At 40.7% G+C, this 116,242-nt stretch overlaps 1 protein-coding gene across 8 annotated transcripts; it reads right to left on the bottom strand.

Moving 5' to 3' along the window:
* Positions 1-16,561: 16,561 nt before the first annotated feature.
* Positions 16,562-103,861, bottom strand: atp2b2 (ATPase plasma membrane Ca2+ transporting 2). 8 transcript variants are annotated; one of them, XM_069678712.1, is made up of 25 exons: positions 103,794-103,861; positions 85,543-86,299; positions 61,398-61,601; positions 57,923-58,180; positions 57,139-57,264; positions 55,343-55,468; positions 54,886-54,918; positions 52,404-52,496; positions 50,063-50,104; positions 47,302-47,466; positions 45,947-46,161; positions 45,327-45,569; positions 34,755-34,996; positions 34,250-34,484; positions 28,217-28,396; positions 27,977-28,064; positions 27,688-27,794; positions 26,925-27,116; positions 25,522-25,735; positions 25,189-25,400; positions 24,957-25,064; positions 24,604-24,786; positions 23,117-23,306; positions 22,765-22,814; positions 20,052-20,085 (listed from the first exon to the last, which is right to left on the bottom strand). In XM_069678712.1, exons 2-24 carry the CDS (start codon positions 85,739-85,741, stop codon positions 22,807-22,809), a joined length of 3,663 nt encoding a protein of 1,220 aa, XP_069534813.1. In that variant the 5' UTR covers positions 85,742-86,299; positions 103,794-103,861; the 3' UTR covers positions 20,052-20,085; positions 22,765-22,806. The 8 variants fall into 8 exon arrangements, with proteins under 8 accessions (XP_069534817.1, XP_069534810.1, XP_069534811.1 ...); XM_069678716.1 differs by lacking the exon at positions 22,765-22,814 and having other exon boundaries at positions 16,562-20,085; positions 23,214-23,306; XM_069678709.1 differs by lacking the exons at positions 22,765-22,814; positions 23,117-23,306 and having other exon boundaries at positions 16,562-20,085.
* Positions 103,862-116,242: the final 12,381 nt, after the last annotated feature.

The raw sequence follows: 116,242 nt of genomic DNA, 5'->3' as shown, positions 1-116,242 counted from the left end.
TTGTTACGCTCTCAGTTTGAGCCCTCTGACTCTCTAAACTGCACGCGTGCATTCACAATACAGACATTGCCTCTAAACTCGACTTCAACTTAAAGGCTAAATACTTTTATTTCTGTCACCTGAGGTGTGTGCTGAAGTCTCGTGGGAAGTCAAGCCTCGCTCTTCACAGAGGCAGTGACCCCATTTGATTTATGAATTGAAGTCAAAAGTCTGGTTCTCTTTGTCAGAGCGGTTGCTCCTGGGGCTTTGCTCGCAGCATACCAACTCACACCTCTTTGTCCTCTTTAGAAGTCACTCTGCAGCCGAGCATACATTAGGAAAGGATTTCCTTATTTAAAACATTGGTGTGTTGTTGTCACCAGCTGATGATGAATGATCAGCCCGTCATAAAAAGCTCTAATAACCCATGCTGCTTGTAAAACAATATTCCTTATGGAGTTGAAAAAGGAGCTTGTGAGGTTAGGAGTGTTTGTTCGTACACAGTCGATTGCCTGGTTTCCAGGCGTGATAGACTCGGTGCACTAGGAACTCCCCTGACTCTAAAAGCCTGACCTAGTCTCTAAGAATCCCTTCACGCAAGGGTCACTCGTCATTAGAAGCTTAAAGGAAGTGCCCTGCATAAAAAGTATGGCCACCCAAAGCGGCTGGCAAACACTGACTGTTCTTTTCAGGCAGAGTCAAGTCTTTATTTTACGTCGCCCTGTCGGACATGATCAGAGGGGGAATGCTTGATGAGGATGAAACTTTGACTATATCATGCAGGTGCGGCTTCAGAGGCTAATATTCCTGTTTAAAATGCTCTTTAGCTCTTTTAGGATTGATTCATCTAAAAAGTGCGCATGTAGATGCACACAAAAACAACCCTTGATCCCATCTGATGCAGTATAAATCTGCAATCTGAAACTTTAGGAAGCCCAGAGCGAGTTGTGACAACACAGTAACCGCTTGTTAGGAATAGGAAACCTTTCACTGGTCTGTTGACAAGATGTCTGCAGGTCATTCTCTTCAACCATTATCCTTCTGAACTACTGACTCCACAACAAGATGCTTCACAGTGACCGGCCGCTCGCTCCTGAGGGGCCACTTGTTGTTCCACTGGCTGCTGGAGTTGAGAGGATCGGAGTCACTTTGCTGTCCATTTAGGACACTGGGAGAAAAAGAGTTTCTATCAGCAGTCCTTCACAAGGTGCTGTGAGTGAGAGAGAAATGAGAGGTAGATTAAATGAGGAGAGAAGCAGTGAGAGGAGGAGATGGAGAAAGCGGTCTGCTGGCATCTCTCTCCTCCTGTTCTCACCTTGTCACTGAATCTTTTCACTCAGGGATAAAAAGTGCATTAAAATGTTCAGGTATGCACTCGTTTCATAGACAAATTCAGATGAGTCTTCAAGAACTTAAAGGAGAAGTTCGGTATTTTTAAACCTGGGCTCTATTTTTACAAATCTGGGTGTTGAAATGACTCATAGGAACTAAAACTTTTGGAATCTTTCCAGTCGATGGCCTCCGCCGTAGCTGCGATACAGCCGCAATGGCTGCAACATAATCCCCTGGGGCAATTGCGCCTGATCAAAGTACGTCTACTAAGAGTGCTTGTTTTTGACAGGCTCAGGTTGTTACTCCAGGTGTCCGAGAGTCTCGCTCTGAAATCTCACGGCTGGTGAGGTGTTACCGGAACAGGGCGGTGGAAACGTGAGAGAGGATTTGGTAGAGATTGTTGTGTTGGTGTGCAGAAAGCGTAGGTCAGTGTATTTGTTTAATCCTCCTCTGCCTGTTGCCCCTCTCTCTCTCTCTCCTCGTTCTCTCTTCAATTTCTATGAGGTCTTCGTCCGTACACTCAAATAAACATCGGCCATCGAATTCAAATGGCTCATCTTCATCGTCGAAATCAGGTGAATATTGAAATATATTCTTGCTGGCAGTCCTCTCCACCGTCCTGTTCGCATCTCACCAGCCGCGAGATTTCAGAGCGAGACTTCTCCTTGAGCGAGACTTCAGTTTCTGGTTACACAAAAAGGATCTTACTCTTTAAAATAGGATGATCTTTGTAGGGATCATTTCCGTAATGCTGTCGGACACCTGGAGTAACAATCTGAGCCTGTGAGTGGCAAAAAAAAGCACCTTTATCGGTTGCAATTGCCCCAGGAGATTATGTTGCAGCCATCGCGGGCGTATCGCAGCTACAGCGGAGAACATCTTCTGGACCGATTCCAAAAGTTTTTGTTCCTATGAGTCATTTCGACACCCAAATATGTAAAAAAATACCAAACTTCTCCTGTAAAGCTATCCAGTTGCCTTTTGGATCGAACCTTTGAATAACCATGGCCTGGATGAACCTTCACAGACATCTTCTCACTTAAGTGTAACAGCTACCTTGGCAGAATAGCATGCATAGTTCTTAGCTTTTAGTTGTTGGTTGTTTTTCAGTGCTCATTAATTCACATCGGCAGAGAATTCAAGACAGACAAGAACAGAACATGCTGACTTCTCCTGCACACGTTTTGTGTTTGGCATTAATCAAAACATTGCATAAATCAAATTCTTCTTAGACCACTATTATCTGCCAGCACAAGCTTCAAACTTTCAAAAGGCAACATTTAGTCATGGGGGAAATTGTGTTATTTTAAGAGATCTAAAAAAGTGATTTGGATTTTATGAAAATAAATTCAAGTGTCAGATGATATGGTTGGTGAAAGAACAGTTCACATATTAAAAGTCTCATATCAGGACTGACACCAGAAGAACATAACTGTGAAATCCCTTAGACCAGAGATATACTTGCTGCTTAACCTTGCGATTGCGTACACCAGTGGTTCCCAACCTGGGGTCCGAGCCCCCCTTAGGGGGCGCGCCAAAGATCGCTGGGTGTGCGCGAGGCTTTGTCTGCACGGAGATTGTCAAGATTAGATTTGCACATGTTAAATCAAATCATTAAAAAGCACTTATTGATAATCAAATGTCTACTACTTTGTAGGCCACACCTCTTTGAACTACAGGCTGTTCATTTTCGGATTTAATCACTTTATTGTTTCGGTGTACGTGTGTGCGGGCTGGGGGGGGCTCAGCCTTTCTTAGACACAAGCAGGGGGGGGGCTCCAAGGACTAAAGGTTGGGAACCACTGGCGTTCACAAGCGGCTGCATCATGAACGTAACTTTTCACATACAAGGTTAAAAAGCATCTCTGGCCTAAAGGTTGAACACCTGTTGAAAGTATAAATGAAAAGGTTAAAGTTAAACAGCTTCAAAGTGTTTTTGTGACATCATGTCTGTCCTTTTTGAAGTTGTTGAACTTTGAATATTAATGATGCACAAACCTAAATGATCTCAGATCTTCGACTAGTTCAGCTGCTCTCAGTGCTAACATACAAACTGACGTTTCAGGGCTTCAGTGTGACATTAGAATTTCAACAATTAAGCTTCAACTAATTTCCGATGCTTTCATCGCTTACACTTAAAAAGACAGAGCAGACCCTTTCATTGCTTTGAATGACTGTCCAGCTGCTGAAAGAGATGTTCCAATCAAGTTTTTGGGCCCTTTAACATTTAGAATAAATGATAATCTGGCATTTTAAGATAGCCTTTTGTCTTTTACCGATATTGGATGGGACACTGGACACCGGAGTCGTGAATGAGGGAGGAGGGATGACAGGCAGATGGGGGGCCGCTGCATGAAGAGGTGTGCCTCCATACATTGGGTGCACGCTTCAACTGCTGAGCTAAAGTGACGCCTTGCGTATGCCGAGTACCATACTAATGTTTACAACAAGACTAGGCCCAACCTAGTGTGTGGCTGACCGCATCAGGTCAGTGTGCGCTTTTGTGGGCAATGTGTTACAACGTGTTTGAAAGCAGGTGCGCGCTGCGGGCGTAGGTGAGGACAGCGGAGGAGCAGCGGAGGAGCAGCCCCGCCTACTCCCCGAACAAAGTATCCAGAGCTGTATAGACAGAGAGTCGCGTCAGTGGAGGTCCAACATGCTCCATGAGCCGCCATTGTGATGTCGCAACTCTCTCTCTCTAGGGTTCTGAAAGTACCGTCACTCATTCAGTCAGTCACAGACCCAAAAATGTTGATTAAATATTGATGTTGATCTGACATATTCAAATACCAGCTGTAGCCTACCTGATCTGACACACCTTTATTTTTCTAGATCCACTTACTGAAGGTAATGATTCCAAGCTATGAAGTTGATGAGCCTAAATTATTGATATGACATGAATAAAAGTTAAACTGGGAGAAACCAACTCCTGAAACTAACATAGCACAATCTGCAAGATAGAAGAGGAGTTTTCTGACCCACAGAAAGCTCAGTCTTATCGCTGTTGCAGCAGAGCATGAGAGCAGAGCACAACGTGACAGGAAAGCGGGGGTGGGAGGATTTTGGATGGACGTGGAGCGGATATTTTTTAGTCCAGCGAGTCTCCAGCATCTCCTTATCTCCTCCGGTTTTGCCCGTAATGAGTTTGAAGCATGCCAGATCGGGAAGGCATCAAAAATCAACTGTTGCGAGCTCGTCAGTAAAGTTTACTCAGTGCTTTCACAAGGAAACTGAGAAGTCTCTCCAGTGAAGTTTGAGCTTTTGAGTTTAAAAGCTTCGTGAGTATTTGGTTTGAAAAAACATCTTTAGTATTATTTAAAACTATATTGGTATCACTCTCACTGGTGCGAGCAAACATTCACAGTTACACACTCTAATTTTCACTTTGATGTGCAGTGAAAGGCTGCACTGCAAAGCCCAGCTGTCATTAAGGGAGAGGTACTGCAACACTAACAGGCTGAGGTGGACTCAAGTGACAGAAAAGATTTGAGCACATTCAGATCCTTTCAAATATATCTGGACTGGCCTTGATACGGATCCTTAGGATCAGCTCAGAGCATCTCTGGTCTGTTTTATGTGTGAGGAACGAGTGATCATTCATCGGGGAACAAGTTAAACCTGTGATGCTGATTCGTCAGGTAACACTGTTGATATCTCGCCATGGTTTGCTCAATATATTTATCATGCATCAATTCATAATGTTACGGTAATCCCCCTTTTTTCACATGACATCAAGTTAAGAAATCAACTCAATTTCAGTGAGGCAGTGTTGGAAGGTATTCAATGTGTTATGACTTTAAGAAAAACAAACAGCAGAGTGTCATCAGCACACAGTGATAACCAGTTTTGAAATGAGAATTAGTGTAACTAAGACAAAGCATATAATCAAACTAAAATTATATTGTCTTTAAAGTAATAATCTCAAAGAATTTCATGTAAATAAATGTTAAGTCACTATCTATCGCTGAATGACGTAACACAATGGTGATTTCATTTACAACTGTGAAGACTGTAAGGTTCATTAACACCTCTACCTACCTGCAATGTTTGTTTTGTATTTATATTTACTTGAGTAGGTTTACTTTTCAGATATGTTTATATTTAGATATGTGTTAGTTTATATTTTAGATGAATAAAGTTGAGGTTTTTATTTACTATTGCTGTTAGAATCTATCTATCTATGTATTGAGCCTATGGCCCACTGATGAAAGCCTTTGCATTTGCAGTATATAGTAAAATTACAGACTCGTCTGTGGCAACATTCGCGGAAAAAATCACATGCAGAGCGCAGCAGTGGTTGATCTGCCAGAGAGGGTAGGTGGAGCTAAGCGGCTGCTTTTCCGCTCTCTGCAAGTGTTGCGAGTAAACAGTAATCTACTATGGCTGAGCAAACAAAGAAAAGGTCGATGACTACAGATACAACTTCAAAAATAAGTGAAAATTCAAAGACAAAGAAACAAATTTGACGCTCAGATGAAGGCAAACAGTCTGTAAAGGAAAGCGACCGTCAGCGAGGAAAATCAAGAGTTACAACAGTAACAAAGGGAGCCACCGGTGGACGTCAAATCGGTTAAATCGGGAAGTGTCCTTCCGCAATTACCGTATATTGCCACTAGGGGGCTCCCAAGGAAATAAAATCTAAATCTTCGAGATTGTCAGTTTAAGTATGGAACCTTTTGGGATAACAAATGACATCTGACCGAGCAAAGACACAAACCTACCTACAGCAACAACTATCAGACTACTATCAAGAAAAAAAAGATTTAGTTGGAAAATGGACGTAGTCTGGTCATTTGTAAAATCACTTTTTTGCCTTTTTTCACCTTCAGAAAAAGTCACACATCACATTCAGCATATTAGCCTTTCTCATCTATCTTATCTTTAGTATGGATTTTACTGTGATCAGTTGATCAGTGGTGGGAACAATTCTTTATATTACAAAATGTTACATTATACATCATCTTTCATGAGCTGGCGTAGCTGTAACTAAAGCAGCACATCAATAAGAGTAGCACAGTAGTACTGAAAATCAAACATTAGAAATCTGTTGTGCGTGTAATTACTGCAACAAGGTTAACCATCAGAGCCCGAGCTATTTAAAACATGAGAGACTCTTACCACTATGAAAGTCAGTGATATCTGCTGATGGACCCAACGTAGGCTTGCCGCAACAGCACACTGAAAGAAAACATGATAACAGTAAAGAGGAGAACAGATTTTAAACCTTTGATGGCAAACAGGAGTAACCACGGAGATGGTTTTCTTGATTCATCTGTTGCCAAGTTTTATTCTATAACAGATTTTTTGAGGAAAATCTGCATTTAAGATGTTGAACACGTTTGGAACGTAGCCCACTCAAACGGAAGAACCAAAAGTGACGAAGTCATAACTTTGGCCAGGTCTGCTCTTCTATGTCTTGCAATGCTAATGCTTTGCCAAGTGCATAAGCCTCTCGCTCAATAGAGACAGCACCCCACATCTTCATATCAACAGCAATTTGTTTGAGCAATTGAACAAGACGGCCCCAGAACATTTAAACACGGGTCACTTCACTGAGGAAGCTTTAGACTGCATTGATGCACAATTTTCACCGACTACAAAAAGAAAGTGCGAGGGAAAGTGAAGAAAAAAGAAGCCAGGGGAAATGCAGGACAAAGAGCCCAGTGCAACAGATCCCAAACACAGGTTCAACAAACTAGCTGCAGCCAATCCACTGCATCTATTCAGTCCGTTTGAATTCAGCGTTTCTTTTATCCTGATGCAACAATTAGTCTGGTGTCCAACAAAAGGAAGTATTTAGATTCACAACAATCGTGTGACAGAATCAGAAGATAGTATGAGGGTGTGATGATTAAGCTTTAGTCACAGAAATAGGCATGCATACACACACACGCTGTAACCCCACCTTACTGCTTTCCTCAGAGAGTTCAATAGCTTTCTCTGCTTGGCAAGAGGGGCGCTCTGAGACGCTACCAACCAGGCCACCCAGTAGTGAGTGAGACCTGCCAGCAACAAGCCCAGGCACATGCCAAAAAAACTGAATTTGATATTCTGAATATTAATACTGTAAGAGACTACTGCTGCTTAAACAGCTTCTCTAGATAAAGCAGAAACACAGACAAACAGACCACTTCTCAAGTTTAATCTCTCCTCAACGCAACATGTAAGTATGTTTTCACTGCAGGTAAATTGTGAGATTAATCATTGGGTTGAAATTGATAAATACCAATGAAGACATCAATGTGGATTTAGCATAGGATAAGCTTGTGTATTTTCATATAAAATGTGACCCCTGGGTTCAGACTAAGAGTGATTCAAAGACGCCAAAATTATCTGTTATGTAGTAGCTGCAGCATCTCCCTCAGAAAAGGGAAACCGGGGTCCCCAATTGGAGCCAGACCTCGGAGGGACGCTGCTGGCGAGCGTCTGGTGGCTGGACCTTGATCCAAAGAGCAGGCAGGGGCATAGCACAACATTTAGGGCATTCTCTATTACCCCTACCAGCATCTACCACCCAGTGGATCCACCGTGTGAATGCAATTCTGGTGGCAGGCAAAGGCGTGCTGTCCCCCGGCAACCCAGACGGGTTCTAGAAAGGTAAAACCTGGAATGTCACCTTGGAGTTGGAGAGGGTGGGGAGGTGGCGCTGTACCAACAAGTTATAGTTGGTCGTGTCCAAGCAGAGCACTGATTGTTTGAACAAACTCCCAAAGAACTGGACTCTGGTAGAGAACATGCCTGGTCACAGAACAAAGATTGAAGAAATAGATTGCTTTATTGCCATATCAGATCTGCAGCCACATGTCTTGGACACTCAGGTAATTTCGGGTTCAAATGATCTTTACCTGGTGGTCAATTGGATCAGATGGTAGGGGAAGCTGACTGTCCGACCTGGTTAACCTCAATGTGAAGCTATCTTGGACTTGGAATGCCTGGCTGGAGTACCTGTCCACAAGGTCCTCAACTCCAACCACTTAAAGGATTTCTACATCAGGGCAGCTTAAGGACATGGAATCTGAGTGTGCCAATTTTGAAGCATCCATAGTGGAAGTGTCTGCTAGGAGTTGTGGTCAGAAGGTCATCAGTGCCTCTTGTGGCAGCAAACTAAGAACTAGCTGGTGGAGGCCTTTAGATCTTGGTTAGCCCAAAGGTCGCCTAAAACAGCAGACAGGTACTGACGGGGAGGGCTTGGGCTTGGACAGGGCTGTTACCAGCTGAATAGGAGAACAGCTGACCCAGGCTGGGGAAATTGTTAAGTGATGGAAAGAACCCTTTGAGAAGATCCTGAACACAACCAACCCGTCCTCTGATAAGGGGGCAGAGTATGAAGTCCCCGGTGTAAACTTAACCATGTCCTTGACAATCGCTGAGGTCGTCTAGAAGGTCTTCAGTTGCATTTGCCCTGAGATGATCTGGGCTTTCTTGGACTCATGGGTGACATCCCAACATGCTGGAAAGGAGGCTCCCCGTGATTGTAGAATTTCAGATACAGAGAAACAAGGCGGATTGAACAGTGGACCAACTCTTCACCCTTGCAGGATTCCTGGAGGAGGGAATGGGAGTTTGCTCAAAGTGGAGCCAATTTTAGGACCAAGTCTAGTTCAATATTCAAGATTTTCTACCAAGTCCATTTTCCTTTGGGATAAGTTAGAACTACCATGATCTGAATGATTACCTTTACAGACACGACCAATTGGTAGAGAACAAAGAAACTGCAACACTTGACCAAGTGTCCTTGGGCAAGACACTGAACCCCAAATTGCTCCCGGTGGCATAGTCAGCGGGTATGAATGTGAGAACTGATTGACAGTTGGGCACTTTAGGTAGCAGCCTCTGCCATCAGTGTGTGAATGGGTGAATGTGATATGTAATGGAAAAGCAGCTTTGAGTGGTCGCAAAGACTAGAAAAGCGCTATATAAGTACAGTCCATTTACCATTTACCATTTAGAGGGAGCTGGAGATCAAACCTCCGACCTTCCGACTGAAAGACGACCGACTCTATCACTGAGAATATGTCGACAAAATCCATGAGTCACAGAAGGAACCAAAGGAATTGAACAAGACTGGTGAACATAGGGAGAAGGGAGCAGACTAATGTAGTTACTATACGGTTAAATATTGTGTTTTCGTCTCTTATGTGTCTCGTGCAGTCCCATAAAATGTTTATCTTCTGACAGGATTTTGTGGTTCAACAAAGTCCTTTTCTTGAAAACCTGCCAAACGTAGACTGAAGTGTCAGTATTGATAACTGTCGTTCTCACTCACACAGTCACTGGCTTGATTAGCACGAAGGTAATAACTTCATTCAAGCCCTTCACCCTGCAGATTTCTCATGGGAGGCTGATCATATTAAACCTGAGTTGCAATTATACATTGAGCTATTCTTAGTTCTATCTGTCTCCATGCTCACCTGCCAGACAGCCTTTTGATGCATGAGCTCTAGGTACATCCTGGAGTGCAATGGACCATGGGTAATGAAGACAAACCGGAGATATCACACAAATAATGGCTGTTGGTGGTCTCTCTCTCTAACTGTCATCCATCCACCTCCCCCTCTTCAGCTCATCCATACTCCAAGATGAAATGTTTATCAGTCTGGGAAATACTACGCCCCCACATCCTCCACTGAATTTGTCATTTCACTTATCGCCGGCTGAAATCTTAGTATCGGCACAATGAGGGAGGAAATGGAGCTATTATACCTGTGGGGTTTAGAGGCGGGACAGTAATCACACACCTGTCCATCTGCTGTCACCAGAGAATAGAGCGTGACTGGGTTTCTGGGCGTGAGAGACAGAAAGAGAGCATGCGAGCCGGGGTGTTTGTGTGTGGGTATGTGGTGTATAACTATAAGCGTGATTGTGTTTTCAGGCTTCTTACTGCATGGGAGGTACATGCTGCTTCTGGAGCTTTACAACCAGGAGTAAAATATCTGTGAAGATATCTGTCACATTTCTACCCCAGCAACAAACCAAGTGCGAAGTTTTCAATGGCCAATCCGTCATCAGGCACATGTCATGGCCTTCTTCAGCAGTTGGAGTCGCTCAGTTAACAACTGTGGCAAAATAAGGGTGATCTCTTATATGAATGATAATTTTTTTCTTGGCCGATGACCTCTGACCTCTTCGCAATCAATGCTGTCACAACAAAGTAGATGTAATAGAGTGAGAAAAATAGACAGTAGGCTTAGTTTCGGGGACTTTTATTTTATTTTTTTCTTAAACATAGTTTCATCTCTACGTCCTCTAAAAGTCCTTCAGTTAAATCACTATAGAAGAACCTCTTAGAATTGATGTGCACACAACAGGACGAAGGGCAGCAATAAGATTTGTTTTAAGTGGTCACAAGCCAAAAAGGTTGGGAGGAAAAAACTAAAACTATAGTATAAGGTCTGTTAGCATGAAGGCCTTCATAAATATTATGCCACAGATGACCCCTACTGGTCAGAACTCTTCATTGCATCAACCCCAACGACCTGACCTCTCCTTCAGTAATCTATAATGTCACTTCTTTCACTCTCCTTACATGACCTTTAGTTCTGCGCGGTGTGAAATGATCGTCCTAAACAACAAATGTTCCGAACTATAATACTTCCTAACACTGAGCACGTGAGTCATTGTCTTTTTTTGGAATATGGTTGTTTTTTGAGTCATATCTTTTTTGGCTAGTGTGAAGAGTAGAGTATTCATAGCCCAGAGGTGTATCAGGGAGATAACAAGCCACCATATATCACCTTTGCTTTGAATCAACCGACAACATAGCTGTAAGTGCCCTGAATGCAACGTGTGTGTTTTCCCATGTCATTCCCACACTCCCATCCCCCAAAACAGGAACCATACTCACCCCTTATCCCATTAAGACAATTGCCAAGACTGGCATTCAACATTTGCACGTGCGCGTGTGTGTGTGTGTCTGTGCCTGCAAACAGACACACAAACCCACGTATACGGACGAATGCACACAAATATACCAACCCATACACACACTGGGCTGAGAAAGAGTAATTTCAAAATCAATCCTTTTGGAGAAAAAGAGTTGAAAAAAAAGAATGAGAACCCCAAAACCTCCACCAGTGTTGGCTGATTGTAAAGGACTGTCAGTTACTGCAGCCTTCTATTGGGCCAAAGGGAAGCAGCAGGATTCAACTTGGGGCCCAATAAAGGGCTATTCTTCCTGGAAATCGGCCCTCGCACATGGACTTGAATGCACTCGGACGCTAATCTTCCGAGCTGTGGGAGCCCACTCTATATTCACAGGCTGTGCCACCCCAGTAGGCACAGCCGCGCATGCTGATGCTACTACACACACTACAAGGCTAATGCTAAAGCTAACACAGGGTTAATACCTATGTCTTGATTTGTGTTACTGATTGTTTTCTCTTTGTCTCCTTTTCACACTGAATGGTAGACTAAGAATTCATTGTAAATGTATTTTACCAACAATAATGTGGGTTTATATGTTGCAGGTAAATGTTACATAACAGGTTTAAAGGGTCCGGTTTACTAAGCCTCTTCACTTGTTACTGTTATACTCATGTTAAGCTAACAGACACATGTTCAGTGTACTTTCCAATGACAGTACAAATTGAAACACTAGTATTTTTTTAAATAATGTATCCTGGTTTCAGCTACTCATTTCTGCAACTGTTTATTTTGTTAGCCAACATAAAAAATGTTGCAAGCAGGTCATATTAAGTGTACCAAGCTAGCTAACTGTCTCGCTAAGGTTAGCACCATGTGTTGGATTTGCATCCGTTTCTTGAATGTGTCCAGCTATCGTTAGCTAGTTTAAACTCCAATATAGTAGCACCCAGGATCAGCATAGTGCGGTCAAACTACACAATAGATGTGCTATCATGAACTGTGCTTAATTTTTCAACCAATCTGTAACTGCACAAGGTGTAGTTAGGGCTATGATACGCACTGTTGTCTTTGAGGTGAATTTGTGTTACAGCTGTAGCAAGCTAGCTAGCTGATATAGTAACACTGCTGTTTGTACCATATAGTAGATATACACATTGTTTTTATCCATTCTTTTGTCCAACAGCTTCATTTAAAGATGTTACCTCGAAGAGTTCAGTTTTGTTCTCTTTGGCGGCACCTAAAACGGTAAACTGATAATTAAACTGATAAACGGTAATTACAGGAGTATATGTCCAAATTTAACCAGACGTCTACCGGTGGCTCACTTAGTCACGGATGTAACTCAACACTTATTAGACTGTTTGCCTTCATCTGAGCGTCCAATTTGTTTCTTTTTCTTTAGATTTTCACTTATTTTTGAAGTTGTATCTGTAGCCATCGATCTTTTGTTAGTTTGTTCAGCCATAGTAGATTACTGTTTACTCGCAACACTTGCAGAGACTGGAAAAGCAGCCGCTTAGCTCCGCCTTCCCTCTCTGGCAGACCAACCTCTGCTGGGTGATGGAAAATGCGTCACTTACTGGGCGCCGCTTGTGATTTTTCCACGAATTTCGCTACAGACACCCAGTCTATAATAATCAAGCTTATCTTTAACTAAGCCTGTAAAGGAAAAATGTACATGTAAATTATTGCTCTCACTCGAGCCTCATGCAATCAACGTCATAAATCCAAAGCTGGACAGGCCCAGTTGTGTCCAGAGATGCTAAGCTATTACTGCACAATTACTCTTCATGCAAAAGGTTTAGTGAATGGTCAGTGGCAGCCCCACTAAGGCCTGTCGACTGACTATTTAGCTTTCTCAGTTTTTTTAAACCCTGTAGGATTTAAAAGCTTCTCACTCTGATGAACCCCGGGGATGTTACCAAAATAAAAGACGCAGTTGTCTGCAAACAAACATTTGTGCAATCGAAATTATTTTACAGATGCTGACAAAATTGTGACTGCTTTAAACGTCCAAACACACGCACAAACACACACACGGGTCCACTTTATTCTTTCTGTGTTAAGGGTCAACCCAAGAAGAGAAAGAGTCGTTGCCGTGTATCATCCCGCAGACACACTCCACTCAATATATCTATCACCTGACCTGGTTTCCTCCGCCTCATTAACAATAATCTGAGTCTGGATCTATTTTTGCTCAGCCTGTCTTTAACCGGGTGAGCAATTAATAATCCACGTTGTATTTAGACTGATGGCCCTGCAAAGAAAGAGTCTTCTACATGGTAACTACAGCATTGATCATGATTTAGCTAGTATGCATGACCCTTCAACTGAACGCTCATATATTTGTCATCATTGTCAAGATACTTTTATTCTTGATTATAAACCGTTCTTTGTATTAAAGGCAAAAAAGGATTGACAGAAACACCTTGAGGTTTATGGTAAAGAGAATCTGCCGTGTCTAATGCTCTTGCCAAAGGATTGAAATTGTAATGCTTCCGTTCTCATGACAATGTTTTCTTATTTTGTCAAATATTGAAGCTAATATTTTCATTCATTTAAGCAGTGGATCAGCTCATTGTGATCAGTTTTCTGGCCTGTTTGGTTCACTCTCACAACTCATTGTCTTTTTCAGCAGCAGCTGGCAGTTTAACCACAGCTGTTCTGCTCTAATAAACACACTACACCAGCTGCACACCAGCAAACAGCAGTTAGCAACTAGCTGGTGAAAAGTTCAAGCAAGCAAGAGGAAGATATTTACTCATGTTCATCAGGTAAACAGAATACAAAACTTCACACTCATGCTGATGTTGCTCTGTGTCTGATGGAAGTGTTAATAAGCAGCTGTTTGCTAACATGTTCACCAATTAAACTTAAGAAGTTGATCATATGTTTTGGGGCTGATTTAAATCTGTGTACGATTTTGAATCACTATATGATTAACTTTTTTATCAGGATACAATCAAATATAAAAATATAAGCATTTTTTATATAGACAAGCACTTGAAGATAAAGCATGAGCCGAGTAACACTGTTTTACACAAAAGTCTCGCCACGTCTGGTCTTGAATAAAGCTGCCAAAGTTCTGGAGACTGACATGATGAACCAATAGAGGACAGGTGAATTGAGGATCTTCAGATGTCAGCGTGTTTCACTACAGAATTGTAAAATACTTAATGGACATTGATGCTGAAGAGACCTCACAGGGATCTTTACATAGACGAACATAATGTAACACTATCTCTGGTAAAACACTGCCCTCCAGTGGACGGAAATATTCAGCTGAATGTCCTCTATGACCTCTATACTAAACAAGCCCAGTCTGTCACTAAGAGATATGCAGAAATCATATCTTCACTGACTACAGACAGATGTGAGGTTTCCATCCATCCTTCCATCTCTCAAAGGTAAACTGTTTGTGCTCGTCATCATTGACTCAACAGATTTTCCATTTCAAAGGACTCTTAAATCACACCGATACTGACAGGCGTTTAAAGCTAAATGGAAAGATTAAGTTGATGCTAAGATGTTCTTCGGGGCAGCAGCACCCCCTCAACATCAGAGCTGGATGATTTCAATCCTGCTTTAGCATGCTGCTGGCATCAGCAGAGACATGTAAGAAGCAGCAGCAGCAGCCATGTGGATGTATTTAACCCGACTACAGCTCTCCTTAGAGGAGCCAGTGTAGTACAACTTAACGACTTCAGGAGTTTAATTATAACAACTAGTGAAATATACACACTGAGCTAATAGTAACATGAAAAGATCAAAGTGACTTTCCTAGAAAACGAAGTAACGCTCTTGGTAAATAAAGGTGGAACACATAAAAGTACCAAAATGTGAGTTAATAAAAGATGGGAAAGAATTAAAAATCATGTTTTTTCTACATACATTTTCTAACATGTTTCTAATGCGTTTATTGCAATGCAAACAGTGGAACTCGAAGTGTGATAGAACTCTCCCTTGTGGATCAATAAAGTATCTATCTATCTACTGCCATGACATTTTATTTGTTTATGGTCCGCAGAGGATGATCCTGACTTTAAGGATCTCCCGACGCTCCATCTTTAGGTCAAACTTTCACTTGGTCCAATAATGGAGTTACTTCAACTTAAGTTTAGGAACAGGACCACGACTCCCTCACTAACTCCACACATATAAGCCTTTCCCTTTCCTCTCCTCTCTCAACACAGGAACCACCTGGGGATGCTGAATCAGAAAGCGCGTAGAGACATGCCCCCGCCCGAGTCTCGACCACCAGGTTCCTGACGCCTCCAACTGACTCGACCCCATCCGACCCTCCTTTCATCCCGCTCTGCTTCGATCCCATTCGACCCCTTCTCATCCCACCCAACCTCGACCCTAGAGCACATTAACTACTTTGATACCGTAACAATAGCGCGGTCTTATTAGTGAACTTTGTTTTGTCGGTGCAAAACCAACATTCCCATCAGGTTTGGCTGTACTGATACTGAGAACAGGTAAACACTACACCTGCTTAAACATCAGCATGTTCCCATTATCCTTGTGAGCATGTTAGCATGCTTACATTAGCATTCAGCGCAGAGCACCGTGTAAACTCTCACAATGTGCTTTGAATGGCAGCCAGTGTTTAGTCTTGTATCTATTTGTATAATCTTCTGAAATAACGCTCAGCGTCATCAGGCCTTTGCTGGAACTCAATGCACGACCATTAGGCCTGTGTTGGAGAGAAGACAGTACAGACAGAGAGGAATAGGGCAACATGCAGCAGAAGACTGTATCCGCACTTGAACAATTTTAGGGTCTTGGGCAGGACACCCCAACACTGCCTTGTTTTAAGGGGTCTAGAAGGAGAAAGATCCACTGGTTTAAGGTGTTTACATTAAGAGCTTCTTCTGGCTATTAAACGATTAAAACTGCAAAAATATTCTGTAAGCAAAACGTTTTGCAACAAATCAAAGACAAACACTCAAATTCACAGTGGACAGTGATAGGTGAAGCACAACGAATCAGAACAGGACATGTCACACGGGGCCAGGACACACCATGCTGGGTCATGCTGCTCTGGGAGATTTATTTAGTGATTTTTCGTTTTTTTGTTTTTATTATGTTTTTTTTTCACTTGCGCTCCTGTCAGGAGTGTGGTAAATGGGACAGTCAAGCAGCAAGAGTCACAGTTCATCATCATCATCATTATCAATATCATCATCATCACTGTCACCACCATTATTAGCATCCTCCGCATGGTATCATTAAATAATTTTCATCATCATTTAACTTTTTCCTCAAGCTAGAAAATAATTTACATCACATTGTTTTCACTGACTTTTGAGACCACAAACATTCCAGCAACACACTCTAGGATTAAGGGTGGGTAACAATCAGAAAAGCATGACTTTTTGCATAGTATTAAATGAACAAAGACATTGAGTTCTTTATTTACAATTATTGTATAGATAAAAAAAATATCATAAAAACAAGATGAACACTTAAATCACTTACCCATAAATGGCTAAGTATGCCAAAAAGTTATCTGTTGGCATTTCTCTTTTTCTTTGTTCCACAAACTGCATGCTGCTAAATACAGTACATCGAGGCAGGTGAGAGTATATTGCAAGAAGTATCATTGATATCATTATCATCATCTTCATCATTGTCGGTGTCATCTTCAACATAATTATTGGTTTTTACAACACGTGTTATCATTTGGATGTAATCACACGATGTTCTGAAGTGTTTCTGACAGGAGCGGTGATTGATTACATACAGCCAAACAGCTGTGTCGGCAGTATGACTCATGGTGGTGCATGATGGGAGATGTAGTCAGGAAGAGTTCCTGTTTTCAGTCCGCATGGAGTTACTGTCTTTAGTGGACTCGGTTGTATTTACAAAGATTATTTTTAAATAGTCGTCTTTGCATCCTCTTAAAGCTGAATGTCCTCCTGGATGTAAAAGTGGCTTAAGTCTTTTTTTATTTATTGGAAATGATGTTGCTGTTGTTGTTGTATTTTTTGTTATGTTTATTGTTTTATTTTTTACAGACAAATAAACAAATAAACTGTCAAGTCAAGATGTTTGAAAGGAAACAAAACAAATCAACAGCTTCTTAGCAGAATATCAGAATCCAGACTGTTTTAAGTTCAACTTAAATACGACAGATTTTTATTCAAATGGTCCATGTGACTTTTTCAACACGCCTGAGCTGACTGGTAAAGCTTGTGCACCCTCTCCAGATGGACGGATCGACTGGGAAATGACAGAGGAGGATATAAAAAAGAAAAAAGGATGTTTGGATAAATGATTGTATATACTGTAGTAGTGTATAGGATTTTTTTTAAAAGTAGAAAAACCGTCAATTTTTTCAAGTTGCATAATGAGCCTATCACGTCATGCTTGCCAATGATTTCGGTTAGTAATAGAAATAACAATAGTACAGGCTAGTTAAGTGGCCTTGTCCTTCTGAGTGCAATAAGACAGGGTAAATGTGCCTTCTGTATGTAACTTCTCTCTGGTCATGTCTGATTGGTCAAAGCACAATAAATAGTTTACAACTAGTGAGTACAGTTGAGATGCTAGAGTACTGTATATTCTGTGACGGCAGGAAGACAAGCTTGGTTAAAACACACAAAAGCACATCTAGAATTACACCACAGAAGTTTTCATTCATAACCAGATAGTGCAGAAAAGGATCTTCTTTTTTATATATAGAAAAAGAGTCAAAGCAACATTCCATTTTTGTTGTAATTTGTTTTTTTTTTTGTCCGTTTTTCCTTCTTTTTTTTTTTAAGATGTTAAAAATGCCAACAGCTTCGTGGGGCTGCGTGTGTCCCTCTGCTAGAGGAAAGGATATTCCTTTAAACCAAAATAAAAGAAATCTAAATTAAATAATAAAATAAACGACACAATATATTCCAAATTTTACCAAAACAAAAGCAAAAAAAAAAAAAAAAGTCTGATTTCCGTGCGGCACAGATAAGCCAAATATAGCTTTGCAGATTTCTTATATGACTCGATTGCAGCCTTTTTGATGGTCGCATGTTTTTAACCTTAAGTCCTTTGAACAAACAGGGTTATCTAGCAGACAGTTCACTTTAAAAGGTCCTGATCTCAGCCTTTGACTCGAGCCCTGACCCCAGGCCAGCGCTGAAGCACAGAAAAAAAAAACACAATAAAAAAAAAAAGAGAGAAGAAGAAGAAGTAGTGAAAAAAGAATTAAATATTCCCCCTCTGTCACATAAAAGGAGGCCCCCGTATAGAAAGGCAAGCCGCTCCACCTTGATCCCAACAATCATATAGCGTAATACTAAGATTCCACATTTACTACGTTTCCCATAATATTTTGGTTTCTTTTTGTTTGTCAATCCTCTAAAAATATCTACAATATTGAAAAGATAGCAGGCAAATTCCAGCACATGGTTTTTCAGTTATAACACACCAACACAGCTCTGGTCCTTCTGAGCTCCAGCTCCGCCTCTTCTACAAACCAGGAAGTTTATCTCTACGAGGTTGTAAACAAATTACATTCTCTTTAAGACATAAATAAGTCAAAGTATTTTTGAGCCATTGAAGCAGGAACAAGGCAACATGCCGACAAACAAAGATAAACTCTCTCTAAATATATTTATATGTATTTATATTTATAGAATATATCCCATAAATGCTATCATCATCAATATTATTTTGCGTTCCTCTTTTCTGACAGGTGCAAAACTACTGTGCAAGTTGAGCCCTACCACCTCGTTACACACTTCTGTTTATGGATGAAAGAAATTTTTACAGTCGGGTACATGTTCATGCCACACAGAAGAGGGGACTTTGCAGGCCAGGAACTCAGAGAAGCTGTCTTTAAAGTAGTAGTCCGCCGCGAGGCCTCGCCCATCACAACAAAAGAACTCCAATAAAATTAAAACCCTTTTAAATAAAACTTGGGTAATGTACATTCATGCAGGAGCAACAATAATAATAACAATAATAATCAGAATGAGAATCAGAATAATAACAATGTTTTTCAATTTAATTTAAACTATTATCAGTATCGACAATGTTATTGTTGAGGAGAGGGAGTGTACGGGAGTTTAGAGTCTGTCCTGTTTTGTGATTTTTACTCCTCAGCAGTGTCTCCCTCCTCATCGTCCTCCTCCCGGTGCCACTAAAGACACGGTTCATATATATGTGCAGTCAGCGGCACGCTTATACAGTACATGCTAACACGCATATGGTCATACACACCACCACCGCCGCCACCGTACACATACAACCACAAAAGCAGGATGGCTGTGTAGGTTTTGTGGCTTTGTTGCGCTTTTTTGATTGTATGTTAAGTTTGTTTTCTTTTCACCTTGCTGTATTACTTTAGATTTTCTCCTATTGAAAGGAGCGGAGAGCTTTAAGAGCTCAAGGTTAAGGGGGCGGATGAAGATTTTAACACAGGACCTGTCCTGTGAAGGTGGTAAATGGGGGTTGGGGGACTGGAAGGAGGGTATTGGGCAGGACTGGGTGGAACTCAGCGGGTGACAAGGTGAAAGGTTGCAGTTAAATATCTGGAGGAATGGGAGGAGGAGCCCCCAGACTGCAAGGAAATTACTTTAGAGGTTAGAGCAGAGGTTAGGATGAGGGTTAGAGGCTGGTCTCCAAGCTGTGAAGAGGGCTGGCGGGGCTGGAGGAAGCGGCTGATTTACTGGTGTCGATGGTGAGATTGATGCCACTGTCGATGGCGTTGTTATTCTTGTTGGGGGATGAGGGCTGGCTGGAGTACTTCATCCTCCTCCGAGCAGAATCATCGTCTGTGTCGTCGATGAGGGGGATGTTGGGCGTGGAGTCTTCTATCCTAAACTCGGGGTGTGTCATGAAGTTGTGGATGGATGATCTGGAGTCTGGTTTTTCCAGGCCTTCATAGAGGGAGCTACGGAATGCATTCACAACGCGGATCTGTCGCGAAAAAAAGGGGAGGGAAGAGAAGAAAAACGATGAGAGGTGACGCCACAGGATGAATGGCAGGGTTGGAGGGACCCTCGGGATGAGAGGAAAAAGGGAGAGCAGGGACAGAGGGGGAGGAGAGAACCTCTCATTTGAGGATAAAGGAGGAGAAACAAGAAAAAAGTCAACTGCAGTCTTCAGAATATGACTACAGTTCACATGTCACTCAATTTTGGCGTGCATCGAGAAAAGCAGTGAGGAACAAAATTGTAAAAAAAACACAACAAAATCATACATTTCAAGGAAAACAAAGCAACACAAACGCTCGTTGTAAGTATACGCTTTAGTCCAATGTGCTGTATACCTAGAAACAAGCCACGTTAATAAATGGAATGCTCACGGAAAAAATTAAAGGAGAATATCACATGCAAGTTTGAAGAAATCTGGTGGGCGTGGTCAGTAAGAAAGAAGGAGGTTAGATCTGAGAGATCCAATCAGGTGGTTTAAAAACTTCTGGAGGTACCAGAGCACTGTCTGGGAAAATATCCACACAGACTCTGATGGGACACAAACACGAGTAAAGCACAGGGTGGGTAAAGCATGGTCCCAAACGGGGCAATGGAGAGAGTCAAACTCAAGCCTGCATGAGGACGTTGGCTCGACACAAGCATTGCAGTGTAAAACTCACAACAAAACACATTCAAGGAAAAAAACAAAACATAACGGTGGCTTTTTGGACAACGAGCGAACACAGCAGGTTAAGATATTATGAACACAGGAAGTAAACAAGAGGTAAAAACAAACTACATGCAACAAGACAACGGGACGGTGAGGGAGTCGACACCGGCACACAGACTGCTCACACAAAACATATGGGGGTGAATAATGAAAATAATAAGTTCACTGTCAGAGGGCTGACGGTCAAAGCACGTTTTCAACTCCATGCACATCTAAGTAAACACTCAAGTATAGGCCCCAAACAACGACATGAACCTTTAGTTGTCTGTAAGTCATTTCATCAATTTGTGGAATATATGTGGCTTAATCAAACCCAGAGACCGGAGAAAACAGCACAATGCACAGCTTCTACCTACTCTCTCTGGCGGACCAACCACTGCTGGGTGATGGACGCCGCTTGTGATGTTACCCAGTAACACCGACTCGACACAAAGCTCAAAATACCAACAAATAACAAAGAATACTGCAATTCTACTTGAGAAATGTACTATATATGATTCAGAAAAACTGAGCGTAGCACCCCAGTGTATTGCTTTACTTAATACTTACAAACATATGAAATGTTAGCAGTGCAGAAAAGCCTCAGAGACACGAGATTCCAAATGTACAGCAATACTGCGTATACCATAGACTGTATAAAAAGATGGAGGACATGACAGCTCCCTAAAAGTGAAGCCAAAACATCTCTTATCGCCCCCTGCTGACTGGCTGCAGTATAGGTCATAAAGCCAGCCTCATCATGTTAACAGATGGGACATGAGTCAAACTATAAAATCAAAATATAATTAGTTCTTATCATGCTGATTTATGTCCAAGTGTTTATTTTTCTGACAAGTTTATTTTTAATTAGTTATTTGATGCTGTAAAAAGGATGATTGACAGCTCTGTTGACAAATCCGGCTCCTGCAGCCGATCTGTTCTGGATTAGTGTAGAGGAGTAGAAGAGGAACAGCGAGAGGAAACGTAAATAAAACAATCACTACAGTCATTGAAGTTTCCATATCTGTGAACATTAATCACAGACCAACACAAAGAAGCAGTTCTGCTGTTAAATAAGCGACGTGCGATCTTTGCTGTTTTTTTCAGTAAGTTAAGTGTTTGTTTTGGTTAGCGGAAGTGGCTACCGGCAACTCCACCCGCCGATCTCCACCGCGCAGCTCTGGCTCCAAATGACGTCACCATCGCAAGGAGGCAGCTCACGTCACGGGGGCTACTTTGGCTTCAATTTTGTACAATGAGAGCAGATCGTGCCGCGTCATTGGTCTATACTTGTAAACAATGTCGTACTGCGACTCTGATAACTGTGGCGGAGGGGGGCACAGTATAAGGAGACAAACAGATAAAGAAAAATAATAAGGGGAGCCTGTCTGGATGAGTGCATGTGACAGGATGTCTGACAAGTAACACTGATGGGGTGTCAGAAAAGGGTGGGGGGTTGAATTTACGTCGGTGGTGCTGCAGAGGATCTATGTCCGTAACTATGGCAACATGACAGTCAACTACACCGACAGTATGAAGCGACAAGACGGGATGGATTATTGGTGCTGTATATTGCTTTATAGTGATTCTCCTGTCCCCTCCTTTCCTGTCCACACACCCAGAGCAGAGTTTTATATCTGGTCTTACATTAAATAGACAAAGATTAGAGATTGTAGGTGTTTTGTAAACACCACCACACATACTGTAGCTTCCTTTGTGTTTTCTTGTCATTGCAGATGATGTGTCAGCTGGAGAGTACATAAAATACCAGATCAAATTTGCTTCGGCTTAATCTGTCTCATCAGGAGCAAACTCACAGACGTGATAACATTGCAACTTATACTTGAATGTTTACCCAGTTCCTTGGTGAGTTGATTGGAATTAGTTCACATGTCCGTAAAGACATAAAAATGGAGGGATTGGAGGATGGGATAATGGATGGGGAAGATGAGCAGAGGGAGACAAACTCACAACCTGAAATGTCACGCCGTGGGTATCACCCTTAGTCCTGCGCTCCTAGCACTCTGAGGAAACAAACACACATTCACCAATGAGAGGACAGTACACCCAAGCATGGGAGGAGATATCAAGATGAATTTGAAATCCAGTATGAACAGCAAAAAGACAGAAGAGAGAGAGGAAATGAAAAAAGCAGAAAGCGAGAGAGAAAAAATTAAAGACAAAATCTTCAGAGATGCCAACCCCAAAAGGAGAACTGTTTTGTTTAAGAATAATGAGCCAAACAAAGTGCAGAGAAGAATTTGTTCATGATGGCACCCCTGAAGAAAAGAGAGCAGAGTAGCAGACTGACAGAGTTCTGACTCACGGCCAGTAGTGGGAGGAGCAGTAGCAGCAGTAGTGCTTGTAGGAGAGGAAAGGGCATTGGACAAGGACACGTGACTAGGACTAGAAACATTGGTTACATCCTGGGTCTGGCTGGTGGTGGATGATTGGCGTCTCAGAGCCCCCGCCCCCTGAAAGGAGGTGCCACTCTTGAAGGTGTTGACTACTTCAATCTGCGGGAGGAGAGCGGGACAGGAGAGGACAAATGGCTGCTCAGAGTGACAGAGACCAAATGGCAACACAGGTTGACTTGGCTGGGTGACTTTGGTGGTTACAGGGAGCACAAGGTGTCTCAATCATGACTCGATGATGGTGCACAGCTAAAGGTCAGGGGGGCAGTATCCCAAATTAAATGATCTGGCTACAGGTCTTAGTGGCAGATGCATCAACACTTACATAAATAAAACTAAATCTATCCGCGTGGCTATTATACCATTAAGAGGTAAGATGGGCATAGAGTTTGCTTATTTGGGTGATCTGACCCTTTATAAGACTCGTGGACTTAAAGCATGCAGACATAAGCAAACAAAACTAAAGTCGAATGTTTGTTGCTTCTGTAACTGGCTCTGTTGATTATGACAACATTAAACTCACTCATTATACTTTCTGAAAACTATGATGTTCTTGAATGTGCCCTGATTTTCTCTGCATGCTGTTTGTTCTCTCAAAGTCATTAAAAATGAGAGCATGTCCTCTGTGTTTTTTTGAGATTTAAGTAAAGCTTGAATGATTTTCTTGTTGCCCTGTTTGACCAATTTCTTAAAGTGATGTCACTGCAATTTGAAACTACACATTTAGAGGGACTGCAGAACAAATTAAACTATGAGGGCTCTGATCATCAGTTCCTTTAATACTAAAGACCTGTCTTCTTAGTGTCTCTTAACCATCTATGGCTGCCTCTGTAGGATGCTGGTCCACTGTATCATGTCGTGGGATGGCTTCGCCCTGAACCGTTAGTGACACACCAGTGAGATGAAATCAAATCCAACACTCAGGCAAAACTGTCCTAAATATCACAGTGATATCGGTGCACAGAGTTGGTCACATTAACAACAATTCATTGACTACGTTCAGTTGTTTTTAACCCCAGAGCATTTCACCGTCACTCTTCCACAGGTCCGCACTGGTGATTGCCTCAGTCCAGCAAGAGACGGCTGCATCTTCATGTACCTAAACAAATTATCTTGACATAAAATGACTTTAATGTAGTCTTTTGCATTTTTTCTCAGGCAATGTCTGAGGCGGTTCAGATTCCTACTAAGACTTGATTATTTGACAAAGACAGACAAACAGTAAAAGAAAAAGCCACCAGAGGAAACACTTGGATGTGGATTTTTGCAGCCTAATTCTATTATTGTTATTATTATCAAATCAAAATTTCCATATTTACTTTTTTCCAGCAGACTAAATCCAGTTCAAACTGAAATGAAACAGGAAGTCACAGCACAGGGACTGAACTGGTGTCCTCACCTGAGTCTGAATGCGGTTGAGTCCTCTGAACCAGAGGATCTGTCCTCTCCTCAGCTCCCTCTCTGCGTGGTCAATCTCCTCATTGTCCTCATTCACGTCCTCCTCTGGCATTTCATCTTTCTGAGTTAACTGACCTGCCCTCCGCAGGAAGCGCAACCTGGCATTAGGTATGGAAGCTATCACCTAACCCACAGAGAAGACAAGAGCACTGGGTCAAAAGGGAAGATGGATAGCTTACAGTGCAGCAGAGATACGCAGAGGAAGAGTCAAACATGGCAAACTTCAGTAAAAGCAATATAACAGGCAAAGCGGGAACATAGGAAGATGGAGAAACAGATGAGTTTGCGTGTTACCTGTCCCCAGACAAGCTCTCCCAGCCCGAGGAAAACACACCACATCCACTTTTCCAGGTCCAGAGGCTGACAGCTGAATGGCTTCCCTCCAAACTGCACAATAACAATCTGCACAAAGCAAAAGTCATGAGGAAACATTAAAACCTTGTAAATGTCCAATAACATATCTAAAGTATGATAATAACCAACCAAAAATAAATACTTAATAACATGATCATTTGCATCTGCTTACCTGCATAGCAAAGGTGCCAAAAACAATAGAGCAGAAGATTGGGTTCCTGAAGATACCATCAAAGACGTTCCTCTCTCCGTGGATTTTCCGGGCGTTTATCTCGTTAAAGAGCTGCATCATGACGAAGGTGTTGAAGATGATGGTGTAGTGCTCAGATGGAGGAGAGTGCAGAGGAGCATTACGGCCGCTGTCAATGTCAAAGATCTGCTCACCTACAGGGGAGAAACACAGAGAATTAGTACAACTTCATTTACTTTGACCGCATATTGTGTGTCATCATTAAGGTGTTGAACCCCTAGTGTACTGCAGTTTACAGTTATCCATACTCCATACCAGCAAAGAGCAGTGTGAAGATGATGACTAGCTGATAGACGCCGTGTCCGAGGATGTTCTTAGTCATGGTGCTGGAGATAAGAGGCTTGTTGCGACCGTATGGCTTCCTCTTCAGCAGAGACTCTGTGGGAGGTTCTGTTGCCAGGGCCAGAGATGCAAAAGTATCCATGATCAGGTTCACCCACAACATCTGCACAGCCTTCAGGGGAGAGTCCTGGGGAATGAAAGGGAAATTAATAAGTTCTTTACAACTGATGTTTTTTCACACATCCGTACATCCTTAAAGACATAATCTCAAAGTTCTTAGTTTTTTCTATTTGGTGGCACCTAACGGCGATAAAAAGGAATTGTGGGTGCATACGTCCCAAATAACCAGACGTCCACGGTTGGCTCCGTTTGTAACTCTTGATTTTCCTTGCTGACGGTCGCGTTTCTTTTTAGACTGTTTGCCTTCATCTGAGCGTCGAATTTGTTTCTTTTTCTTTGGATTTTCACTTATTCTTGAAGTTGTATCTGTAGTCATCCATCTTTTCTTTGTTTGTTCAGCCACAGTAGATTGTTTACTCGCAACACTTGCAGAGGCTCCGCCTACCCTCTCTGACAGGCCAACCACTGCTGGCAGATGGAAAACGCGTCACTAACTGGGCGCCGCTTGTGATTTTTTTCTGCGAATGTCGCCACAGACACCCAGTCTGTAATAATACAATATACTGCAAATGCAAAGGCTTTGATCAGTGAGCCATAGGCTCAATCACCATTGTGTTCCCTCATTCGGCGATAGATAGTGACTGAACAGACATTTATTTAAATGAAAAATTACTTTAACTCAACAGCTTTTTAGAATTACAGAATAGACCCAGTCGCAAACCAGGACGCCCCTTGCATTGATTCTGGTTTCAAAGGCCTTTTGTGGTACATCAGTTACAACAGCTGAACCCCAACAATACATGACAATCTGAATAGTAGAACATGAAATATATTCCAGCAAGAGATGGATAAAAACATAAATATATATTTGAATCTTTCCAGAAGTACATTTGCTCTGAGAATCTCTTTTTTCCCTTATAAGTTAAAGAGAGCACAACTGAACTGAGGAGGGATCTGTCAGAACCACGGGAGAATGGTTGCTGTCACAATGCTACAGTTGGCTTTTCATTGTGACAACTCTTTTAGTTACAGAGTGAATGTGAACAATCTTAAAAAGAGTCTCTCCCTTCTAGTAGTGTTTTTCCTCCCTTGTAACCATTTGACAAGGTTAGCAAGCAAAATATATATGTATATATGTATTTATATGACGTACGGGTATTAATAAATAAATGTATTTACTTATTTTTGTTAATCTCATTCATTCGTTTAAAGATTCAACCTGATGTCAGTGATATTACCACACACATTCCTCTCACCTGAGTGATGCAGGCGCCAGTGAAAGCCACGATGACGGCCACGACGTTGACGGTGAGCTGGAACTGAAGAAACTTGGAGATGCTGTCGTAGACGTTACGGCCCCACATCACTGCCTTGACGATGCTGCTGAAGTTATCATCTGTCAGAATGATATCCGACGCCTCCTTGGCCACATCTGTACCAGCGATACCCTGAGAGAGTGCAGGACAGATGCAGTCAGAAAGAGAGTAGGGTTGGCTGGAACATAACTATGGATAATGTTAATTTGCTGATGATTTATTGAATCGTACTTCACTGCATAAAATATGAAAGGTACTGCAGCCAGTAGACAAAACAGGACTGCAGACACAAGTCAGCTCTGATGATGGGTAATGATACAGATTTAATAAATTGTGTGTGTTGGTGGTTTGATGGCAGGAGGAAATAGAGCTGTGGATGAGCCAAATTATTTAATTTGCAAGGAGAGCAGGAATACAGCACAGCCAAATACCACATAAATATTAAGCTGTGACAAGAACACAATCAGTGTTTGTTTTCAGTTGTCTGTTGCCTGAATGGTATGATGCAGTGCAGAGAAACTGTGGGAGCTCCGATATCCACTAGGGGGAGCTCCTAATCTACACAGCCGGAGGCGGCGTGCCTGAGAAAAAGCCTTAAATACTGCAGAGGTGAAGAGTATATCTTAAGATGTTGACTGACATCCATCTCAAAAGGAAACAAGTGAGGCAGAAGAGATACAAAAACAAAAGAAGGCTGGCTCACCATGGCGAAGCCGACATCAGCTTTCTTTAGTGCAGGTCCATCATTGGTTCCATCTCCTGTCACAGCCACCACCTGCCTCTGGTCTACCATGGTGCTGTCAATAATGCCTGTCAAACACACATGCAGCAGTGCACATATATTGATTGACAAAGTATGTTAAATAATGTTGATTAAAATAACTAAAACTAAAAATAATTTAATTAGTTCATTTGCAAAATGACAAAGTGTTAAATCAAAGTGAGTTTGGTTTCCCTCACTAGTAACGCGTGAAATAACAAAGCAAGTTCACCTTTAACAAGAGTGTGTTTGTCAGTCGGGGAAGATCTGGCAAGAACTTTCAGTTTGGGCCAAACTTTGTCAATACGCTCCTGTTCCACCTAGACACACACACACGTACATCCACACACACAAGGGAACAGAAAAAAAAGGACAGTTGGTTGTCATTCAGATTTAGAGTGATATCCTTCTGTCTCCAGAGCTCTGCCTCACTCACTCTCTGGCACATTCCCTCCGACAGCAGTTACTGTACCTCTCCTTTCTCATTGCGGATCCTCCTGTTAAACTCTTTGCCGTCGATGCAGAGGAAGTCCTCTCCGGGGTGGATGATACCACACTTGATGGCAATGGCCCTGGCTGTGTTAATGTTGTCTCCTGTCACCATGCGCACTGTGATGCCTGCACGCTGGCACTTCATGATAGCATCGGGCACCTAAAGAGTAAGACATGAAGACATGTAGAAAATGAATTGCTACAGCAGAAATACAATGACAGCGCATGGATAGTTCTCACATAAAGTACTTAAAGTGATAATCTTGAAGATTTTCATGTAAATAAATGTCTGTTAAGTCACTATCTATCACCGAATGAGGTAACACGATGGTGATTGAGCCTATGGCCCACTGATGAAAGCCTTTGCATTTGCAGTATTACGGACTGACTGTCTGTGGTGACATTCGCAGAAAAAAATCACAAATGGCGCCCAGTTAGTGACGCGTTTTCCAACACCCAGCAGTGGTTGGTCTGCCAGAGAGGGTAGGCGGAGCTAAGCGGCTGCTTTTCTGGTCTCTGCAAGTGTTGTCAGTAATCTACTATGGCTGACCAAACAAAGAAAAGATCGATGACTACAGATACAACTTCAAAAATAAGTGAAAATCCAAAGAAAAAGAAACAAATTCGACGCTCAGATGAAGGCAAACAGTCTAAAAAGGAAAGCGACCGTTAGTGAGGAAAATCAAGAGTTACAATCAGAGCCAACAGTTGATGTCACACATGCAACACTGCCTGGATATGTAGGAAGCGTGCTCCCGCAATTACCGTTTATCGCCAGAAGGTGCCGCCAAAAAGAACGAAACTGAAAGCTTTGACATTATATCTTATACCTGCATTATCTGATTTTCTGGCCACTTCGGGGCGCGGAAACAAACTCTTAACATAACCTTTGCATAGTATAACCTTTAAAAATGTATTTGGTCAACTTGTTATTAAACAGCTATATTATTAACATCAAGCAGATACAGACCAACATAATCTATAATTTGTGGACATGTTACTAGCCACCTGATGAACTTCAGTCCAATGCTCACCCTCCCTTTAGCTGTGTTTTGGTGTACAATAACTCCAGACACAAATATCTGACTCTTTGCTGCCAAAAACTCTACTATATTTTCAATTAATGAATTTTCCAGAATAGGTAGTTATAACCCAGTCAGACACATATACAGATACACATATGCAACACAAATGTAACTCTGTTATACTTTGACTTTTACAAGACAGTATCATTTGGCCTCTTCTGAGACAAAAAACTAAATTGTATCCGAGATCATTTCCTCACATATAACTGTCTAGTAGAATTACTAGGAGTTATCACAGTATGGAGATATATCTGTGGTGAAATCTGCAAGCTAGAGCAGAGGATTAATTCAGAAACATAACTTCCTTCTGACAAAGGTCAGTGTGGGCGAGCACTGCACTCCAAACCCACACATAAACAAACAAGTGCACATAAAGCAACAGCATCTCACATACAATTGCTTATACACGCAAGCCTGGGAGTATACATTTGCTCTCTCTGACACAAACACACACACACAGGCACATACACAAAGACAAAGTGTGTGCAAACTTTTCACTTCACCATCACAGACCCTTGGGCATATTGCATACACACATGGGAGCGTGCTTGTACTCACAACCGTACATACACGCAAAATTATATAATGCTAAATAATAGAACCTAATTGAACAGTAGAAATAGTGAAGAAAACTGAGACTCTTACAGTCAGTAAGCTGAATCAGTAATGACGGTTATATTGTACGTAGCCACCATAAGCTATATCCAGACCTAATAAGTGTGTACTTGTAAGTTCCAGTAAGCAAGAGTGTATGTTTCTGAATTTAAATTTGAAGACTGTCTTTATTATTCTTTTAAAATGCACATAATTTGGGTGGCTGGGTCGCTGAATGGTTACAGTGTATGCCACATGGATGCATGGTCGCAACAGCAGCTGGTTTGATTCCAGCCAGTGACCTTTGTTGAATGTCATACACCCTCGCTTTCCCCGTGTGCTCTTTCTTTTCTCTTCATCTTACTACTTAAGGGCTAATCTAAGAAAAATAAGTTTCATTATCTCACTTTAAAGGTTATAGGTGTAAAGTTTGAAATGTAAATGGTTAGCACTAAACTGACAACTTTAAAATAGCCAATCAAGTCAATCAAGGGCTTTAGAAAAAGACAACCAGAAATATGTAATAACAAAAATGAATGAGGCAGAGTTTCAGTTTTTCCAACTGGGCCTGAACGCATCTCCCCTCTCCTCTCTTGTAACTCAGTGAGTGGTTGAGAAAGTAAGAGAGAGAGAGCGGCAAAGTGACGGATAATACGAGTGGAGCAGAGAGAAAGGTTGAAAGAGTGAAGGTGTCAGTCTTGCAGTAGGCATGAATTTAACTTCGGGGCTTCATTAAAAATGTTTGAGGCTCAAGCTAGCGCCCCCCAGAACGTGCCGCCCTAGGCGACCACATATATCGCCTATGCCTTGAGCCAGCCCTGGCACAAGCTCCATAAATTAATTTGAGTTTTAAGTATTATGATTATACAAAATAAAGAAGCTCTCGCAGTGAGTGTTGTGGCAATTGGAGCAAGTTCTCACATCCTCATAATACTCTTTCTGCTAGCACCGAGTCATTGTTATCAAGATATCAAGTTCCCGTCTGCCTATCTGTCATCCCAGCTGTCTGTTTTACTCTCCTCTCCTTCGGATTCCCACTGCCCTAGTTGACTGGTCACCCGAAAGAGGAGGTGGAGTGAGGAGGAGAGGAGAAGAGTGGAGGCTTATTAAAAATACAATCTGGCCCGGCAGAGGAAGAGGGTAGGAGGCTAGTAGGTGAAACTGAAAAACAAGCCTCTCGGCTCTGGTTACACTCTCGTTTTCCTCCGTTTCTCTCCTTACATGTCTGTCTTCTTCTGCGGTGCATTATCCCTCTGACGTAAATCTGATTTCGAATCTTTCCCTGCCTTTATCTTTTCTTCTTCTCTTTCTTTTCCTCTTTTCTCTCTTAATCTCTGCTCCCATGTGTCTCTGGGGGCGCCCTGCAGCAGGCAGTTATTAAAAGAACGTCGCATTCTGGAGGAAGAAATTGGAGACTAATACGCAAACCAAAAACATGTTTACCACTCAGTGCGACCTTTTTAACCGAGAGGAGAGTCCCATCTCCATTATTATCAAGTTTTACAGAGAGAGTTGGAAAGATGGTGCTGGAATGCAGCACTGCTTTTCCACAACGGTTATTGAAAAGGTCAGATGCTAAGTGACTTCTGTGTGGAACGAAAGGGAAATGCTGCAAACGGCTCGGATTGGAACAATGCAAGGGACGTTATTAGCACCTAAGGTGTGAATTCATAAATCTCAAATGGTGTGAAATTTGAAATATTTGTGTTTTCTTTTGTGTATTTCTCGCTATTCTTTGAGTTTTCTTGATTTTTTTCCAATTATTCTTTAAGGACGACTCTAAATAAAACTGTGGTACAGAAGAGGTTTCTTGTGAGCGTGTCCATGATGAGGACGACAGATTGTTCTCCCCTTCTTCTCTCTACACTTATCTATTATATCTAGGTCTGTTCAGTTGCATAAATACATAACTTGGCTTTAGACACTAGAAGAGGGAGAAAGGCGTAGTGGGAGAGAAATTAAGAGCTCTAGAGGAAAACAGAGCAACCAGAGAAACTCAAGCCCTACGATATGAAGAGAGGTGGGGACAGGGAAACATGATGGGGACGGGTTGAATGAGAGGCTTTGTTAGAGAGTGAGGAGGGGGATGGAGAAAAAAATGAAAGGGGGAAGTTGAATAATGCAGTAGTCAGTTAGCTTCCTGCCTCCCTGTACCTGCGCAAGAGCTGTCAAGTGAGGTCAGTATTCCTTTTGTACACAGATACCTCTTTCCTGCTAAATATATTCCTCCTGCTCTTCAAGTGAAACTCAGCCTTGTACAGCTGCAGAAATAATCACCTGATGCACAACTTGCTTCTGTAAATTGAAATGGAAGTATAAAAAGTAAATTGTATACTCTCAAAGTGAATTGATGACGCCTTAACATTTCAAAATTGTCATTGTCTCACATGTACCGTGTCTCCTACGCAGGCATTCAGAATACATAGCCCTCTGCAGGTTTGAGTTTTAACAATGGAACCCTAAAACTGTCTTTCACAGCTTGTTAAAAATAACACTGTAAAGATTTTAAACCAATAACAGCGATATTTTTTTAAATCTAATTAACTTCAAAAGCAAAATTCACATCTGCAAACTGAAGAAAATAAATATAGTTTAATTATAAAATGGAAATACTCAAAGTGATCATCTCAAAGATTTTCATTTAAATAAACGTCTGTTATGTCACCATCTATCGCTGAATGAGGTAACACAGCGGTGATTGAGCCTAAAAATCACAAGGACGCACATTTAAGGACCAAAAATAAAAAAAACTATTAATGAAAAAATTAAATATTTTATACAATATATCTTCACAATATGTAACAATGTAACTGCAACGCATTGAAAGTGTTATATTGGCTACTTATATTAGCAATGCCTCAAATCTGCAAAGGCTGATTGACCCAGTCTGAGGTGTGCATTTCATCAATCAATAATCATTTAGAGAAGCAATCATCAGTGAGGCCATTGATCACACACACACGTCAAATCTTTCGAAATGACACATGATCCCTCTCAGTCAGCTCGATGTGCAGGCTGATAGTGTCACCACAGTGTGGTTGCTTTGTACATCTTTGATCCTCACAGCTCCACCTCCTATAATCTGACATTTTAATTCATTATAAGAGATCAAGATGAAATGCTTCCTTAAACAAGTAAACGAAGAAATCTCATTGTAATAACAACACCATAAATAAATGTCTCACCATTGTTATTTAGATTGATGTTATAGGTATTAAGTCTTTTATACTGCTTTAATTCTTCAACATGACACACAAACAGATCTTTAAGAGGTTAATATTTAGTAATAAGATCTCCTATGTACCTTACTTTCTTATTCTGTGCTCCAATAACAGCTGAGAAGGTTTGGTAACCAACAAAACTGATTCCTATCATTTCAAATATATGTGTTTTGCTCGTCTTGTTGAAAATAATTTTGCAGAAAGTTTACAGGCGTTACTGGGGGGCCATTAAGAGTTTCACATGACGCCCTGACCATTAGAAAGGTGTTCTTTAGTCCTTGCACGAAACTAAAAAATAAAGAAGCACGGTGATGCCGGACGCGTGTACCCGGGTGCCGCAGTGTGTATTATTAGAAGCTTCCACCAGCCGACAGCAAGGATTACAGTGCCAGCAATGAAAAGAGGACACATACGACAGGAGCAATGTTGACTGGAATTCTTGTCGTATGTGGCTTCTCCTTCTGTTGTTCAGATCGGCATGACTTTTGTGGTTGTGCATAACATTGTGAATATATCTTTCGATTGCATACTTCAGGCCTTGCTGTCAGCTCCTTGAAGCTAGACTGCCTTCTTGTACAAACTACTAAGTTGCCATGTTTGTTTTAACAACCTATTAAAGGTAACTAAAGAGCTCTGAAAAAGACAATTAGGGGTCTAAGTAGCTTCTTCATATCTACCCACTTCATGTAAAACATGTATTGATGCAATACTGAAAGTCTGTACAGTATCTTCAAAGCTATAATTAAAAAAAAACACACTTTACATACAGGATCCCTGTCCCTGGTCCGTCTCATCTGTCTCACATATTACAGAAGGTATATATTGTAAACATAGACGATACATACAGCAGGTTGAAAGAGGGTGGATGGATTTATATATGATACTTAATGATCCCTAGGGCAGTATAGACAAGAAGCAAATTTGAGATACTTCAAATCGTAAAAGATGGAGAAAACACGATAAACAAAGTGTTGACAGGAAGGAAGACAACTCATAAACATGTAAAAGGTAAAGGTAGAAGTTGGTGTGGACTCAATAGCAAGCACGCTGCTGTATACCCCATTTGCCCTGCATCCAATCCACCCAGTACCACAGCAAACTCTCTTTTCCTACCTCTGGCCTGACGGGGTCCTCAATCCCAACCACACAGATTGCTGTCAGGTCGCTGAGGATGTTGTTCTCATCATCCCAGTGGGGCTCAGGATCACCAGGGAAGTCACGATATCCCACGCAGATGGTCCTCAGGCCATCACACGCCATGGGCTCGATCACCTTCTTCACCATCTCGTCCTTGTCCCGTGGACGGAAGACCCTCGACTCGCCCACCTCGTTCAGGATATGGCTGCATCTGTAGTTAAGAATGGAGGGGTAGGATGAAGGATATTTTAGGTTGTGTATTATATGTGACCTTCAGGTGGAAACTCAGCCCACTCTCACTGCATAATGAAAAGAATGCATTATATATGTAATACCCTAAAGTACATTACGCACTAAAAATGGATGAGCAATACATCTGGTGGAAATTCAGCACTTGATTATACCATAATATTGTGCAACAAGGTTATGTGCTGCTATTAGCATCACAGTAATTTCATTCTAATTACAAAACCAGACGCACTTTTTCAGGACAATCTCGGAGGCTCCCTTGCTGTACATGCGGAAGCTCCCATCCGATAATTTGACGACAGTGCTCATGGACTTCCTGACGGAGTTGAAGGTGTACACTTTGTAAAGCTTTTCCTCCGGGATCTGGTTTCTTATTGGCTGGTAATCCCGCTTCAGGTCCAAGACCAATCCCAGCAGGCCGCATTCCGTCTTGTTGCCCACCTGCTTCGGCAGACCGCCTTCCTTATCTGGGGGCTGGAGGGAAGCAGAGGAAGAGAGTTTTTTGGATGTTAGGTTCTATTTTCAGCACACAATTTGCAGCAACACAGTCATATATGTGCTTATTGTCTACAAGGGGATTTTTTTCACAACTTCTCATTCGGATTTTGATCATTTTAAGATGGTTTTTGATTGTTTACTTACATTTAGACAATTCTGGTATTGAGATTCTCAAGTCTTTAGCTGAACATATTTCATGAACAAACACTCTATAATGTATTTAATCTATGCAGTTTGCTCTGTGATCTATTCGATCAATGAGATTCTCTTTTCTTCAGCGCTGTGTGACTAGTGTACGGCTTGAAATAGCCGCCAGCGATAATTAACCAGCTAGCAGGTGAAAGGGTTGCTCTGTGTGGGAGGGTAGGAGATGAGATAGATGGAATCAAATTTGGATGTTCTTATTTCAGGCGTTCGGTTCAGCCCATTGCAATCTGTAATTGTACATTTGGAAGCGTATTTTCCTCCGCTTCAGTGAACATCTCAGTAGCTATGTTTCTGCACGACTATGTGGTTCGTGTGGGATTAATTGAATTTACCGTAATAGAATATAAAGAAAAGTAACATATCTTAATCATAGCTGTCCGAGAATGTCATTTTGTTTGCTGATGATATATCAATGCGTTTACTCCGAGTAGTAGGGAAATGTTACACAGCACGTGATGTCAGAGGAGCAGTTTCTCTGCCTCTCAAAGCTGGAGTGTGTTTATTATGAGCCCGCAGTGGAGCCTTTTACTGTAGATTATCCGTGTGTGCGCATGCATGTGTGTGAAATCTGCGCACGTCTCTGTCCAGGTGCTACAGTGTATGTGTGCAATTGCCTGTGTGAGTAAGTGTGTGGTCAGCTTGTGGAAGACTCAGGTTGCCATGGTAACACAGCACTCTGAAGCAGAGACTTGTGGGAAAGGGAGAGGGTGCTCTCTCTCTCCGCCACTTGGGGATTCTTACTCTTTGGCTGTGATTCTCTGACAGGATTTTCACTCATCTCACTTCACACATGTCCTGCAGTCTTTCTGAGTTTCCCTTTTCATCTTTCCCCCGGTCCTTATTTATTAGTATTCCCCGAGCTTCACTGCATTTACTCACACTCTCTGAATTGTGGAATCACACAGAAATACAAGCAGTTAAGCACATAGTGTGACTATCCATATTTCAGTGAAAATGCTCTTCTGACAGAAGAAAATCACTGTAACGTCAGTATCCTCCACACAAACACAAACGCACACTCACACTGACCAGTGTAGAGACACCACTGCTCATCAGTCCAGACACATGTGAGAATGTGCAATCCTCACTGTAATTATTCATAACACGCCTCTTCACATCATCACACTCTCTCACACTGATATTCATGTTAGGTTGATTAAAGATATCTGAATAAAAAAGATGTTCGACTTCACTCTTCAGAAAAATCAAGACATTTTTTTTAATCTTCTGATCTCAATTTAGTGATTAAATGTCTGCTTAGAAAGCGTTAAACAATAATGAATAAAGTCAAAACATCCCATCGCAGAGTCTAAGGAAGCTTCTTAAAATTCCTTTATTTATCGAGCGTCTGTCTCAATCCCAAATATCCATTCATTCATTCAACCTTAAACCTCGAGGAATCATTGAGGGCATGCCCTCATTTTCAATGATGTCGAGAGTACAACAAAATCGATATGCACAAACAGAATGAATGAAAAGACTGGCAACAACACAATCAAAAAGTTACACACAAAAGCACAGTAGTCTGTTATTATTGCTTTAAAAAGACTCACAGGTACAAATGTGTGAAGTTTTAATGTATGTTGCAAAGTGTTCCATGTGAATGCAGTAGAGAAGCTATAAGCAGTTTTTCCAATTACAGGGTTTGCCTGTGGGACTTCAAGCATCAGACAGTTACTGCAACGTGTTGAATATTGACTGTGAGACCGGTTTAGTAAGGAGGTGAGATATGGTGGCACGTCACTGGCTTTATAAATATATAAAATAATGATAAAAAACAATGCCTGTCACGTCTAACTGTTGGAAGTGCACAACCAACCTTTTCATACTGAATGCAGTGATGAGTGGAGTAACTGTCACCAGTGATGAATCTGAGGGTGGAGTGGTAAATGGAATCTAGGGTAGTAAGAGTGGAAGCAGAGGCGTGCCTATAGATAACGTCACCATAATCTAGAGCAGATAAAAAGACGGCCTCAGTGACCCGTTTTCTGCTGGGCATTGGGAAGTTAGCTTTGTTTCTGAAGAGGAAGAGGAAGTGTATTAATATGAAATTTGAGTTTTTGATCCCTTGTACTCAGACACTCTTTCAATGATGTGTCCCGTCACAGTTGTGATATGTAAACCATTGTCTGGTATGTCCCTGGCTCTAGAGAAAAACATACATTTAGTTTACTCTCATATAAGCAAAGAAAACCAATAAACGCTCACATTTAGGGAGCTAAGACCAGAGTCACTTGGCACTTCGGCTTGAAAAAAAGGTTAATCGAGTAACAAAAAAGTGCCCAATTTACTCTCAGTCGTTTGCCAGATTGTTAAATGGACTATGTGTTTCAGCTCTAAATGAAATAAGCACAATTTGGGCAACAACAGCGAGATAAGTATTGTGGAGAAAAGCCCTGCAAGCTTTTCCAATATGTTACTTTTAGTTCATTCACATCCCTATTAGCCAGTGCTGAGCATAAGACTAGTCTCCCCGGGGTCTTGCTATATAGTACCAACAGTACACTTGACACCTACACACACAGCTAAAGAACAGCTTGTCAGGTACACTCTCTTTCTCCGTTACACTGGCGCGCACACACACACACGCACACACAGCATGTCACAAGCAGAGTGAACATAATGCTTCTGACTTTCTGCTAAGCAGACACCTTCAGTCTTTGCTATTTGCCCCAGAATAGACTGACTGCAGGGCTGCTGTTCTGTGACTGAACAAGCCTCCAACCAAGATTAGATTTCAAAGGAAAGCTTGACATTTCCACATTTTAAATACTTTCTTGTCGCTTTCCTCACTCAGCGTCTGCGGATATGTGTTGAGAAATGTTCTGTAACAGCAGTGTAGTTCATCACATTAATGGCTTGGTGGAATCGGTATGCTCCCATTCTCCCTCTAACGACTGCTCTTGTCCACCTGCTAACGAGGTTTTGATAGAGAATGCTAATAAAATGTTTTAATGAGTCCTTATTGCCCTGAATGAAGTGAGAAAATTATATTGAACTTTTTTCTATTTACATAATATTCCTATTTATTTCTCCATGGTACGCTACTCTACTCTATAAAAGCAACAACACACTGAATCTGTACAAATGTAAAGCCCTTTAAGTTTAGAACATTTTAAATTGATCGGCAATTACCAGTTGTATAAGTTCTATAAAAGCTAGTTAATCCCCCTTAGATGTACCGTACGGCCCCTTACATTGTTGCTTAAACAGCTCAATTCGGAAACCACATTTTCTTAAGAAACAATGAGTATTGATTAATTAAGGCTCAGACTTGTTTCACGTGTCCTTTTAGCTGCAGCTGCTGGGTTCCAGCTGAGAGGGTCAGAGACAAAGTCAGCTAAAATCTCATTAATCATTAAAACCCAATCAGACCACTGGCCCATGTTCACCTAGTAATTGGACATATCTGGTTAATGTTCAGCTGTGTGTCTCAGACACAGACAGGCGTATAAATACTTTATACAGAGTTTGTGGTAAATAACAGAATTAATGCCTTTTCCTAATGACCAGTGATTACATCAGGAAGACACTGGCTGTCATTGGCTAATGAGGGGATGGAAGAAATGGCTTCATCTGTGCTGTCTGCTAAGTGTTTGGGGGAATAGGCTCCCAGCAACAGAAAAACACCACACTAAATGACCGTACGGTGGAGGATGCATTAAAGGTTTAACCTAATTTATACAGAAAAAGAGTATTTTTTGACAGCATGATTTGTCTTCCCTACTATCAAAGAGGTGAATCAGTTATTTCATCAAAGCAGTGATGAAACAACTGTAGTCAAAAGTAGTGATTCAGTTGTTTCATAATCTACAGAAGAGGAACATTTTTTAAGCCTAAATGATCCTATACGATCTTTGGGCCAAACCCTACTTGAACAGATTTTTCATCATGAACACGTGGCTCATTTGGGTAATTGCAGGACTCTGGCCACTTTGTACAGAAACACAGAGACCCACGGCTGCTGCGAAAACAAAGCAAGGCAGAAGAAAGAGCAAAGAATAAACAGAAGGCAGACAGCAGAACCACTGCCCTTTATTCTCAGAGATTCCGTGGAGGTTTAGCTTGACGTGGGTTTCTACGCACAAGGACATTTGCTGGCACGGGATGCCAAACGTTGGCATGGCTGTGCTTTTGTTGGCATGTCCTGGCCTGGACGTGGCTAAGGACCAGCTGCCCTCTCCCTGGTCCTTGGGTGCTCCCGCAGGCAAGGACATATGCCAGAGGGAGAGCTGGCAACTTTACTTCCTATTCCACCTGGGGCTCTCCTTAATCCATCCCTCATGTTCCTTCCCTTTCTCTTCTGTTTTCTTCCTTTTCTCTTCACACACAACCCCGCCCTTCTACTAGTCGAGTTGTCCCTGACTGTATCATGTCTTTCCCTCTCCGGTTTTCCCACTGCTTCCTCACTCTGGAAGACTTTCCCTTTCTTCCCTACTATCTGTTTCCTCAGCTTCTTACAACGCGCTCCATTTCCCCGCTGCCTCCGCCTTCCTTCTCGCTGCCTCCTCGCATGTAGGAGTGGATGATATCCTAGCTCTCCACATGACTGTACCAGCCAACTGGGCTAAGGCCTGGAGGCACGCTGGAGGGCAGTAATACAGTCTTCCAGTCCATGATGAGGACACTTGTCACGCGAGTGTTGTTTCCCTTCTTCTCTTGTTGTATAATTTTCCCATCCTTTTATCTTTCCTTTGCTTCCATTTTCTTCTTCACTGCATATTTGATATCATTTGGTTTCAGCTTCAGTAACCATTATGTCCTCATAATCTCATAATGCCCTTTATTTGCCCTTTAACTGCAGACATTTAATTCCCCAACAAGTATTTTCCCTGTATATTAAAACCAATTCACAATAAAATAATTTTTTCCCTCTGCACTAATGAGTAGGTTTCCTTGAATGAGAGTGACCAAAAGTACCCATGGTGCTAATGACAAAGCTAAAGCAATCTGTATCTACATAGATTTCAATTGTGTTGCTGCTCTTACCTCCTGTGTCATACATTAAGTTTATCATTTCTATGTTCTGGTTCTGAGCATTTGCAGAACCTGTCATCACAGACATGCAAAGCTCAACATAAGGAATCCTGCTTTAACATGGGTGTTGTCGGCTAAGTGTAATTAGCTTAATTAGCTAATTAGAGTTGGGAGAATGGAGATTGTAACAATGGAGTATCTAGTCATTGTTTAGTCTATTCAATTACCGTACAATCTTAAATATCAATTGAATATAAGTTGCTGCCTGTTTTGGGGGGGTATCCCTAAGGGAAACAAATTAGTTCAACACTATTTCAATTTATTTTAATTTAAAACATTAAAAATCACACACAAATTACAGCCTACCATCTGTTTTCGCCACGTTGAGTTTGCAATCCTGCTTGCTACCAGTGCTGTAGCTCGCGGTAGCTGGCTGCCTTTGGTAACACTGATTGTTGTGAGGGTAGCAGCTGCAATGACGATCATTACGGTGCATGTCTGTGACGAAGCGTTAGCAACAATCAAGAAAGTTTTCCTCGCTGACACAAAACAGCAATCCGGCATGTTGTAAGTAGGAGACATTGTAGCAGCTTGGACTCGGAAACAGTTTAATGCAGAGATGCGACGTCACCACTTAATAACCTTTAACTTTAGCAAATTATAGCGCCATCGTCTGGGTAAAATACCGCAACACAATTACATACCTCTCTGCATTTTATACTGGTATATTGGTTGCATCGCTAAATAGGACGCAGCCCACTTTTTAGATGAAAAAAAAAGTATTAAAAGTGCTTCTTATACGTCGAATTTTACAGTATATGTTGATTTGAAGGTGAGCCTGCCCAGCAGTGAATTGCAGCTCAGGCAGTTAAAAGCTCATCTCAAAGCTGTAACCATTGCTCACATATTTTCCGACCAGCCTCATCCACGTGGTCTTCTTCCTTCTATTACCATCTTGTGTATCTAATCAACACTGGTCTAGAAAAAACTAGAAACAGTCACTGAAAGCATGAAATCCATCATGTCGTGTGTTGGGGAAAGGCAGAGAACCCATTAAGCCTTGCGCCTCTGAAACATCAAAGCATTGTCATTCTAATGTGATGAGGACTTCTCTTTCACTGCCATCTCAGCAACACTGTCAAGTCCGTAAGCAGCTGCCGAACACACAAAGAGAGAACAGGGGAAGAAAAGGACATGATTCTGCTGAAGACGACTCTGCTTCTTCCACTGTGTCTCTTTCTCAGTGTCCACAATTATTCCATGGGGACTCTGGGTGCTCCCAGCTAAAGACATCCATGCTGTGCAAATCAGCATGCAACGTCCAGATGACAAAAGCAATATGAGCAAAAGCCAATTATATCAGGACTTCACTGCTGCGTTTAGACCAAAACATAAGCTGTTCATTTTAATTACAAACACTAAGTAGCTCATTCTAGACAAATTGAGATTTTTCCTATTTGACATGAACTGAACTTGTGTTTCTATTATGTACGTGTACACATCAGACACCGTCTTTTTTAAACCACATATTAAGCAAGTCTAAATGTCTCTCCATTTCCCCAAGCACCTCTCCCTTACAATTGCAGCCATCTGTGTGTGTATAGTTGTGTGTTTGTGTATTATCTCCCTCTCTCGTCCCTGAGCGGAATAATGACCTGAGCAGGTGGTTGAAGCAACATGAGACTGAGCTCCCAGGACACTCACACAGCCATGCTAAACACGAGCCACTGTGCTGTGAGAACAGACACCTGTGATCTGAGCACCACCGACAGTGTGAGCAGTGTGCTTAATATGACAGATGTGTGTATTAGTTAGATTTGTGTCCACTATGTGCACATCTGCACTCCGCTCGTTTTAACCCACAAGTGAATCTTTTACAATGTTAAAATGTCACATGCATGATAAAGAAAAAGAAGAATTTGAATTGAAGGATTATAAATCCGGCTTGTCCTATGGGGCGGCTGTTGCTACGAGGCTTTTGAAACAGGCGATGATGTTTCTTGGAAATGACGTCAGTACATTGGCGTCACAGACTGCCGTCCAGAAATTGCTACGTGGCATGCTTGACTCGTCTGCAGGATACATCCAAGGCACACTGGTGCGTTAAGAATCCACATGTGCGCCTATTTGTATTCATGTATGCATGCATCCTTTCCAGAATATATGAATAAGATTACGTGTGCACTTGGATAAGGTATGTATGAGCATGCGTATGTACAGTATGAGAGTGAATATCCTGTAAGTGTGCATTGGATTCATTGTGTAAATGTGTGTGAATCTCTCCCTCAAGGATTGAGGCTTCTCCACTTTACAGTCTCAATGTGCTGACAGAAGAAGCAGAGCTTCTGGCTGACCACTGGCTGCATTGTAAAGACAGAGAGGCAGGAGCGGGACTGACACGGGTATCAAAGCCTGCCTCTTTGCCTTTGTGCCTTTGTGCGGTGGCCATCAAAGACTTCCATAGCCGTCCTGGCATCCCACAGGATTGGCCTCTTATATAAGAACACACCAGCCAGCATACTGCAGGGCTGGAGTGGCGCTGAGGGAGTGGGGGCGGCTGGGGGAGGGAGAGAGGGATGCACTAAATATTCCTCAGAAATTTCCCTTCTGTATCCTGGTTTCTGAGTTCACTTGTCTGTAACTATGTCTGTCCTTCTTTCACTTTGTTCTTTTCACTCATTCTAATATGAGCTCCAAGTAAAGAAATGCATGTTCTATTCATGTGCTATATTTTGTGTTCGTAAGTGTGTACTGTTAATTAATGTATGCATGCATGTATGAACTGATGTGTATATATATATAGATAAATGTGATGAAGTCACTAAGTAGGGCAGCTAAGTAGTTAGAATCTACTGCACACTACCTGTAGTTAAATACTGTTGATAACAGGTAACAAGCAGTTTATCTAAGCTGATATCATTTGAAGTTTGACTTCCGCTGTACTTTGGTGCATGAGGTAACCTCTTTTATGAATGAAGAGATTTAAAACAGACTAAATGTGCCATTTAATCCACCAAGTCTAAGCTGCACACTGCTGGTGCTTAAGTCCGTTAAGCTAAGCAGCTATGGAGGTACAATAGTCTGATGTAATGCTGCAACACATTCCTGCAGCTTTTTCGAGAGGGATAACATCTTGTTAATGTAGCACGTCTTGGTGAAGAAGTGTGGTAGGAAAAGGGTAACTACGGCAACCTCACAGCTCTATCAACAATGCAAAATACTTCAACGTTGGAGTGCCTGGTGCTTGCTTGTTATCCAAAGTTTGTCTTTGCGGCAGCAAACAAAGGCAAACTGTAATTCCCATTTTAGTGTTATTGTTATTATCATGTCCTATAGTTATTATAAGGATTTTAGCAAATACTGCAACATTCAGGGAGATTTACGTATCATTTGCATGAGTTTGTATTTCTAAAGGCACTTGAACTTTTGCCCCTCTGAGTTAACCCTGTAGGTTTCTGTTCAGCATGCAGCATCGTTAGTTTTTGACTGTAGACTGTACTATGGGAACTATTTTGTTATCTGCAGTCAACCCCTATCTGGATTAAAGTAAATCACTAAACTGCTTCGACTTGGACTTGTTTCAGACTGGTCCTGACTACAAGCCAGGCTGTGGGTGAAATGAAGAGTCCGCTTTTGGTATTTTGGAAATCGGAGGGAAGCTGAAATTCTAAGATACACCGACTGACTGATTTTTTAAATCATGTTTTTAGATAGAAACTGCAGCATGTTGGGTGTGAGTTCAGATTTAAACTGGCTGTAAAAATAAAACTTTTAAAACAGAAATATTCTCCGTGTCCATCCGTAGATATTAGATAAGAATTATAACACCATGTACATTGTGGAGGAATAGATTGAATTTGTTCCAGCTTTAAATATTTAGATGGAAGAAAAATCTCTGCGCTAACTGAAATAAAGCCGTGGAGACACACACTCCTGCTCCTCGTTCTTGCACACACTCCTGTATGCCCAAGTGTACACTGTGCTTCAAAGAAACCAGAGATAAACTCGAGTAGACTCAAATATGTAGCTCTCCATCTTCGAAGCCCAGTGACCAACACTTTGTTTTCACCAAGACTGTGATCGTGCCTCGAGGGGTAGGAAGTGAAATCTGTGGGATCCTTCGATCGCAGATGTCCTGCCTGCTCAGCTCATTTCCCATGCAAGCTCCATAAGGGCATTTGTCAGCTGGTCAGCCATCAATGAATGAAAAGACTCTACAGGGGTTTGTACGGATAGTGACACACAGACAGGCACAAATGGTGGGTGTGTGCAGGTGTATATACAGAGGAATGCCAAGAAAATTATTGCTCAGGCGGGTTGCTCCAAGAGCCTGAGGACATCCTGATTTTGGCAATCTTTGCTTTTAGGCTATTTATGCCAAAAGCTTTATAATGGAAATAACGTTTCAGACCTGTGGCACGCAGGAATACAATGTGAACAGGTTTTAGATTCTGTGATAAGTCTGTCTATATATCTATTGTTTCTATCTATATATCTATTTCTAATTGCATACGGGTTTAATTGGCTTAGAGAAAATCTCTCTTTGCTGCATCCACTATAAACAAGAGATCATCTCAAGCACTTAGACTGATTGGATTCAATTACAGTCTGCTATGGTGGGAACATCAGATAACACAAAATCACACAACTGCTCTAAAGGTGACAAGTTGAGTGAATGCTCCATGAATCCTAAGAAGCAGCCAAGGACACAAACGGCCTGCTTCACCAAAAAGAAAGCACTGCAGACCTGTCTCACTGTCTCAGGGCTGCTCGTGTCATATGCTTTCATCGCTCGCAGAGAAACACTCACAGCTGAAATCTACGCGGCCAACCTGAGAAGTCTTAACTCAATAGGCTTTAATATAATAGATTATCTGAAATATTATGAGAAAGGTTCATAGAGAGTGCCACATTTCATATACGACATAAAAAAGGAAGGGCGTATAAATAGTTATGCAATTTCCATATAAAAGACTTAATTAACATTTAGTAAGAGATAAATAAATAATGCTTGGTGTGGGTGTTTGTCTTCAGATGCAGCACCATAACATCCCTTATTTTAAATTCATTTCCAATCCCCTAGAGGAAATGCCATGTAGAAGTATCTTCCACAATAACTTACCAGTATCTTGGTGGTATAGGCGCTGTTGATGGAGATGGAATTGACCAGTAAGTCCAGTGATTTGGGTGGAAGAGCTCCAGGATCTGGGATTTCTTTGTAGTGCACATCTCCAACATAACACTGCACAGCCGTCATGCGGTTGGTGGTTAGCGTGCCTGTCTTGTCAGAGCAGATGGCTGTAGCGTTGCCCATCGTTTCGCATGCATCCAAGTGACGCACCAGGTTGTTGTCCTTCATCATTTTCTGTTGGTAGGTAACAGCACAATGATCATGATTTGTTCCAATGCTTATTGGAAAATGCTTTAAAGACATCTGAACTTGTGTGGATGTCGGAATTTTCATCATCATCAGTCACTTGCAATGCTTAAACTTCACTGGATATCAGGGCTACGAATACAAAAACCCATCCAAAAACATTAACGACAAAAGAGGGACAATATCCCAATCGGAAGAAATACAAAAATAACAGAAATCAAGGTGTTTCTCGAAACCTGTTCAAGGTTGAGAAATGACATTCAAAGCATAAATGGACGCAGTCACATGTGTACCATGTGTAAACTGACAGCCCCTACAGCAAAAGATACAGCAGCGCCTCAATGTATGCGTTCATTCTTCCTCACCTTGACAGAGTAGGCCAGGGAGATGGTGACAGCCAGAGGCAGCCCCTCCGGCACGGCCACCACCAACACAGTCACACCGATGATGAAGAACTTGACAAAGTACTGGACGTAGATAGGAGTGCACTCTGGCATCCAAGGGCGCTTCTGCATCACAAAGTTATCGATGGCGAAGAACAGCACCAGGATGATGACTGTGATGGCTGACATGAGCAAACCTGGAGGGAGATACGAAAGGTTATCAGACTTATAATGACGTGTTTGTGGAAATTCTGTTTTGTGTACCTAAACACAGTAGACCATGTGCATTGCGTAAAAGCAGTGCAGTACAGAGTACTATACAGATTTCGTGTTTAAGTACATCTTTGATTTTGGAAACCTAATGAGGCACACCTGGTGTCAGGTAGATACAGACCAGGTGTGTCTTATGAGAGACTGTGTAGAGAGCAGATAGAGAGCAGAATACAGTCATGTAAATACAGGCTTGTGCCCTATGCCCTCAAGTGTTATAAGATTTTCTGTCAGACCTGCAGGAAAGGCCATATGATATCAAATTGCTGCTTTAATGCTAATCCATCCTCGGTGCTTCATTGTTCTGACACCATGTCCTCATTCAATCACTCAGGCCAACTTTAACTGATGAAACAGCACAGCCAGAAAAAAAGACTTCTTTGACAGATTCTCAAAAATGAGAAACCCTGAGCCTTTTACTAATTAAAAAACAGGAGAGCAAACAGCCCCTGAAAGAAAAATAAATCTTGGCAGTTTGGTAATTTTAAGTCCCTTAACAGCTATCAAAGTATATTTTTAGTTTTTTGTGATTCTGGTTTTAAGAAATCCTCCATCATTCCTGGTCCAGAAACCCTTTCTTTTTCGTATGAAGTATTTTAGGTATGTAATACTCATGGCTATCTATTGTTAAACAGTAATCCTGCTATGTTTCTGCTGGGAGGACACCCACAGTGTGGGCATAATGGAATGTGGGCATTTGTTACTAAAAATACTTGCTGGCACAGACCCACTGCAGAGTTTAAGACGTAAACTCTTGGTGCCATAAATTACTTTAACTGACATTACAATCAACTCGGATTGTGGAAATGCATTGCAAGTGAACAAGCAGCCTTTTTTAGTCTCACTTGTTCCCATTATGACGACTCATCAAAGCCTAGAGGACAGGTCATTTGGGAAAATAAAGTGAACGTCTACAATTCCACAGTTCAGACTGCTTTTATTGCTTTAAGCAGTCTTATCAGTGCAACACCTTGCTTTGACTGACAGGATGATGGTTAAGTACCTTGTTATCCCTGATTTAACTGCCTGACTGAGTGATGGACCTGTCTGTGTACAATTCACTGTACCTGCTTTGCCAATCTGGACAGCCAGTTTGGTCAGCTTCCCTTGCAGGACAGACTTCTCTTTCTTCGGAGCGGACACCCTCTTCCTCTCTTTCTCATCGGACTCTCCGCCTTCAGCACTTTTTAGAGGTTGCATTTCCATGGCAGCTGCTCCGTCCTGCTTCTTTACTGTAAACACCACAAAGAAACAGACAGCAGCAGCATTAGGAATGTAGATGAGACCAAGGGAGTGAACAGGGAGCCAGGCTTCAACACTCACTAGCTCCAGTACAGACGTACAGTTTGGATTTAAAAACCAAAAGAGATCATACGACATCCCATGACAGGATGGAAAATAATTGGTATGTATAAAGCTGTCACATAACATAAAAGGAATTGTTTATTTGTCCCTGCTTGGTCTTCATGGCTAAATCAAAGCGGGTGTGAATCTTGTTTCTCTATATTACAGCTAAAAATTCATGATACTGTACAATACTGTCTTGTTTGCTTTAGAAACACCGTCTTTTTTTTTCAATCACAAACATATTTACAGTTAGTCATGAATAATTCAGAGGTCCTAAAGTCCAGGTCATGTGAATGATGAAAAAAGGCCTTGTACATACAGAGGCACATTTCCTCAACACAAATAAAACTCACTGTGTTCCCCAAAAGGAAAAACAAAGAACCAGAAACCAAAAAAGAACCAGAAAATATTTAAAAGGTGTAAAGTAAGAAAGTCAAAAGTGGCTTAGTAACTGAAAATCTGTTATTAGTTGGTCGGCAGCTCGAAATGACCTTGAAGAGGTCAGGGATTTAAATGATCAAAACAAGCCAGATATATATTTAAGCCTAAACAAGCTGAGTGATGTGCAATAAACACCAGGATGTACATATGTGTTAATAGCAGCAATGCTGTACAATCAACTTTATATCATACTGAAAGACAAATTAGAGATCCAGGGTAAATAAGGTTTCTATTAAAGAAGTGATAAGATCGCAAAAAACAATACAAATGTAATTCACATTTTTGGAAGATCATCTTTTAGAATCATAATTAAGAGATGCAAGTAATCATTGGAAATCCCAAATCAGGAGAACCTTGAAAATAAACAGGATTCTACATTTTACTGAAACAACATCTTAGGGAGGAAAACACACAACACAAGTACTGTAGGCTGCAGACTGTTACATGCATTGGACATGTGTGTCTTTGTTTTGCGCACAAAATAAAACTGGTAAAATAAGTCCAAAATTTCAAACCCAAATGATTGTGAATCATCATCAGCTTAAAGAACAAAGTGATGTTACATTTGTGTAATCTATGTTATAGTCTGAGATCTAGCAATTTTCTATCAACAGTAGAAATTGTTTTACTGAGAAGCAAAAACAATCATTCACGTTTTCAAACTGTAAGGGCTGTAAATCTAATCCTCAATTACCTCCATCCCTCTCCCTGTCTCTCACACACATACAGTGCAGTGCCTCGCGTACAGCATTGCCAAGAATCAATTCAGATTAGTTTCCCAATCACAATGAGGCATGCGTTTGATACCCACTAAAAACCTTTTAATGTGTGACATTTTTCTGGCTGTCTGGCTGTGCATTTTGTTTTTCCTCCCAATCGCACAAGACAGACAGTTTCTGTATCCAACTGTACACAGCAGAGGAGCAAGGTAATAAAATCTTATGTAAACAAACACCAAGGTTTATCTTCTGAAAGCTCTACTTTGTCCTGTATTCACATGGAACTATAAACAGTCTTTATAGACACTTTCCCCCCTGACTTTTCTGTGTCTGTCATTTCATCTCACCATGCTTTTGTATGAAGAGAGGCTATGTATTTCTTCATGACATGAATGCTCAGACTTGGTAGACTTGTGGATAGACTCCTAGACTTGTTGTTCTAGTAAATACCGATAAGTATGGCTGAGGATGCCAACAATTTAGAAGTTTGATTTCTTAAATGAGTAAAACCTTTTGGTCTTTTCACCTGACAAGCAAAGCAATTAGCAAAGCAAATGAAGATGCAATTATCAATCACTGAATTATTATAATATTTAGATTTCAGTTGCTTTGCTGTGTGTCAGAAACAGTAAGATATTTAAAAGAATCACTTTAGTTTAGAAAAAAACATTAGTTACATAGTTACAAACCTAAAGGGCAGCATCAACTATGTCACAGTAACCTTTTAATACCACAAAATGCATGTTATACTGTATAAGGGAAATGTCATGAAACAGTTAAAGGCAAAACCAGGGTGTGGTATATAGTTTGTGGAGAGGACCAAGAGTTTGGGGTGTTTCATGTGGAAAAGTGTAGTCTGAGGGAGGCAGATACAACAGCTGAGGGACAGGTTTTTGTATCTCAAAGAGAACAAGACAAGTCAACACCACAACAAGAACAACGACACAACAACATACCAGGGACAACATGTCGGTGGGAGACAAGAGTGAAGAGGAGGGATTTTCCACCCTAATATGAGTGCAGGTGAAACCTGGGTCAAATGCTTGGATTTCCTGAGATTGTCTTGGTTTATGTCGGACAAAGTCCCTTGGAATCTGAATTTGCACTGCACAGTGACGTACAGTGAAGGTTTGAAATATATGATGTAGGAAGAATTAAATAAAGCAATAGAGGATTCTCCACCTGCGTTTGACCCAGAGCTTACACCACACACCATAGAAGGGAAAAGATGAGAAGAAGCAGAAGAAGAACAGAGGGAGGGGAGGAGGAGGAAGAAGAGAGAAGGCAGAGGAGGAGAGGTTGAGAGGTATGGTTTGGTTACCTTTAATCTGGTTGCTCTCCATATTGCCATCTTGCATTTTACCTATGATGGAGACATACAAGACAATAACAACAAAAATAACCAAGGCAGACAGGTAAACAGGTAATTACCACAGAGACAACACGCACAGTGAGAACCAAAAATCACAAACAGGGAGACAGGAAAATGACTTTTAATACAACGTCTCTGTGACAGTCACATAGAAAAGGCTTGTGATATGTAAGTGATGTAATGTAACAACAAGCTACAGCCACTGGCAAGGGGGAATGAAACCAAGTTTAATGGAGAGTTAAGCCTAACCACAAACTTATACTTCAGTGTGCAGATTTCTCGTATTAAGTGGGAGGAAAAATAGATGTTATTTAATTTTATAAGCAAATAACGGGGTAATTAAAATGCCTAATGGTCCTTTCTGAGACATATATAAAACGTGAAATAACTTTTAAAAAAGCACACTTTCTGCTGAATTTTCTGTCTGTAAAAGATGTTCTGAATGACCTGCTCACGCTACGAACACATGTAAATCCACACACATTATCAACACAGGTTATTTTGTTAGGTTTGAAGTGAGACATAGCAGATACAGCATTACATTGAAAACTGACGAGTGAGGGAGAGTTCACCACAACCACACACAGACACGTACAGTAACACACAAAGGGACAGCATGCATAGGAAGAAAATTCAGAAAGCACATGCAAGTTCACACACTTAGAGGGAAGCAGACTGGAGATGTGTGAATACAGAGAGAGAGAGGGAGAGAGAGAGAGAGAGAGAGCCTGAAGGAAAAGCCTCCCACATGGTAAAGTTACATAAGATCAACCGGAGGAAAATCGAAATCTAAGTTCAGGGACAGTGGATTCATCATGCCGTGCATTCTGCTTACACAAGGAGTGGACTTAGGTTAAATGTGTGTAACTACAAACAGCATTGTTTTAAATTGCAGAACCAACTTGCTGGTAGAGCTGCTACAGCCAATGTGTTCTCAGAATCGCACATGTAGAATGTATCACTTACAAAAGTCGTCTGCTTTCAATCTAAGTATGTACACAATGTTAACAAAACCAGTCAAAAGAACTAAGCTAGCATTTATCATATACTGCTTTGTTGATCCCTTTATCTACCCTGGCTGTAATTATGGAGACATGCGCTGTTAAAATGGCACAACTTGATCTTTCAGCTTTCTGTACTCAAATGTCACAGAGGAAAAAATTACTCAGGTGGAGCTGGAAGACCAGAATCTCTGAGAGTCTTCTGCGTGTTTGTGCCGAATAAATGACTCGTTTCACCTCCGCTTCCACATTAGCCAGCTCCCTGGAGTCACAATAAAGCTGAAGATGACAAATTGCTCTGTTCCAGCCCAGGACAGCACAAGGTCATCATTACAGTGCAAATGGCACGCCCCTCCTGCCTTGAGTACAAACATTCTGTGGCTGCTCTCCAAGGAGACAAAAGATAAGAGAGAACGCGGCGCAGCCATGAAGGAGGTTAATGTTTTGCATCTCGTCCAGCGAACACAAAACTGGAGGATTTGCACTAAGTGATCTCAGAGGACGGCCAACTGAAGGAGATGGTCCTACAGAAATACTTTGTCACTGTGCTTCAGCTGGGTCTTATTATTGTCATAAATCTGTATTAATGTTACAATCACCTCAAGGTCATAGAAATAAGAGTCCTACAGAGTGTTTAAAGATCATTTTTACAATTCACAGAAAATATGTTCATTTACTTTCTTGTCCAGAGTTAGATGACAGGATAGACACCACTCTCATGTAAGTGCTCACGCTACCACCAGCAGCCAATTAGCTTAGCTAAGCCCAAGCCACAAACAGGAAACAGCTAGCCTGGCTCTGTTAAAAGCTACCAACCATCTACAGAACCTCTAATGTCCTGCTAATGACAAAGGACATTCAATCTTGTTTGTTGTAGTTTACTCTGTACAACAACCAAAATATAAAGATGACCCACACTTCCCTGAAATGTTCAATGTTTCAAGACTACACAAATTCTCTCCATGCTATCCTTCACACAATCTTTCCTATGAATGAATATAAAAATCAAAAGAATAACTTATGTGCTTAGAGCTCTGTAGAACCTACATTTAAAGCATATAAAGACAAAGGATAGCAAACACAGAAGAAAAAGATGAGACTACTTTCTCCAACTAAACAGGACATGCTTTGACAGGATGGATACAAAGGGGTCTGACACAACTGAAAGAACAGGTAGAGCAGAGCAGGAGGTGAGTACCCATGACGGGGCAGTTGGAGAAAAGGGAAGTTAGAAGAGGTCAAAAGTCACGACAGAAAGAGGTCAGAGATCAGAGGTTTTGTCAACCTACCATTAATTAGGCTGGCACTGCCAGGGGCATTAATGCCTGCAGCCCCATCCGTGGCTATAGTTGCGATGGGGTGGATAGGGGGATGGGAGCAGTCTAGCCAGTAACAGAATGAAGGCCGAACATGAATTAACAAAACACGCACGCGCGCCCACGCACAAACACACACACGCACGTGCACACACAGGACAATGAACAGAAATAACATGGTTATAGCACATTAAAGAGATTCAGCATAGATCTGTTTATGCATACTGAAGTCTAGTGTTGAGATCAGGGTGGGCGAAAATGTGTAATGTATCTTGTATTATGTAATCATCATGTATTACACTAGATTGATTTACTTAACGTCAATATGTCAATAAAATAAACAAGTGTAACATTGGACAGACATGAAACATGAAATCTGATTTAAAATATATGGGAATATAACAAATGTGAAACAAGAGCTACAATAAAGACCTAATGTAGGTTGATTTTATACATTTTGTTACAATATACTAAATATATTGGATGTCAACATTTTACTATTTAATGTTATATTGTGCTTTGTGTCATGTACTGCATTCATTGTCATCTTAGTTTGTGTATTTGTTACAATGTGAAGTTTGTTTAAACCATGTTATTCATGTAATATTTTTTAGCATAACGAAAAAAAAACAAGAAAAAAAACCCTCTAAAAGGTATTGCATAGCGGGTCTGAAATTAAACTCTCCTGCAAAGAAAACAGAACGTAACACAGCCCATGTATTAGTCAGGGGAAAACACATGTGCCAACCAGCTAAGTGATGGGGTTGTGAACTTATATGAGAAGGTTTCTGACATGTTTGTAGTTTTGCTTATGGTTTTCTACTCACAAGGATTTTACAACAGTCACATCAATTATGAAACCTTGGGGAAGGAAATTCAATTAAAGGACTGGCTTCTGTCCGTATCTGGGTTTTGTCGTCAGTCCATTATAAATTCCTTCTTATAATTAATAACCTTCTTTGTAACCTCAATAAAAAGGAATTGTTTTCTTGTGTGACACAGGCACCCTAGTGAGTTTAGTGCAAATTACTGATGACTGTGTATTATTCTGTAAGATCTTAACCAATGAAACATTGAAAATATCAATATATAATAATAATAGTAATAATAATATCAATTTTGATCAAATCTGCATCTTTTGATTCGTGATCATAGAAGGATGTATTATTATTAAAGGCTAGTCATTGAATGATAGAATTCAAATAGTTCACCGAACGCCTCCCTGGGCCCAGATTATAGCTGTGTCCCAATCCAGGGGCCGCAGCCTTCGAAGGCCGTATTTGAAGGCTGATTGCGTCACACCGGCGCATCCCATTTCGAAGGCTCCTTCATAAGCTACCGACAAATGCACCCTCCTTTTCCTGGGCCACGAAGGATCCATCAGGTGCATCCTTTGCAGCCCAACGTATGCCGTGATTCATTGTGCTCCAATTCAAACAAGACGGCGGACTCTTACGCGGCCGAGAAATACACTTTTAAACGTCAAAGTTTTTGGTTTCAACTCAATCGAATAGCTAGCTTTTCAAAAAACGGGCCCTTGAAACAAATTATGTTATGTTAGTCTATGAAGGGCGCATCCTCTTGGACTGCCTCCTTCTAAGGCTACAAGCCCTGGATTGGGACACAGCTGATGTGTGAGACTGTATAGTTTGTCTTTGGTTGATCAGAAACTGCAAATAATTTCTCCTTTGCAATTTAAATCAAACCTGAGGAAATAATTCATATGGTCACTGAGCTACAACTAAATTCAGAGCATACTGCTGACACACTACAACTACAAGACAAAACAAGAAAACACGCTTTGTTTGTGTTCAAATCAGAGGAAGAATTATAATCCACAATGGGATGACAGGCTTTTCTGTTGTCTTGTATAAAGTGACAGCTCTGACACAGCACTGAATCAAAATGCTTATAAACAGGTAGCATGCTAGTCATGCAAGCAGCTGTCTGAAGAGGCACTTGTAACACTGGGAATAAATCACTGATGTTAGAATATGTTTATGTACACACATAAAATGTTATACTATCTTCTTTACTCTGTTGGTACATGTGCTGGACACCTGCGAGGCTGTCGCTCTCATGTCATTGTTCTGTCAAACAGAAATAACATGAGTCTGACAGGCTTTTTTTTATTCATGGCATTCAATAAGTCTATGAAACAGGACTGATGTTGAATGCCAACTAGTTAGTTTGATGAGTGCAGTGCCTGTTATAAGGGAGAGGATTATGCACTGTGAAATGTGTCATCTGTCAACACTTAAAAAGATGCAGTATCGTGATGATGAGGCTTCTCTTTTTAAGTGAGGATTTACACTGGCGCAAGGGGAAGGGGGGGTTGCTTGGATACAGATAATGGGTGAGGAGTAACGTTGGTGGTTTATAGGGGATCATTAAGGGTTAAAGGTCAAAAGGATCAAGTACCACTCCCAGGGGTCAGAGAAAGGTGATACTCTACCTGTATTCTGGTGTCCGTCTTCCACTGCCCCTCCTTGGAGTAGATTTGGAAGGATAAGAGAGTAAGAATAAAATGCACCCGAACCCACAGAACCTGGACACTGCAGCTCACAAGTGTACCACCACTACTTATTTAATACAGTATTAAAGATGATCACAGAAGCTTACTATCAGGTACTGTACTACAAATACCTAGTTAAACAGTTGGACATTTGTGAGTGTATTTCAATAACCCTCCGGATAACAAGAACATTTAAAAACACTGATATTATGCAACAAGCGTACACAGTTAGACTTTCAGGACATAAAGTAATGAAAGGACAAAAGCTTTTTCAAGGGTACGTTGCCGAGCAACACTGAGAAAAAAAAAAAATTACCTCTGCACTGCTGAAGCAACGGCAGAAAAAATCTTATGGAGCGTGTTTCTAAAAGATTATTTAACGACATAATGATCATACCTTTCTTTTCTTTCTTCTCTTCTTCCTCTGTGCCGGCCCCCAGCAGGGTGAAGATGATTCCAGTCTGAGAGTTAACACCAACAGCAGTAACCACCATGCGCCCTGACCCCTCCATCACATGGGTCCCTGGAGAAAGTGCAGCAGAGAGTTATTATAATGACTTGTTACTGGGTTATCTATGTAAGGTATCTAGCCCTCATAACACTAAACTAGCCATTTTTATTGTAGTTTATGATGCATTCACCTGCTTAGAGTGTGTTCCAATTTCATAGCACAGTATATACTAAAACAACTCACTCCGATTGCAGTGACAACTACATTTAGAAGAAGTGTCTTGCTTCACTGACTTAAAATCAGAGAACTGAATGTGTCAAAAGGGCTTCTATTGCTCCATTTGACCTTAGTACCACAAACATCACAAAAGTCAAAAGTCTGCAACTTGTTCTTATTCATCGTGTTATTCTGTTCAATTCAATACTTTGGAGTTGTTTGATAAAACATGCAGACTGCACCACACTTTTGTGCATATGTAGATATTAACTATACACACAGAGAACATTATTAACCTTTGAGAGAGCAAGTCGATGTGAGTGAGTGTGAGGCTAATTAAAAAAGGCAGCAAAAAGGCACACAGCTAATTATCCACAGGAAAAAAAACACTGAGATGTGAGACGAGATTAACCCACTTTTCTGTTATCACTGGTATTCTTCATTTCTAAGAAGCATAAAGCTGCAAATTCTAGTGTCTCTGCTGCAGAAAACACGAAAGAAATAAAGAATGGAAGCAGATGAAAAGAGAGTGTCTTCCAGACTGTCGCTAGTTTCTTCTGCATTGATATACACATTATAATTAACAGCCTTTTTCCTTCTGTCTGAGATGAAGCTATCACTGTGACTTATTATTCATTTGATTTTTTTTTACAAACAGATTCTTGAAAAAGATGTAGGCGGACAAAACTTTGACTTGATAAGGTAAGTAATGTCGGCCAAACCTTAATATAAACTTGAAAGTGTTAATGTTGGCAGTGGACATTATATGGTGAAAACTATGACTGTTATGCATATATTTAGTGTTTCCATTTCTGTTGATCATTTGAAGGCAGTGGATGGAAGTAAAAGGTTACTTAGTATGGTAGGTGTAAAAAACCAACCCACTTTATTTTCTAAAGTGGAGTTCTGGTGCAGAAAGACAAATTTGCATCAGAAAAAAGCGAGCATTCACAGTTTAAGCTGTAAAGAAACACTAATCTTAAAGCTGCTGTGAGGAACTTTTGGTTTTTGTTGATTTTGGCGTACCTCTTATCTCTTTGCTGATTTTGTCCTGTACAGGCTAAGTGGTGATTTTTAACAAAAAATCTCATCCTGCTTTCTTTAACAGTCATATGTATCACTTATTATACATTTTTCCCTCGGAAATGTAAACGAAGGCAGTGTGCAGTTAATCGCTTCGTCTGACACCTGCCCCCCTTCAGCGCTTTCAGGCATAAAAATAACTGTATAGAAATAATCAATCTTGTCGCTGTTGGTCTGGTTTGCTTTTGTAGGTCATATAGAGTCATCAGAATTCATTTCAGTTTGTTTCATAACCAGCAAAAAAACTCCCCACAGGAGCTTTAAATAACACTCATTTGTATGCAGGGAACTCAACACTTAGCTGTTTTGACAGAGAAGGTGAACAGTGACATGTAAGACATGAAGGACAGAGTCCTAAGTTGCACAATCTCCTTGACAGGACAACATTTGACAAGAAAACATGTGGCATGCATTGCAAACTGAGCCATCAACTGGCAACATACCAGACAAGAGCATGGGGTCCTTTTCTGGACACTTCCTGACATGGTCGGACTCTCCGGTCAGTGAGGACTCATCAATCTTTACGTCATTGCCCTGGATCAACACTCCATCAGCAGGAAGCAGGTCACCTGCAACAACGTGCATATATTTACATCTCTGGAATTGATTGTGTTTCTCCGTGTATGAGTCTGTCTGCAGCTAATTAAATACTCAACATTAACATACTGTATCTTAAATATATTAAATTGCTTAAGGTGGACTTCATAACTTTAATCCCGCTCTGGGAATGAGGTGAAAGCCTATTTTCAGCTACTGAACCGTGAAAATTGCTTTACACAGAACAATGGACAAGTCAAATGAGGCAGTCAGTGGGCACGTCAGCCACATCAAACTTATCAAAGAGTGTTGGGAAGTTCCAAATAAGGCCATGTTATACAGTACATGTATATAGATTTGTTACCAAAGTTGATACCAAAGTTTTTTAGTGGTAGGAAAAGGCTCAATAGATGCCAATGTGTCAAATGTTAAGAATTTGAACAAAAATAACAGCACTAGCTTACATAATGGTACATGAATAAAAGGTGTCAGTTAGACCTTTTGGCCCCAGAAAGATTCAGGTAAATAAAGGAAACATTAGTGGTATAATGGACCTCAAAGGATTAATCCAGAATCAAGGCGAGTTTATTGATTGTAGACAGCAAGGAAGGAGAAAGGTTGTGACCATCTCAAAGTCCCAACCTTCCATGGATTTTAAAAGCCCTGTTTTGTTCGACTCTTCACACCTACCGTATTTGACCTGTGCGATATCCCCCACCACTATGTCAGCCACAGGCAGCTGTATGACCTGGCTACCGCGGACCACCTGGAATTTCTGCTCCTGCTCGATGCGGCTCTGCAGCCCACGGAACTGTTTCTCCTTCGACCAGTCGTTAAATGCCGTCACCAGCACCACACACACCACAGACAACAGGATAGCTGCACCCTCGATCCAGCCGGCATCTGCCTCGCCCTCGTCCTCTATCCCACCTGCTGCTGCGCCACAGGCTGCAGTTTGGTGACAAGAATAAGAAGAGCAAAATCATAGAGATGTTATACATATGCAAGCACACTGTGTTTTTATACATGCATATAGACTGAAGTGTTCTGACGACACACACGGATAACACTCACAAGTTTCTATACACAGGTTTATATGCTTCATACTTAGTTTGAGTTTGAACACTTCATAATAAAAGCAACACAAAGAGAAAAATGAAAGCTTACACTGAGCACTGAAAAGCTGTGGAGAGCTGTGACTGTGTGTGTGTGTGTATTTATAGAGTTAAAACATGAATAAATGCAATTTCTCTTTTCTTTTATGTGAAATATTAAAGGTAGCCCTGAAACAAAATTTACTCTGGCTGAAATGACCTTCAGAGAATTCACCTCGCCTCTTCATTCATTTGCTCTACTTCAAATGAATGCCCGGCAGTCTACTGACGGTGCACTCACAGACTGGGATATATTTTGGAATGAGACGAGGTTTATTCCCAGTCCTCCTCATGCTGCTTCATGTAATACTCTGGGAGCCACTGTGCCCGACACTCCTGGCAAGCTGACTTCAAAAGCCCTTAGTAGGGTGATTTGCTTTGGACTATAAAACACTTGCAGCTCACAAGGGAACGAGTGCAGACCCCATTTTATACACAATACATTTGCAGTGTCTGGTTTAACCAAGAACTGGACTCCATGAAGCAGTTCGGACTTTCTGTTGCACTACAGAGGTGTTTAAAACAATATGAGGTTCGTTTTTTGGCTCCATACAGTAACAAGGTATATCTGTCAGACTACAGTACCAAAGCACACATTCAGTATTTATAAATTAAGCTAGTTATTAGCACACAGAGACCACACTAAAATATACAATCAAATTGGATTGTTTATTTAATCTAATGATCTAAATGTGTATTAATGTATTTATTTGTTCATTGGTTTTTACATCGTCCTAAATCTAAGATACATGCCCTGCAGTTAATTTGCTTTTGCCAGTGAAAATGGGTTCCTGCATAAGAACATTGAGATTGCAATTGGGCTTGTTAAGAGAAGCAATGGTAAAATGATGATAACAACAATAATAAAAAATATTCTTAAGCTTTTACCTCTTTTACTTAACAGACTACATATAAGGAAATAATGTACAATGCAATAGTGAAAACTATTTCATAGGATGAGTTCAGCTGATTCTGCGTGATCAAAGCAGCACATAGAGAGTACACTGTAGGTCTAGTAGCTGTCCATGGTTCTGATTTTATATCTCCCAGCATTCGGGCATGTGAAAGCAAATGTGTTCTTGTCTCTATCACAGACAGACAAATTCATGCAGCTAATGCGTAGCTGTCCATGGTGCTGAAGTTCCAACACAAAACATAACTAACACAGCTGAAAGATCAACTTTAAGAGCTGGGATGTGAATGGGTAAATAAAGGTTTTAAAAGGGTATTTTTTTCCAAGTTGGTTTGTACACTTTCCCAAAGCATGTTGGTTTCTATCCATACATTTTGTTCTATGTAATTATAGGGTTGGTTTTTTTTTCACATTGCATGTTGTTTGTTTGACACAGACACAATTAAGAGCCTCCTCATTCAGCTGCAGCCAGTCTGTTTCATATGCAAATGAGAATTAAGTCATCCCACAACCTTCTATTTCTGTACCCTTGTGCTTTTTTTGACCTATTAATAAACCCACAGTCAGATATGTATGCATGCATGTATGCTGATGGTGTGATATTTGCTTTAAAAAAGACACTTCAGTACATTTAGGCTTAGGGTCTTTCATTGATATTCTTCTCAATGATATTTTTATAGTACAATTGTTAAATTGTATTTGTCATTATTTGTATGAACTTAATTTACAATGACATTCTCTGTTATTTAGTCAAATGTATTAAGTCCCCAAAACAATATAATTATATTATGGTCAATATATAATTATCATCCTTTTATTTTGTTCTCTAATGCTGTTATTGGTCTCAAAAATGACCATAGTGTCACATTGTTTCTTAGTCCCCACTCCTAAAAACCATGCATGCAACAACATCCTTACATCAGTCTGGCCTTATGTCCCTGGCTACTCTGGTACACTAGCATACAAACACAGACACAAATATCCATTATGTTTTTTCCATAGTGAGCTGAATCAAAGTGTGTACGCATTCATATCTATATAAATTGCTCTGCTTTCTACATCTATTCATATGCATTCCTGTCCTTCGGATATAAGAAGAGACTTGCTTATTGGCACTTTTTTCTGCCTCAAGTTAAAAGGAAGCTTGATTATGTATCTGCAGATGGACGCAGTTATTATCATAATGATCCCTTTTGGCTGTCTTTGCTTCACTGTTAGTTGGTGATGCAGCAACTCAGTCATAAAGCAATGCAGCTTAGGAAAAACTATGAAGGTAAAAGCACTGGCTGTGACTGATTATCAACTTCCAATGAAGCAATGATTTTACAACTTAAATATTTGGCTGACTGAATGAGTAATTCATTTGCTTTGTCATTAATCCACTCTTAATCTTAACTAACCAACTAAAAAATTATTAACTCTGGAATTATATGATTAACAACCCATGTAAGTAAGACGGAGTTAACTACTCCTTCTTGCTCTGGTATTTCTACCTTTTTTAAAGCCCTTAAATTGATGACTGGTCCCTCTGGCAGGATAACTGAATTCCATTACTGAGATAAAGCTGGGAGCAATGACTGATGTTGCTGACTCAGCACCTTGTTATGGTCTCTGTCTTCATTTCCTGTTTCACGGCTCACAGAGCTGATGTATGGGCACTGGGAGCTCAAGGTTATTTCTCTACTCAACACTTCATTAACCTTCCCGGTACCTTTAATACACACATTTAACACGTTCATAATGTGCACACACACACACACACACACACACACACACACACAAATTACCCCTATGCTTGATGAGTCACTTGATCTCCCAAGGCAGGTCACAAATAAAGTGTGACCTGCCTCAACAATTAAAAATTGTGTGTGCATACATATAGGTGTAAGTGTGACAGCGATTGCCAGTAATGTCAGAGGAAGTGATGTCAGTAGGCCAAAGCAATCATAGCCCTTTGCTGTCCTCAGCAATAGTGGAGATACCAGAGGTAACCGTCTTACTGTGCGTGTGTGTGTGTGTGTGTCTGCCTCAAACCTCAAAACGAATAACAAGATAGCCGTTTAAAAGGAAGTGATGTCACTAAAGGCGCTTCACTCACACTCTCCGCCGCCCTTCTCTCCGGGAGGGTGGTAGAAGGAGAGGCCCAGGGAGATCAGGGCAGCGATCTCCAGGATGATGAGGGTGACGTCCTGCAGGGCCTCCCATACCAGCTGCAGGAAGGTTTTTGGCTTCTTTGGAGGTATCAGGTTTTTACCATATAGTTCTTTTCTCTTGTCCAGGTCAGTTTGGGATCCTGCGAGACCTGAGAGAGGAAGACGCAGAAAGAAAGAGAATGAGGGAAAAAATACGACAGATTTATTGATAGTATGGTACATGACTGCACAATGCTCATCAGTGTGTGTAGGGTACTTGTACTAATGTATTGTAGAGTTTTCTATTGTTTATATGAAGGGTTAACATTTTTATTCCCATACACAGAAAGTTTTTAAGCACCAAGGCTGGAAACTGCAGTCTTTGACACTTTGAAAGACATTTACTGATAAAGCTGTTTCTGTTAACTGTTGAAAGAATTGAAATCAATATTGTTCGAACTTTTTTTTCTTCTCTTCACTTCACTCTCACTCTCACACCACACAAACTATCTCTAATTATCAGTTTGAGTCACGGCCGGCCACGGCACTGCATTCCTTATATAATTCTGCTCAAGAGATGAGGGCCTTGTGCTTTGACCTCATCCACCTCCTCATACAGCGTGAACTACTGTACACAAATATCTTTGGCTCTGAAGAACTTCTTGCTGGCTTGAGGCACAATTTACTTTTAGAATAGCGTCCAGAAAATTATTCTCATACAGAAGCTCATAATGTGCCAAAAGGGTGGATAACATCAGATAGAGAGCTTTGGAGAGAGCAACAATTGACGTTTGTAATTTGAATAGAACAACATACAAATGAGGGACTTATTGTGTGTAATTTTCAGAAACAATTAGGAGTCGAGTCTGTAGCTGCCTCTGTACATGCTATCCTAATTTACAGCTATTTAAAGCTGTGGTAAGCAAGCAGCAAGAGAACGCTAACCCTGGTTAACTACCTTTCCATGCCATTCTTGTGCGACTAGCTCACTATCTTAAGCTTGTGTAAAACTCCGATCATGCAAAACGAGTGCACGGGCAGGTATATAGATAGGTAGACAGACAGCTAAGCCATCCAATCATTTCATTGGGCCTGAGTGTAATGATTGTCAGAGCGTTTGATTTATTGATTTCGGTCTGGATGTAAAGAGAATTCCACAAATTGCTTTTAACATAAATTACCTGGCAAAGCTTTTAGTCATGCCCATATATTAAATCTGATTTATTACACCTGCAATATAATTTTGATAAAGGAGATTCTGTTTCTGATTAACTACATATAGATTTAATGTATCAAATGTCTGAAAATAGTGACAAATTTAATTAGCAGTTTCTCAGAACCTGAGATGACATCTTTGAAGTGCTTGTTTAACTTGATCAACGATCGAAAACAAAAAGAGATCAATTCATGATACGAAACAGACAAAAGCAGCTCTCACATATTCTGACAAACTGTCACCAAGAAGTGTTTTGCATTTTTGCTAGCATATAACTGATTGCTCAATTACCAAACTGTCACTAGCAATATGTAAGGATTCAATGAGAAAAGTCATTAAACATGGTGTTTTATGTAAAAAGTTTCGGGTCTGTAACATTTGGTATCAACTCCTTTACGGGACCAAATTACAACCTCATTTGGCAGAATTGCACTTTGGTTAAATCTTTAAATTTCAGGCATAAACAGGCATCACATTGAGTATAACCTGCCTACACTAATGCAGTTAATATCAATAAATGTTAATATATGAAATCACATTTATTACAGCTACGATATGTAGTGTGCTGGAATGTGCTGTGACCCATAAGCTTTATCTACATCCCGTTTTCAGTAAGTTATGGATGGAGATAACATTAAGCGTACTAACAACCATGCAAATGTCTGCTCTGTATCATCAATTAAAATGTTATATACAAGATTTCTATCAAACACATTATTGGTTTCTATCCGGCTGCTTTTAGTAGAACGAGCGTGCACACAAGCACAGTGTGTATTAGCCGTCTCCCTCTCTCTCACTGTCTCTCTCGCTCACAACCGCAGACATTACCACAGCATTATGTCATGCATGGTGCGTCACTGGGTCTCCCAGGAGTGGCCCTGGATTACACCTGATAACATCACTGCTGCTGCTGCATGACAGTGTTTCCATGTGAATGCATAAGACCGCGAGATGACTTATTAACATCTACGAAAAATAGCTGATCTGATCCATCGGCAGTTGATGTCGCGGAAAGAACTAAGAGAATGGCAGATATATAAAAAGAAATGCCTCCTTACTGAAAAAAATACAAGAAAATACAGAAAATAAATCAGTTTTTATTGCTGCTAAAAAAGAGACGAAGCAACAGAGAGGGAGGAGGAGAGGACAGAAGGAGGGCAGGCTGAAAAGAGAACAATTCCCAGCTCCTACGTAGGAGAATGCCCTGGTTACAAATAGATCAGGCTATAAATAGCCTCATTATCCATTCTCTTTTAATTGTCTCTGTGAGAGGACCTAGCACGCTCTCCCATTGATCTCCACAGCACCCTGCATCACATCACACAAGCATGTCTGCCTGTGCATGCGCATGTTTGTGTATGTGTGTGTGTGCATGGATCTGTGAGTCGTGACCGCCTGCACGTGCTTAGTGTGTGTGTAATAAGGCTGGCCAAGCATGCCTGTGGTTGCTTGCACTATTACACAGGAAAACTAGAGCTCTTATCGTCAGGCTTTAGCCTGTTTCAGTTCATTAGATACACACACGCATACACACAGGGGCATGCACACATATATACACATGCAATCCATACATATCCACATTCAGCTGGTGTAGAACGCTTTCCATCTTTTAAGCTGGGTCAGAATTACGTCTAACATAATATTCACTCATTTTTCTACCCAATAATACATCCACAGAATTTTGAAAAACAACTAATACGTATGCTAATCCTCCTTCGCCACATTTCTTGTATCTGTCCAGAGGCAGGGGAGCTAGTTATAGCATGCAAATGCACCACTCTGCATAAGAGCAGCAATCATTTCACATTAAAACACAACATACTGCATACCCAGCTATTTCTGCCATGTGAGGGGTATCTATAGGAAACGGTGCAAAGGTTCAGCTTGACATTTAACCTTGTTGAATGTTTGATCAGTGAGCTCCCTAAATGCCCTTGAGATGCGAGGGATGCAGTAATCAATCTCCCAAATCATTAAATTCTTATTGCTTCCTGGAAAATCCTCTGCTACATTATCATACTTTCCTGGAGCACTGATTGCGATGCTGCTCAAGATTCATTTGGCAGATTATGAAATATTGTAGGCTAAATACTGTCAGCCCACCTAACTGCTCTGGCAGAGGATTTTGAGGAGGCAGTGAGAGGGCAGAGAAACTGTGGCGATACACGGATGAGTCACAACAATCTCACAGAGGATTAAGGGCGAATGCAGAGAAGTCTTTGTGCTGGAGCATACGACCAAGTAGTGAAGCCTGGAAGCATGTAATGAACATGTAGCATTCTAATGTACATACAAAATAGATGGGAACCTGGTTCTCTATAATGGATGATTCATTTTATTAAGGCTCATTGTAATAGCTCTAATAAAGGTTCAAACTGTAAAAGGCTTTTGGAAAGGAAATTTGACTCCACCTATAAATAATGAAAAATGAGTTGAGAGATGATGCACTATCATTAGCGTTCTATTGCAGTTCCTTTTAAGGTCGTCAGCTGATGGACTTCAGGCAAACTGTACGCATCCTGCTGACTCAGCACATAAAGTTAAAGCCATTTACTGTGCCAGGAAAGCATCCTGACTTTTAATCTTATTTATGAATTTGGTTGCATGCCATCGCACTACTTTCCAATATTTTCTGTCACTTTCTGTGAATACTACTTAATAAAACTTAATAATAAAATTAGATTAATTATAAACCACATTTGGCAACATTTGCTTACGAGCATTATCATGGTCACAGTTAAAAAAAATGATGATTATAGTATTAATCATGAAATGGAGAGTGCATTGTATCAGCTTCTATGGTGGTCCGGGTTGAGGGCCAAAAAAGCTACCACTGTTTTTATAATTGAATGGACACATTGACTGTGTAATGACCTTCTGTACTCTTAGATCATTTTAGAAACCTGGCCATAAAGTTTGGAATAGTGATAAAACTGATGTATTAATAATAATTTTATCATTAAAATTCAATGATTGGCTTTAGGCTGCAACTAAGGATTGCTTCTCTATTAATTCATCTGTGCATTGTTTTCCTGATTTATGATATATTGTGACCTACAATTGAACCTTCGCTAAGTCCCGCCCCCCTTGGTTACTGTTGTTACGTCGGTCAAGCTTTCGCACCGTCATATAAATATTATGCCATTTTCAACTATAACAGTGACAATCATACAGGAACAACAATGTTCTTGTACAGCAGGGTAAGTCAATATATTGTTTTATTTTAAGCTAATGTTTAGTTATGACTCCCTTTAACTTTCATTATCTAATATGTTTTAGCCCATTGCTAGCAAAACTAAATTATCCAATTTTTTCATTTTGTTTAAAGCGCGTCAGGATATTGCTCGCATATCGTGGGCTTGATCCACACACTGGATCTGGATTAACTTATAATTAATATTCAACTGTCTTTGTTTGCTAACATGCTAGCCAGGTTAGTTAGCGTCTTAACTTGGAGCATAAACGAAGGAGTTTCTGTTGATCTTCGATGGATTAAGCTGCGAGTGCGGTCTTCCACAATTTCTGATCCATGTCTGACATCTCTCCTCTCAAGTTGTTGGCTAAGGAAAAGCTAAAAATATGACACCTCCCTCTAAACTTTGAGGAAATCTGCTGTCGGACTTGCAGATTCCATATGCACACCGTAACGGTATCTGAAAGCTTGATGGACCTCCCGTGCCTAGTTACGGTTGCTAACGTAGAATTGGACATTGGCCGTTTAGGTCAAGTCAAAACGTACAGATATTTAAGTCAGATATGATGATACAACAGACAAAAGCAGCTTCCACCAAAAAGCAAAATCCAGTGAATAATTGGTATTTTTTTCTAAATATGTAACAATTAATTTCCTGTCAAATTGTCAGACTACTTTTCAAAATTATTTCAAATCTAAAACACATTCTTTTAAACCTGGTAAAAATAAGACTTCTCTACCTTATACCTTCCTCTTCTGCTGTAATATACAGTCTACTTTACATTTACTTGTAATGTACTGATCTATGAAACACAGAAGGCTCTGTGATTCAAATGTGCTTTGAAAAATGGTACCCAGCTAACATCCTGCTCCTGAACACACAGAGGACACAGACATGAAAAAAAAAAGAAAAAGAAACTTTATACCTCCCTTTCTACATGAGAGGAAATGGGATTTAAGTCAGTGGGAACATGATGGCATATTTTAACAGTTGGCCCTTTTTTGTCCGTGGCTATAAATAGATCTCCATGGAAACACTATGCATCCCACACGTTGAGTGGAAATACCCGCGACTCTGAACCTTGGAGAATGTGTGAATATGTAAGTGTGTGCATGTGTGGGTATGTATGTGTGATTTGTGTTCAAGAGCATGCTTGCACGTATATATGTGTGCACAGGTATGAATGTTTCTACAGAGAAAACACGGTAAAGAATGAAATGACGTGATGACCTCCAAATGTCCTTGCACAGAAGAAACGACATCTTGGAGCATGGAAGAAATAACATTTATAAATGTATGTGTATTTCAAAAACCTTCACTTCATGGGCTGAACAACATTACAGTGTCTCCCCGGGTCCGAGCACTATCTGCCCCCTCCTCCCCCCCTTGTTTGGTTTCACGTCTTCCTGCCTGTCTGAACTTTTCCCCCCTCCTCACAAAAAACAGCACACCACGTTGTCCAAAATAAGTCACCATGGCAACAGGGTTCTACGACGATGATGATCAACATCATCATCATTATAACGCCGCAAAATATTGATGCTTTTTTTCTGCAGCGAATCAATAGCTGCAACATGTATTCTCAGCTTTCACCATTTTGAAAAGAGCGAGGGGGGAATGAAGAGAGGGAAGAGAGAGAGAGAGAGAGAGAGGGTTGAAGTGTGACTCAGAGCGCAAGAGAGCAGGAAAAAGAGAGAGCGAGACAGAGAACGAGAGTAGGCTGCATGTAGAGTAACTCTATGAATAATAACCCATCAGCGGCTAAAAGGTGGATAATTATCGTGCTCTTATTAGAAGATGGAGTGACGGAGAAATGTGTCACAGTGTCCTTGAGGATGACCTCCATAATAATGACACCATTTTATGCCGCGAAAGGAGAGAGGTTTGTTACTGTGCTTGCAAAGGAAGAATAAAGCAGAAATAGCTTAAAAGGGCAGACATTATAAAGATAATGAACTATGATATGTGTATGTAAATGGCATAGAGAGGAGAAAAGAGAGGGATGGAGAGGAGTGTGAAAAGATTCAGACAAGAGGAAAGGGCACACGACGACGACAAATATGAAAGAACACGCAAAGACAAAAACCTTTGTAGGCTTTTTGGTTAATCTACAAAGGCATTGAGAATGTGTCTTTTACATTGGACAACATCAGACATACAGCAGTACATATAACAATACTGGTGTGCTAGTTAAGGAGAGGACAGTACTGGAGGCTTTTACGTTGTGACGACAATTAGACTGATTGTGATTCTGTTTCCTTGCAATATATTGTTTGGTTCATTGTGTACTGAGTGTGTTTAAAGTGATTACCTTGAAGATTTTCATTTTAAAAAATGTCTGTCACCATCTATCGCCGAATAAGGTAAAACAATGGTGATTGAGCCTATGGCCCACTGATGAAAGCCATTTGCAGTATTATGGACTGCCAGTCTGCTGCGACACAAGCGGCGCCCAGTTAGTAACGTGTTTTCCATCAGCCAGCAGTGGCTGGTCTGCCAGAGAGGGTGGGCGGAGGTAAGCTGCTGCTTTTCCTGTCTCTGCAAGTGTTGCGAGTAAACAGTAATCTACTATGGCTGAACAAACAAAGAAAAGATCGATGACTACAGATACAACTTCAAAAATAAGTGAAAATCCAAAGAAAAAGAAGCAAATTTGACGCTCAGATGAAGGCAAACAGTCTAAAAAGGAAAACGACCGTCAGCGAGTTACAACCGGAGCCAACCGTGGACATCACACATGCAACACTGTCTGGATATCTGCAGGTGTGCTCCAGCAATTACGTTTATCACCATAGGTGCCGCCAAAGAGAACGAAACTCAGATCTTCAAGATCATATCTTCAAGGTACATTTACTTAAGGTTCTGTTTCAAGATGATACATTTTCCACTTCACTATATTGTAAGAATTATGAGAAACAGACTTAAAACCGAAGCTTAACAACCTAAATTACCACAAAGAATAGAAACATAATGTTAGGCACCTGACGGAGAGAAGAAGTGAAAGAGGTCGGTAAACAAATGATTTATGCACAGTCTCTGAAACTGCAAAGGTTTAAAGCTGCTGACTCACGTCTGCTGACTTCTGCTACCAGCAGAGCGGACACAGTGGGATTCACCCCAAATGCTTTTTAAAGAATGGCAGACAATATTCCAACATATAACAAATACATGTAATTGAATAAATGTATGTCCATGTCTATCTATAACTTTATATGTAATCACCACAGTGGAAAGTCGGACACATTTAACCCAAACAGCGTATTTAGATTGAGACATACAGTATAATGGGGCAACAGAACTAAATTGAAGGAGTAATTCTTGAGGGGGGCACACCCAGCAGCACAGCAGGCCCACCCACTGCTAAATGAAGACGTAATTAAAGAAAGGAAGTTCTTTTCTCACTTAATCACGGTAGGGCTGAATGTTTTGGAGGAAACATCAGGGAATTGATGATAGTGCAGCATTTAAAACAGCAGGAAAGCGGTGTCTCAATCCTGTGGCATGTTTACACAGGCTTTCTCTATTTTAAAGAAGTTTTGTTTTGGTCTTTGCTTTAAAGATCAGTCTCTTGGCCGAGCTAACAATGTGGTTCTGCGTGCTCAGATTCTCTGCACGCTCTGCACCCTATCACGACTGAGAGTGCAAGAGGGCACGGCAGGAGGCAGGCAGGCTCTCTCTGTGAGGACGAGTGGATGTGACAGGCGAGCAGGCATACTGTACTGGATGTAAACAAATAACGGGGAAAATACATTTTCTCATTTCATGAAGAGTCACAGGGGTCGCACCAACACAAATACATGCTTGCACGCACAATCACACACTTAGATCTATCAGTCATTCCCCTGCGGACGGCCTCATCTAGAAGGTAATGGACTGGAAAGTGACACCGGGCAATTTCTGACACCATGTCTTTACCATCACGCGTGTGCTGTATGTGTGTGCATGTACATATACTGTATGTGTGACCATGCTACATCCTATTGCGGCATGTTTCTGCTTGTGCCAACAAAATGACACATCAGTCTTTTGTTGCAGATGTACTGTAGGGAACGTAAGAGAACCGGGAAGAGGATCGGTGAGCTCAGAGGAGGTCTGGTCACTGTTGCTGCTTTTACAGGATATGACTTAGAGGGATATTCCGTCATCTCAGGGAATTACGCTTATTCACGTTGTTGCTGAGAGTTGAATTATTGATTGTACTCTCTCCCGTTAAACAGGAAATTAGATCTTCAATCTTTGATATTTAGTGTGTTTAGGTGTGAGCTTTAGAAGATCTAGCAGGCAAGATTTGGATGTGATGCACACCTGCCCGGGCTGTAATATGTTTGACTTTAAGAGTGCTAAAAGCTAAAAACTAAAAACAGCATTTGGTCTTGGAGAGTCGTTATTAAGACAAAGCTGTAACTTTATCCGAACTTCTATAACAAGCCTCAAATGCCAGAGCAACTTTAACAGACTCCTAACAACCTAAATTAAATGTATGTTGCAATGCTAAAGATAAAATAACGCAACTGCATGTGAGTGTGTGTTGTGTGTGTGTGTGTGAGTTTGTGGGGGCAGCTGTACAAGTGGGTGAGTTTCGCTGTCACGCACTGTGCTCCATGAGTCTGACTCATGCGAGAGTGGAGTGAGAGAACACAGCTCACAGCTCTCTCTCTCTCTCTTACAGCACACAAACACACAAACATACCTGCCACTCAGTCAACAGGCTAACCGATTATTACTTAGGATCCTACTTTATAGAACATGTGGGCAAAAATGATGTGAAGTTATGCACAGTGAAAGTTGGATAAAGTCTTCAAGTCTAAAAGACAGATAAATGCATCCCACGATAATCATTAAGCTATTATGTTTTGACCTACACTACACATGCTCTTTGTTTCTATGGCGACACTTCTTGCAGGTTTTTTTTTATCTTATAATGTTGTGAAAAAAGCTGATTATATAATGTTATGCAAGATAGCAGGCCTCTACAACAAAACAACAACAATCAATAGATGTGGTTGATGTGTGCTGCTCATATGACAGGATTTTTAAACCAAAAAGTTTCATTTACACCTCTTAAAAAATATATTTTGGAGTTCTGGCACGCAGAGCATCAAGAGCAGCACAGAAGGGAAAAACAGCAACAAGCCGACAGTGACTCATGTGGGCTGAAGGCTTTAGTGCATATGGTCCATATCAAAATTTATGAAACAGTTATTAAATTTCACCTTAAGACCCCGTGTCCACACAGCACCCTTTTTCTGAGCTTTAGCGTCTTTTGTCAGTTGATTCCAATGAGGACAGAGCGTATAAGGCCACTCTGAGCGCTTTGAGTTTAAAATCTCTGTCGGTGCAACCAATCAAATGGGGCGCCACTCATCACCCTGGTTACCACCAAATATGGAGCAGCAACTTGTTTTGGTTGTTTCTGTCTACCTAGAGCTGTACGATATGATGAACAAACAGTATCACAATAGAGACTGAAAAGCCCATTTTTAGGAGCAGATCTGCCGGACACTAAATGTTGCTGATAAGTGTTGTACTTTTATCGCCCTACGCGTTTGTAAGCTTGTTGTTAGCCTAATACGAAGTTAAAGTTATGGTTGCCATAGAAACAAAACCAGCATACAGCGTTTTTTTTTTCCTCCCTGCACAAGCGCTTCATCCTAGCGCCCGTCAGTTTCCTGTCATCGCTTTTCTGCCAGATAAAGGCGTTATGTGGACACAGGGCCTATGTGACAACGTATGTGCATGTATGTGTATTGTACAAAAAAAAAGTAAAATGCGGAAAAATCTTAATTGCGCCAGAATTGAGTCAACGATGCTTTTGTAGGGTTAAAACATCAAAGGCCAAATTCATACATGATGATGTGAAAAGTAGCACCCTTAAATTGTATAACCACTTGAAGAGGCTTTTTAAGATTAAAAAAGAAAAGGATTATAAGAGCAGGAAAACTTAATCTAAAAATCTCATGACTAGTCACACACCTGTAATGGAAGCCTTGAAAAGAGACGAAGTCGTTAAAAAGGTGTGAAAGTCATCATCTCATTGGTAGAAAAAAAACATAATATACATACAGTGTAATAATATTCTCATTTTGAACCCATGCAGAGCCAGTGTGCATGCATGTGTGTGTGTGTGTTTGAGCAAATGTGCTTATTGAAGCAAGTGGTCAGAAGTAAAACTACTGCATGTTAAAAATATGAATCTCTTGTGTATTTATCTTTTAGTAATTCAGTGTATTTGTTCCACCAAGGAGCCCCAAACACAGTAATGTTAGCCGGCCCGACTGCCCTAGATGTGGACAAAACATTAATGAGACATCTGTTTACAGCCTGTGTGTGAGCCTGTGTGTGTGTGTGTGTGTGTGTGTGTGTGTGTGTGTGTGTGTGTGTGTGTGTGTGTGTGTGTGTGTGTGTGTGTTTGCATGAGAGGCAAAGAAAGAGAAAGAGCGATTGTTCAGCCGTGTTGAGACACAACTGCTTAGCAATAAGGGCAAAGTGTAATGGGGTCAGTTACCTCATCCTGTAATTCCAGACTGTTCAACCATTCATTCAATTCATTAAACTGCCCATCAATTCCTCTGTTCTTCCCTCGATCCATCCATCCATTGTCACTCTGTCTTTCATTCATATACTTATCTATGTTAAACAGCTCATTTTCAAGTCAACGCTACGATTGCACATACATGCATATATGGAGGTAAGACACCTGTCCTGTCATGTGTATGGAGAAGGAAAAATCTAGATTTGAAGAATGCCATTCACTTAAGCCTTTTACTGTAATTTTAGATCTGCATCTAAGCTAACCACGCCGATTAGGAGCTGCTATAAATTCCCTCATGCCCACACACATTTCCAATGCACACTCACACAAATCATCAACCCTCCTCCCCTTGGGAGTGAAAAGAGAGAGCTTCCAGGGCCAGGAGTCTGAAAGGGAGAGTGACAGTGGTCTATCTGCTGTCTCCCATCTGGGCGTCAGTCTCTGGTTTCGCCCCGGGGGCTCAGATAAGCTCCGGACACAATAGGGACAGCTATTAAAATTCAAACTACCAGAGAGAGTCATGAAATAGTCATGACAGGTAAGGGAAATCTACACGCCCTAATGTGCCCCTTATTGTCATACATACAGCAAGAGAGATGCTCATGACTGTGTAAGCCAGCTGCATTCAATAAACACTAATAATTATAAGAATAATTTGTTATTATAATCATTTTTCAAGCAGATCTGTAAAGGAACCAAAATATATTTTGTATGAATTAGATTATATAAGAATGATCTTTAAATCCTTCATCACTCTTTTGCAATAGGAGTTTACAAACACTGAGGGGAGATTGCAGAGGAGAGTCGAGTATTGATCTGTGCAGTAGCATTTTGATTGAGCTGTAATGTGACTGGGTTCATGCCACCCATCCAAAAAGTTCCATCTGCTGCACCAGAGGATGCATATCCTTTAATATTCCTGACGTGAAACAATGTGCTTACATGGTATTAGGCACAATCGATTTTTCCGCAAGGCACTAATGTAAGGATAGTCATTTGGTGAAGGCTAATGTACAGTATAGAAACACTAAAGCCCTTGTACTATCAGTATAGAAGATGTACTACTATGTAGTAGAAGGACAAAAGGTTTGTTGGTAAGTCAATAATTTGTTAAGACCATAAGATTTTCAAAAATACTACAGGGCTGCACGGTGGTGCAGAGGTTAGCACTATAGCCTCACAGCTAGACAGTCGAATCCCGGTTTGGACGTAGGGAGCCTTTCTGTGTAGAGCTTGCATGTTCTCCCCGTGCATGCGTGGGTTCTCTCCAGGTACTCCGGCTTCCTCCCACAGTCCAAAGACATGCTTGTTAGGTTCATTGGTGAAATTGCCCGTAGGTGTTAAATGGGAGTGTGAAAGGTTGTCTGTCTCGATGTGTCCTGTGAAAGATTGGCGATCAGTCCAGGGTTTTCCCCGCCTCTCGCCCAATTACAGCCCCCCTGCTACCCTGAACAGGATAAGCGGTATAGATACTGGATGGATGGATATTATCCCAGGGATAATTTAAAGCGATATTAAACAGGAACATATCTCATATTTGAGAGGAATATTTTGAATATTTATTATAAAAATGGCTTGAACCATCACTCTCCAAATTACTTTAAATACTACTCAGAAAATTTGACTGCAGTGGTAAAGATTAAACTACCTAACAGTATAAAATGCAGTTAAAACTCACTCTGCAGTAGTAAATTAAGTTTTCACTCACAGGAGGCATTTCTCTGCAGAAGAAGTACTTCATGCACAACTTGATGATTGAACTACTGTTAATTTGTTGCATTGGAATTTTTTACCCTGAATTATCAGTTTGCATATTAGGCAGTGCATGATATTTGTGCTTTGATCCTGCTTTTTAGAAATATCCCCCTGGATAATTATACCGAGGCTTAGTATCTGCTTTCTTAATGCCAATGGGCAAGGCACAGAAGGATACTTTTTTAAAAACCCAGAAAATATAACTTTTTAAGTCGGAGCAACACAGTATCAATGTTCCTGTTCCTCGTTTCCGTTGCTGCCGGGATGTTATGGATTATTTTTCTCTACAGTTTGTGTAAAGTTTAGAGATAGCTTCTCTGTGCCCCCGAGCAAGGCAGGACTGGATCTGGTCCAAGACAGTTTATGTGCCCTTGAGAAGAAAATGCTGCCTGTCTGTGTTGGCAGCAGTGGTACCACCCTTGTGCTGCCCCACAGCGGGAGAAGAGAGAGCAGAGAGGTCAACTCAGGAAAAGAGCTGACATGGAGAGAAACAAGCCAGTTATAGCCCTGGACTCTGCATATTCAGCTAAAAAGCATCACAACGCCTGTCAACTCGCTATACATACTCTTGGCTCCAGCAGCCAGTTCAGATTCAGGACATTTCAGAGGACAAGAAGTGGATGTGGAGAAACGAGATATATGACAGCAACCTGGGACACTGAAGCATTGGAAGATGTCAGTTTCCAGCACTGTATGTTTGAGATATTCACTTATCTGAGGACAGACTTTCCAGGCAGGATGGAACCAAAGTAATGAGGTGCTGCTGTTGCATGATAGTAGAAAACTTGATCTGACATTTGACACTACTCCCGAACCAGAACACTCATTGTACATCACATGACTGCCAACTAAAATGAATGGTTTAAGATAGCAGAGAATTTTGCAACATTTTGAGAAATAAACAACAGTTGATTTAATTTGTAGCATAAATCAATATATTTAAGGAGAACATCTCAAATGATCTAAGAGTCATCTGGCAGAAAAAAAAGAAAAGAAAAGAGGAGAAAAAACAGCGTACTGTCAATCACTGATCCATCATAACAACAACATAAGCTCATGATCAAATAAGATCACATCTAAAAAGGAAACCTATAATCCCATAGTTGTAAAATGATTACTTGATTATTTTTCCAAATTAAGATTAGAGATTTGTCCAATTCATGGCTTTGATCTTAAAATTCCTTGTTGCATGAAGATTTCTAAGCATTGGACTGCTTTACATTCAGCTCCATATGTGGAATCTGCTAAAACATCCACATTAGTTTATACATTTTAGTCAAGTTTACTGAACACCGTGCTGTACACTATAGTAAAATGTACAGTCACACATGCAGACATACTGTACGCTGTTGTGAGTCAGCACCAGGCTCCACGGAACAGGCCAATAAAGTCTGGTTTTTGGCATCCGTCCCCTTAATTCAGTCAGGCATCTCTCGGGACAGCTGACTTCACTGCCGGCCATGTACATGACTCTGTGTGTGTGTGTGTGTGTGTGTGTGTGTGTGTGTGACAGTGTCTCTGACAAGCTGGGATTTAATGAAAGAAAATTTCCACAGCCTCAATAAAACACGTCTTTACAGTATAATACAATAATAAACAATACATTTAATGTGCTGCACAAAACATTAGTAACATTTTTATTAGTTATAACTGCAGCATTTTATCACTGCAAAATGTTCCAACACATAAATATCCCTCTCCAGCTCATCCTATGCTTGTTCTCTTGTAAGCGGTACATTTGTCAGGAGGGAAATCAATATGGTAAACTGGCTTTCCAGCTGATATTCATCACTATTGATGGAAAAGCGGTACAGGTTACGGATCATTTGTACTTTTAGGGCCAATTTCTCAAACAAAAATAAGACTCGTTTGAGAGTAGCAATGTATTTCACTGGACATCTAATGGATATAAGTTTTGTTTTGGACCAAGACCTTGTTTAATAACTGTCTGGGAAGCTAGCCCACATTGTACTTCTCTAGAGACGGTAATCAAACCCTGATATAAAAGCATCTGAGAAGTGATTGCACTTCAATACACGTCCAAGCAGAAATGTTCACAAGCCATTAGCATTTTTTCCTACACCTGCTCATCTTTTTGTACTATGCTACATTAAAACTTTGGCAAAGCTTTGCAACAAGGCAAATCATGTCGTAGGCGTATCTATTGTAACCTACTACTTTATCAACGGTTTCATTTTTTTATTAATACTTAACAGATTAAAGGGAAGCTACATGAACAAAAAACTATTTAATTTATTTAATTGTTCTTTTGGGGAAGTTTCATGACTTCCCTTTTTATTTTGAGACATCAAATCTGCAGTAATTTTAGCAAGTAAATGATGAGGAATGGAGGCCTTCTGGTTTGACGTAAGCTACTAAGCTAGGAGACTTAAATGTTACAGTACACCATTCTTAAAAGGTTATTTGTACTGATATTTTTTAGTTATTTTCAAGATGTAAAGAGGTATAAACAGTCTGTGCAATCGATCCTGTTTGGATACTTAAAGCTGAAATCTGCATTTCTTTCTAACTAATATACTCTAGGGTTTTTCCGATACCTACACCAGTATTGGTGATACCTTCATAAATGGTATCATACATAAATAAATGATCTTGTTTCGCCATAAATAAATCGTTTTTAGCCACTCCAAAATCAGAAACAGCAAGCTGAGCTCTGCTGGAGACACGGATATATTATGGTTGCCATTGGCAACTAATCTTATTGAGCAACAAAGAAGAATTGATTTCAGGTAGTTTATCAAATGACAATACAAAACAGGAAGAGTGCTAGGCTAGTCGAACATGTATCAGCGCAGTCACACACTCAGCATTAGCAAAATGTCAGCAATGCGTGTTTTCCCATCATGCATTTTTAAGGCCGCATTTCTTTTTAAATATCTTAAGTCAAGATCGTGAAAACTGGTAAAGAAACGCAAAAAAAAAAATGGTTTCATGTTTTGCTCTGATGGAAGCTAACATTAGCTCAGCCTGTTTTAGGTGAGTATTTCTTCAACGCACCACCACATACAACCCAAATATCACATCCATACAGGGCTAGTATGATACAGCTGTTAAAAAAATCATAACTATATGTTTGTTTATTTTACAGTAGGTTCAGACAGGTATTTGCCTATACTTTGGAGTTGGTATCAGGGAGGAGTGACTGGTTTAAGGACATCTAGAATATACTACACTTAAAATAGTTTCTTTATATCCACCCTGTCTATAGTGGACTGTAATCAAACACACACAGCACATATGTAGAATAAATGTGGTACAAGTTTGCTGGGTCATGCCTGACAACTTTGGTTACTTTGAGTTTAACTGCATGCCAAAGAAACAACAATACATACATAACATTATCTGCGTTGTCACCTTTGCTTTAGTTGGAACCTGCAGAATGTTATAGACTGATATAAGATCAGACATGTTAACATGTTTTTGTACATCCTGGCAATGCCAAGTGTAAATTCTTTTCATTTGGTTGGTGCTCATTTTGCGCTCAAACATGAGTGCAATATATCAAAGACACACATCAGCGGAACTGCTCCTTAAGACTTTAACACATTCCTTTCGCCGGTGAATCTTCTAAATATTGCATTAAGAGAGCGACTGCAGAGTGATTGACCACTGTGCCACAGTACTGCTTAAACCTGCCTCAAGGTCACTGCTACGACACTGCAGAAGCACACCTGTGTGAGTAGCGGTGTGTATCTGTGTGTGGTGTTGCTCCCTCGCAGAGCAAAATGGCTGTATATCATTTATAATCTGTCCTCTGAGAGCCGTCTCTCTCTCTTCTCCACTGCCTCCTATTTCACTCTCTCTTTTTCTACCTCTTCTATCCCTTTTAGGAAGTCACTAGGGGAGGAAAGGAGAGGGGAGGGAAAAGAGGAGAGAAGGAGAGGAGCAGGAGCAGAGGGTTTGCGGAGCAGGAGAAATTGTCCTTATTAAAGAGACCGCTGCTCCATGTGATAGATCCCTTGTGGGACAGAGATTAAATAGACTGCGTCAGAGGGGAACGCGCTTGCGGTGCTGTGACTGGAGGACGCGATAAGTATGATCATCGGGGAGGGAGGGATGAAGGGAGGAAAAGAAAGGGAGCAAGGAGGAGAAATGGGATGAGGGATAAACAGAGGAGAAGAAAGAAAGACAGGACAAGGAGAAACAGGGTTGAGATTAGAAGAGGAGAATGTGCAGAAAATGTCGGAGCAACCAGACTGTAATGTGGACTTTATTTCAAGAGAGGGATAAAAAAAGATTAGAAGGAAATCAGGCAGAGGCTGGGTGTGAATGAAGGAAAATGAGAAAGAAGCGAGATGAAATGGGAGAGCAGGAGAGGTGTTTTTCAACCCAACTCTGCAGTCGCAGAGAGGATCGAGGCAGAAGCAGAGGAGAAGATGGAGGTGGATGACAGATGCGTGGGGCAAATTGTTTCCTGAGTTATGTATAGAACTCATAAAGGCCTCGTCATGGGAGCAACGGAGAGAAATGTAGGAGGAATAGGAAGAGTGATAGTAGCACAGTCTTGATATTACAGAGGGAAACTACAATGTTTTATGTATGATACAAGATGGACATGAGGAGCTAACACCAGCATGGAAAATAAAGAGAAATAAAGTGTAAGTTTATTGATTTTTATACGTCTAACCTCGCAGGTAAAAATACGTTTTTCAACCATCTTTTATCTACTCATCGGTCTTCCTCCTGCTGCATTGTTTTGTTCTCTACTTTTTCAGCCAACCACACACACACACTTCCTTTATCTGTGTCCTTGACAACAAGGCAATGTCACAATTGAAAATGGATGCAAACATACACATCCCTGGTTACAGATCAATAGATTCATACAATGTGTGAGACACCATGATGGGTGCGTTACAGTGTTAAGACATTTGTGGTCTGTGTTTGAGTGTGTGTGGTATCAAATCGCAGTCTGATAAACAAGTCAAGTGTTCACCCTGTTGAGTGGACTGTTAACACAAGAACCATCAACAGCCTCCTCCCATGAGGAATCCAGGCAGTGTGTATGATATATCATGTGGACACAATCCACTACTGTCATTACTGCCACAAAAAGCAACACAGGAGCATTCCCCAGAGGAATCCTCAATAAACACAACTGTCCTAAATCAAATGATTGTCACCTTCATTGCTGCAAGCCAATTTTTCCACTTGTCAAAGCGTACTGTGCTCCGTAAAACTGAAGGTGATTCAACTTCATGCCAAAACATTTGTCTTGTTTTTGTTGCAGCCATCAATCAGACCAGTAGTGTCACTAATTATTAAATGTAATATAAATTAAAAAAACAGGTCCTCATGCATGTAAAATATTTTTTTTTTATTAAATAGTTAAGTGATACATTTATAAATGGTGTGCTACTTTTACAGCACAATTGCATTGTTACCAACTTAGTAAAAGTAGTGAGAATAGAAGGGAGAGACGATGAAGGTTATAGATGTAGAGCAGGTCTATTTAGGCTACGCTGTACACGGGCCCACTGGGATACTAGCATCCGACCAGCACACCAAAATAGAAATGGGAGCAGAGGAGAGAAAGAAAGGAGGAGAGGTAAGGTGTGGTGGGACAGAGGGATGGGAGATAGACAGGAAGAGAGAGAGTCAGGGCATGTGGAAGGGTTGATGAGCAGGAGGTATGAAGGGGACGGGAGGGAGAGGTATGGAGGGACATGTAGACATGTCGGGTTAAAGTTGGAGGACATATTTTCCTGTTCCCCATTTTAAAGTTTGCATTAAAAGGAATAGTTTGACATTAGAAAGATGTGTTTATGATAAATGTACAGTAGCTGCCGCTAACAGCCAGTTAGCTTAGCTTAGCATAAAGGCTGAAAATGGGTGAACAGCCAGACCGTGTTGGCAAGACAAAATATTAGTGCATCTCCAAAAATCTTTATACAATAATTCAACAGTTTTCCAGGTCATGGACATTAATTTCAGTGATTTGAACTTCTGTGAGAAATCCTGCTGTTTTTCTACTTTCTAAGAATTGTAACACCCACTAGCTTCAGCTGCTGTTGCTATGGAGAAGTGGTGAGCCAGTTGTGAATCAAACATGAGAATTAAATTGTTTTACTGTTTCAAAAGATCAAACCGATGAAAAACTGACCCAAAGTAAACTTACTTGAGTGGCAGTTATTTTATTTACATAAAATTTCCACCCACTTTTCCATTAGTGGTGCGAGGGCCATGAATGCCTGCTCCGTACAATGAAATGCAGCATTCATGTCATTGCATTATTCTTTACAGGTTTCTTACTTACAAAGTGTGTCTGGGGGTAAAAAAAGGTCGAACACAGTTGCTCAATGTTTGTACTGAACCTCATGTCCTTTCAAGTCTGGAAAACCAGCCAATGTCTATGCAGAAAATAAACAGGACATTTATTTTCATACCTCTTCCAGCCTGGCATTCTGCATCCCAGTTAATAAACTTTTGGATGAAGAAGTGGGTTGGAGAGAGGTGCCATTATTATTAACCCACTGGCAAGGACAACTATGTGCATTGTAGTCTGGATTCTAAATGTAACGTACACAATTTTATATATTAGCTTAAACTAACATAACAGTTTAGCTATAGTTGTGGTTTTGGTCATATGCATCTGATATGGACATAATCAAAAACTGCTGGTATAAATCTTTTGGTTGAGTTTGAAGGAATGTGTTGTTGAGGGAGATTTGGATTTTAGGCGGTGTTTGTGTGTTGCAGAAGTCAAATCAAGAAAACTAGAGCTCAAAGAGAGGTAGAGAGAAGATGACGGTATAAAGAAGACTTAAAGGACACATGTTCATTTTGTAATAGGAAAAATATGGGTATGATATCGAGGTATCTTTGTTTTTTTTAATTGCTTAGTGCCAGACTGGCTACAGTGTAAGTTATTAAAATAGAGATACTGCAGATTTTAACTCTTGGATTGCATTCTTATGGCCTATTAAAAAGTTCTGCTGTATTTATTCATACTGAGTGCTCTCTCTCTCTTCAGCATGCATGAGATAGCACACCCCTGTGTGCAAACTCATACTAATATGCAGCTCTGCAGACTGGGGTGGACTGGAAGTTATAAAAAGGGAGACTACAGCAGTTATATGGCTGACTTTTAGGGGTGCAGATGGTTTTTCTGCTTTGGGTGGTAAAACTATTAGGCAAACAAGAAGTTATTAGGTAAATAAAATGTGGCTGAACTTTGTAGAGATGCATATTTTAAAACACTCACTGCTTCATTTCCAATATTATGTTATTTTATAGAAACATGCAGTCATATCTTAATTGCCTAGAAAGCTTACCACTGTAGTTTTGTGAGCTGGAAAGGCTCCTTGTGTATAATGTATTTTCCACTCATATCTATATTTACTCCTTCTTTCCCGCACGGTCTCGCTAAGTACCCTCCTACCCTCCCTTTCTCACAACATCAAAGACTATCGATGCCCTGAGCACCTCTTCATCCTCCCAACCCTCGAGGTGCAGCTTTGCCCTGAGCACTCCCTCACAATTCTCTGCTCCCTACCCTAGAGCACCTGCCAATGTGCTGCAGTTGTCTACAATCTCAGCCGCTGACACTGTAACTATTTTCTCAAGACAACCAGTTGCACTGTGAGCAGCAACCGACCAACCACCTTTTCTCCTATCTCCAAGAAGCAGGTCATTCCAGGAGCAGTTTCCTGCTGTCCCTTCTCGGAAATTTAGCTGTAGTCTGACATCCCATCTGGCCCCTGAATGACTCATGCCATTCACCTGCTGGCTGCCTGAGAGAAACGCTAGCTCCTTCACCCCACAGTCACCTACAAGGCAACACACAGGTAACTACATCCTGGGTGAAGGTAGACAGCACAAAGCGGCAGGAAATTGGAGGGTAAGAAACAGTAGTTCTAGGTATGACGTTCCACCCTATCATCAACTTCTCATTTCATCATCTTCATGTTCATCATGATTTTTCAAGTTATTTCCCACAACTTTGATTTGAAAAAAAGAACAAAATAATGCTGGAAAAAATGTCTTTAAGTTTAATTTACCGTAAAATTTGGTGTTTAAGACGCACTTTTAGTACATTTTTTTTCATCCAAAAAGTTGGCTGCGTCCGGTGTGACCAATATACCAGTATAAAATGCGGAGGTATGTTATTGTGTTACTGTATTTTACCCAGACGACGGCGCTATTGGGTTATTAAGTGGTGACGTCACATCTCCACATTAAACTGTTTCTGGGTCCAAGCCGCTATAACGTCTCCTATTTAGAATATGCCGCAGTGCTGTTTTGTGTCGTCCTCGCTGTTTTCAGCAAGGAAAACTAACTTGAGTGTTGCTAACGCTTTGTCACGGACATGCACTGTCGCCATTGAAGCCGCCACCCTCACAACAATCAACGTTACCGTAGGCTGCCAGCTACCGCTAGCTACAGCACTGGTAGCTAGCAGCGATTGCAAACTCGACATGGCGAAAACAGGTGGTCGGCTGTACATTTGTGTGTGTTTTAAATGCGTTTTAAATAAAAACATATTGAAATAGTGTTGAAATATCTTTTTCTCTTATCGTTTTTATTCAAAATAGCTATAGAAAATATTTTTCCCTCTGGGATACCCCCCAAACAGACTGCGTCTTATATTCCAGATTTTTCGGTAGTTTGTTGATACTGTTCACAAAAAAGATATCTTTCCCCAGCTATCCTAACAGAACTTCATGTTTCATGTATTCTCCAACTATTAAGCTCAGAGTACCATATACGGTAAACCTTAGTCATACATAACTGTACTTTCCTATTAAAATAAGCCTCTCAAATGTCAGTATGCTGGGACTTTGAGTTTTACAGTTTTGTGTGCTGCAGCAACAGTGAAGCAGGAGCCTGATGCCGGCTGCGTCCAAATACATGTCGTCATGAGCGCAAATTCTTCCCTGGTTGAATTTCTATACTGACAGAGCAAATATGCATTTATGCTGCATGATAAGCTGAAGCCATTCATGAACTGTTAGTATCATGTGAACGGGCTGGTATAGGCGACAGTATGCAGGGCTAATAGGTCAAGTGTGCTCAGGGCCTCTTACCATCCAATGCAGGCCCCTGGGACACGTACACATTACACACAGCACACATGATGACAGCAAGCAATACAGAATACCTTCAAGGATAATTACCAAGATCATATTTCTTAGCTAACATATGTTCTGTGGAGCAACCACGCAGCCACAAGGGGATCCGGACAGTATAAACATAGAAGCACCTGGGATCGCTAATGCAAATAGCAACAGACACCATCACTCAGTTTCCACTTAGTGAATGTTCCAGTGACGGACGATAGTAATTCATTAAATTAACTAATAGTTGTAATAAGGGCTGATAGAGAAGGTGTAGAACTGTACAATTAATTTACCTTCTGAAAATGTTGGCTAACTATTACATGGAAGCATCTCATTTACAGAGAACTGCATTCTTGTAAATCCAATAAACAGTGGAATAATTAATGGCACACACACATTTGAGATTGTAGTGTTTGGAATAATCTAGCAGCCACTGGACTACATTTACATTCATTATGAATAGCTCCTTAGAGCCACGTTTTTTAATTTATTTTCATTTACTGATTAGTATTGTATTAAAGATTAGTGTACGACTGGAGATATTAACAAGGGGGGGACTTTAATTTTCCTCTGTGAACCAGAATAACATTACTCTTTGGGAGTCCAAAAACAAGAACACATTTGATATGAGAATTTTCAGTTGAATTTCAATGAGCTGATCATGCTATTGTGACCAAGTTTATAAGACTATAACATAAATGTGGTCTAATGTAATGTTTTTAAATAGAGAGGTGCACGTGTTTTCCCCTCAGTGTCAGTAATAGTGTTCCAAACACATGGTCAAGTGTTGCACTTGCACAAATCAAGTTACCAGAAACAGAAAAAAATGTCAGTAATCACATTTTTTCTATTTCTGTATCATAGTTTTATTTACTTCTAATTTAAGTTTTATTGAGTGTCTGCAGGCTTAATCCAGAGTAAGTGTTAAGAGTACTGAAAATATTTAATGTTTGTGGACCTAATTAGGATGCTCATGAGGAGGGGAACATTAAATTATAATTTGATGTCTGTTATGATAATTTTATTGCTCGTTGAAATTCAGTTTCGTTTCAGTATCGCTGTATCACTGCAGGCATTGTTTCACACTTACGTTGCAAATATGGTGACAAGCACTGCACCCCCTCCCCATCTGACTCAGTGTTCCTCAATGCTTTTATTCTGTGTCTTCCCGTTTTGATTTGCTCTGGTTTCATCTCTGTGACTTGCAAGTTTCTTTGAATTTATCTTGTTTACTTTGCCGTTGTCTAGCTACAGGTATTACCACCAGCTGACCCAGAAGCTGTGCTATTGGATGAGAAGACGGGGGAACACAATCTTCTGTGACAATCGGCCTATAAGGTTACAGGTTACCTCTGATGTCACACAGGTGACACTACATCAGGTAGAGTGGATAATTTCGACACTATAAATATTCAATGGACAGACGAAGGCATTAGAGAGGGCTGGTTTTGTATGCTTGCTGTACAGCAGCTGTGATGAAGCAAAATAAAATCCTACCTTAATGCAGTATGTGAATTAAAAAAAAAACGTCGGGGCCGTTTTAAAAATACATGTCTGTATAAATATTTGACTAACCTACAGAGGATATTATGACATAGCGTAGGCAAGTATGTAATGTAATGCATATGATGGGATTCAGGGGTTTCACTTGTGGTGCTTTAATGCAATTTTCACTTATCTTATTTATAACACTCAATAATTAAAAATATTGTTATAATTGATATTGATATAATCACACTGTGCTTCACCTGTTAGGCACTTCAGAAATGAGACATTTTTCTGGAAATGGATGCTGTTGCTTTTTTAATTTCACTCATTGCCAAATCTGCAGACGCTATAGCACAACCCACGTGGCCAATACCTCCACAGTGTTGCCCCAGAGACCAGATCCTTAATAAGGCTACGGCTGATTGGCTGACAGGATGGGAGAATGACATGAGCAGGTCGGGGGGGGGGGGGCTTGTGTGGGGGTGGGGGAGAGAGGAGGGGGGCTAAACTGTCCAGAGAGATTTCTATGCATACTAAACAGGTCTCACACTAGCTGGCTGTGAAGAATTTTCATTAGTCCCTTCAAACAGGACTCCCTCCCTTGTGTGCTGGTGTGATGCTGTGCTTACGTATTTCTCCAGGTGTTTTACAACGATTGTGCATGTTTTACATCAAATAGAGAAGGTGTACCAGGTGTTTCATGATCGATATTCAAACCGGGAGAGAATACATTCAAAATCTACCATCAATCTTCAAGATGAGATCCTTCACATGATACACAGCAGTCCACACACGTTCACACACACACCAACCCAAGCATATACACAGACAAGCACAGGGACTCACCTTCTGTGGGTGAGGTTTTCAGTCGTTTGCACAGTCCCTCTACGCCCCCGTAGTCCTCCTGGAGCTTGACCACCGCCTCTGTGCCACGCAGCTCCATGAGCGAGCGCAGCTCCATGACCGAGCAGCCGAAGCCTGCCGCATGGTTGCCCTCGTTTCTTTGGTTCTTGGCATAAAAATCGCTGTTGGACATGTCCCCCATGATGTCAGCTTGTCAAGTCAGTTAGATAAGTGTTTCTTATTGCTTATAGAACAATCAAAAAGCTTGCACAAGTGAGGGATGAGTTCAGTCTCATCCAAAAAATTCCAAAATAGGTATCAAGCAGGCAACAACAACCAAAAAAGGGAGAAAAAAAAGAATGCCACTTGTAGGTAAAGTAGGCAGACAGGTCGATTAAAAAGGGGGGAAAAATCCGAGGGAATCAATCGTTGAGCAGCTTCGCTGTTTCAGGAGAGACTGTCAGATATCAGTAGACCAAAAACCATCAAAGAGGAGAAACAGAAGAAGAGGAGAAAGAGCAGCAGAGAACAAGGAGAGGAGGGGATGACGAAACACAAGTGGGGAGCATCCAGGTGAGCGTTGGACAGCCCCAGTGGTCAGGTCCTGAGAAGGGCAATGATGGTGGTGTCAAGTCCTGTCGGTCTCAGGCTCACCACGGCTGCAGTCCAGACCCGCTCCATGTGTGGCATCCCATTGCTGCTATTCTGCTGTTGCCTCTGCTGCCTCTCTGTCTCTACATGGTGGTCTTCCCCATCACTGCTACAGAGAGAGAGATAGCGAGAGGGAGAGAGAGAGTGAGACAGAGAGAGAGAGAGAGAGAGATGAATTCAAAGAGGAGAGAAGGTGAGGGAGAAGGAGGGAGAGACACAGAAAGAGAGCACAAGAATGAGCGTTGCGTTCTCAGAGCAGGAGTGAATGCAGCGGTAGATGATGCACGGCTGAAGGACAACCTCTCCTAGCTGCTGCAGTAACTGTGGCTCTGCTGTCTCTATCTACTGCTGCTGCTGCTGCTAACCTCATTCTGAGGACACGCCGACTGACAGAGAAGAGAGAGAGAGAGAGAGAGAGAGAGAGAGAGAGAGGGAGATATGATACGAAAGAGAGGGAGGGCGGAGAGAAGAGGATGCTCCTTTCTGGTGCAGAGCGGAGTGGAGTTGTGCGCGGGCGGGAGGCTGGGGCTGCTCTGACGACAGAGCGGAGAGGCAGCACGTAACGCTGCGCTGTCACGGGGAGGATGGGCTGAGCTGCTGCTGCTCTCTCGCCGCTTGTTCTCTCTCTCATTCTACAGTGAGTGACCTCTCCTTTGCAGTCACTCTATCTCAGCGGTCCACTCCTCTCTGCCTGTTGTCTTGTAATGCCTTGCACTAATGATTTCACTTCATGTCTACTGCACTCTAATCTTAGAACTGCACTCGGCACAGAAAAGAGTCGACAGTGGTTTTGGTTTAACACTGCTAATGTAATGGATTAGACTATAAGTCTGTGACTAGTTCGCATCAGTTGCAAGCAAAATAGCATCATTACACATTTCTTGGGGTTTCTGGCTTCCCTACACTGTCCATGGCACTCGGCCCCAAGCACATTAGGTTCAATAGCAGATCACATATGCAGTATTATTAAAGAAAGGTTAGGTATGTCCCTGAATAGCTGGACACTGTAGTAGCTATTAGCTAGCCAGCTATTACTCAATAGTTTAGAGGTTTACGGCACTGAGGGTTAAGCAACTCAAGCAATACTTGATTTATTGACAGCAGAGGAAACATAGAGAACATTATGTTAACATTTCCCACAATGGACCCTCACACGAACATGTTATATCACAATACAATGCACAAATCGCTATTGATCCATCACCAATACTTTACATATGTGCACACACTGCCTCCCCTCCCCACAAGGTGATTCTAAATAAGAATAGGCACCTATTTTATAATTGAAAGTAAACATCCGGCTTACATCTGCCCTTCATCACTTCCCACCCACTCAGGGGGAAACCTGGAGTCAAAGAGCCACCGTATTAGGTCATGCTGACACTGCATTAAATCAACACCATGACATAAAGCACTGGCTGACTATACTGTCTCTCCATCATCTGTAATGCAAACTATTAATGCTACCGATAATTCCTCGACCAGGTCCCCTAAGGAGTCATAATGCAGCAGTAAAGCAGCAAAAAAGAAAACACAGTAGGCCACCTGGAGACTCTTCATTATTTAAGATATTCAGTTAACATCAGCAAAGTCAGCCAAAATGACTGCACTGATAGCACGGCTGGTCAAGAGTCATTAAACTAATTTCTTTGGAGGTCATGGGGGACCTCGGGGGATTCACCTTTGATTTACATCCCACACCATACTCCTATATGTAAAAGGCCTGTTATATACAGCAACGGAATCTACAAAATAAAATCTTTATGATAGTTTAAGGTCAATTATAGTTTTAAAAAAAGAGTAAGAATGTTATGCAACAACAGATTCACTGTGACTGCTGCTGTGATTTTTAATGCAATCTGTAACTTTTAAACTATTTAAACTATATTAAAATGTTTTCTCTTTTTGAAAGTATGCAGTGAAAATGTCAGAGTATGTTGTAATACCCTCCCTACAAAATAGAAGACACTTTGAAACTGTAACAGTTAGCACACTGTAGAACAAGTTAACATGTGGTAGAGCAAAATTCACTTTGTCTGTCCATTATCCTGTTTAACTTGAAATTTCCATCGAGTCCTATTTCCAGTTACATCGAGGTACTTAGCACCTAGATTCTTGATGCTGCTGGCATGCGCTGCTTAAAACGACCAGACTAACACAGTCAGCAAGGTGTCCAGTGGCAAATATGAAGCCCGATGATACAGTACAGATGGTACAGACACAATCGTGTGCTCAGGAACAGCACTGACCTTGTCGCGGCAGGGTGGTGAGGGACCCTGCCAACATGTGAATACACATCTGTAACTCCACAGGAACCAGGCCTGGCTGCTAATGAGCTCCAGCCTTTACTGAAGTGACAAAGTTAGACAGCGTTTGCAATGTCACCTGGAAAGGTGCGACCTAATGAACCTGCTAAACACGTCTGTAGAGCAGATTAAGGTGGAAAGCCATTTAGTGCTTTTATGCAAGTGATGTACTTTTGTACAGTTTCAAGTTACTTCTACTTTACTTGAATAATTCCATTCTATGCTACTTTATACTCCTACTCTGCTCTGGGATGGAGGCAAATATTTTACTAAAATATAATTAAGTACTAATCCAACTGCTGGATTTAAAGACAGCATTTCCAACTAAGGCCAATGGTCTGTTTTTTTTTGTTGTTTTTTTTACACCTACTGAACAGATTAATATAATAACCATTCATTAGATCAAAGACTTTACATATTCCAGCTTAGTTCGGTTAGGCTAGTTTCTCAATTAATTTAACAAAAAAGGACAGCACATGCCAAGACTACATCTTACTCTGTTTTTCTCCAACCTTTTATGCTGTCCCCCATCCCTGCCGAACAGGTCCAAATCAATGTTGGCGGTTCTCTTTGCATGCCAAAGAAGACATCTGTGCCTGCCAGATCCTCCAAAAAGGCTAAATGAAAGCAAACAAATGCTCTCCCAGGAAATTGTATGTGTATGTGTGCCTGAATTGATAATCAACTTTCTGGGTGAGTAGGGAAACTACATCAGAGGGGCACTGCTACCTTCATCAGTATTACTGGTATCCCTGTACTGTGCCTCAGAAGCAAGAGTAATGCTTGATTGTTATAGTACTAGCAACGTACGAGCAAAATATAAACCAGCAGGGCTCTGGGTCCTAAAAATAATGTATAGAAAACCCACTGCCTTGACACTTGAGGGTGAAGTAGATTAGGTTGTGTGACACAAAACACAGAAAGATGGTCCCCATACTGGCAAACATGTAATGCTGATGTCCACAAAGGATAAAATGAGATATATGCATAATTGGTCACCAAGACGCCTTGTATCGATCACCCTTATTCCAAACATAATCCTATCCACTGTAACCTCCATAATATAAAACTTGAGACAGGCTTATTGACTGAAATTAATTCCAAACAACTTTATCAGAGAAAGCAGCAACATTGGCACCAACACTCGACCACAAGCTGATAACCTTCTCTGTACTTCATTCTTCCATCTTTGCCAAAAATGCTCTTCCTTGAATGAAAAAAGAAGTGGATAAAAAGTCAGAATTTCACGATTAATTTAATGCAGAATCTTGATGCAGCTCCTTAGCAACATCTGTTCATTACCAGCCCTGTAAGGCTGCGTGTTTACAGCTTTATACGATCATGTAAGCGATGTAAAACAAGTCAGCTGCAGTGGTGGTGTTGTATTCTGCAGGCGTGCAGCTGCTTATCTTCATTTTACGATTAGCAGGCACAGGAGTGGGAGGGATTGAGATGTAGGAAGGAGGGAAATTAAAAGAGCATAGAGGAAGAGGTAAAATGTAAATAGCAAAAGATATAAGTTGAAAGATAGAGGGAAGTGGAGATGAAAGGCAGGGCTATAAGGATTTATACAGAATTATTAAGCCAAGAGGAGGATGAATAGACAGAGCAAGAGGCAGGGTAAGATAGAGGTGTGCACTGCTGGAGGCTGAGCTGTGTAACTTCAGAGCAAATGTTCTCCTTTGTATACAATGTAAACATACAAACACACACACACACACACACACACACACAAACCTACACTATCATGCATATGTGTTCACATGAAATTGATTTACTCTTCCCTCTAATGAGGGCCGCTGTATATGCAGCTATTGTTGGTGTTTTGTATCATTCACCGATAAAAATCAAGACGTTGACAGTGTGTCCAAATGGTTCATTCTCCCCGCTAAATAATTTGAACATCAAAGGTTCAGTTACTGTCTTCTTGAAGAGTGTTGGGGATGTGGAGCTCTTTACGAATTTTCAACATCTTGCAAAACTCCCATCATCATCACTCCCAAACCTGTCTTTGTACCTGTCTGACTGACTATCTTTCTTTATACTCTACAGATCTTTATTTTCATGCTGCACCTGTCTATCTGTAGCTGACTAAAACTTCCCTGCTGTGCTATTCCTTTGTCTGCCTCCCTGCCTACATGCCAGTCCATCTGCATTGTTGGCATACTCCCCATGGCTTGACGGTGAGTAATGAGTTACATATGATCAAACACTCAAGGAGGAAGTGGAGATTTAGCAAAAATTCCCCGCATTTTATATTAAGTGTGAGAACACATAATTGGACTTTATGAACTTGAACACCATATGGGATCCAACCATTCACTTAAAAATGTGAAGCTCCACAGACAGATACCAAGACCATCTGACCACCATACTGTACAGTGTCTGCCCTGTGAGGAAACTACTGAAGAAACACAAAGCTTAAAAAACAAAATGGGCTATTAAGTTAAAGCCAATGCAGCAACGCCAAACAGTTGTTTTGTTTACTAGAGCCAAACCAATATGGGTTTTTGATACCTGTAAAATTCGGTGTATAAGAGGCTTTTTAGACAATTTTTTTTTCATCTAAAAAGTGGGCTGCGTCCTATACACTGGTGCGACCAATATACTAGTTTAAAATGCAGAGAGAGGTATGTTATTGTGTTACGTTATACAGACGATGGTGCTATAACCTAGCTAAAGCCTCCTCACGGACATGCGCCGTCATGATCGCCCATGCAGCCGTCACCCTCACAACAATCAACATTACTGTAGGCAGAGCTCAACTACAGCACCGGTAACTAGCAGGATTGCAAACTCGACATGGCGAAAACAGATGGTAGGCCATAATTTGGGTGCGTTTTGAATGCGTTTCAAATGAAAATGAATTGAAATTGTGTTGGAATAACGTGTTTAAACGTTTTTGTTAATAAATAGCTATAGAAAACCTGATATTTCCAAAAACAGACTGCGTCTTATATTCTGGTGCGAGTTATACTCTGGATTTGAAGGTATATCATCTCTTATTTTAGAGGTATAAAATTCACAGATTACCAATACTAAGGTCCACCATATGGTGATGTTTTGAGCGAGAATGAAAAAAAACCTTTCTATCATCATCAATATAACAATGCATATGACTATACAAAAGGTATTCAGAAGGTTGCTTTCTTAAACAAATAACTTTACTATAGAATATGTCACATTATTACACACTGTTAACAAATATTAGCGCAAACCATTTGTTTGGTTCCCTCTAGAGTGGCTACATGTAGTGCAGACAGTGCTGAGAGTTAGAGGACACGCTGCCTGACAAACTACATAATGAAACAATTTCTAAGCCTGAATAACATGTATGCTGCTACCGATACAGCTGCGATTGGCCCGTATCCTTCGATAATGACCGCCAGCTGACTGTTATATCCATCTAGCTGTAGTCTCTACAGTTTATAACTTGGGGTACAAGGGAATCCAAAATGGCGCCGCAGATAACGTTCTGAGTTTCTGCACATACCTGCACATCTCCTGCACATCTGCACAGTTTTTCATTACAAATGTTGGACATATTTTGTATTATACATATTGCTTTTTATATTTTTTACTCTTATTGCCTATTTTTATCTTTGTCTATTTAAGTATTTTACTTATTTTTATTCTAGTTCTTTGTTAATTTTTCTGCACCAAAACAACAAAGCCAATTCCTTACATGTGTAAACCTACTTAACAATAAACCCTGATTCTGACAACATGTTGTAGAATTTTTTCTAGCGATAGCTTTTTTTCTGACATAACTTATTTTTTCCGAAGAATTTCTTTTCAACAAAATATGCTGCCATGTCAATGAGTATTCCTGCAGTATTTTTTCTTGTACAGTGTTGTTGTCAGGGCGCAGTATTTGTCTTAAGTGCATCAAACACTGGTAGCCTCAGTGTATAATTTTTCCTGTGGTACGATTTCAGAACATTAAGCTCTAAGTTCATTTTGAGGCGATCGTTTATATTGTTGTTAAGCACAAAAAATCCCGTAATGCAGCTTTATGTAATTTTGTCTTCATGACATCATCACACTCTCTCTTTCTATATTAATCTTCTGGGGGAGACTTCACACATTAAGGGCAATATAATACTGTGCACTCTATTTTAGCATTAACTTTATCATGCATTTCTCTATTACCTCGTCTGCTGGGTCTCTCTGTTCTGCTCTGTGATTATAAAGAACAAGTGTTGCTGATGAAGCGATCCACAAGGCTAATTGCTGCTTTCTCTTTGATGAGAAGTTCCTGGTCTGACAAGCAGTGAGTAGACTGTCGTTGTCCACAGTGAAGCCAGGCGCGTTCTCCGTTCGTCTGTCTTAAAATGTCCTTGAGCACAGTGAGGCAGAGCTGAGGTATGAGCTGAGCCCACTGCACCACCAGCAGCAGCACTGACATACAGCACCCCCTGCCTGTGACAACAAATAGTGCAGGAGACCTCACTGCTGATAGAGCTATTTGAACACCTGCACTGTAAATATTACATTCTAATTATTGGACAACAGATGCTCAGAATTGTATTGTAATACATATTTAAAAGCACTGACCACATTCATTAAGATGTTTATGTGGGAAAGACCAAAAACAAACACACACGATGTAATACAATCCATAGAACAGAGCTACAATCTTCAGCATCGGAAGTCAAAACAACTCTTAAGAAACAATCTAAAAAAAAAGGGCATATATTGTTTATCACCTGCGGGAAATTGCTGGATTCTGCAATGAAATAGAATATTATATCTGTTAAGCTTTCAATGTAGTTGGACAATGCTAAGGGAATCCCCAAAAACACACGCATTAGATGGCAGCTGCTGTGCAATACTGCAATGTAATATCCAAGCGCAAGCACGAAGACCCAGAAAGAGAGAAAAACGTGTTAACTGACAATGTCTCTGAGGTGAATTATTATATAACTACCACAGAGAGAGAGCCTCCTTTCAGCCACCATCAGTGCTGTCTAATTGGGTTGAAAGCAGCTGTCATGCTAACTAAGCACAGCAGACACAGTCTGACGAAGAAAAAGGTTATTTTGGAAGCCGGTGCAGGAGCTCAAAAAGCACTGCAGCTCCAACTCGCATCAGGCTGAAGAGAAGGTACAGCAGAGAGGGGGGAAAATGAGAGCGAGAGATGACTCAGACAGAGAGAACGAGGCACTTACGAATACATACGTCCATGTGTATGTGTGCACTCGGTCTGTGTCGGCTTATTAGATGGTGAGGGGGTTTTGAAGAAAAGACAGGCAACCTCGATAGCTGCAGGGGCTACTGTGTGGCACTGCAGAGTGAAATTGAGAAGCGAGGAAGTGAGAGCTAGTGATGATATGCTATAGCTGTGAGAGGACTGGGTTAAAACGAGGACAAGAAACTGAGTGATATAAGCTTTTGGTCCAAAAAGAGAAGCCCAAATGGAGCCCATCTCTCACATCTATGAAATATCCTCTTCTAAAGAGGACAAGTAGTCCCTCAATTATAAAGTAAGCTGTGCTACTGTGGGTGACCCATCTCTCCCTCATGATCCTCTTTACTTCCTTCTGCCTCCTTTGCTTTCCTGCTTCTGCAGCACGCAGCCAACTCTTGCTGGTGTACAGAAGTCCCCTTCCCTTTCTCCTTGGTCAATGCTCTAAGTTTAATTGTCTCCTCTAACTCACTCTCTCTCTTCTCTTTGTAGTGGGACATCTTTTTATTTCCATTGCTTCATTCTTTAATCATTTGCAAAAATACAACTGCTTTATTTGTCATGTCCTTGTAACTGTTCGGCTGTATTGATGGCCACTTGAAAACCTTGTCCTGGGTGTACTTAGTGAGCAAATGGCATTATACAACGTCCGTAACATTGTCAGGCTGTCGAGGGTGATATGGAGATGTAGAGTGTAATCCTGCCTGAAGCAGCAGCAGCGTGCATGCACATTAAAGGGGACCTCTTATGCTAATTTCCAGCTGTATATTTTTATTCTGGGACTCTACTAGAGTAAATTTGCATGATTCACAGTTAAAAAAAAATCCTTATTTGTCTGAAACTGGCCCTTTATGCAACCCCTTGTTTCATCCACGTAAAAGTAATCTGAGGGTCTGTCTCTGTAGAGTTACAGCTAATTAATATAATTTATCAGTCTTCATTGGAAATGCACAAAAATGACACCTCAAGTGCAATAGGTCTGCTGTCACGCATAAAACAGTAGTAACGTAATGTAAGCCTGTATAGTAACTCCTTGAATCCTTGGTTATTTGTATGAGTACATTAAATGACTTGACTGTTGTGAGCATGTGTACATATGTTTTTTTTAAAAAAAAAAGCAGTTTTACAGGCTTTGAACTAGAAACATTGTGTTGGATTCCTAGTATTCAGAGCAGTCTGAAGCCTGAACCTTTTGCTCTCAGGGACTGCGTTTTTCATATGTATACATCATTTGAAACTTTGCCGACTGTTAATACAAACAGCAAGCATTGTAACATTATATTTATATATATATGAGCAAAGGTATACAAGGTCCAATTTAAAATATGTTACCAAATAAACTGGCACTTTTTATGCATTTTGAATTGTAGTATGAAAGTCATTAGGGAAAAACAAAGTAATCCAAATGTTGTCAGAACATAATGATCTAATAGAAAATGTTTGCGTAGTGTAAGCTAACAGTGTCGGGGATGCTCCGATGCTTTAACAGGCTGTGGTTTCGTCTACGTTGGATATCATGCTGTAAATGAGAAGCAGCTTTGCTATCTGCCAATGTATTCTGGAATCAAACTAGACTCCTCGCCTGGTTCCCCCGGAGCATGGCATCTAGCTGTCAATCACCTTGTACAGGAACTCAGGGAAGTGGAACCCTGGTAAATTATACGATAGGGGGAGTGAAATGAAGTGAATCCTTTTTTGTTTTGTTTTAATATTGCCTTTTAACTTGATCTCAGAAACTACAGATTCAAGAGTATTGACCTATCTTTTAAAATAGACTTTAATTGACATTGATCTGGTTTTTGTCTTCTAGGGAAAAAGGCCAACATCCAATAAGCAGGGATGTTGATTTCAATGCGTCCCCAGAACCCATGGGTGGTGATTTGAGTGGGATCTGGGAAATTGAATCCCCAATAGAATTTATGTTTCTGTAATGGGGTATATGCACAGACATCGTCTGAGCATAAGAAAATGGCGGCCACAATTGTAAAAAAAAAACGCAGATCCCCTAGATGGTCCAACAACATTGACATGTGTGAACACAGCATGAGCAGTGGGAACGTAAGTTTATTAACCACTATGAAGTTTGAATCCTTAATTGTTGAAATGAAATTCAGGGTGACGGGCTAGTAGTTGTAGCAGCTAAACTAGCATGTAGCAAGACTGTGCACATGGGATCTCTGAGCTGATTAGTTGAGCACAGGGTTGAAACAGCGGTGCTCTGACAGCCAGGTTTCCTTTGCCAATTACTGTGATTTAATACAGATTTGTTGCAATGTATCATTCTGTGAGGGAAAGATAAGGATAGTGGATATTGAGTTTACTGCGTCCATTTAGATTTTAATGCGGCAGAGACGCATGACGAGTACCTAGCAACATCACTGTACAATTTTTGTTCCAATTCCTTGTTGTCACTATCGTATCACCCTGCTGGGTAAAGACTTTCCTGTAACTCATGTAACTGAAGCAAAACCACAAACAGTGAAATGACCACAACAAATTTGTTACACATTTAAACAATTGTTAATAGAAAAGAAACAAAAAACTGCACACTGTCTCCTCTGACAGAATACCTTATGATTAAAAAAATGTGCATATATACACACATTCCAATCAGCTAAATTTAAACTCGACTGACTTAATGATTAATAAGCCAAAGCTGCCATGGCTGGAGTTTTGTTTCGAAGAACAGGTTAAATCAAGCAGCCTCTCAAACTTTGCTCGGAAAATCTCATCAACAAAGTGCGTAGCAGCCTCAGTTAAAACCCTGTGAACAAAGAACCCTGGGAAAAAGTCGTAGGTGTACCTTTTCACTTGTGCCATTTACAAGGATTACAACTCTGACACTCTTCGTGCACCAACTTCTGTATCATAACTACACTCATTTGAACCCAGTCGAACTTGAATGAGTCTGTTTTAATTTGTTTCACTGCCTTCAGAGAATAATGCATCAAAAAGTGGATGACAAATGTGCTCATGGGGATTTTGCTAATCCAAACACACTATGACACATAGTGCAGTCCACATGTAATATGTTTCAAAGAAGAGTTATGGCCTCACACTTGCTTAAGAGGGTTTCTAACCAAGAAAGGCCCGGCGAAACATTCTGAGTCATCGTCGTTTTCAAGGTTGAATGCTTAAAGCTTGTGTGCAATGAGGCAGAGACTGAGGTTCAACTTCTAAGATCGGGTCTGGGTTAAATCCATGATATAATGGTAATGGTATACATAAGGCTTTTAAGACTCACATGAGCCTCTGCATACACAGACTTAATTCAGTTTCAGTCTTGTTTATCCTTGTTTTCTCACTAATGCGCTGTTGTCGACTGGATAATTGTATTTGGAGGAAAGTTTTCTACAGTATTTGTCGATAAAATGAGAAGGGAGAACTTTAGCAGTGCTCTCACCTCTGGAAATGTTACAGAAAAAGAAAACAGCACACTCATACACGAGAAAAAGGATGCACCTGCCCTCACGCGCACTCCTTTCACATGCCACATTCAACAACGTCGAGCACATGAGAATAAATTATTACTGTAACAATTATATTTGTTCTGTGCTGAGCGTTTATTCACTGACAATAAGCTCTAACAAGATTGCTCATGATTATGCTTCCAACATGTATTTCAATTAAAAAGAGCGATTATCTGTGTCAACAAAAACAAACTCAGTTGTTAAAAACAAAATGAGTTTCCCCCCCTCCCTCTAACATGTTGTTCCCTGTAGGTCAGGATCGTGACCTCAGATTACTCATCTGCTCCCAGATTTGTAAGCCTTGTTCGTGGTAGCACTCTGTTGCTTTTCAGCACGACAAGCTGCTTAGTGTGTACACGGAAAACAACCAGGGATCAAAACGCATGATCCAGCTTCTTAGGGAAGGCACGCACAGGTCAAATGATATCTGAGGTAAACAGGAGGGCGTTCAAAGGCTTTGTCATTTTAAGGAATAGGGCAGAATAGTGTGTCTATTTTTAACATTCAACAATGAGATTTGTTTTAGCTTCAAGGTGTCAGGGCTCTAAGGTACAGACCAGCCAAATTAAAATGACTGAGCATGACATTAACACACGAGCAGACACAGTAGCACACGTGTGATGACAACCTGAAGATAGGGATGACAACTACCTGAGGAAGGATTAGGAAGTGTCATATCACAATATCAAAGGTATAGCGGCGCAATGAGGTGCTGACGTATTTGAATACCTGAGCGTGCAGCCTATGGCGTTCACGAGGATTTAGTACCCAGGAAGGGCGCTACTTCGGACGTGTCAAAGTGGTTTGACTATAAGAGGTCGGACCTCCAACAAAGCAACATAATTTAGAAGCACTTGTCTCCGCTTTAAATCAATACGAGAATGAGAGATGCCCGTCTGTCCGTGTAAACCCCGCCCCTGCATGCTCGGAGTGTGCGAGTGTGGAGAGGCGGGGGTGCTCAGCTGAGAGCAGAGAGCGCATTTGCCGGAGAGCAGACTTCAGTGTTTGATAGATATTAGCAAAAGAAGTGCAGACAAGAAGAACAATTACTTGTCACTGCACAGAGAGAAGTCGTCATTACGTGCTTCTTCAGAAAACACCGGTGGCAGCAAAGTGCCGTGTGCACAGTAAGCATTAAAAAGTTAATTTACCCAATACACCACGCAGACGTTTATGGGCTTAATGAATGAACAAATCAATGGATTACCTTTATATAGCCTACATTTTGCGTTTCTTCTTAATCTCTCTTCAGATTAGCATCTGACATTTTTTTTGCCATACCGCCAGCCCGAGTAGTTAATATGATAGAAGTTCATTGGAAAAAGAAGGGAAATTGTCAAAGCACTTTATTTTGCTTGCATGAATAAATGCTGCTGCCTGAAATCACATACAAAACATTATTCAGTTGTTTCTTTTTTCATATTGTCATGAATATCGTCATCGCAAGATTTTGTGAAATATTTAGGCCATATCGCTCACCCCTGTTCCCTGCTCACACTCAGCTGTCCTTGAATGTTGCTGTTGTTATGTCCAGACTTTAGGACTTGTGTTTGTCCTAGTTCAAAAAATTAAATTAAATTAAAACGGTTTAAAATGGTCTCACGAATAGACCAGAAATCAAGTGGATGAATCCTAAATCCTCAAAATTGCAAGTTAATTTGAGCCAACTGTCTGCCATTATTCCAAACTTATGCAAGCTCAGTGTGATCAGTCATACTTAGCAGAATGTGGCCTGAATTGGGCTAGCTGATTAGTCATGAGCAAGTCTTTTTCTTTTATCATTCCAGCGAGATGCTTCAGTGGAATTTTTGACCATTGATCTGAGTAAATGTCTGTCTACAACTACTGTACTTTTATTTGAATGCATGCCTCCTCTGAATGCATGCATGTTTATTTGCAAGTAGTTCATTATATAATGCCATATCTTCCTTCTGGGGGACATTAGGAGTCTGTAAGGATCGTATGTTGACATATGCAAGTGAAAAATCGTTATCTATAAACAATCTGTCTGAAGGTGCCGTCGAGCATACAGGACTAACCTCTAAAACAATAGCTAGAAAACATCTGGCCCTGGTGATGCATTTTTATGGGAGAATGACTGTTGGTACGTGCCCAGGAAGAAAAAGGACCGACACTGGTGTTCCAGGTTTCACTGAAAAATAGGACAGCAGGCATAAGGCCTAGAAAGATAGACTAGCTTTGAATGAACTGTCTAGAGGGAGATAAGAAGGAACCAATATGGTGTAATAATGGCTGCAGCATGCATGCATGCAGTCGAGCAAATCTTTCTTACTGTTTATAGAACAAGAGAGAGGGATTACAAAGATTCACCAGTAGCCATTTGAGTCCAGCAGAACACATCTATTCCATTATCATCCTGAATTAGCACCAGCTGCACTAAGATATCATTCAGATGCTTTGACTCAGAAAATAATAAGCATACTACAATCAAACACAGTGTCGTAGTTTAGTATAATCCTTATCATAAGACTAAGAAGATCAAAACTTGACTTCTTTTTGGGGCGTTTAAGACTGTAAATTACATAAAGAATTTTAGCCACATACATTCATTTAGATTCATGTATTTATTAACTGAGATCACACTCCTTATGCTTTGCTCTACATATGTAAATGATGCGTGCTCATTCCTATGCAAGCCCACACACATATACACACACACACACGCACACACACATTAACTTCTCGCTGCAAGGTCACTGGAAGATAGAAAGAAAAAAAGACTGCTGTGGCCCTCTCCTTGCTCCAGATGAGCCTGAAGAAATCATGAGGGAATTATTGGTCTAATTAAATTCAACACAGTCTAAGTGTGCTAGAAGGAGACTAAAGACAGGAGGAGGAGCAGAGGAGAATACATAAGAGTGACTGAGCAACAGTAGTCTTTTGGATCTAGCTTTGGAGCACAAAACATGAAGGGAGGGAACACAAAACAGGCCGAAGATGAATGGTATAATTTCGCCTCAATAAAATGTTTTTCATTCCACACATTATCACACTGTCGAACCCATGTTGTGGCATAGACTGATGAATGTGTCTACCTGATGCGTCTACCAATAATATAAACTTCTTTGCAACATTAAAGTCAGTTTATCAATTACGCCGCAGGTTAAGAGATCTCTGGATATACTGAATTCTACACAGTAACCTAACAAGTACAAACTAAAGCATGTTGTTTATTACAAGCCCTGATATGGACACAATGTTCCACATCTGTGCTTTTATGGCAATGCAAGAGTGGCAATAAAAAATCATAGGTCATATGTCATGATATGACCCGTCTTGATACATGCTGATATCACTGTTTTATTGGATTTACTGCTTTACATTTTCTTCCTGCTTGCTTTACTTGTCTTTGAGCAGTGAAAATGAAAATGGGAGAATAACAAATACATTTACGATTAGAATACTGTGTGACTTTGGTGCCCCTAGTGGTACTAAGAAAAATAACATTGTGTCAGACAGCTTTACAAGCTGCAAAAAATATCACATAGAATTGTTTTCATGTGCATTAAAAAGAATTACTGAAGAAAACTGCACACTTAAGTGAAATACATATGTGCACCTACACCTATGTAGTAAAACTGCTCTTCGATTTATTTGAAATTAAAGGTAGGTAGGTAGAACTGCAAGTGCAGTTACATGATCTAAACAAGTAGCACAATAGCGCTATTCGGTCTGCATAAACAGGACGCTTTAGAGTGTATTTGAAGGTTCAAAATTATCTAACACGCCCACATGCCGCACAAAAATAGCACACAATTTTTATGTCACATTTATTTTTTTTAAAACCCCATAAATGTCTGTCATTTTTGGGTTAATTTTCCATCAGACTAATAAGAGCAAGAAATGTTTTTTTATCAACTTAGAATAGAGAATGCATTACACCTCACGCAATGACGTGGAGCCTCTCAAGCCTATAACATTAACCAGGCAACAGACCTGAATTATAAAGCCTGACGGGTCAGAAATAGAGAAAGATGAAAGCTATTAGTCACTGTCAGTCAATGCGTCACACACACACGTCTGCACACAAGCACACTCCATGGTGTCAGATCCTCACATAATGGGTGACTGGAAGTCAAAGTCTTTTCACCTAGATGCCATTAATTAAAAGAACACAGATGCTTATTGCTGGATCCTGGATTTTAAAATAACATTACATCAGATGGGACTTCGTGTCAAGCACCTTTCGTTTGTTACGTGCTGCATGTCAACCTAGTTTATGTCTATTTGAAGGAATATTTCATTGGGTCCAAAAGAATTTGGTTTCTCTCTTTGAGTTTCACTCAAACTCTAAGCTAATTTTGTGTTTGTAAACTGTATATAGAACATGATACATTGAAAATAGGTCCAGCTATAAGCAGTATAAATAAATATGTTTGGAGAACAATATTGGTAAGCAGACGAAAAGTTTTGTCTAGTCAATTATATTTTAAGGGGTTTTGTTAAACATAATTACCCAAAATCTCAAATGTTCCTTTAAAATCTGTTCAGCATACTACAGACCTCTGCGGCCCACCTCATTGCATTGGAACACTAGGCTGAATGAGGAGCAAGTTAAACTTCAACTGTCCTGAAATAGCACGACAGACTCCCTATCCTCTCCTCCCCCTCCTCATCTCTCCTTTTCTTTCCTCTTCTCTATTTTCCCAGATTTTTCCCCCTGGTAGATGATTTTTAATCAAAATCAATAAGAAGTATTTATAATGTTCCAAAGCATCATCTATTAAATCTTGTCGTTTCTTATTATCAACAAGACAAGGAGTAATAAATGAATAATTAATACTCTACCTGTCCTTGGATCAGGTGTTATTTTCTTTTTGTGGATAAATGACAGTCAGGTCTGCTTTAGCACTGAGCTTGTCGCTATGCTACACAGAGGTGATGATGACACAGCAAAATTGAATGCACTGCGACGCTTACAGATTCTCCCTTGACTACATAAGATATGACGGAGCAGAGCAAGGTGTGGGTTCTCTCTGTATGCTGTAGATCATCTGTTGTACTCAATGATTGTTGAATCGCGTTTAAAATGTAATGACACATTTCAGGAGCAGTAAGTAATACTACACCTAGATTTTTCTGTGTGTGCTTTGAGAGCCTTCATATCAAACAGGGAACCTTGGTATTTCTACTGCAAGAGAATTAAGTTCTTTTTTTTTTTTTAATCTAAGAAGGTTAACTCCTGGAGTGATGAAAGAAATGGAAACTTCACTTGTCAAAGGCTACCTTTTAGTTAAAAAGACGAGTGGAATATGTTACTGCATAAAATAGCTAAAAATGAAAATAGTTTTTAACATGCAGTGAGACATACAGTACATACGTTTTCTTATCTCTATATGCTCCAAAATGTTCCTCCTTCCCTCCATTTTCAGTCTGACAGCACATGTGTACTTTAATCATTAATGTGTCATCACCTGTGTGTTTTGTTTGCTATAGAACAGGACGTAAAGAATGGGAGAGAGAGAGAGGGGCTCATGAGGAAAAGGACGGAGAGAGGACTGACACTCTGCCTTTGAGTCGCCTGGCTGTCTTGGCGCAGTGGAGCTGATGCTTGAGGTCACACAGTCATCCCAGCACCAAAAGAGGCCCAATCAATTTCCTATGACAACCTGTCTAACAGTGTGGCTGGCTGAATGAATGCTTAGGCTTAGTGGCTATAGGCAAGTGGCTGACTGGTTATTTGAGTGACTGACTGACAACCCAAACTCACATCTCTCTGAATGTTTCTTTGGTGCAAACACTGACTTACTGGCTGTTTACGGAACTTACAATTCACCAGGCAACAAGTCACTGAACCTGTCTGTCAATTGGTGTCATGACCAGTCACTTGACTTGACAAGCACACAGAGATTCACTAACCAGCCGGTGAAATTACCAATTTATTGGACACTGAATGCAATCATCCACAGAGCCATCCGGACCACCAGCCGTTCAGAAAGCAGAGAGCCAACAGATCAAGGAGGAGAGGTGATAATGTTCCCTATTAATCCAGTCACCATGCCAAGTAGTCAGTTAGCTAATGCAGTGAAGACAGCTAGCCGGCAAACACACATGATCGGTTACGGCAGCGAAGCCTGCTGCTATGACAGAAGCAGTCAGTAAGTGTGACAGAGAAAAGAGACTGCAGGCTGCATGCTGCAAACAGATGGCTTGACTGAGTGAAGAGGTGTTCAATATCACATCTTCATCTAGAGAATTTACAGGACGAGGAGAAACTCGAAAAACATATTGGTAACATGGTCCTATACATCATGCATGATATATAGATATGATTGTACTTAGATAGATGAAGACAGAATAGCAGTATCTCCAAACATGAATCCACTTTGCAGGTGAATTATTTCAATCACAGATCATCTTCATGATCCTCCCCGTCTCTTTCTCTAACAGATCACCAGCTTCTTAATTATCTTGCCTTCTGATACATGGCTACAGTATTATCAGTGTTCTGCATACTCTCAAACCACAGGCGTTCAAGGAACAACACACTGATACGTTTTCACACATCGCAGCCTACCGGCATGAAGATGATGCACGCCAACAAAATCAAAAGAAAGCAGCAAAGGCAGATAAACTGTAAATTCATCCACATGTTACACAAGGGCAACGTATACTTACATGGCAGCAGGGTTATCACCACCATCACCGTGACGTGAAAATCCTCCCACCTAAAAATGATACTGCCGCGGCACATGAAGCAACGGACTAACCACGGCGGTGTGCGGTATGTGTGTGTGCATGTGTGTGTGAGTGAGTGTAGGTGTGCGTGTGTGTGTGGAGACTCGCTAAGCTGCACACTCACTGCTAGTGCCTCAGCTGGGGCTGTCTCAATGCACAGCCTGTACCATGTCGGCAGGCGGCAGGGGTGGGCGTGTGTGTGTGTGTGTGTGTGTATGTGTGTGTGTGTGTGTGAACAGTGCTGCATAGCAGGGAGGCAGCTCTTCACTTGACAAAGCTTTTCTCTGACTGGATAGAGGGATCAAGATAGATGGATTGCAGGATAAATTGATGATTGATTAAGATAGAGATGGATGAAAGGTGAAAGATCTGCGGCAGCACTAAAGAAAAGAAAGGAGGGAACAGATATTCTCTGCATCTTTTCTGTGACGTCTTGCACTCTGAGCAGGTACACTGTAGACATTCACACAACCTCATTTCAAAAATTGACCGAGAAGGAAGAGAGACGGGGAAATAATAGGGAGAGTGACTGAGGGAGTTGGAGAGAACAGACAGGATATTGTAGATGAGGACGGGAGGAAGAGAAGCACTGGAGCAAGAAAGGTGAGAGGAATAATAGAAGAAAGGACAGAAAGAGAGGTTAAAAAAAGAGCAAAGGGAGAAAGCTGGGGGGCAATAAAGGACGACATTATGATGAAAGAAGGAGAGAGTGTTTGAGCACAAAACAAGAGACGGAGGAGAGGGAAGCGGAGGAAGGGAGGGTAACTTTCAAGGACATGGATCGTTGTCAGGTTCACTCTTGTCTTCTGCAGATGGGGAAACCCATACTACACACACAAATTTGCACACAGCTCCCCCCAGTGAACATGATGGCTGCGGGACATTATGCTGTGCCTGTGCGTCTGGCTCTTTCACAACACACACAAACACACCTGTTCTCCCCCAACCAGTCATCTGGCTATCTAGAAAGGCAGCCTTGACAGAAGCGGATAACAGCTTTGTGTCATGTTGCCGTCACATCACTATTCAACATCTCGTCCTGTCACAGCTTGCAGAGAGAGAGAGAGAGAGAGAGAGAGAGAGAGAGAGAGAAGGGGTGGGGGGTGAGAGCCTTACTATGTCAAAGTGCTACCCCCCACTCCCTCTCTCTTATTTTTCTTCCTTCTTTTTTTTCTGTTGTCAGTTTTTTCCCCCTCCTCTTTCTCTCCCTGTCTGCATTCTCCCTCTCTCCTGCTGTGTCACAGTGAATTATGTAAATATCAGATGTTGGACAGCACCAGCATCACTATGAGATTCCCCCCTCTTAAAGTTATTCCCCCTAGGATGAACACGCGTTAAACAGAGCTGAGCTGCACACAACCAGGCTGGGCTGGGACAGCTGATACATTACACAGCATGTCCTGTCACAACTACAGTACTGTAGAGGTCTCAGATTTTGCATGCTGTACAGTAACACTACTGCTGCAAAATTGTTCCACTTGAGAAGGTGTATCCTCAGTCGTCTGACAAGTTTTGAGTCAGAAAATGTTGCGTTCAGCACAATGTTTGGCTGTTTGAAGACAGACTGGATTCTGTCATGGTTCATGTCAGGCTATCAGGCTTGTCTGTCTTCTTAGCAAGCCTCAACTGCTGTAAACATCCCAATTAGAGATGCCACAGTGAGGAAATTTTCCAGCAAGCAATAAACTTGTCACAACACAAGTGTTACTGATAACATTGGGCATTTTACAAGATTGCAGATGATTACTATCTAGATCTTATGCCGTATTTAAATGTAAACAGGCAGATTGTAGACGGAAAACTTGATATCATTTTAGCGGACAATATTAAGGGAGGCCAGTGCCACCCAAAAGTTACAAGATTCCAACTTGTTACTGTCCTTCACAACGAGATTAAAAATCAGATGTTAAGTAGCTAACACAAGGAGGCAACACAGGTTTAGCATAGCGGTTAAATTGGCGGCCATATACAAAGGCTATAGTCCTCGATGTGGCGGCCCCAGTTTCAACTCCCACCCTCCGCCCTTTGCCGCGTGTCATCCTGACTCGTTTCCCCTGTTTCCAACACTATCCACTGTCCTCTCTCAATACAGGCATGAAAGGCCAAAAAATAATTTTAAAAAATAAATAATAATAATTGCATGCATGAATTGCTGAAGTATTGTCACTTTGAATTTTACCTTTAACCACTAAAATCTAATAAGTTCATCCTTGAGTCCAAGTGGATGGTTTTCCTTGCGTTCACAAGAGCGGGAGATGGACAACGCAAAAACATAATGGCTCTTGGGAACAGCTATCACCCATGGGGAAGCATAAGAAAAAAGCTACAGTTGAGGCACTCAAAGTTTAATCCAAAAGGCAAATGCACTTGGTTAAAGTTCTTGAAAACATTATGCCGGGCATTAATATGAGACACGGTGTTTGGAACAGGACTTGCAAATGATCACTTTAAAGCAACAATTGAATCAGCTTTCTAGAGCTGTTAATTGGAAGAAGCTTGCTAACATTTAGTATTGATTTTGGATGTTTGCATGGACTTAAATACAGTATATAGCACATTCTGTGTAGGTGAGTTTGATTAATTAAGGACACTGCTGCATTTCTTATCTAATCTGATGAGATTAAAAAAATTCAAATAGCGATCAATTGAGTAAAACCGGACAAAAGGGAGAGAATTCATCAAGCAACATTGATGCACACATTGACTCCAGTTTCAACAGGAGAGAGTTGCTACAGCAACTGCAGCAATGCAGCTCAAGACAGGTGGTGGTGACAGGAAAACTTTGTACAAACTTGGAATATTTATTGCATCTATTATTTTGAGTTTAAGTTTACATACAGATAATGATTTTGCCTAATGAGGAGGCACATTGTAGGGTGTGGAAAATAAAGGTGTTCGAGAGAACATCTGTTGGGACCATTTACCTTGGACAGGGCTAGAGAGACTGAAAGAGTTTCTGAAGAAGGGAGCCATGCAGAGAGAGAGAGAGAGAAAGAAGGAGAGAGAGAAGGAGAAAGAGAAAGGGAGAGAGAGAAAAAGAGAGAGAGCAGTGATGGGGATCAGAAACAGGCCCTGAATATCAATGCAGCACGTCTCAGAGAATTCAGGGCTGCAGTGCACCAAAACCTGGGAGAAAGAGCACAAGAGGACAATAGCATCACAGGCAGCCAAAGCTGGAGGTACCTGTCCTGCACAGCCAAGACCACCCATGCCAAATCACTATCCTGCTCCGCCCACATTAATCATAATGCTGCATGACAATACTCTCATCTGGATTTCCTATTCAACTTGTATATTATGTATATATGTATATATATTCGCCCTCTAGCTTTATGAAAAAAAAAAAAGTTCAATTTTGTGAACCCAAATATTCAGGGGGAAACTACTACACCTATTCTGTAGAAATAAACTAGAGCACTTGTCTCATTAGCATGAAAGTCAGCTTCTCCCCACCCAAATTCTGCAGGTAGGACAATTTTGAATAAGTGCTGCAGACACGCCTTCACACTGATGAAAACACACAGACATGTATTTAGCTTAAGAGAAATTCCTGCCATCCATCTTAATTAAATGACAAGCCGTTCAAGAAGCCTATTAGACACATTAGTATCAGGCTCCTCATCCTCTTTGTCCTTCTCTCTATAAATGGCCTCTTCCCTCCCTCCCATAAAAGCTCCATTTCCTTCAACAAGGGATCTGTTAACTCATAAAGTGCCATGTTTACCTCGGGTCAAACCGACATCTCATATCCTGGTCACTAGCCACCAGCCAATAACCATTAGGCTTATTAATTGCGGAAGCCTCAGACCATCTCCTGAGTGCTGTAGTAAAATAGGACCATGCACAGTGTCTGGGTGCATGCAGGCACACACGCATGCAGTTAATGAGATGACTCCCAAAGGTCTCTAACCTTTCTCTATGAGAGGTCACCATCATGCACGCTCCGTCTTATCTAATAAATTACTCACACGCTGCTCGTCTGCACTTCCTTGGAGCAATAATCTTGGACAGTTATGAAGAGTGAAAGCCCTGTGCCTATTCTATAAACCTGTGTTATAAGTCTGAGGCCCTGCAACACGCAAGCTGCAATCGGCAACATGAGATACATTTTTTACATGTGCATTTTTTGTGTCATACTAACTATACTGCTAGAATAGTGACCCATGTAGAAAAACATCTATTTATCTGAAATTTGCAAAACAAGCGCCAGTCAACAAGAATGTTTTCTTGGAGTGTATACAGCAATGTAATACAGGAATGTAATGTAAAGAGGTTATTCTTTGTTAATACAAAACATAGGGTTAAGAAATCAAGACATAACTTTTACACAGATGATTAGAAATCATGACACAGGTAAAGGAATAACCTGTTTCATGTAAACTATATATCACAAAAAGCTCATAACTGTATCTGAAAATCTGGACATCAAAGGGTTGTTTTTAAATAGCAAGCAATTAATGTGGACGTTATCGTAGCCATCTAAAGTCATATGTGCTATCTAATAGAAAAGTTGTTCTTCTTGTACAATAAAGGATAATAGCATAATACATACTACAAGTTTTGCACTATATTGATAGCATCCTCCCATCTAGAAATGCATGACAGACTGTCTCTCCCCATTGTTCTAAAACAGAAAAGACAAACAAAAAAGCCTGGGTATGTAAGATGTGGGCAATCATACTGTGACTCATGCAATCACAACCAGCATGGCAAGCAATACAGTACAATGAGGGCCTCATCATCCCTCTTGTATCTCTCTCTAACACTTCTATGTCCCTTTCCTCTTTTCTCAATCCTTGTTCAAGAGTGATAGAGAGCTTCATCTAACTCCCCAAGGACAGCTGTAAGCCATACGACTAATGGAAACACACACACAAGCCTGATGGTCATACAAAAACTCGGATACCTACATCCACGTCCATACATACACACCCACAACCAGAGGCTGCAGATAGGGAGACATTGCCGGACAGTTGAGGTGAACTCCGTCATATTCGTTTCAGCTAAACTTCCTGCATACCAAACCCAGAGGCAAGGGTAGGCAGAGGAGAAGGGGGCATTACACAATGACAGATAGTGCCAGCAGTACATAAAACAGCAACATCCTCACCCTATCTTTGTCAACTGAAGGGATTGGTGTCAAATAAAGGACTTCTGTAAGAGAGATAAATGAAAACTCATTTCCTCATATTGCCTCAAACTAAGAGGCAAAATCCTCCCTAATACCCTGTACATCCAAAAATATATGGTTTTTCTAAAACAATTATTGTTACGTTAGGTATAACATTACCTAAATATCAAATAACATGTACTGTGATATAAGATTCTGGCCATATTGCCCACCACTGTAACTACTATGATGAAATCTTATATATGTAAAGTGTATTGATGATATGACTAGAAAATGTTCCTTTATGCTAGTGCTGCATGATAACTTGACTTCCTTAGCAAATGGCCTTTCAAGCAGTAATAACTAAAACACTATGCAATATGCCTAGTACTGTATGTACAGTAACTTTATCCCACTGGCATGAATCGATATTGAATCACCAATTAAAGCTTTTCTGACACATTGTTATAAGCACTAAATACATGATTATTAAATGAGATTTACTGTATGTTGGTTGTAGGTGCTTTATAGATTCAATATTGAGTCACGCAGAGTTTTTTCTTGGTCCACTTTTAATTTCAGATACAAATTAAATGGAAACGTTGGGCAAGCAAAACGAATATTGCAGCTTAGATTTCTTAGCATTGCTGAAAGTGCTCAACCATCTCCACAGCTATGTAAATGCTATAATTATCTAACCCTCACCACACTGGATTCAATGAGGACACCTCATTTTATCTCGCCAGTATGTGCCTTGTTAATTCTGAACAAAATGTTCACAGGCTGAATGGCAGTGAGAAAAGAGAGGCGCGAGTCTCAAGACTTGTGGTGGTGCTGAAATATTAATAAATGACCACATGGTCCAGACTTAACATCTAACAACAAGAGCAAACGCAGAGGTTTTAAATGTTGTAAAGAGTCTGGTGAGGAGTAATTTTGTATGTGTAGGTGGAGGAATAAGACTCACTGTTGAGACATCTACTGTATATCAAACAGAGCTTTTACTGTTCCTCTTCCCCACGTTGATAATTGACGTTCAAAAGAGCCCAGTTAAATCTTGGTTGCACATGGAAGGTGTGATTAGATTAGCAAGCTTACACCTTGCAATAAAATTCAAGTGTAGAAAACAGAGGTGAACTTTAAACCTAGCTACAAACTTTTCCTAGTTTTTATAATCAAATAATAATTCACTTATTTTCACATAATAAAATTGTAGCTAAGTGTTTAAGAAGATAAAAACTGGGAGATTTTAATTTTCTTTCCCCAAACAATCCTTACATGTACAGTCCATGAAAGCTGGCGGCCTAATTTCAGTCCCCCAATTCTTCCCGGAAAACCCATCAATGTTGCTTGTGTGGCTCTTTGTTCCTGATTGACCCCTGAGAGCCGAGCTAATTCTTTAAAAATAACACATTGTTGTACTGATAATCTAACAAAGCCGGCTGACTGTGAAAACTGTTCAGCTGGTAGAGGATTCAGTGAGGTACAGACGAGAAAAGCTGGGTGTCCGAAGCCATTAATCTACCCCAGCTTCCTCGCTTTTTTTTCTCCTCTCTTTTCATTTATCTCCTCTCCCTCTCGACACATACGCTCCTTCCTAAATAGCCATATATTCAGTTCTTATTCTCCCATTTCCAGGGGAAATTAATGCCTGGTTGAGGTGAGGTATGAGGATTAAGCTGTGGCAGAGGATTAATCAGTCTTGCACGTCTGTAAGCTGGACAACTCCAGATAGTTTATAAAAAGACCAGAACAAGCATATGAATAGATACAGCCGATTGTGAGTGAATGAGTTCATTCTTAGTTGAATACGATAGACTTGTCCAAAGACTGGACAACATATTTAATGTTTTAAATACTTTTGTCAAGGTTCTTTTGAGCACATTTGTTTTCCATGGAATAATTACATCAGTTACATGTTAATGTAAAATCAAAACCGGTTGTCAGATAAGGATATTGAAGCTCACAAGACTATTTGCTCAGTAAAGGTAATCATGACTTAAGGGCTACCGGAAAAAAACACCATGCTGCTTTTCTTTACAAATAAAACCCAACTGCAATCAAGTCACTGAAAGGCATTAGGTTAGAGATACCTCCCTAATGTATTAACACAGCTCTGTTCGGTCAGCGATGCCCCTGGCTAGAGGGAAAGTAAGTGGCCTCTGAACACACTATGATGAACAGTCAATATTGCTACAAAGGCCTGTCAGTTTAGCTGGAGGCAAGGAAGGAAGGAACTTACTTTGAGTCAAAGTAAATTCTTCATCATTGGAAAGATAAACGTAAAGACAATGTAACTTTCCAAAATTAAAGCAAACACTATTTTAGGCTTAAAACTGTCTAATGTCTAACTATAACTACCCGCAATATGAGGTCGATAGCTTAACCCTCTGATCCAATAAAATCTACAACAGGCCACCATATGCTCTCTGAATTTTAGTGTCCAAGTAACCTGTTAACTACACCAGTGCTTCAAGGGTCAGTTCTCACAGCAGCACCTTTACTGCTAAGAAGGTAGGCAATCACACTCCAGTGCAGACTAAAATATCTCAACAACTATTGAATGGGTTGCAAAAAAAAAAGAAATGTTCGGATGCATCTGGCGGCCTGAGGATTGACCCTCCTCTACATAATTGATTGACATGTCTGGTTCAGATATTCATGGTTTCAGGTGATCTTCATGGTTCAGTTTCCCGGTGTAGTTTATATTGGCGTGCTAGAATGCTTAAAAGCCTCATAAACTTCTAGCTGTTAACTATAAGTGAAACATAGCAGGTGTATTTTTCTAAGACAATGACAGAAAGATCAGTTCATCTTTACCTATAAGCTTTCACCAACAAACAAAACTTCTTACTTTTAGGCTTCTGTCAATGGAATACAAAAACTTTAATAATGAGTCCACTTGTTTGATAATTGTAACTACTGAGATACACTTTGGCCCATCTTTGAGGGAGAACCTAAATCTGCCAATAAACTGGGCCACAGTAGACCATTGCTTTGTGTAAACACATGCTTTATTGATGAGTTGATGTATTTTGAATATGATGTGAAACGCATTATAGTCAGAGGCCTTTGTTTAACTGACCAGAGTGGTTAGGGTTTGTTTAAACAAAGAATATCCTTCTCTAAGTCAACTCTAGGGAGACCTAATGCTAAACAATTTAGAGCAGGGAAGTGTTGAAAGATTATGTTTTGTACAGGCAGAGAACAACACTTTGGAATTGCCTTAACCTCACTGTCCAATACAATTAACATTAGAGCTCACTGTTCTTACTATTCAGGAATAAACACTAATGCAATTTCACACTTCAAACTCCATCTAAAATTAGTTGCTTTAAAGTGAAGGGGAACTTTTCAAGGACCATGTTTTGGTTTTTTTTCTATCAGCCAATTAAACAGAGCCAAGTTGTTACACTGAGCGATTGCCAACTCTCTCTCCACAGCAGGACAGGGCGGCAGAGAACGAGAGGAAGAGGAGGAGGAAGAAGGGGAGGGAAATAAGAGAAGAGAAGAGTGCTGACATAGAGCCAATACTCTCCTTTACAGATTGTCTCTGACCTTGAATGGGAAAGAAGCTGGAGACAGATAATCTGAGTGCATGAAGAAGGCGAGTGCAACACATCCTATGCCTTTCTACGGTACTTACAGGAGGGTCTTCTGTCGATAACAATCAGAGACCATCTGCATGTTTTTCAAATCATCTATCAGCCTACTACATCAGAATGACGATGCTCATATATTATATGGTGCAGCTTTTATACATATATACAAAATTTACGAATGATTTCACCTGAACCAACTCCATTATTATTATCCAATTAGAAATGTTGCACCATACTGAACAAAAACTAGACTAGCCTGACTGCCAAACTTTTCATTTGGATCTGATCGGCAGCATCCAACATATTGGGCATGGCATAAAGACAATTAGACAAATATTACGCTGCCCCCTAAGGCCTATCAGTGTAATTTCATGAATGCCAGAAATGAATTATAACGGCATGCATTATTCCCTGGAGGTGTCTTAAAATTTGACTACCAGCATGTCAGCTTTGTGTGCGACAGATTTATGGGCAGACAAGTCAATCTTTAGTTCCTCCCCCACTTTAAAATGTGAGGACAACAAGGTAGTATTGCTGTATCAGCAAAGTGCTGCGACATATTTCACACTGGGAAAGTGGTTGAATAATTACAGCTACAATTAAAAAAGCTCTGAAACACAAAAAACATCACATTTACAGACACATAAACTGCTATATGTCACGTATAGTGCCACCCCTATACTTTAATCAAATGGCTGATTGAAAGGTAAGGTGCCAATGCAGATTGTGACCATGCTACAGTACCAACAGTATGCCACTATAATGAGGTCTGCTGCAATGCACACTATTACCAGACTGTTTGTTATCTGCAAACTGCAATGAGAAGGACTACTGCAGTGTGATTTGAGTCACAATTTAGCCAGACCTACCTCTGAATCTAAGTAATTTCTGTTCATCTAAGGGCAATGAGAAATACTTTAAAAGGAGTAAGGAATAATAAATAAGGAAAGAAGCATTCTCTGGGTTTGTTTTAGCAGCCAAGCATTGCATCTCATCTCCGTCTCTTTTTCCTCATCTTTCAAACTCCATTCCAAGAAAAAGCCAATATTCCCCCTCTCACAAAATAGGCCTATTTCTCATCATATACATCCATAAACAGCGTTTTATACGAAATTTTATGACTCATGGCTTTGAAAAACAGCTTTGGTGCAGGAGTAGCAGAGCAAAGAGGAGACAGCTCTATTTAGGCTGCTGTGTTGCATCTAGCCGCTAACAAGAGGGACCTGCTGACAATGTGACAACATCCCTCACCTATCTCTCAGCAACTGTTCAGGACATTTGAATTAAATTATACATATCAGTAAAGACGGAAGATATATATATTAAAAAAAAAAACACAAACACCTGGTGCAACGAACAACCACGGTCATGGAGTAGCAAAACGAACAGAGGTATCTTGGAGGTGACATCTTCTTTGACAAAGAGAGAAAAATGATACTGACACAAAGTATAGGTATGGACAAAATGGGAGAGGGATAAAATAGATATATCTTCAGATATTCTGATCCAATGATTTAATCCGAATGGGCAAAAATGTTTGGAAATATTTCCAATGATAGAAAAACATCAGCTAGTTGTTTTCTCATATGACAATGAAAAAAATGTTTGAAATGAATTGAGATATTTGTAGAATTTGCATTCGAATGTGAATAGAAGAAAAAACATTAATAGAAAACAGACAGAGATAAAATGTAACATTTAACATTATAGCAGTTGCTGCGCGTTGCAGCGGAGTAAGTGGTGCAAAACCTGTCTGCAGCACTGCTAAACTACATAATGAGCTGAATGAATGTAAAGTCAAATCACTGAGAAACTAATGACATAGCAAACCACATTGTAAAAACCAAGAGACTATTTGAAGCATATCCTCCAACTGTTGCAGTTCCTCTGTAAAGTGTATGAAATTTTATGTTAAATCTAAAATCAGGCAAGAAGAAATTTTGTGAAGTGAATTGAACTGTACACTCTGACACTGCGGGGCTGTACGTTAACTTTTTTTGCACATAGCACTGGTGCTTCATAAGTTCAGTTTTGTAGCACAGGCCACAAAATTGAAGCACAATTTAAACATGTGTTGCCCTCTCTAAAAACAACCACAATTAGTGCATGAGCGACATACATAAGCGTATGTCATTTATTTGCCCATAATGCTAAATTGCAGGAACATTACAACCATATAAAAAAAACATCAATATTACACTTCCAATGAGAAGTGCAAATCTCAGAAATGTTATCTCATCAAAATAATTTATGAGACCAAATACTAACCTGGGGTTTAAAATGAGCACAATTTTCCACTGCCGCTCTGGGCCAGTAACTTTGCAAATTCACTGGCCCTGCCATTAAAACCACTGGCCCTGAAATAATTTGTTATTTCTTTTCTATTTTCACGTAAAATTTTGTTTCTCCCTATGGAAAGGTTCTTATTACTGAATATGTGTTCAATGATGTGCTGCTGATAATGAGAATACACACACTTAGCCATCTCACATAACTCCTTGTTCCTCGCAAGGTCATTTGGGATTTTAGTTCAGAACTTGAAAATACCACTTCATTGTTTACTCTCATTCCATTTAGCTAGAAGCTAGCCTAGCCGAATCCTGTAGAAGCAACGGCATAGGAATTATGGGATTGTTCCCCAGGAATTGTGGGAATTGGTGTTGGATGTATAGACTCACCGCAGCCGGGACATGGTTTTTGATCGCACTATAGACTATAACTGCCACATAGAGTAGCGATGTGCCATCGATTCACCTCAACAACCGTCTCTGTGTCACTCGCAGACGCAAAACTGTATCGCACATGTGCTACAGCGGACAATTCAGTCATAGCAAAGACAGATTTTTATGTCACAGTGTAGAGCTCTGCACTTTAAGTTAACGCCGTCCCTTCCTGCAAGTCATCATTGTCCTTCATTGTCCGTTCATCCAGGTACAAATTCGGTCGTAGTTCTGGTCTAATTCTAGTATTTGTACTCAGGAAAAAAAACTGAGATGTCAGTAGATGGTTGGTTCTAGCCAACTTAAGATTTCAATCACCAGTCTTTTGTTGTGACAACACTTTGCAACCACTGGGGACACCCAGTTTGCGAATCCCCAATGCAGTGATGCATATTAGCCTCTAGCAACAAGTCAGTTTTAATGCGAGTACACTTGATATGCAAAGAGGGTTCCACACCCTACTAAAGGCCCCGAGCACTACCCTGCTAATGAAACACAGAACAGTCTGTGAAAAGCCTGCCGATGTCATTTAAAATATCATCACTTACAGCTGGTCAATCTCACTAATAAACAGTAAACGATCACAACAAGAGATGCATATACAGCTGAAAGGAGGGAGGTAATCTCTAGCAAGAAGGCAACTTGTTTAACTGGATTCTACTGGGACCTCTGGCACCATTCAAACACTTACACACACTCCTTACACACAAGTCCTGCTGGGTATGTGCTCCAGAGGATCATTAATAGCACTTCTTACTGCAGCCACTGCTGCAGCTTTACAGTACAGAACATCACTTTAACGCAGCCTGTAAGAGTGTGATCACACAAATACACATACAAGTTTTAAAAGGATGAAATCTGATTGCATTGTTTCCAATGCATTTTTGTGTACTTTAGAATTACTATTAAATAAATGGCTTAGAAACTCAAGAATGTTGAACATCCCCTAAAAACATC

Source organism: Semicossyphus pulcher, unplaced genomic scaffold, assembly GCF_022749685.1.
Source record: "Semicossyphus pulcher isolate SPU_LCO1_2020_fin unplaced genomic scaffold, fSemPul1.0.p SCAF_3, whole genome shotgun sequence".
Taxonomy (NCBI): Eukaryota; Metazoa; Chordata; class Actinopteri; order Labriformes; family Labridae; genus Semicossyphus; species Semicossyphus pulcher.
This window is presented reverse-complemented; position numbering and strand designations above follow the sequence as displayed.

What these genes read in the sequence shown, in the direction of transcription:
- atp2b2 (XM_069678716.1), bottom strand. Translation starts at nt 85,741, where the DNA reads ATGGGGGACATGTCCAACAGCGATTTTTATGCCAAGAACCAAAGAAAC. An exon ending in TCCGAGATTGTCCTGAAAAA is followed by an intron (nt 34,485 to 34,754) that starts GTGCGTCTGGTT and finishes TCTTAACTACAG; the next exon opens with ATGCAGCCATATCCTGAACG. An exon ending in TCAACCGCATTCAGACTCAG is followed by an intron (nt 23,307 to 24,603) that starts GTGAGGACACCA and finishes CTCCTCCCGCAG; the next exon opens with ATTGAAGTAGTCAACACCTT.